The sequence below is a fragment of the Megalops cyprinoides genome, chromosome 23 (assembly GCF_013368585.1).
Source record: "Megalops cyprinoides isolate fMegCyp1 chromosome 23, fMegCyp1.pri, whole genome shotgun sequence".
Classification (NCBI taxonomy): Eukaryota; Metazoa; Chordata; class Actinopteri; order Elopiformes; family Megalopidae; genus Megalops; species Megalops cyprinoides.
This window is the reverse complement of record NC_050605.1, coordinates 8,849,934-8,994,112: the sequence shown is the minus strand read 5'-3', so window position 1 is coordinate 8,994,112 and position 144,179 is coordinate 8,849,934. Positions and strand designations below refer to the sequence as shown.

At 43.9% G+C, this 144,179-nt stretch overlaps 3 protein-coding genes across 4 annotated transcripts; 2 read left to right on the top strand and 1 right to left on the bottom strand.

The window, feature by feature from the left end:
* Window positions 1–59,574: 59,574 nt before the first annotated feature.
* Window positions 59,575–69,188, top strand: LOC118770580 (peptidyl-prolyl cis-trans isomerase FKBP4-like). Of its 2 annotated transcripts, none has more exons than XM_036518334.1 (10): window positions 59,575–60,327; window positions 62,131–62,275; window positions 63,097–63,239; window positions 63,430–63,550; window positions 64,025–64,181; window positions 64,548–64,638; window positions 64,913–64,996; window positions 65,595–65,780; window positions 67,204–67,443; window positions 67,985–69,188. In XM_036518334.1, the coding sequence occupies exons 1-10, from the start codon at window positions 60,244–60,246 to the stop codon at window positions 68,075–68,077; spliced, it is 1,344 nt and encodes a 447-aa protein (XP_036374227.1). In that variant the 5' UTR covers window positions 59,575–60,243; the 3' UTR covers window positions 68,078–69,188. The 2 variants fall into 2 exon arrangements, with proteins under 2 accessions (XP_036374227.1, XP_036374226.1); XM_036518333.1 differs by having other exon boundaries at window positions 67,982–69,188.
* A 5,908-nt stretch (window positions 69,189–75,096) lies between these two features.
* On the top strand, window positions 75,097–115,255 carry LOC118770611 (beta-1,4-N-acetylgalactosaminyltransferase 3-like). Its single transcript, XM_036518372.1, has 20 exons — window positions 75,097–75,600; window positions 92,863–92,918; window positions 93,556–93,636; window positions 96,929–97,024; window positions 98,729–98,819; window positions 100,602–100,702; window positions 101,551–101,618; window positions 102,351–102,429; window positions 105,013–105,079; window positions 105,247–105,390; window positions 106,382–106,491; window positions 107,429–107,529; window positions 107,975–108,051; window positions 108,261–109,416; window positions 109,768–110,021; window positions 110,552–110,705; window positions 111,211–111,283; window positions 112,414–112,567; window positions 113,168–113,294; window positions 114,025–115,255. The coding sequence occupies exons 1-20, from the start codon at window positions 75,462–75,464 to the stop codon at window positions 114,131–114,133; spliced, it is 3,237 nt and encodes a 1,078-aa protein (XP_036374265.1). The 5' UTR covers window positions 75,097–75,461; the 3' UTR covers window positions 114,134–115,255.
* A 4,627-nt stretch (window positions 115,256–119,882) lies between these two features.
* Window positions 119,883–125,946, bottom strand: LOC118770180 (troponin I, slow skeletal muscle-like). Its single transcript, XM_036517696.1, has 9 exons — window positions 125,883–125,946; window positions 125,638–125,656; window positions 125,015–125,018; window positions 123,833–123,874; window positions 123,168–123,209; window positions 122,648–122,779; window positions 122,308–122,397; window positions 121,563–121,745; window positions 119,883–120,650 (listed from the first exon to the last, which is right to left on the bottom strand). Exons 2-9 carry the CDS (start codon window positions 125,646–125,648, stop codon window positions 120,549–120,551), a joined length of 606 nt encoding a protein of 201 aa, XP_036373589.1. The 5' UTR covers window positions 125,649–125,656; window positions 125,883–125,946; the 3' UTR covers window positions 119,883–120,548.
* Window positions 125,947–144,179: the final 18,233 nt, after the last annotated feature.

Below are 144,179 nucleotides of genomic sequence, written 5' to 3'. Positions count from 1 at the left end.
GCGCAGAGCAAACATGAACCACCAGCACTGGCCCCACCACCAGATGGCACAGGAAGGAGCGGCACGCTGACAGGGGATTTGTTAGCTCATTCACAGCCCCTGTGTTCCAGATTTCTGGATTCATTTGTGCCTAATTATAGGCACTGACGGGGGACCGGGCTACGCTAGTCACAGTCACAATGGCGTCACCTGCATACGTTCGCTTTAGCACCTGGTCCTTTTCGCCTCACACAGCAAACTGCAGACTGGGCACCGGGCTCCTCGCTGTGTAACTGGTCTGCTGTGTGGACTGCCGCTCACTGAAGCAGAGGGAGTTGTTAAAGTGAATCCCTCCCGCAGTTCACACCTGTATGGTTGTGACAGGCCAGCCCCGGTTGCCATTGATTCCGGAATCGCTTAGAAATGATGATCACAGCAAGGAATGGGGCATCATGAGTGTTCGTGAGATACAGGGTGGGGAGACAGAGAAAATAAGTGTGTGTGCGTGCATGCGTGTGTGTGTGTGTGTATGAGTGATAAGACAGTGTTGTAATAGTAATTTAGCAATTGGTGGCACCATTGTAAATTGCATCCAGTGTATCTGATGTATTACTGAAGTTTCTTTCTCTCTTCCGGTTGCTGATTAATAAACACTTGAAGTTCCAATAGACAGTGCATCTATATGTGTGTGGAAAATATGCATCCCGTGAACTGGAATCCATCTTCTGTGTTGAAAACTAATGCGTAGACGTCTGTTGATGAGGAGATGATGTTGAACATTAAAAAACGTAATCTGGTTTGGCTTTTTTTTATTGTGCAGTGGAGCTATGGTTTTGGTAATTTGGCAAAACTTAAGGATTCTTCACAATTCTGTACAATGGAGACACTTAGTCAACATTCATCATTCACATTTTTCTTTGGTACTAGAACTGAAAATTCTGTTATAAATGATATGAGCAAAGTAACTGAAAAATTGAATACTTCCTGATGATAATTCATATCCAGAGTGACATGCTATGTTTTCAAAACTGGATTGTAATAGAGTCTGGGATGACTCATGTGTTAGTCACATATTCTCTGCTTCTTTCTGACTTGTTAATAATATCATCTTTACAGTGTCTTTACTTTTATGATTTTTGTCAGTTTTTGTCAATTGTAAAGATCACTTGCTTTTGTAGTGCCAAAATAATGGTGAAATAAATAATCTGTTTAGAACTAGGAATCTGGAAATCTGTAGATTTCAGCCAGCCTGCAGACCAGGGAACTGAACATTACATTACATTACAGCAGACTTACATTACTTACAGTTTTTTAACAATGTTATCCATTTATACAGCTGGATATTTACTGAGGCAATTGTGGGTTAACTACTTTGCCCAAGGGTAAAGCAGCAGCACCCCAGCTTGGAATGGAACTGGCAAACCTTTTGGTTACAAGTCCTGCTCCTTAACCACTATCCGAAACAAACCATTACTACCCATCAACATCTAAAGCTTTGAAAAGGGCGCCCCCTGTCGGTGGCCTCAGCTGCATGGGAGGAAGCATGGCGGTCTGCTGTTCTTCGGTCAGCGCAGCTCGCAGGCTCTGCTAAGTCTCCCCGACGCCCCACGGGGCTGATCCCAGAACAGCCAAGCCCCCGTTCCATGGGGCCCTGGTGGCCTCTTCTCCCAGAAAATGCGGAGGTCAAGAAAAAGGGATTGGTATCCTGCGGCCACAATGGGCATGGCAGCGACCCGGAGAGGGCGGCGGCACACGCCCAGAGAGCCCGCTGACAATTTGGAGACTGGCCTCAGTCCAACGCCACGGGCCCAGGGCCCTCGCTAATAGGCGCGTTCGCTGAACAGAGCACAACTTCTCCCTTGCAGACTCAGGCTAAAGGGAAAGCACAGAGCGCTGAGAGAGAATGGGGAACGTGGCCTGTGTCAGCTGTCTGGCAGGCAGGCCTGTCACAGTGTCCTGGAGAGAGATAACTGGGCTGCACGACAGACTAATAAGACGAGCGTCTGTGCACTAATGCAGAGAGTAGAATTTCACTTCAAACTTGCACGCGGCACCTTGGCTTTTCCAGCCCGGTGCTTTTCACGGTCGGGGCTGGATTTCCTCCAACGTGTATCTGAATGAAGGTTCTTATCCCCCAACGGCAGCGAGAACTTTGCGTGAAACTTTGTGAGGGAGGATTGACAGACTCGTACGGCTGAACTGCAAGTCAACAAACTGCAGGTCAACTGCAGCTTTTTCATACTGCGATGTACTGACACGGGAGAAAGGAGACTATCAAAGACGGGGAAAACGTGTAGTTTTAATGTACCCTGCATTCATGAAACAACCTTGCATGGGACATTGACTTGGTTTGTGCTGGGTAAGGCGAACCAAATTCTCTCCGTCAGATTGACATTTCAGATATTTGTTGACCTTTCTCTGTAAAATGTGAAATAACAGAGAACATGGTGGTGTCAATTGTCTTCACGATACAGTTATGTTAAGGATGGAGTGACTGGCTTTACCTAAGTGAAATACTGCTACACACAAATAATGCATTGTTTCACCACTCAAGAGAGAATTCAAAATAATGCTACACGGAGGTATGAGGTTTAAGCAGTACATCAGACATGCTAGACTTGGTCCAGCCGCATTGTACTAGTTGTAGATTGGTGCCGTTAAGAATGAATGTCCCACGTTTATTTCAAGACTATTGTCAACCATCAAATCAGTTCCTTTAAGTAATTAGATACAACTCTCTGTATATAAATCCCCATACATAATGCATTCATCATTATGTGTTCTGTGTGAATGTATCTAGAAATATGTCAAATTTGTTTGATTAATTGATAAGAGGAATCACCCCAGAGTCCAAAATGGTCCATCTCGGTTAGGGCTGTGCGCTATAACCATAATCTCATATCCCGATATAGGTCATTTCATATCCCGATAATGATACATATCACAATGTAGCACATTTTCTGTAAATTCATTGAATAAATAGTTTATATAAAATGTGTGATTTGTGACACAACTAAATAAACGATGGAGTATAATATGAAACGATAGACGTTTTTTCTATCATCACACGATATATATCGTCATATCGCACAGCCCTAGTTTCGGTGACAGTACGGTCGGTCACGTACGGTAACTGAAATGGAACACCTGTCTTCTGTCAGTCAGCGGGAAAAAAAAGCATTGAAGTCCTGAAACACACTATATGGACAAAAGTATTCGGACGCCTGACCAGTACATTGTAATGGCATTGTATTCAAATACACATACTTTAATATGGAGTTGGTCCCCCTTTTGCAGCTATAACAGCTTCCACTCTTCTTGGAAGGCTTTCCACAAGATTTTGGTGTGTTTCTGTGGGAATTTGTGCCCATTCATTCTGTAGAGCATTTATGAGGTCAGGCACTGATGTTGGATGAGAAGGCCTGGCTCGCAATCTCCGTTCCAGTTCATCCCAAAGGTGCTCGATGGGGTTGAGGTCAGGGCTCTGTGCGGGCCAGTCAAGTTCTTCCACACCGAACTCATCAAACCGTGTCTTTATAGTCTTTGCTTTGTGCACTGGGGCACAGTCATGTTGGAATAGAAAAGGGCAAACAAAGTTGGAAGCATAGCATTGTCCAAAATGTCTTGGTATGCTGAAGCATTAAGATTACCCTTCACTGGAGATAAGGAGCCTAGCCCAAACCCTGAAAAACAGGTGTGGCCAAATACTTTTGTCCATATAGTCTATATGTTTGAAATAAGTGAACAAGAGATGTGCTAGAACAAAAAAAACAGCACATGCAAGGAGGTTTTCAGCGCCTTGCTCAGACTCAGTCTTCATACCCAAGCCGCTTCTCCTGGGCATCTGGGGACGTGGATCTAGGCCCAGGCTTTCCTGCCAGGAGAACACAGCAGGGTGTATCCGAACACATTGGCAAACAGCACCTCTATCACCAGCAGCCACACACCAATGAGCACTGAAACAACCCGAGAAGCTAATGTATATGACTCTCACTTACAAAAGCTTATCATTTTCCTCTGAAACGCAAAGTCAGCCGAAGCACAAACGCACAAGTGTGGTAAAACACACAGCAGGAGATGCAGGGATGCGTTCCATCCTTTTGAAGATGGCCCTTGCTCAAATTCAAGACCTTACGGCAAAAGATTTGTAAAATCTTTTTACAAATCGAACCAGCAACCATTGGGGGAATCAAACCAGCAACCATTGGGTTGTATGTCCCGCACCTTACCAACATGCTACACTGCTGCCCGTGCATCATCCAACTTAAATGTAAATGTCCAACTTTCCTTGGTGAACACTGGGGCTGCAGTAGTCATGCTTGATTAGTAATTCTCCATTCTGGACCCAGGATGCTCCATCAGTAATGCCAAATGCTTCACCTGACCCAGCCCTTTTGAGCTCCTGGAAAGTCATCGAACCCTACTTTCTAATTGGTGACACAGATTGATGGATTATTAGTCTCATCAGAATCCATTGAGTCCAGTTACAATAGCTCTTTCCATCCAGTTTCCACCGAGAGGCTAATTCAGTCGACTCCAAAGCAATCTCATTCATAAAAGCTGCGCCTCCTCTCGACCACGAGTCCAGGCGAGGCTTTCTGAACGCGCCGTCAATAAACACAGCAGCTCGGCTGTGAAATTGGATGAACGCTTACGTCGTTGACTGCCGTACGCAGAGGCTGTAATAAACATTGATTAAAATACAAACAAGTGGATGGAGGTGTCACTGCTTGCTGGTGTCCCTTCAAACTCACGAGCCTGTTGGCTGTGCAAAGCCCTCTGCTGAGCTCTCTGAATTCCTAGCGTATATTGATTTCTTAGATGTGCAAATCACCAATTGCTTTAAAACTAATAAATTCCATAGTATCAAATCTATTTCTTTGAGACTGAAACTGCATTTTGCAGTAATGTAAAGGAATGTGCTATTGTAGAGCGCTGTTTGATATACAGTTGCTAAATATAAGAACGACTGTCTACTTTACCTGAATAAGTTCACCTGAATAATTGTAAGTTACCTTGAATAAGGCTAATGGCATCAGCTGTGACATAAGCATGGTGGCATTCAGTCAGTCAATCAGCTTTTATTTGATTTAGATAAGGTGACTGAGGACAGCTCCTGGAAATATGGAAAAGTTATATACTTTATGTATTCAGTTTGAGGATGTACTTTCTTTTTTTTTACAATTGTAACATTTTCATATCAGGGGATGACTTACCATCAGTGGTGATCTGTGTTTATTTGTTTATCTGTTTATTTATCTATTTTTTATATTGTCCATTTGACTGAATTTACAGTACTTGTCTGCACAGGATCTGGGTAACGTTATTCTCTTCAGGAGACAACTAATATTTAATTTCACAGATTCATTTAATTTATAACAAGTTTGTGATTTGTAGTCAAGCATTGCATTCACATGCTTCATCTCTGGCCATGGTGAGACTCAAGACGGAACGGCAACCGAGCTGATCTCTGCCACCTTCTGTTCTAGAATGGTTACTACAAGGATTCAAACTTCCTTTTGGATAACCTTGAATACCAGTTGCAGTATCCACGTTCCCATTTCTCTATTTTTTATAATCTCTGGGTCGGTTACTACCAGGACTAGATAATAGGATGGCAGTGCCTTCATGTGATCATTCAGAGTTTGACTCAGCAGAATTTCATTCAGAGGCTAGACCAACCCACAAACAGATGCTGATGTGTGGGCAAGGTGAGATACAATGCTGCAGTGACTATTGTATAATGCTCCCCCTTCTGCAGGGTCCCTTAATGCGCATCAGCTTTTTTATTGAATCATGAGCAGTAATGTATCACAGAATCCCGGGGCCTAATGCTGCCCATAAAGTTCAGTTGGGGGCCCTTTGCAGGTTGAAATTTTATTTTAAACTGAAGACAAAAGCCCCCAGAAGCCCTGAGCATAACACCCTCCACATGTCAGGGGCTTTCTGCATTGCTTCCTTTGTGTGGTGATCATAGATCATAGACAGGAAGGGATGTGAAGGGATGTGAAGGTACCGCAGAGGACCTGACTCTTCATTGGCCTGACTTGCCTCACTTGCTAACAGCTTAATAAAACAAAGATTGGCAGGTCTTCGAAAGAAGTGCGTTTCCGAGCTCTCAAATTCTGTTTCGTCAGCCACTAAAACGATTTCACTCTAGTCAGTTTTGATGCGTTTCGGTGAGCAAAAAAAAGGCAATAATGGGTTTGCGGAACTAAGTTTCCCGTCAGCACCCTCGCTTTTGCGCTGACCGGAGCCTCCTCTAAAGTACCGCGCCTCCATCAGCCAGTAAAAAAGAGCAGAGACAGGAGCGGGCTGCATCATTAATCAAGATGAGTGCATGACTTTGGTTTTTAAAGTAGTGGCGATAATGTCATGCGTTTGTTACATTTAATCACCATTAATAAGGCACACTTCACCATCATTCTGCATTCCAACTTCACGGCGGTCCCACCTAATCTATTCTCCCACCCCTCAGTTGATGAGGGTAGAATTTATTCAAATCGCGGCACCTTCTGATGTGCATTGTTTTCATGTGCGTAAGAAACGACAATTTACTACGTTCTTCTGTTAGTGCCAAATTTGCGTTTTAGACAGTGTTTCCTTGCCCTGTTGCCTGGAAGGTTTAGACATAACTGCTTCTCCCCAGAAAAAAAAATCATTTCAAACAAAGAATATTTTCAGTGTTGCAAAAAGAGGAAATCATTTCATTTTGGAAATCATCCAGCATTACGAGTAAATGCTGTCCAGTTTGTTTACGTTGATTAAGGAGCAGGACTTGAAACCAAAAGGTTTCCGGTTCCATTCCCCGCTGGGGCGCTGCTGCTGTACGCTTGGGCAAGACACTTAACCCACAATTGCCTCAGTAAATATCCAGCTGTATAAATGGATAGCATTGTAAAAAAACTGTAACTGAAGTTGCTCTGGATAAGAGAGTCTGCTAAATGCCAATAATGTAATGCAAAGAAAGAGCAGTCAGAATAACAGTGCTTGAATACAGCATGCATTTAGGCAGTGCTACACCTAATACTCTTCTCCCTTTTCATTGGCACATGCCTCACCTCACCACTCTGGCACAAGTGTAGGAAGGTGTGGCAGTGTGGTAAGCTTAATGGTAAAAAGGGGGCAAATCAAAAATCAGATCTGCCAAATTCACCTTCTGACCCCTCGTGTTACTTTGGCTAACAACACCACTTTTTGTCGCCGAGCTAGTGTTAGTTGTTGGTTTGAGTTCTCTGAAGAACGGGGTTATTTTCATAGCACTCAGATTTGGCTAATTACTTTTTCTTTTGTCTGCGAGGATGAGTTCCTCCTTGTCTCCAGGCAGGTGTTTAGTTTCAGAAACCAGGTGTCAACGCTTTCAGCGTATGGGAACACAGAGTCATTTCACCTGCCATTCAATCCACCAATCAAGCAAATTTATCCCCCACTTACCCACTTACTCCACTTTCAAAGGCATTATTTGCCACAGAGCACATTACAGGAAATGAATGCATTAGGTGATTTACCTGACCGATTTGCAAGCCCTTAAATGAATGTGGGATATCCTTCATAGATTCCATTTTCACCTCTTACACAAATATGTCCTAAGAGGGAAAATCATTGAAAACGTATAGTGCAATTATCTCATCGAAAATCTTCAATTAACAAGTTGTGTCGGCTGCTCTGGTTTGCTGGCGTAAATGTTTCTTGCGGATAAACGATATTACCGTCATTAGCCAGGTAAATCAGGTTCATTGCATTCACCTGGGCTGGATGGTTAACAGCTGGGAGGGTCACCAACAGGGAGAGTATATTAACTAAGCCTCCCCCAAAGCCTTTACACATTTCTTTTGCCTGAATAACTAGGAAATACAGAATGGATTTCAAACTGGTGGTGCTGTGCTGTGTAGGGTTCCTGCTCTTTGAGGAAGGTAAGAGTTAGTGTTAGTGCTGAGCTACCTGTGGTATAAAATGTTAATCTTATGAATGTGGATGCTGTAGTGATTTCTTGCATGTTGTCAGGATTGCTAGTTAAAGGCTTTAAATAAGAAGCCCATCTGAGAAGCTTGAATTTTCCCTCCATTAGTAGGTGTCGGTTTTCTTAAATGTGCAATATTGCTTTTGACTAATTTTTGTCCTGTCCCCTTGTATTGAAGTGCATTTGAAAGCCGTTCACAGCCCTGACTCCACTGATGCACCCTCCACCACTCCTGGATCGGAAGGCCTTCCCAACAATCCCAGGGACAAAGCCGCTCCTATGACGAAGGAGCCTGAGCTTCAAATGGACGATGGTGTGACCCCTGCAGAGGAAGGCGTTCCCAGCAATTCCACGGAGGAGCCTGAGCTTCAAATGGACGATGGTGTGACCCCTGCAGAGGAAGGCGTTAGCAGCAATTCCACGGAGGAGCCTGAGCTTCAAATAGATGACCGCCGCTTGGCACGAGGGCAACAAAAGCAAAAAAGGCAGCGAAAGCAAAAACAACATAGGAGACCTGTTTGCTAATGAAGGTTGTAGTTCTACTCCAACTCCTACAAAGGAAGGGATTACCCGGAAGCTATAATTGGCTAAAACGGAAACTTGGCTGGAAGGGCAAGTCTGCAGGTTTATGGAGCTCTCTGGCACCTATGCTGATTTCTTTGGCTTTCTCTTTGAAATAAACCAGTCTGAAAACTGTCTCTGGGCTGACCTTGTCTTTTCTCCTCCTCCCCCCTCCCCTGAAGCTAATACCCTTGGTTTGAGGTTTTGGTGCAAGCAGCAATGGATTTAAAATCTTCAGTGCATGGGTTAATATTGTACAGGGTGACTCTGAATGGGTAAAAGCCCATCACCCTAACTAATCAACACTGGCTGGTGTCACTCCCCACATCTTCAAAGGAATGCATCCTGAGTCCACTGTGCTAAATGGAGCTGAGACATACATTACCTGTTTTGACAAGCCACCATTTCATACTAAATGGTGCCTGGTTATACCAGTGTTTAAAATTACCTACATGATCTGAATGAGCTTAAATTTGGCCAAGCAGAACTAATAGTTTAGTAGGTACTTGATGCCAGTAGGGATTATAAAAGTGAACTCAAAATTGTAACCCCATGTAGAAAGACACAGTACAGTCCACCACCCCTTTACCTTACCTTGATAAGGCCTAATCCAAATGCCAAAGGGCCACTTGAAAATGGATGAGTGGCATTTCCACAGTGCACTAATGCATAGTTACCTTCAGCTGTAAAGTCAATTTGTGTTCAGACTGCATAATTTGACATTGTAAACCAAGAGTGTGCAGTTGCCTTCATGTTACAAACAAGACATTGGTTTAAAAAAAAAACAACCCTGAAAAAGCTCAAATGTGATTTTGATATTTTCTAGAAAAAATCACTGTCTTGAGAATTCATGGTGTTTATGCTATGCCTATGCAGACATCCACGTAGGTATTTCACAAGCATTCCTGGTCACTGGCTTTCTCACTGGTGAGGTTCATTTTTCTGAGCAAAACATGGTCCTCTGTCCATATCCTAGTCCTTTGTTTAGAAATGCCTGATGATTCACCGTGGAATCTACCAGAATCTTTGTTGCATTGGATAGCCTCGTATTGACTGGGAACACCATGCACCTAAGTGGACTTAGTTAAATTTTACTCCTTGTACTACAACGATTCTGGCACGCAGACCACCGAAATTGCAATGATTCCTTACTACATATCAGAATCTTTGCTTGTAACGCTACTGAACCATTGATGAAAACATACAATAGTGTTTGTGCTGACGCTTCACTGGTTCGTCCGCAACTGTTGCCTACAAATACATTCGCTTGTATGGCTACGCGAAGCTTGAATCTTGAAGACACCAGGTCAGGTCAGGTGACGGCCTTGGTGTTTCACTTGCTCACGGTGATGTCGTGTGAGCAGTAGGGAGATGTGGCTATCTTAGGGCAAAATTATTGGGTTCCTTTCTGCAGCTGCAAGTTCAGAGTGCTTTAGTCGGCCTCCAACGCAAATGAGATCGTCCTCCAAGGTTGGGCTGTGTTTCTGCAAGGGGCTGTTTTTGGGTATTGCTTTGATGGTACGGAGGACTAACAATTCTCTTGCAAAAGCTGCCCTTTGTGTTGCTTTAAGGATAACGTTCCTCTCTTGGGCCATTTCATCCGGAGTACGAGGTAAGCTTCATCTGTGCCAGCCTTTGCATTTGCTGTTTTGGTTTGAGTGCTTGTAGGATATCGCCATGCAGATGAGGTATGCTACTCCTCTTTAATAGGGAGTCAAAAGTGGAGAAGCGTTGGAAGCGGTCAGAGGTGAGTATTGCTTCTGCTAGATAAGTCACACAGGTTTGCACTTGCGGTCGGACTTCTGAGTCTTTTTCAGGTTCAATCAGCTCAAATGTCTCACTTAATTGCATTTTATCTGCAGGTGGCTGACGCAGGAATCAGGGTCCGGTGAACCAAGAGGTCTGCGCCAGGCAGGATAGAAGGAAGGATCTTGACGCATGGTCTGCAGGGTTTTCTTCTGTACGTACATAGTTCCACTGTTCAAGCTTTGACGATTGAAGGATACGTTGAAATCTGTTGTGGACCTACACATAGAATCGTTTTGACTCTGTGTAAATGTAGCCGAGCACTACTTTGCTGTCTGTGTAGAACTTGGTCACATTCAGCGGTAGGTCTAGTTCCCTGCCATCTCTACTGCTAAGATGGCGGCGCACAGCTCAAGCCTTGGGATTGTAGGCTCCGACTGGGGTGCTAGCTTTGCCTTACCCATAACGAATCCTACTTCGACCCTCCCATCTTCCTGAACTGCTTTCAGGTATGCTACAGCACCGATGACCTTGGTTGACGCATCAGAGAACACACACAATTCTGTGTGCGCTGCTTTAGTGAGTGAAGTTGTTGTGTACATACGTGGAACACGAAGCTGTTTTAGATCTTTGAGCGAATCTCTCCAGGCTTCCCATCTGCTTAATTTGTCTTCCGGGATGGGTGTGTCCCAGTCAGACATTTCGGAGGTAAATTCCCTGAGGAGGGCTCTTCCCTGGATCGTGACGGGTGCCAGCAGACCCAGGGGATCAAAAACACTGTTGACGGTGGAGAGGACTCCACGGCGGGTGAAAGGTTTGTTCGTGGTCGACACAGAGTAGGTGAATGTGTCGGTCATGATCTCCCAGAGCAGACCTAAGCTCCGCTGTGTGGGTGCGGTCTCTCCACTCAGGTCTCGGTCCTTGATTACTGAGGCGCAATCTTCGGGTGAGGAGCCTCCGTGACTGCCTGACAGTTTGACGCAAACTTGTGTAAGCGGAGGTTTGACTCAGCGAGAGAGGCCTGTGTTCGTTGGAGCAGGTTGATTGCCTCGGCTTCAGACGATACAGATATCAAGCCGTCATCAACATAGAAGTGCCTTTCCACGAAGTTGACAGTATCGGCACCATGCTCCTGTGCACCTTCTCTGATGGCTCGTCGCAGCCCGTAGGTGGCCACAGCTGGAGATGGGCTGTTGCCAAAGACGTGGACCTTCATCCAGTATTCAACAACTTTGGCAGCGGGTGAGAACAGCCTCCTAGATTAGATCCGCAGTGTGGAGAGAAGCTGCCACAGAGCTGTGTGAGAGGGCTCCTTCCGCTGTAAGCCTGCCTGCTCCTGGCCCAGATAACACAGCCAAAAAAATGTGTTTCCCCGCAGCCAGACAGCGCTTACACTGAAATACACTCTCCATTCATTTTAATGCAGCTGCCGTCGCGCACAGCGGACGTTCATCGCCATGGCATATTATATTTCTCAAAAGTGTGCCTCAGTTGCGTGCTTACGATACAAGTTGCATTCCATTCACGCGACCCATTTATTTGTCTGGATTTTTTAACCGGAATAAGAGAGGAGTAGCATCTTTGGCTATGACAGCACTGCACAACCCATGGGGAGTGGCTGAAGTAATTAGCCAAGGACCAGAGGGTTTTTGGTTCAAACCCTGAGTGGGAATTCACTGTTGTACCTTAACAAAAGGACCCTACTCCATTTAAGTCTGTAACTGAAGGTGTGATGTAACAAGATGTACATTTTTCTGAACGAGGCACCTGTCTTACAAAGCGAGGTCCCGCTGAAGGTCACATCTGTTCAGTGTGTCACACTAGTGACATGCTATGTTTTCAAAACTGGATTGTAATAGAGTCTGGGATGACTCATGTGTTAGTCACATATTCTCTGCTTCTTTCTGACTTGTTAATAATATCATCTTTACAGTGTCTTTACTTTTATGATTTTTGTCAGTTTTTGTCAATTGTAAAGATCACTTGCTTTTGTAGTGCCAAAATAATGGTGAAATAAATAATCTGTTTAGAACTAGGAATCTGGAAATCTGTAGATTTCAGCCAGCCTGCAGACCAGGGAACTGAACATTACATTACATTACAGCAGACTTACATTACTTACAGTTTTTTAACAATGTTATCCATTTATACAGCTGGATATTTACTGAGGCAATTGTGGGTTAACTACTTTGCCCAAGGGTAAAGCAGCAGCACCCCAGCTTGGAATGGAACTGGCAACCTTTTGGTTACAAGTCCTGCTCCTTAACCACTATCCGAAACAAACCATTACTACCCATCAACATCTAAAGCTTTGAAAAGGGCGCCCCCTGTCGGTGGCCTCAGCTGCATGGGAGGAAGCATGGCGGTCTGCTGTTCTTCGGTCAGCGCAGCTCGCAGGCTCTGCTAAGTCTCCCCGACGCCCCACGGGGCTGATCCCAGAACAGCCCAGCCCCCGTTCCATGGGGCCCTGGTGGCCTCTTCTCCCAGAAAATGCGGAGGTCAAGAAAAAGGGATTGGTATCCTGCGGCCACAATGGGCATGGCAGCGACCCGGAGAGGGCGGCGGCACACGCCCAGAGAGCCCGCTGCCAATTTGGAGACTGGCCTCAGTCCAACGCCACGGGCCCAGGGCCCTCGCTAATAGGCGCGTTCGCTGAACAGAGCACAACTTCTCCCTTGCAGACTCAGGCTAAAGGGAAAGCACAGAGCACTGAGAGAGAATGGGGAACGTGGCCTGTGTCAGCTGTCTGGCAGGCAGGCCTGTCACAGTGTCCTGGAGAGAGATAACTGGGCTGCACGACAGACTAATAAGACGAGCGTCTGTGCACTAATGCAGAGAGTAGAATTTCACTTCAAACTTGCACGCGGCACCTTGGCTTTTCCAGCCCGGTGCTTTTCACGGTCGGGGCTGGACTGCATCCAACGTGTATCTGAATGAAGGTTCTTATCCCCCAACGGCAGCGAGAACTTTGCGTGAAACTTTGTGAGGGAGGATTGACAGACTCGTACGGCTGAACTGCAAGTCAACAAACTGCAGGTCAACTGCAGCTTTTTCATACTGCGATGTACTGACATGGGAGAAAGGAGACTATCAAAGACGGGGAAAACGTGTAGTTTTAATGTACCCTGCATTCATGAAACAACCTTGCATGGGACATTGACTTGGTTTGTGCTCCGTCAGATTGACATTTCAGATATTTGTTGACCTTTCTCTGTAAAATGTGAAATAACAGAGAACATGGTGGTGTCAATTGTCTTCACGATACAGTTATGTTAAGGATGGAGTGACTGGCTTTACCTAAGTGAAATACTGCTACACACAAATAATGCATTGTTTCACCACTCAAGAGAGAATTCAAAATAATGCTACACGGAGGTATGAGGTTTAAGCAGTACATCAGACATGCTAGACTTGGTCCAGCCTAGTTTCAGAAACCAGGTGTCAACGCTTTCAGCGTATGGGAACACAGAGTCATTTCACCTGCCATTCAATCCACCAATCAAGCAAATTTATCCCCCACTTACCCACTTACTCCACTTTCAAAGGCATTATTTGCCACAGAGCACATTACAGGAAATGAATGCATTAGGTGATTTACCTGACCGATTTGCAAGCCCTTAAATGAATGTGGGATATCCTTCATAGATTCCATTTTCACCTCTTACACAAATATGTCCTAAGAGGGAAAATCATTGAAAACGTATAGTGCAATTATCTCATCGAAAATCTTCAATTAACAAGTTGTGTCGGCTGCTCTGGTTTGCTGGCGTAAATGTTTCTTGCGGATAAACGATATTACCGTCATTAGCCAGGTAAATCAGGTTCATTGCATTCACCTGGGCTGGATGGTTAACAGCTGGGAGGGTCACCAACAGGGAGAGTATATTAACTAAGCCTCCCCCAAAGCCTTTACACATTTCTTTTGCCTGAATAACTAGGAAATACAGAATGGATTTCAAACTGGTGGTGCTGTGCTGTGTAGGGTTCCTGCTCTTTGAGGAAGGTAAGAGTTAGTGTTAGTGCTGAGCTACCTGTGGTATAAAATGTTAATCTTATGAATGTGGATGCTGTAGTGATTTCTTGCATGTTGTCAGGATTGCTAGTTAAAGGCTTTAAATAAGAAGCCCATCTGAGAAGCTTGAATTTTCCCTCCATTAGTAGGTGTCGGTTTCCTTAAATGTGCAATATTGCTTTTGACTAATTTTTGTCCTGTCCCCTTGTATTGAAGTGCATTTGAAAGCCGTTCACAGCCCTGACTCCACTGATGCACCCTCCACCACTCCTGGATCGGAAGGCCTTCCCAACAATCCCAGGGACAAAGCCGCTCCTATGACGAAGGAGCCTGAGCTTCAAATGGACGATGGTGTGACCCCTGCAGAGGAAGGCATTCCCAGCAATTCCACGGAGGAGCCTGAGCTTCAAATGGACGATGGTGTGACCCCTGCAGAGGAAGGCGTTCCCAGCAATTCCACGGAGGAGCCTGAGCTTCAAATGGACGCCGGCATGACCCCTGCAGAGGAAGGCGTTCCCAGCAATTCCACGGAGGAGCCTGAGCTTCAAATGGACGATGGTGTGACCCCTGCAGAGGAAGGCGTTAGCAGCAATTCCACGGAGGAGCCTGAGCTTCAAATAGGATGACCGCCGCTTGGCACGAGGGCAACAAAAGCAAAAAAGGCAGCGAAAGCAAAAACAACATAGGAGACCTGTTTGCTAATGAAGGTTGTAGTTCTACTCCAACTCCTACAAAGGAAGGGATTACCCGGAAGCTATAATTGGCTAAAACGGAAACTTGGCTGGAAGGGCAAGTCTGCAGGTTTATGGAGCTCTCTGGCACCTATGGCTGATTTCTTTGGCTTCTCTTTGAAATAAACCAGTCTGAAAACTGTCTCTGGGCTGACCTTGTCTTTTCTCCTCCTCCCCCCTCCCCTGAAGCTAATACCCTTGGTTTGAGGTTTTGGTGCAAGCAGCAATGGATTTAAAATCTTCAGTGCATGGGTTAATATTGTACAGGGTGACTCTGAATGGGTAAAAGCCCATCACCCTAACTAATCAACACTGGCTGGTGTCACTCCCCACATCTTCAAAGGAATGCATCTGAGTCCACTGTGCTAAATGGAGCTGAGACATACATTACCTGTTTTGACAAGCCACCATTTCATACTAAATGGTGCCTGGTTATACCAGTGTTTTAAAATTACCTACATGATCTGATGAGCTTAAATTTTGGCCAAGCAGAACTAATAGTTTAGTAGGTACTTGATGCCAGTAGGGATTATAAAAGTGAACTCAAAATTGTAACCCCATGTAGAAAGACACAGTACAGTCCACCACCCCTTTACCTTACCTTGATAAGGCCTAATCCAAATGCCAAAGGGCCACTTGAAAATGGATGAGTGGCATTTCCACAGTGCACTAATGCATAGTTACCTTCAGCTGTAAAGTCAATTTGTGTTCAGACTGCATAATTTGACATTGTAAACCAAGAGTGTGCAGTTGCCTTCATGTTACAAACAAGACATTGGTTTAAAAAAAAAAACAACCCTGAAAAAGCTCAAATGTGATTTTGATATTTTCTAGAAAAAATCACTGTCTTGAGAATTCATGGTGTTTATGCTATGCCTATGCAGACATCCACGTAGGTATTTCACAAGCATTCCTGGTCACTGGCTTTCTCACTGGTGAGGTTCATTTTTTTTACACAAGTCTGTAACATCCACATTTTGAGGCCCAGAAAGTTAGCCTAGGTGCTGAGTTCAGTATATTTAGTGGTCATAAAATCACAATGATCTCTATCAAACGGCATGAAAGCTGCTGAGCAAAACATGGTCCTCGGTCCATATCCTAGTCCTTTGTTTAGAAATGCCTGATGTTTCACCGTGGAATCTACCAGAAATCTTTGTTGCATTGGATAGCCTCGTATTGACTGGGAACACCATGCACCTAAGTGGACTTAGTTAAATTTTACTCCTTGTACTACAACGATTCTGGCACGCAGACCACCGAAATTGCAATGATTCCTTACTACATATCAGAATCTTTGCTTGTAACGCTACTGAACCATTGATGAAAACATACAATAGTGTTTGTGCTGACGCTTCACTGGTTCGTCCGCAACTGTTGCCTACAAATACATTCGCTTGTATGGCTACGCGAAGCTTGAATCTTGAAGACACCAGGTCAGGTCAGGTGACGGCCTTGGTGTTTCACTTGCTCACGGTGATGTCGTGTGAGCAGTAGGGAGATGTGGCTATCTTAGGGCAAAATTATTGGGTTCCTTTCTGCAGCTGCAAGTTCAGAGTGCTTTAGGTCGGCCTCCAACGCAAATGAGATCGTCCTCCAAGGTTGGCTGTGTTTCTGCAAGGGGCTGTTGTTGGGTATTGCTTTGATGGTACGGAGGACTAACAATTCTCTTGCAAAAGCTGCCCTTTGTGTTGCTTTAAGGATAACGTTCCTCTCTTGGGCCATTTCATCCGGAGTACGAGGTAAGCTTCATCTGTGCCAGCCTTTGCATTTGCTGTTTTGGTTTGAGTGCTTGTAGGATATCGCCATGCAGATGAGGTATGCTACTCCTCTTTAATAGGGAGTCAAAAGTGGAGAAGCGTTGGAAGCGGTCAGAGGTGAGTATTGCTTCTGCTAGATAAGTCACACAGGTTTGCACTTGCGGTCGGACTTCTGAGTCTTTTTCAGGTTCAATCAGCTCAAATGTCTCACTTAATTGCATTTTATCTGCAGGTGGCTGACGCAGGAATCAGGGTCCGGTGAACCAAGAGGTCTGCGCCAGGCAGGATAGAAGGAAGGATCTTGACGCATGTTCTGCAGGGTTTTCTTCTGTACGTACATAGTTCCACTGTTCAAGCTTTGACGATTGAAGGATACGTTGAAATCTGTTGTGACCTACACATAGAATCGTTTTGACTCTGTGTAAATGTAGCCGAGCACTACTTTGGCTGTCTGTGTAGAACTTGGTCACATTCAGCGGTAGGTCTAGTTCCCTGCCATCTCTACTGCTAAGATGGCGGCGCACAGCTCAAGCCTTGGATTGTAGGCTCCGACTGGGGTGCTAGCTTTGCCTTACCCATAACGAATCCTACTTCGACCCTCCCATCTTCCTGAACTGCTTTCAGGTATGCTACAGCACCGATGACCTTGGTTGACGCATCAGAGAACACACACAATTCTGTGTGCGCTGCTTTAGTGAGTGAAGTTGTTGTGTACATACGTGGAACACGAAGCTGTTTTAGATCTTTGAGCGAATCTCTCCAGGCTTCCCATCTGCTTAATTTGTCTTCCGGGATGGGTGTGTCCGAGTCAGACATTTCGGAGGTAAATTCCCTGAGGAGGGCTCTTCCCTGGATCGTGGACGGGTGCCAGCAGACCCAGGGGATCAAAAACACTGTTGACGGTGGAGAGGACTCCACGGCGGGTGAAAGGTTTGTTCGTGGTCGACACAGAGTAGGTGAATGTGTCGGTCATGATCTCCCAGAGCAGACCTAAGCTCCGCTGTGTGGGTGCGGTCTCTCCACTCAGGTCTCGGTCCTTGATTACTGAGGCGCAATCTTCGGGTGAGGAGCCTCCGTGACTGCCTGACAGTTTGACGCAAACTTGTGTAAGCGGAGGTTTGACTCAGCGAGAGAGGCCTGTGTTCGTTGGAGCAGGTTGATTGCCTCGGCTTCAGACGATACAGATATCAAGCCGTCATCAACATAGAAGTGCCTTTCCACGAAGTTGACAGTATCGGCACCATGCTCCTGTGCACCTTCTCTGATGGCTCGTCGCAGCCCGTAGGTGGCCACAGCTGGAGATGGGCTGTTGCCAAAGACGTGGACCTTCATCCAGTATTCAACAACTTTGGCAGCGGGTGAGAACAGCCTCCTAGATTAGATCCGCAGTGTGGAGAGAAGCTGCCACAGAGCTGTGTGAGAGGGCTCCTTCCGCTGTAAGCCTGCCTGCTCCTGGCCCAGATAACACAGCCAAAAAAATGTGTTTCCCCGCAGCCAGACAGCGCTTACACTGAAATACACTCTCCATTCATTTTAATGCAGCTGCCGTCGCGCACAGCGGACGTTCATCGCCATGGCATATTATATTTCTCAAAAGTGTGCCTCAGTTGCGTGCTTACGATACAAGTTGCATTCCATTCACGCGACCCATTTATTTGTCTGGATTTTTTAACCGGAATAAGAGAGGAGTAGCATCTTTGGCTATGACAGCACTGCACAACCCATGGGGAGTGGCTGAAGTAATTAGCCAAGGACCAGAGGGTTTTTGGTTCAAACCCTGAGTGGGAATTCACTGTTGTACCTTAACAAAAGGACCCTACTCCATTTAAGTCTGTAACTGAAGGTGTGATGTAACAAGATGTACATTTTTCTGAACGAGGCACCTGTCTTACAAAGCGAGGTCCCGCTGAAGGTCACATCTGTTCAGTGGAAAAAGAATTCATGCAGAGATATTGTTTGGTTGGACACTACCCTGCCTCTGCTTAGCATGTGTTTGCCATAGACAGCGCCTGCAAAAACCCATCTTGGAGGATTTATTTCATTATTTGCAGTTTTAAGCACTCTTACTCAAAGCAAGAACATCATTGTATCGCTCTAAATGCATATCACTGGCGCAACAAGTACAGTTTATCAGTTTACAGTTAATCCAGCCCAAATTGTGATCCTAAATGCTGCATACACAAAGCTAAAAATTAATTCAGGGTCAGTGCTTTGCAGTGCTGTATGTTAAAACACATACTGCATGCTTGGTATGTCTAACCAAACACTTTCATGTTAGAGTATTCAAAATAACTTCTTTCACACTCCTAATATACATCTTGCTGTTAATTGGTAATACCAAGGCACCTAATGTTTCAGAGATGTACACCTGGCTGTTCCTGACACAACAAACAATACCCAGGATGCCCTGCGTATGTGTCGAGTCTCCCCGATTTCCGGCGTCCTCCGACACGGCGACCTTTGACCCCTGACCCCTCCAACCTCTCTCCGAGCAGGCGCGGTGCTGGAGGTGCCCTCCGAGGTGTTGCAGCAGTGCCAGCCTCCTGGAGTCCATCCACATGACCGGCAGCATCGGCAACGCCAAGCTGTGCAACGTCAAGGAGCGCAAGATGGAGAAGAAGAAGCAGAAGGAGCAGGAACAGGGTGAGAGACACATTCGCGCGCTGGCATCTCCCCAGTTAACCCTCTTCCCTCCAGTTCATCCAGGATTAGCTTATCCTAGCTTATCTTATTTGCCATTTGCAGAGAAATCCATATATGTCAGTCTAAACAGGGATGGGATGCAAAAATCCAGAAATGTAATTTGAATATCGGATGAGTGTCATGGCAGGGACCAAATAACCCTCACAAAGCTGGCATTTGAAAAATTCCTTTGAAAAAGGCTCTGTGTATGAACGAGGAGCTGAGTGTTTTAGCAAGTGTGGGTCATTAAGCTTCCATCTCAGTTTTATGCAGTCCAGTTACAGAGTGAATGCTATCCCAAATCATGTACGCTAAACTGAGATGTCTAAATGCATTTTTAAAGTTCTGAGATGTTACAAGAGCAGTCCCTGTTTAGGGTCAAAACTGTATGCCCTTTGTGTCAGAGGGTTTGTAGGAAGATGTTGAAGTCCTTGTTAGGGACTCTGAAAGAGCTTGCTGTATGGTGGCAGCTTCAGTAGCCTTGGAGCCCTGATAGAGAGGGACTGTAAGGTGGTTGAGTGAATGCGTCAGACTGGGGAAGTGTTGACCCGGCCTTTTTGGACTTCACCCAATTCAGCTTTTAGTTGCATTTAGGGCTGCTGCATATAGCCATCGCGATTAATCGACAGTGTAATGATAGATTTAAAGGTAGTGTTCGGGCTTCCCCTACTTCCAGCTCTCCCGCCACCACTGCCCCGGAAGCATTTCACTGAACTTTGGAGGTGTGCTCCCGCATCAGGTATGACTAAAGGGAAGAAAATATGGGAAGAAACCTAACGCCACATACCAGGGATCGCTGTTATTGTGCTGTCGATTATTCGCGACGGCTGTATCCGGCAGCCCTCATTGCATTCTGCGTTGAAACCATCTTGCACCCTCTTTCGATTACCTTTTTTTTTTTTTCTTTTCTTTTCTTGTGCCTCATTTTCCATATTTGGTGGGACAGGCAGGCCGCTCCACAGGTGGAGATTGTGAACAGCGCAGAGCAAACATGAACCACCAGCACTGGCTCCACCACCAGATGGCACAGGAAGGAGCGGCACGCTGACAGGGGATTTGTTAGCTCATTCACAGCCCCTGTGTTCCAGATTTCTGGATTCATTTGTGCGAAATTATAGGCACTGACGGGGGACCGGGCTACGCTAGTCACAGTCACAATGGCGTCACCTGCATACGTTCGCTTTAGCACCTGGTCCTTTTCGCCTCACACAGCAAACTGCAGACTGGGCACCGGGCTCCTCGCTGTGTAACTGGTCTGCTGTGTGGACTGCCGCTCACTGAAGCAGAGGGAGTTGTTAAAGTGAATCCCTCCCGCAGTTCACACCTGTATGGTTGTGACAGGCCAGCCCCGGTTGCCATTGATTCCGGAATCGCTTAGAAATGATGATCACAGCAAGGAATGGGGCATCATGAGTGTTCGTGAGATACAGGGTGGGGAGACAGAGAAAATAAGTGTGTGTGCGTGCATGCGTGTGTGTGTGTGTATGAGTGATAAGACAGTGTTGTAATAGTAATTTAGCAATTGGTGGCACCATTGTAAATTGCATCCAGTGTATCTGATGTATTACTGAAGTTTCTTTCTCTCTTCCGGTTGCTGATTAATAAACACTTGAAGTTCCAATAGACAGTGCATCTATATGTGTGTGGAAAATATGCATCCCGTGAACTGGAATCCATCTTCTGTGTTGAAAACTAATGCGTAGACGTCTGTTGATGAGGAGATGATGTTTGTCTGTTGATGAGGAGATGATGTTGAACATTAAAAAACGTAATCTGGTTTGGCTTTTTTTATTGTGCAGTGGAGCTATGGTTTTGGTAATTTGGCAAAACTTAAGGATTCTTCACAATTCTGTACAATGGAGACACTTAGTCAACATTCATCATTCACATTTTTCTTTGGTACTAGAACTGAAAATTCTGTTATAAATGATATGAGCAAAGTAACTGAAAAATTGAATACTTCCTGATGATAATTCATATCCAGAGTGACATGCTATGTTTTCAAAACTGGATTGTAATAGAGTCTGGGATGACTCATGTGTTAGTCACATATTCTCTGCTTCTTTCTGACTTGTTAATAATATCATCTTTACAGTGTCTTTACTTTTATGATTTTTGTCAGTTTTTGTCAATTGTAAAGATCACTTGCTTTTGTAGTGCCAAAATAATGGTGAAATAAATAATCTGTTTAGAACTAGGAATCTGGAAATCTGTAGATTTCAGCCAGCCTGCAGACCAGGGAACTGAACATTACATTACATTACATTACGGCAGACTTACATTACTTACAGTTTTTTAACAATGTTATCCATTTATACAGCTGGATATTTACTGAGGCAATTGTGGGTTAACTACTTTGCCCAAGGGTAAAGCAGCAGCACCCCAGCTTGGAATGGAACTGGCAACCTTTTGGTTACAAGTCCTGCTCCTTAACCACTATCCGAAACAAACCATTACTACCCATCAACATCTAAAGCTTTGAAAAGGGCGCCCCCTGTCGGTGGCCTCAGCTGCATGGGAGGAAGCATGGCGGTCTGCTGTTCTTCGGTCAGCGCAGCTCGCAGGCTCTGCTAAGTCTCCCCGACGCCCCACGGGGCTGATCCCAGAACAGCCAAGCCCCCGTTCCATGGGGCCCTGGTGGCCTCTTCTCCCAGAAAATGCGGAGGTCAAGAAAAAGGGATTGGTATCCTGCGGCCACAATGGGCATGGCAGCGACCCGGAGAGGGCGGCGGCACACGCCCAGAGAGCCCGCTGCCAATTTGGAGACTGGCCTCAGTCCAACGCCACGGGCCCAGGGCCCTCGCTAATAGGCGCGTTCGCTGAACAGAGCACAACTTCTCCCTTGCAGACTCAGGCTAAAGGGAAAGCACAGAGCGCTGAGAGAGAATGGGGAACGTGGCCTGTGTCAGCTGTCTGGCAGGCAGGCCTGTCACAGTGTCCTGGAGAGAGATAACTGGGCTGCACGACAGACTAATAAGACGAGCGTCTGTGCACTAATGCAGAGAGTAGAATTTCACTTCAAACTTGCACGCGGCACCTTGGCTTTTCCAGCCCGGTGCTTTTCACGGTCGGGGCTGGACTGCATCCAACGTGTATCTGAATGAAGGTTCTTATCCCCCAACGGCAGCGAGAACTTTGCGTGAAACTTTGTGAGGGAGGATTGACAGACTCGTACGGCTGAACTGCAAGTCAACAAACTGCAGGTCAACTGCAGCTTTTTCATACTGCGATGTACTGACATGGGAGAAAGGAGACTATCAAAGACGGGGAAAACGTGTAGTTTTAATGTACCCTGCATTCATGAAACAACCTTGCATGGGACATTGACTTGGTTGTGCTGGGTAAGGCGAACCAAATTCTCTCCGTCAGATTGACATTTCAGATATTTGTTGACCTTTCTCTGTAAAATGTGAAATAACAGAGAACATGGTGGTGTCAATTGTCTTCACGATACAGTTATGTTAAGGATGGAGTGACTGGCTTTACCTAAGTGAAATACTGCTACACACAAATAATGCATTGTTTCACCACTCAAGAGAGAATTCAAAATAATGCTACACGGAGGTATGAGGTTTAAGCAGTACATCAGACATGCTAGACTTGGTCCAGCCGCATTGTACTAGTTGTAGATTGGTGCCGTTAAGAATGAATGTCCCACGTTTATTTCAAGACTATTGTCAACCATCAAATCAGTTCCTTTAAGTAATTAGATACAACTCTCTGTATATAAATCCCCATACATAATGCATTCATCATTATGTGTTCTGTGTGAATGTATCTAGAAATATGTCAAATTTGTTTGATTAATTGATAAGAGGAATCACCCCAGAGTCCAAAATGGTCCATCTCGGTTAGGGCTGTGCGCTATAACCATAATCTCATATCCCGATATAGGTCATTTCATATCCCGATAATGATACATATCACAATGTAGCACATTTTCTGTAAATTCATTGAATAAATAGTTTATATAAAATGTGTGATTTGTGACACAACTAAATAAACGATGGAGTATAATATGAAACGATAGACGTTTTTTCTATCATCACACGATATATATCGTCATATCGCACAGCCCTAGTTTCGGTGACAGTACGGTCGGTCACGTACGGTAACTGAAATGGAACACCTGTCTTCTGTCAGTCAGCGGGAAAAAAAAGCATTGAAGTCCTGAAACACACTATATGGACAAAAGTATTCGGACGCCTGACCAGTACATTGTAATGGCATTGTATTCAAATACACATACTTTAATATGGAGTTGGTCCCCCTTTTGCAGCTATAACAGCTTCCACTCTTCTTGGAAGGCTTTCCACAAGATTTTGGTGTGTTTCTGTGGGAATTTGTGCCCATTCATTCTGTAGAGCATTTATGAGGTCAGGCACTGATGTTGGATGAGAAGGCCTGGCTCGCAATCTCCGTTCCAGTTCATCCCAAAGGTGCTCGATGGGGTTGAGGTCAGGGCTCTGTGCGGGCCAGTCAAGTTCTTCCACACCGAACTCATCAAACCGTGTCTTTATAGTCTTTGCTTTGTGCACTGGGGCACAGTCATGTTGGAATAGAAAAGGGCAAACAAAGTTGGAAGCATAGCATTGTCCAAAATGTCTTGGTATGCTGAAGCATTAAGATTACCCTTCACTGGAGATAAGGAGCCTAGCCCAAACCCTGAAAAACAGGTGTGGCCAAATACTTTTGTCCATATAGTCTATATGTTTGAAATAAGTGAACAAGAGATGTGCTAGAACAAAAAAACAGCACATGCAAGGAGGTTTTCAGCGCCTTGCTCAGACTCAGTCTTCATACCCAAGCCGCTTCTCCTGGGCATCTGGGGACGTGGATCTAGGCCCAGGCTTTCCTGCCAGGAGAACACAGCAGGGTGTATCCGAACACATTGGCAAACAGCACCTCTATCACCAGCAGCCACACACCAATGAGCACTGAAACAACCCGAGAAGCTAATGTATATGACTCTCACTTACAAAAGCTTATCATTTTCCTCTGAAACGCAAAGTCAGCCGAAGCACAAACGCACAAGTGTGGTAAAACACACAGCAGGAGATGCAGGGATGCGTTCCATCCTTTTGAAGATGGCCCTTGCTCAAATTCAAGACCTTACGGCAAAAGATTTGTAAAATCTTTTTACAAATCGAACCAGCAACCATTGGGGGAATCAAACCAGCAACCATTGGGTTGTATGTCCCGCACCTTACCAACATGCTACACTGCTGCCCGTGCATCATCCAACTTAAATGTAAATGTCCAACTTTCCTTGGTGAACACTGGGGCTGCAGTAGTCATGCTTGATTAGTAATTCTCCATTCTGGACCCAGGATGCTCCATCAGTAATGCCAAATGCTTCACCTGACCCAGCCCTTTTGAGCTCCTGGAAAGTCATCGAACCCTACTTTCTAATTGGTGACACAGATTGATGGATTATTAGTCTCATCAGAATCCATTGAGTCCAGTTACAATAGCTCTTTCCATCCAGTTTCCACCGAGAGGCTAATTCAGTCGACTCCAAAGCAATCTCATTCATAAAAGCTGCGCCTCCTCTCGACCACGAGTCCAGGCGAGGCTTTCTGAACGCGCCGTCAATAAACACAGCAGCTCGGCTGTGAAATTGGATGAACGCTTACGCGTTGACTGCCGTACGCAGAGGCTGTAATAAACATTGATTAAAATACAAACAAGTGGATGGAGGTGTCACTGCTTGCTGGTGTCCCTTCAAACTCACGAGCCTGTTGGCTGTGCAAAGCCCTCTGCTGAGCTCTCTGAATTCCTAGCGTATATTGATTTCTTAGATGTGCAAATCACCAATTGCTTTAAAACTAATAAATTCCATAGTATCAAATCTATTTCTTTGAGACTGAAACTGCATTTTGCAGTAATGTAAAGGAATGTGCTATTGTAGAGCGCTGTTTGATATACAGTTGCTAAATATAAGAACGACTGTCTACTTTACCTGAATAAGTTCACCTGAATAATTGTAAGTTACCTTGAATAAGGCTAATGGCATCAGCTGTGACATAAGCATGGTGGCATTCAGTCAGTCAATCAGCTTTTATTTGATTTAGATAAGGTGACTGAGGACAGCTCCTGGAAATATGGAAAAGTTATATACTTTATGTATTCAGTTTGAGGATGTACTTTCTTTTTTTTTACAATTGTAACATTTTCATATCAGGGGATGACTTACCATCAGTGGTGATCTGTGTTTATTTGTTTATCTGTTTTATTTATCTATTTTTTATATTGTCCATTTGACTGAATTTACAGTACTTGTCTGCACAGGATCTGGGTAACGTTATTCTCTTCAGGAGACAACTAATATTTAATTTCACAGATTCATTTAATTTATAACAAGTTTGTGATTTGTAGTCAAGCATTGCATTCACATGCTTCATCTCTGGCCATGGTGAGACTCAAGACGGAACGGCAACCGAGCTGATCTCTGCCACCTTCTGTTCTAGAATGGTTACTACAAGGATTCAAACTTCCTTTTGGATAACCTTGAATACCAGTTGCAGTATCCACGTTCCCATTTCTCTATTTTTTATAATCTCTGGGTCGGTTACTACCAGGACTAGATAATAGGATGGCAGTGCCTTCATGTGATCATTCAGAGTTTGACTCAGCAGAATTTCATTCAGAGGCTAGACCAACCCACAAACAGATGCTGATGTGTGGGCAAGGTGAGATACAATGCTGCAGTGACTATTGTATAATGCTCCCCCTTCTGCAGGGTCCCTTAATGCGCATCAGCTTTTTTATTGAATCATGAGCAGTAATGTATCACAGAATCCCGGGGCCTAATGCTGCCCATAAAGTTCAGTTGGGGGCCCTTTGCAGGTTGAAATTTTATTTTAAACTGAAGACAAAAGCCCCCAGAAGCCCTGAGCATAACACCCTCCACATGTCAGGGGCTTTCTGCATTGCTTCCTTTGTGTGGTGATCATAGATCATAGACAGGAAGGGATGTGAAGGGATGTGAAGGTACCGCAGAGGACCTGACTCTTCATTGGCCTGACTTGCCTCACTTGCTAACAGCTTAATAAAACAAAGATTGGCAGGTCTTCGAAAGAAGTGCGTTTCCGAGCTCTCAAATTCTGTTTCGTCAGCCACTAAAACGATTTCACTCTAGTCAGTTTTGATGCGTTTCGGTGAGCAAAAAAAAGGCAATAATGGGTTTGCGGAACTAAGTTTCCCGTCAGCACCCTCGCTTTTGCGCTGACCGGAGCCTCCTCTAAAGTACCGCGCCTCCATCAGCCAGTAAAAAAGAGCAGAGACAGGAGCGGGCTGCATCATTAATCAAGATGAGTGCATGACTTTGGTTTTTAAAGTAGTGGCGATAATGTCATGCGTTTGTTACATTTAATCACCATTAATAAGGCACACTTCACCATCATTCTGCATTCCAACTTCACGGCGGTCCCACCTAATCTATTCTCCCACCCCTCAGTTGATGAGGGTAGAATTTATTCAAATCGCGGCACCTTCTGATGTGCATTGTTTTCATGTGCGTAAGAAACGACAATTTACTACGTTCTTCTGTTAGTGCCAAATTTGCGTTTTAGACAGTGTTTCCTTGCCCTGTTGCCTGGAAGGTTTAGACATAACTGCTTCTCCCCAGAAAAAAAAATCATTTCAAACAAAGAATATTTTCAGTGTTGCAAAAAGAGGAAATCATTTCATTTTGGAAATCATCCAGCATTACGAGTAAATGCTGTCCAGTTTGTTTACGTTGATTAAGGAGCAGGACTTGAAACCAAAAGGTTTCCGGTTCCATTCCCCGCTGGGGCGCTGCTGCTGTACGCTTGGGCAAGACACTTAACCCACAATTGCCTCAGTAAATATCCAGCTGTATAAATGGATAGCATTGTAAAAAAACTGTAACTGAAGTTGCTCTGGATAAGAGAGTCTGCTAAATGCCAATAATGTAATGCAAAGAAAGAGCAGTCAGAATAACAGTGCTTGAATACAGCATGCATTTAGGCAGTGCTACACCTAATACTCTTCTCCCTTTTCATTGGCACATGCCTCACCTCACCACTCTGGCACAAGTGTAGGAAGGTGTGGCAGTGTGGTAAGCTTAATGGTAAAAAGGGGGCAAATCAAAAATCAGATCTGCCAAATTCACCTTCTGACCCCTCGTGTTACTTTGGCTAACAACACCACTTTTTGTCGCCGAGCTAGTGTTAGTTGTTGGTTTGAGTTCTCTGAAGAACGGGGTTATTTTCATAGCACTCAGATTTGGCTAATTACTTTTTCTTTTGTCTGCGAGGATGAGTTCCTCCTTGTCTCCAGGCAGGTGTTTAGTTTCAGAAACCAGGTGTCAACGCTTTCAGCGTATGGGAACACAGAGTCATTTCACCTGCCATTCAATCCACCAATCAAGCAAATTTATCCCCCACTTACCCACTTACTCCACTTTCAAAGGCATTATTTGCCACAGAGCACATTACAGGAAATGAATGCATTAGGTGATTTACCTGACCGATTTGCAAGCCCTTAAATGAATGTGGGATATCCTTCATAGATTCCATTTTCACCTCTTACACAAATATGTCCTAAGAGGGAAAATCATTGAAAACGTATAGTGCAATTATCTCATCGAAAATCTTCAATTAACAAGTTGTGTCGGCTGCTCTGGTTTGCTGGCGTAAATGTTTCTTGCGGATAAACGATATTACCGTCATTAGCCAGGTAAATCAGGTTCATTGCATTCACCTGGGCTGGATGGTTAACAGCTGGGAGGGTCACCAACAGGGAGAGTATATTAACTAAGCCTCCCCCAAAGCCTTTACACATTTCTTTTGCCTGAATAACTAGGAAATACAGAATGGATTTCAAACTGGTGGTGCTGTGCTGTGTAGGGTTCCTGCTCTTTGAGGAAGGTAAGAGTTAGTGTTAGTGCTGAGCTACCTGTGGTATAAAATGTTAATCTTATGAATGTGGATGCTGTAGTGATTTCTTGCATGTTGTCAGGATTGCTAGTTAAAGGCTTTAAATAAGAAGCCCATCTGAGAAGCTTGAATTTTCCCTCCATTAGTAGGTGTCGGTTTCCTTAAATGTGCAATATTGCTTTTGACTAATTTTTGTCCTGTCCCCTTGTATTGAAGTGCATTTGAAAGCCGTTCACAGCCCTGACTCCACTGATGCACCCTCCACCACTCCTGGATCGGAAGGCCTTCCCAACAATCCCAGGGACAAAGCCGCTCCTATGACGAAGGAGCCTGAGCTTCAAATGGACGATGGTGTGACCCCTGCAGAGGAAGGCATTCCCAGCAATTCCACGGAGGAGCCTGAGCTTCAAATGGACGATGGTGTGACCCCTGCAGAGGAAGGCGTTCCCAGCAATTCCACGGAGGAGCCTGAGCTTCAAATGGACGCCGGCATGACCCCTGCAGAGGAAGGCGTTCCCAGCAATTCCACGGAGGAGCCTGAGCTTCAAATGGACGATGGTGTGACCCCTGCAGAGGAAGGCGTTAGCAGCAATTCCACGGAGGAGCCTGAGCTTCAAATAGATGACCGCCGCTTGGCACGAGGGCAACAAAAGCAAAAAAGGCAGCGAAAGCAAAAACAACATAGGAGACCTGTTTGCTAATGAAGGTTGTAGTTCTACTCCAACTCCTACAAAGGAAGGGATTACCCGGAAGCTATAATTGGCTAAAACGGAAACTTGGCTGGAAGGGCAAGTCTGCAGGTTTATGGAGCTCTCTGGCACCTATGCTGATTTCTTTGGCTTTCTCTTTGAAATAAACCAGTCTGAAAACTGTCTCTGGGCTGACCTTGTCTTTTCTCCTCCTCCCCCCTCCCCTGAAGCTAATACCCTTGGTTTGAGGTTTTGGTGCAAGCAGCAATGGATTTAAAATCTTCAGTGCATGGGTTAATATTGTACAGGGTGACTCTGAATGGGTAAAAGCCCATCACCCTAACTAATCAACACTGGCTGGTGTCACTCCCCACATCTTCAAAGGAATGCATCCTGAGTCCACTGTGCTAAATGGAGCTGAGACATACATTACCTGTTTTGACAAGCCACCATTTCATACTAAATGGTGCCTGGTTATACCAGTGTTTAAAATTACCTACATGATCTGAATGAGCTTAAATTTGGCCAAGCAGAACTAATAGTTTAGTAGGTACTTGATGCCAGTAGGGATTATAAAAGTGAACTCAAAATTGTAACCCCATGTAGAAAGACACAGTACAGTCCACCACCCCTTTACCTTACCTTGATAAGGCCTAATCCAAATGCCAAAGGGCCACTTGAAAATGGATGAGTGGCATTTCCACAGTGCACTAATGCATAGTTACCTTCAGCTGTAAAGTCAATTTGTGTTCAGACTGCATAATTTGACATTGTAAACCAAGAGTGTGCAGTTGCCTTCATGTTACAAACAAGACATTGGTTTAAAAAAAAAACAACCCTGAAAAAGCTCAAATGTGATTTTGATATTTTCTAGAAAAAATCACTGTCTTGAGAATTCATGGTGTTTATGCTATGCCTATGCAGACATCCACGTAGGTATTTCACAAGCATTCCTGGTCACTGGCTTTCTCACTGGTGAGGTTCATTTTTTTTACACAAGTCTGTAACATCCACATTTTGAGGCCCAGAAAGTTAGCCTAGGTGCTGAGTTCAGTATATTTAGTGGTCATAAAATCACAATGATCTCTATCAAACGGCATGAAAGCTGCTGAGCAAAACATGGTCCTCGGTCCATATCCTAGTCCTTTGTTTAGAAATGCCTGATGTTTCACCGTGGAATCTACCAGAATCTTTGTTGCATTGGATAGCCTCGTATTGACTGGGAACACCATGCACCTAAGTGGACTTAGTTAAATTTTACTCCTTGTACTACAACGATTCTGGCACGCAGACCACCGAAATTGCAATGATTCCTTACTACATATCAGAATCTTTGCTTGTAACGCTACTGAACCATTGATGAAAACATACAATAGTGTTTGTGCTGACGCTTCACTGGTTCGTCCGCAACTGTTGCCTACAAATACATTCGCTTGTATGGCTACGCGAAGCTTGAATCTTGAAGACACCAGGTCAGGTCAGGTGACGGCCTTGGTGTTTCACTTGCTCACGGTGATGTCGTGTGAGCAGTAGGGAGATGTGGCTATCTTAGGGCAAAATTATTGGGTTCCTTTCTGCAGCTGCAAGTTCAGAGTGCTTTAGTCGGCCTCCAACGCAAATGAGATCGTCCTCCAAGGTTGGGCTGTGTTTCTGCAAGGGGCTGTTGTTGGGTATTGCTTTGATGGTACGGAGGACTAACAATTCTCTTGCAAAAGCTGCCCTTTGTGTTGCTTTAAGGATAACGTTCCTCTCTTGGGCCATTTCATCCGGAGTACGAGGTAAGCTTCATCTGTGCCAGCCTTTGCATTTGCTGTTTTGGTTTGAGTGCTTGTAGGATATCGCCATGCAGATGAGGTATGCTACTCCTCTTTAATAGGGAGTCAAAAGTGGAGAAGCGTTGGAAGCGGTCAGAGGTGAGTATTGCTTCTGCTAGATAAGTCACACAGGTTTGCACTTGCGGTCGGACTTCTGAGTCTTTTTCAGGTTCAATCAGCTCAAATGTCTCACTTAATTGCATTTTATCTGCAGGTGGCTGACGCAGGAATCAGGGTCCGGTGAACCAAGAGGTCTGCGCCAGGCAGGATAGAAGGAAGGATCTTGACGCATGTTCTGCAGGGTTTTCTTCTGTACGTACATAGTTCCACTGTTCAAGCTTTGACGATTGAAGGATACGTTGAAATCTGTTGTGGACCTACACATAGAATCGTTTTGACTCTGTGTAAATGTAGCCGAGCACTACTTTGCTGTCTGTGTAGAACTTGGTCACATTCAGCGGTAGGTCTAGTTCCCTGCCATCTCTACTGCTAAGATGGCGGCGCACAGCTCAAGCCTTGGGATTGTAGGCTCCGACTGGGGTGCTAGCTTTGCCTTACCCATAACGAATCCTACTTCGACCCTCCCATCTTCCTGAACTGCTTTCAGGTATGCTACAGCACCGATGACCTTGGTTGACGCATCAGAGAACACACACAATTCTGTGTGCGCTGCTTTAGTGAGTGAAGTTGTTGTGTACATACGTGGAACACGAAGCTGTTTTAGATCTTTGAGCGAATCTCTCCAGGCTTCCCATCTGCTTAATTTGTCTTCCGGGATGGGTGTGTCCGAGTCAGACATTTCGGAGGTAAATTCCCTGAGGAGGGCTCTTCCCTGGATCGTGGCGGGTGCCAGCAGATCCAGGGGATCAAAAACACTGTTGACGGTGGAGAGGACTCCACGGCGGGTGAAAGGTTTGTTCGTGGTCGACACAGAGTAGGTGAATGTGTCGGTCATGATCTCCCAGAGCAGACCTAAGCTCCGCTGTGTGGGTGCGGTCTCTCCACTCAGGTCTCGGTCCTTGATTACTGAGGCGCAATCTTCGGGTGAGGAGCCTCCGTGACTGCCTGACAGTTTGACGCAAACTTGTGTAAGCGGAGGTTTGACTCAGCGAGAGAGGCCTGTGTTCGTTGGAGCAGGTTGATTGCCTCGGCTTCAGACGATACAGATATCAAGCCGTCATCAACATAGAAGTGCCTTTCCACGAAGTTGACAGTATCGGCACCATGCTCCTGTGCACCTTCTCTGATGGCTCGTCGCAGCCCGTAGGTGGCCACAGCTGGAGATGGGCTGTTGCCAAAGACGTGGACCTTCATCCAGTATTCAACAACTTTGGCAGCGGGTGAGAACAGCCTCCTAGATTAGATCCGCAGTGTGGAGAGAAGCTGCCACAGAGCTGTGTGAGAGGGCTCCTTCCGCTGTAAGCCTGCCTGCTCCTGGCCCAGATAACACAGCCAAAAAAATGTGTTTCCCCGCAGCCAGACAGCGCTTACACTGAAATACACTCTCCATTCATTTTAATGCAGCTGCCGTCGCGCACAGCGGACGTTCATCGCCATGGCATATTATATTTCTCAAAAGTGTGCCTCAGTTGCGTGCTTACGATACAAGTTGCATTCCATTCACGCGACCCATTTATTTGTCTGGATTTTTTAACCGGAATAAGAGAGGAGTAGCATCTTTGGCTATGACAGCACTGCACAACCCATGGGGAGTGGCTGAAGTAATTAGCCAAGGACCAGAGGGTTTTTGGTTCAAACCCTGAGTGGGAATTCACTGTTGTACCTTAACAAAAGGACCCTACTCCATTTAAGTCTGTAACTGAAGGTGTGATGTAACAAGATGTACATTTTTCTGAACGAGGCACCTGTCTTACAAAGCGAGGTCCCGCTGAAGGTCACATCTGTTCAGTGGAAAAAGAATTCATGCAGAGATATTGTTTGGTTGGACACACCCTGCCTCTGCTTAGCATGTGTTTGCCATAGACAGCGCCTGCAAAAACCCATCTTGGAGGATTTATTTCATTTATTTGCAGATTTTAAGCACTCTTACTCAAAGCAAGAACATCATTGTATCGCTCTAAATGCATATCACTGGCGCAACAAGTACAGTTTATCAGTTTACAGTTAATCCAGCCCAAATTGTGATCCTAAATGCTGCATACACAAAGCTAAAAATTAATTCAGGGTCAGTGCTTTGCAGTGCTGTATGTTAAAACACATACTGCATGCTTGGTATGTCTAACCAAACACTTTCATGTTAGAGTATTCAAAATAACTTCTTTCACACTCCTAATATACATCTTGCTGTTAATTGCTAATACCAAGGCACCTAATGTTTCAGAGATGTACACCTGGCTGTTCCTGACACAACAAACAATACCCAGGATGCCCTGCGTATGTGTCGAGTCTCCCCGATTTCCGGCGTCCTCCGACACGGCGACCTTTGACCCCTGACCCCTCCAACCTCTCTCCGAGCAGGCGCGGTGCTGGAGGTGCCCTCCGAGGTGTTGCAGCAGTGCCAGCCTCCTGGAGTCCATCCACATGACCGGCAGCATCGGCAACGCCAAGCTGTGCAACGTCAAGGAGCGCAAGATGGAGAAGAAGAAGCAGAAGGAGCAGGAACAGGGTGAGAGACACATTCGCGCGCTGGCATCTCCCCAGTTAACCCTCTTCCCTCCAGTTCATCCAGGATTAGCTTATCCTATCTTATCTTATTTGCCATTTGCAGAGAAATCCATATATGTCAGTCTAAACAGGGATGGGATGCAAAAATCCAGAAATGTAATTTGAATATCGGATGAGTGTCATGGCAGGGACCAAATAACCCTCCCAAAGCTGGCATTTGAAAAATTCCTTTGAAAAAGGCTCTGTGTATGAACGAGGAGCTGAGTGTTTTAGCAAGTGTGGGTCATTAAGCTTCCATCTCAGTTTTATGCAGTCCAGTTACAGAGTGAATGCTTATCCCAAATCATGTACACTAAACTGAGATGTCTAAATGCATTTTTTAAAGTTCTGAGATGTTACAAGAGCAGTCCCTGTTTAGGGTCAAAACGTATGCCCTTTGTGTCAGAGGGTTTGTAGGAAGATGTTGAAGTCCTTGTTAGGGACTCTGAAAGAGCTTGCTGTATGGTGGCAGCTTCAGTAGCCTTGGAGCCCTGATAGAGAGGGACTGTAAGGTGGTTGAGTGAATGCGTCAGACTGGGGAATGTTGACCCGGCCTTTTTGGACTTCACCCAATTCAGCTTTTAGTTGCATTTAGGGCTGCTGCATATAGCCATCGCGATTAATCGACAGTGTAATGATAGATTTAAAGGTAGTGTTCGGGCTTCCCCTACTTCCAGCTCTCCCGCCACCACTGCCCCGGAAGCATTTCACTGAACTTTGGAGGTGTGCTCCCGCATCAGGTATGACTAAAGGGAAGAAAATATGGGAAGAAACCTAACGCCACATACCAGGGATCGCTGTTATTGTGCTGTCGATTATTCGCGACGGCTGTATCCGGCAGCCCTCATTGCATTCTGCGTTGAAACCATCTTGCACCCTCTTTCGATTACCTTTTTTTTTTTTTTCTTTTCTTTTCTTGTGCCTCATTTTCCATATTTGGTGGGACAGGCAGGCCGCTCCACAGGTGGAGATTGTGAACAGCGCAGAGCAAACATGAACCACCAGCACTGGCTCCACCACCAGATGGCACAGGAAGGAGCGGCACGCTGACAGGGGATTTGTTAGCTCATTCACAGCCCCTGTGTTCCAGATTTCTGGATTCATTTGTGCCTAATTATAGGCACTGACGGGGGACCGGGCTACGCTAGTCACAGTCACAATGGCGTCACCTGCATACGTTCGCTTTAGCACCTGGTCCTTTTCGCCTCACACAGCAAACTGCAGACTGGGCACCGGGCTCCTCGCTGTGTAACTGGTCTGCTGTGTGGACTGCCGCTCACTGAAGCAGAGGGAGTTGTTAAAGTGAATCCCTCCCGCAGTTCACACCTGTATGGTTGTGACAGGCCAGCCCCGGTTGCCATTGATTCCGGAATCGCTTAGAAATGATGATCACAGCAAGGAATGGGGCATCATGAGTGTTCGTGAGATACAGGGTGGGGAGACAGAGAAAATAAGTGTGTGTGCGTGCATGCGTGTGTGTGTGTGTATGAGTGATAAGACAGTGTTGTAATAGTAATTTAGCAATTGGTGGCACCATTGTAAATTGCATCCAGTGTATCTGATGTATTACTGAAGTTTCTTTCTCTCTTCCGGTTGCTGATTAATAAACACTTGAAGTTCCAATAGACAGTGCATCTTTATGTGTGTGGAAAATATGCATCCCGTGAACTGGAATCCATCTTCTGTGTTGAAAACTAATGCGTAGACGTCTGTTGATGAGGAGATGATGTTTGTCTGTTGATGAGGAGATGATGTTGAACATTAAAAAACGTAATCTGGTTTGGCTTTTTTTATTGTGCAGTGGAGCTATGGTTTTGGTAATTTGGCAAAACTTAAGGATTCTTCACAATTCTGTACAATGGAGACACTTAGTCAACATTCATCATTCACATTTTTCTTTGGTACTAGAACTGAAAATTCTGTTATAAATGATATGAGCAAAGTAACTGAAAAATTGAATACTTCCTGATGATAATTCATATCCAGAGTGACATGCTATGTTTTCAAAACTGGATTGTAATAGAGTCTGGGATGACTCATGTGTTAGTCACATATTCTCTGCTTCTTTCTGACTTGTTAATAATATCATCTTTACAGTGTCTTTACTTTTATGATTTTTGTCAGTTTTTGTCAATTGTAAAGATCACTTGCTTTTGTAGTGCCAAAATAATGGTGAAATAAATAATCTGTTTAGAACTAGGAATCTGGAAATCTGTAGATTTCAGCCAGCCTGCAGACCAGGGAACTGAACATTACATTACATTACAGCAGACTTACATTACTTACAGTTTTTTAACAATGTTATCCATTTATACAGCTGGATATTTACTGAGGCAATTGTGGGTTAACTACTTTGCCCAAGGGTAAAGCAGCAGCACCCCAGCTTGGAATGGAACTGGCAACCTTTTGGTTACAAGTCCTGCTCCTTAACCACTATCCGAAACAAACCATTACTACCCATCAACATCTAAAGCTTTGAAAAGGGCGCCCCCTGTCGGTGGCCTCAGCTGCATGGGAGGAAGCATGGCGGTCTGCTGTTCTTCGGTCAGCGCAGCTCGCAGGCTCTGCTAAGTCTCCCCGACGCCCCACGGGGCTGATCCCAGAACAGCCCAGCCCCCGTTCCATGGGGCCCTGGTGGCCTCTTCTCCCAGAAAATGCGGAGGTCAAGAAAAAGGGATTGGTATCCTGCGGCCACAATGGGCATGGCAGCGACCCGGAGAGGGCGGCGGCACACGCCCAGAGAGCCCGCTGCCAATTTGGAGACTGGCCTCAGTCCAACGCCACGGGCCCAGGGCCCTCGCTAATAGGCGCGTTCGCTGAACAGAGCACAACTTCTCCCTTGCAGACTCAGGCTAAAGGGAAAGCACAGAGCGCTGAGAGAGAATGGGGAACGTGGCCTGTGTCAGCTGTCTGGCAGGCAGGCCTGTCACAGTGTCCTGGAGAGAGATAACTGGGCTGCACGACAGACTAATAAGACGAGCGTCTGTGCACTAATGCAGAGAGTAGAATTTCACTTCAAACTTGCACGCGGCACCTTGGCTTTTCCAGCCCGGTGCTTTTCACGGTCGGGGCTGGACTGCATCCAACGTGTATCTGAATGAAGGTTCTTATCCCCCAACGGCAGCGAGAACTTTGCGTGAAACTTTGTGAGGGAGGATTGACAGACTCGTACGGCTGAACTGCAAGTCAACAAACTGCAGGTCAACTGCAGCTTTTTCATACTGCGATGTACTGACATGGGAGAAAGGAGACTATCAAAGACGGGGAAAACGTGTAGTTTTAATGTACCCTGCATTCATGAAACAACCTTGCATGGGACATTGACTTGGTTTGTGCTGGGTAAGGCGAACCAAATTCTCTCCGTCAGATTGACATTTCAGATATTTGTTGACCTTTCTCTGTAAAATGTGAAATAACAGAGAACATGGTGGTGTCAATTGTCTTCACGATACAGTTATGTTAAGGATGGAGTGACTGGCTTTACCTAAGTGAAATACTGCTACACACAAATAATGCATTGTTTCACCACTCAAGAGAGAATTCAAAATAATGCTACACGGAGGTATGAGGTTTAAGCAGTACATCAGACATGCTAGACTTGGTCCAGCCGCATTGTACTAGTTGTAGATTGGTGCCGTTAAGAATGAATGTCCCACGTTTATTTCAAGACTATTGTCAACCATCAAATCAGTTCCTTTAAGTAATTAGATACAACTCTCTGTATATAAATCCCCATACATAATGCATTCATCATTATGTGTTCTGTGTGAATGTATCTAGAAATATGTCAAATTTGTTTGATTAATTGATAAGAGGAATCACCCCAGAGTCCAAAATGGTCCATCTCGGTTAGGGCTGTGCGCTATAACCATAATCTCATATCCCGATATAGGTCATTTCATATCCCGATAATGATACATATCACAATGTAGCACATTTTCTGTAAATTCATTGAATAAATAGTTTATATAAAATGTGTGATTTGTGACACAACTAAATAAACGATGGAGTATAATATGAAACGATAGACGTTTTTTCTATCATCACACGATATATATCGTCATATCGCACAGCCCTAGTTTCGGTGACAGTACGGTCGGTCACGTACGGTAACTGAAATGGAACACCTGTCTTCTGTCAGTCAGCGGGAAAAAAAAGCATTGAAGTCCTGAAACACACTATATGGACAAAAGTATTCGGACGCCTGACCAGTACATTGTAATGGCATTGTATTCAAATACACATACTTTAATATGGAGTTGGTCCCCCTTTTGCAGCTATAACAGCTTCCACTCTTCTTGGAAGGCTTTCCACAAGATTTTGGTGTGTTTCTGTGGGAATTTGTGCCCATTCATTCTGTAGAGCATTTATGAGGTCAGGCACTGATGTTGGATGAGAAGGCCTGGCTCGCAATCTCCGTTCCAGTTCATCCCAAAGGTGCTCGATGGGGTTGAGGTCAGGGCTCTGTGCGGGCCAGTCAAGTTCTTCCACACCGAACTCATCAAACCGTGTCTTTATAGTCTTTGCTTTGTGCACTGGGGCACAGTCATGTTGGAATAGAAAAGGGCAAACAAAGTTGGAAGCATAGCATTGTCCAAAATGTCTTGGTATGCTGAAGCATTAAGATTACCCTTCACTGGAGATAAGGAGCCTAGCCCAAACCCTGAAAAACAGGTGTGGCCAAATACTTTTGTCCATATAGTCTATATGTTTGAAATAAGTGAACAAGAGATGTGCTAGAACAAAAAAACAGCACATGCAAGGAGGTTTTCAGCGCCTTGCTCAGACTCAGTCTTCATACCCAAGCCGCTTCTCCTGGGCATCTGGGGACGTGGATCTAGGCCCAGGCTTTCCTGCCAGGAGAACACAGCAGGGTGTATCCGAACACATTGGCAAACAGCACCTCTATCACCAGCAGCCACACACCAATGAGCACTGAAACAACCCGAGAAGCTAATGTATATGACTCTCACTTACAAAAGCTTATCATTTTCCTCTGAAACGCAAAGTCAGCCGAAGCACAAACGCACAAGTGTGGTAAAACACACAGCAGGAGATGCAGGGATGCGTTCCATCCTTTTGAAGATGGCCCTTGCTCAAATTCAAGACCTTACGGCAAAAGATTTGTAAAATCTTTTTACAAATCGAACCAGCAACCATTGGGGGAATCAAACCAGCAACCATTGGGTTGTATGTCCCGCACCTTACCAACATGCTACACTGCTGCCCGTGCATCATCCAACTTAAATGTAAATGTCCAACTTTCCTTGGTGAACACTGGGGCTGCAGTAGTCATGCTTGATTAGTAATTCTCCATTCTGGACCCAGGATGCTCCATCAGTAATGCCAAATGCTTCACCTGACCCAGCCCTTTTGAGCTCCTGGAAAGTCATCGAACCCTACTTTCTAATTGGTGACACAGATTGATGGATTATTAGTCTCATCAGAATCCATTGAGTCCAGTTACAATAGCTCTTTCCATCCAGTTTCCACCGAGAGGCTAATTCAGTCGACTCCAAAGCAATCTCATTCATAAAAGCTGCGCCTCCTCTCGACCACGAGTCCAGGCGAGGCTTTCTGAACGCGCCGTCAATAAACACAGCAGCTCGGCTGTGAAATTGGATGAACGCTTACGCGGTTGACTGCCGTACGCAGAGGCTGTAATAAACATTGATTAAAATACAAACAAGTGGATGGAGGTGTCACTGCTTACTGGTGTCCCTTCAAACTCACGAGCCTGTTGGCTGTGCAAAGCCCTCTGCTGAGCTCTCTGAATTCCTAGCGTATATTGATTTCTTAGATGTGCAAATCACCAATTGCTTTAAAACTAATAAATTCCATAGTATCAAATCTATTTCTTTGAGACTGAAACTGCATTTTGCAGTAATGTAAAGGAATGTGCTATTGTAGAGCGCTGTTTGATATACAGTTGCTAAATATAAGAACGACTGTCTACTTTACCTGAATAAGTTCACCTGAATAATTGTAAGTTACCTTGAATAAGGCTAATGGCATCAGCTGTGACATAAGCATGGTGGCATTCAGTCAGTCAATCAGCTTTTATTTGATTTAGATAAGGTGACTGAGGACAGCTCCTGGAAATATGGAAAAGTTATATACTTTATGTATTCAGTTTGAGGATGTACTTTCTTTTTTTTTACAATTGTAACATTTTCATATCAGGGGATGACTTACCATCAGTGGTGATCTGTGTTTATTTGTTTATCTGTTTTATTTATCTATTTTTTATATTGTCCATTTGACTGAATTTACAGTACTTGTCTGCACAGGATCTGGGTAACGTTATTCTCTTCAGGAGACAACTAATATTTAATTTCACAGATTCATTTAATTTATAACAAGTTTGTGATTTGTAGTCAAGCATTGCATTCACATGCTTCATCTCTGGCCATGGTGAGACTCAAGACGGAACGGCAACCGAGCTGATCTCTGCCACCTTCTGTTCTAGAATGGTTACTACAAGGATTCAAACTTCCTTTTGGATAACCTTGAATACCAGTTGCAGTATCCACGTTCCCATTTCTCTATTTTTTATAATCTCTGGGTCGGTTACTACCAGGACTAGATAATAGGATGGCAGTGCCTTCATGTGATCATTCAGAGTTTGACTCAGCAGAATTTCATTCAGAGGCTAGACCAACCCACAAACAGATGCTGATGTGTGGGCAAGGTGAGATACAATGCTGCAGTGACTATTGTATAATGCTCCCCCTTCTGCAGGGTCCCTTAATGCGCATCAGCTTTTTTATTGAATCATGAGCAGTAATGTATCACAGAATCCCGGGGCCTAATGCTGCCCATAAAGTTCAGTTGGGGGCCCTTTGCAGGTTGAAATTTTATTTTAAACTGAAGACAAAAGCCCCCAGAAGCCCTGAGCATAACACCCTCCACATGTCAGGGGCTTTCTGCATTGCTTCCTTTGTGTGGTGATCATAGATCATAGACAGGAAGGGATGTGAAGGGATGTGAAGGTACCGCAGAGGACCTGACTCTTCATTGGCCTGACTTGCCTCACTTGCTAACAGCTTAATAAAACAAAGATTGGCAGGTCTTCGAAAGAAGTGCGTTTCCGAGCTCTCAAATTCTGTTTCGTCAGCCACTAAAACGATTTCACTCTAGTCAGTTTTGATGCGTTTCGGTGAGCAAAAAAAAGGCAATAATGGGTTTGCGGAACTAAGTTTCCCGTCAGCACCCTCGCTTTTGCGCTGACCGGAGCCTCCTCTAAAGTACCGCGCCTCCATCAGCCAGTAAAAAAGAGCAGAGACAGGAGCGGGCTGCATCATTAATCAAGATGAGTGCATGACTTTGGTTTTTAAAGTAGTGGCGATAATGTCATGCGTTTGTTACATTTAATCACCATTAATAAGGCACACTTCACCATCATTCTGCATTCCAACTTCACGGCGGTCCCACCTAATCTATTCTCCCACCCCTCAGTTGATGAGGGTAGAATTTATTCAAATCGCGGCACCTTCTGATGTGCATTGTTTTCATGTGCGTAAGAAACGACAATTTACTACGTTCTTCTGTTAGTGCCAAATTTGCGTTTTAGACAGTGTTTCCTTGCCCTGTTGCCTGGAAGGTTTAGACATAACTGCTTCTCCCCAGAAAAAAAAATCATTTCAAACAAAGAATATTTTCAGTGTTGCAAAAAGAGGAAATCATTTCATTTTGGAAATCATCCAGCATTACGAGTAAATGCTGTCCAGTTTGTTTACGTTGATTAAGGAGCAGGACTTGAAACCAAAAGGTTTCCGGTTCCATTCCCCGCTGGGGCGCTGCTGCTGTACGCTTGGGCAAGACACGTAACCCACAATTGCCTCAGTAAATATCCAGCTGTATAAATGGATAACATTGTAAAAAAACTGTAACTGAAGTAAGTTGCTCTGGATAAGAGAGTCTGCTAAATGCCAATAATGTAATGCAAAGAAAGAGCAGTCAGAATAACAGTGCTTGAATACAGCATGCATTTAGGCAGTGCTACACCTAATACTCTTCTCCCTTTTCATTGGCACATGCCTCACCTCACCACTCTGGCACAAGTGTAGGAAGGTGTGGCAGTGTGGTAAGCTTAATGGTAAAAAGGGGGCAAATCAAAAATCAGATCTGCCAAATTCACCTTCTGACCCCTCGTGTTACTTTGGCTAACAACACAACTTTTTGTCACCGAGCTAGTGTTAGTTGTTGGTTTGAGTTCTCTGAAGAACGGGGTTATTTTCATAGCACTCAGATTTGGCTAATTACTTTTTCTTTTGTCTGCGAGGATGAGTTCCTCCTTGTCTCCAGGCAGGTGTTTAGTTTCAGAAACCAGGTCTCAACGCTTTCAGCGTATGGGAACACAGAGTCATTTCACCTGCCATTCAATCCACCAATCAAGCAAATTTATCCCCCACTTACCCACTTACTCCACTTTCAAAGGCATTATTTGCCACAGAGCACATTACAGGAAATGAATGCATTAGGTGATTTACCTGACCGATTTGCAAGCCCTTAAATGAATGTGGGATATCCTTCATAGATTCCATTTTCACCTCTTACACAAATATGTCCTAAGAGGGAAAATCATTGAAAACGTATAGTGCAATTATCTCATCGAAAATCTTCAATTAACAAGTTGTGTCGGCTGCTCTGGTTTGCTGGCGTAAATGTTTCTTGCGGATAAACGATATTACCGTCATTAGCCAGGTAAATCAGGTTCATTGCATTCACCTGGGCTGGATGGTTAACAGCTGGGAGGGTCACCAACAGGGAGAGTATATTAACTAAGCCTCCCCCAAAGCCTTTACACATTTCTTTTGCCTGAATAACTAGGAAATACAGAATGGATTTCAAACTGGTGGTGCTGTGCTGTGTAGGGTTCCTGCTCTTTGAGGAAGGTAAGAGTTAGTGTTAGTGCTGAGCTACCTGTGGTATAAAATGTTAATCTTATGAATGTGGATGCTGTAGTGATTTCTTGCATGTTGTCAGGATTGCTAGTTAAAGGCTTTAAATAAGAAGCCCATCTGAGAAGCTTGAATTTTCCCTCCATTAGTAGGTGTCGGTTTCCTTAAATGTGCAATATTGCTTTTGACTAATTTTTGTCCTGTCCCCTTGTATTGAAGTGCATTTGAAAGCCGTTCACAGCCCTGACTCCACTGATGCACCCTCCACCACTCCTGGATCGGAAGGCCTTCCCAACAATCCCAGGGACAAAGCCGCTCCTATGACGAAGGAGCCTGAGCTTCAAATGGACGATGGTGTGACCCCTGCAGAGGAAGGCATTCCCAGCAATTCCACGGAGGAGCCTGAGCTTCAAATGGACGATGGTGTGACCCCTGCAGAGGAAGGCGTTCCCAGCAATTCCACGGAGGAGCCTGAGCTTCAAATGGACGCCGGCATGACCCCTGCAGAGGAAGGCGTTCCCAGCAATTCCACGGAGGAGCCTGAGCTTCAAATGGACGATGGTGTGACCCCTGCAGAGGAAGGCGTTAGCAGCAATTCCACGGAGGAGCCTGAGCTTCAAATAGATGACCGCCGCTTGGCACGAGGGCAACAAAAGCAAAAAAGGCAGCGAAAGCAAAAACAACATAGGAGACCTGTTTGCTAATGAAGGTTGTAGTTCTACTCCAACTCCTACAAAGGAAGGGATTACCCGGAAGCTATAATTGGCTAAAACGGAAACTTGGCTGGAAGGGCAAGTCTGCAGGTTTATGGAGCTCTCTGGCACCTATGCTGATTTCTTTGGCTTTCTCTTTGAAATAAACCAGTCTGAAAACTGTCTCTGGGCTGACCTTGTCTTTTCTCCTCCTCCCCCCTCCCCTGAAGCTAATACCCTTGGTTTGAGGTTTTGGTGCAAGCAGCAATGGATTTAAAATCTTCAGTGCATGGGTTAATATTGTACAGGGTGACTCTGAATGGGTAAAAGCCCATCACCCTAACTAATCAACACTGGCTGGTGTCACTCCCCACATCTTCAAAGGAATGCATCCTGAGTCCACTGTGCTAAATGGAGCTGAGACATACATTACCTGTTTTGACAAGCCACCATTTCATACTAAATGGTGCCTGGTTATACCAGTGTTTAAAATTACCTACATGATCTGAATGAGCTTAAATTTGGCCAAGCAGAACTAATAGTTTAGTAGGTACTTGATGCCAGTAGGGATTATAAAAGTGAACTCAAAATTGTAACCCCATGTAGAAAGACACAGTACAGTCCACCACCCCTTTACCTTACCTTGATAAGGCCTAATCCAAATGCCAAAGGGCCACTTGAAAATGGATGAGTGGCATTTCCACAGTGCACTAATGCATAGTTACCTTCAGCTGTAAAGTCAATTTGTGTTCAGACTGCATAATTTGACATTGTAAACCAAGAGTGTGCAGTTGCCTTCATGTTACAAACAAGACATTGGTTTAAAAAAAAAACAACCCTGAAAAAGCTCAAATGTGATTTTGATATTTTCTAGAAAAAATCACTGTCTTGAGAATTCATGGTGTTTATGCTATGCCTATGCAGACATCCACGTAGGTATTTCACAAGCATTCCTGGTCACTGGCTTTCTCACTGGTGAGGTTCATTTTTTTTACACAAGTCTGTAACATCCACATTTTGAGGCCCAGAAAGTTAGCCTAGGTGCTGAGTTCAGTATATTTAGTGGTCATAAAATCACAATGATCTCTATCAAACGGCATGAAAGCTGCTGAGCAAAACATGGTCCTCGGTCCATATCCTAGTCCTTTGTTTAGAAATGCCTGATGTTTCACCGTGGAATCTACCAGAATCTTTGTTGCATTGGATAGCCTCGTATTGACTGGGAACACCATGCACCTAAGTGGACTTAGTTAAATTTTACTCCTTGTACTACAACGATTCTGGCACGCAGACCACCGAAATTGCAATGATTCCTTACTACATATCAGAATCTTTGCTTGTAACGCTACTGAAGCCATTGATGAAAACATACAATAGTGTTTGTGCTGACGCTTCACTGGTTCGTCCGCAACTGTTGCCTACAAATACATTCGCTTGTATGGCTACGCGAAGCTTGAATCTTGAAGACACCAGGTCAGGTCAGGTGACGGCCTTGGTGTTTCACTTGCTCACGGTGATGTCGTGTGAGCAGTAGGGAGATGTGGCTATCTTAGGGCAAAATTATTGGGTTCCTTTCTGCAGCTGCAAGTTCAGAGTGCTTTAGTCGGCCTCCAACGCAAATGAGATCGTCCTCCAAGGTTGGGCTGTGTTTCTGCAAGGGGCTGTTTTTGGGTATTGCTTTGATGGTACGGAGGACTAACAATTCTCTTGCAAAAGCTGCCCTTTGTGTTGCTTTAAGGATAACGTTCCTCTCTTGGGCCATTTCATCCGGAGTACGAGGTAAGCTTCATCTGTGCCAGCCTTTGCATTTGCTGTTTTGGTTTGAGTGCTTGTAGGATATCGCCATGCAGATGAGGTATGCTACTCCTCTTTAATAGGGAGTCAAAAGTGGAGAAGCGTTGGAAGCGGTCAGAGGTGAGTATTGCTTCTGCTAGATAAGTCACACAGGTTTGCACTTGCGGTCGGACTTCTGAGTCTTTTTCAGGTTCAATCAGCTCAAATGTCTCACTTAATTGCATTTTATCTGCAGGTGGCTGACGCAGGAATCAGGGTCCGGTGAACCAAGAGGTCTGCGCCAGGCAGGATAGAAGGAAGGATCTTGACGCATGGTCTGCAGGGTTTTCTTCTGTACGTACATAGTTCCACTGTTCAAGCTTTGACGATTGAAGGATACGTTGAAATCTGTTGTGGACCTACACATAGAATCGTTTTGACTCTGTGTAAATGTAGCCGAGCACTACTTTGCTGTCTGTGTAGAACTTGGTCACATTCAGCGGTAGGTCTAGTTCCCTGCCATCTCTACTGCTAAGATGGCGGCGCACAGCTCAAGCCTTGGGATTGTAGGCTCCGACTGGGGTGCTAGCTTTGCCTTACCCATAACGAATCCTACTTCGACCCTCCCATCTTCCTGAACTGCTTTCAGGTATGCTACAGCACCGATGACCTTGGTTGACGCATCAGAGAACACACACAATTCTGTGTGCGCTGCTTTAGTGAGTGAAGTTGTTGTGTACATACGTGGAACACGAAGCTGTTTTAGATCTTTGAGCGAATCTCTCCAGGCTTCCCATCTGCTTAATTTGTCTTCCGGGATGGGTGTGTCCCAGTCAGACATTTCGGAGGTAAATTCCCTGAGGAGGGCTCTTCCCTGGATCGTGACGGGTGCCAGCAGACCCAGGGGATCAAAAACACTGTTGACGGTGGAGAGGACTCCACGGCGGGTGAAAGGTTTGTTCGTGGTCGACACAGAGTAGGTGAATGTGTCGGTCATGATCTCCCAGAGCAGACCTAAGCTCCGCTGTGTGGGTGCGGTCTCTCCACTCAGGTCTCGGTCCTTGATTACTGAGGCGCAATCTTCGGGTGAGGAGCCTCCGTGACTGCCTGACAGTTTGACGCAAACTTGTGTAAGCGGAGGTTTGACTCAGCGAGAGAGGTCTGTGTTCGTTGGAGCAGGTTGATTGCCTCGGCTTCAGACGATACAGATATCAAGCCGTCATCAACATAGAAGTGCCTTTCCACGAAGTTGACAGTATCGGCACCATGCTCCTGTGCACCTTCTCTGATGGCTCGTCGCAGCCCGTAGGTGGCCACAGCTGGAGATGGGCTGTTGCCAAAGACGTGGACCTTCATCCAGTATTCAACAACTTTGGCAGCGGGTGAGAACAGCCTCCTAGATTAGATCCGCAGTGTGGAGAGAAGCTGCCACAGAGCTGTGTGAGAGGGCTCCTTCCGCTGTAAGCCTGCCTGCTCCTGGCCCAGATAACACAGCCAAAAAAATGTGTTTCCCCGCAGCCAGACAGCGCTTACACTGAAATACACTCTCCATTCATTTTAATGCAGCTGCCGTCGCGCACAGCGGACGTTCATCGCCATGGCATATTATATTTCTCAAAAGTGTGCCTCAGTTGCGTGCTTACGATACAAGTTGCATTCCATTCACGCGACCCATTTATTTGTCTGGATTTTTTAACCGGAATAAGAGAGGAGTAGCATCTTTGGCTATGACAGCACTGCACAACCCATGGGGAGTGGCTGAAGTAATTAGCCAAGGACCAGAGGGTTTTTGGTTCAAACCCTGAGTGGGAATTCACTGTTGTACCTTAACAAAAGGACCCTACTCCATTTAAGTCTGTAACTGAAGGTGTGATGTAACAAGATGTACATTTTTCTGAACGAGGCACCTGTCTTACAAAGCGAGGTCCCGCTGAAGGTCACATCTGTTCAGTGGAAAAAGAATTCATGCAGAGATATTGTTTGGTTGGACATACCCTGCCTCTGCTTAGCATGTGTTTGCCATAGACAGCGCCTGCAAAAACCCATCTTGGAGGATTTATTTCATTTATTTGCAGATTTTAAGCACTCTTACTCAAAGCAAGAACATCATTGTATCGCTCTAAATGCATATCACTGGCGCAACAAGTACAGTTTATCAGTTTACAGTTAATCCAGCCCAAATTGTGATCCTAAATGCTGCATACACAAAGCTAAAAATTAATTCAGGGTCAGTGCTTTGCAGTGCTGTATGTTAAAACACATACTGCATGCTTGGTATGTCTAACCAAACACTTTCATGTTAGAGTATTCAAAATAACTTCTTTCACACTCCTAATATACATCTTGCTGTTAATTGGTAATACCAAGGCACCTAATGTTTCAGAGATGTACACCTGGCTGTTCCTGACACAACAAACAATACCCAGGATGCCTTGCGAATGTGTCGAGTCCTCCCGATTTCTGACATCCTTCGGCCCGTGACCCCCCTCCGACCTCTCTTCAGGCAGGCGCGGTGCAGGGGGTGCCCTCCGAGGTGGTGCAGCCGTCGGATGGCAGGGCCAGCCTCCTGGAGTCCATCCGCATGGCCGGCGGCATCGGCAATGCCAAGCTGCGCAACGTCAAGGAGCGCAAGATGGAGAAGAAGAAGCAGAAGGAGCAGGAACAGGGTGAGAGACACATTCGCGCGCTGGCATCTCCCCAGTTAACCCTCCTCCCTCCAGTTTAATCCAGGATTAGCTTATCCTAAGGTTCTCCTGAGGTTATACTGACGCCATCCATTGTGTGAAAGGTGCATACTGGTCCAGGATCAGTTATTGCTGCTATAAACGGTCCTGGATCTCCAATCTCTCTCAAGGTGATAATGTTCTCATAGATATGAAATATACATTTTCAGCAAAACTTTCAGCATTTTCTTGTTTTGAATGACTGTCCAGAAGTATCCATATTACATTTAAGAGAGACATTTATTTATAGTTTTTTTTTTTTTAATGAACCCTTTTGAAATTTAAATTACTTCTGAGTTCACTTCTAATTACTTCTGGTCTAAAGTAATTGTGAATGTTATAAGTAATTCACGTGACCCGTCCCTGTAGAAAAATTTCATTCCATATCAAATTACCCAGTTTGAGAAAAATTTCCCACGTGACATTGATACAATCTGTGTTTAAACATAACTCAGCAACAGCAATTCCATAAGCTCAGCAACACACCAAATTTTTGTCAGATCATCTTCAGATATATAAGAATACATGGTAAAAATATGAAAATGATGGTTAACTTCCCACACGGTCAAATGAGGACATGAAAACAGGCAATTTTGAAGAAATTTGAAAATCCAGCACATTTCAAAAAAATTATCTTGACACTCCTATAACAGTAATAAATATGGTTACTGCATATACAAGGCCTAATATGTCATAAATGATAGGAAAAAAAAACTCTATCTAGCATACTGTTTGAGTGAGAAGCTCTCACTTTTGTAAGTCGCTTTGGATAAAAGCGTCTGCTAAATAAATAAATGTAAATGTAAATGTAAAGGGGATGTCGTTTTGTTACGTTTTGAATTTTCGGCAATTTTCAGAGCTTTGTAGGAGGAAAAGTACATAAGATATACCTGATTACATTTTTGAATTCTACAGAAGAAGTCAGCTCTAGTCACAAAGTTTCAAAGCTGTACATGCCATATCAAAGGAGCTATGAATGTCAGAAGTTAGACCAAAAGGCTCGTTCGGCAAAATGCGTAAAATTAATAAAAATTTCAAAGGGCTGTAGTTTCAAAACTATTAGAGATACAGACCCAATATTTGGGATTCCTCCATAAGTTTGGTATAGGAGCACCTGTGAATTTTTTTCAGGGGAATCTGAGAAGGTGACCTGGGATCCTCTGTGTGATTTGATATGGAATGACCCATCTTTCTCTTCTTTTAGGCTTCTGGCTGCTGTTGTTTGTTCCATAACCTTTAAAGATCATAAATGTCAGCCTCATTAAACTTTGGCCTCTCGTGTCTATTTGCCATTTGCAGGGAAATCCATATATGTCAGTCTAAACAGGGGTGGGATGCAAAAATCCAGAAATGTAATTTGAATATCGGATGAGTGTCATGGCAGGGACCAAATAACCCTCACAAAGCTGGCATTTGAAAAATTCCTTTGAAAAAGGCTCTGTGTATGAACGAGGAGCTGAGTGTTTTAGCAAGTGTGGGTCATTAAGCTTCCATCTCAGTTTTATGCAGTCCAGTTACAGAGTGAATGCTATCCCAAATCATGTACACTAAACTGAGATGTCTAAATGCATTTTTTAAAGTTCTGAGATGTTACAAGAGCAGTCCCTGTTTAGGGTCAAAACGTATGCCCTTTGTGTCAGAGGGTTTGTAGGAAGATGTTGAAGTCCTTGTTAGGGACTCTGAAAGAGCTTGCTGTATGGTGGCAGCTTCAGTAGCCTTGGAGCCCTGATAGAGAGGGACTGTAAGGTGGTTGAGTGAATGCGTCAGACTGGGGAGTGTTGACCCGGCCTTTTTGGACTTCACCCAATTCAGCTTTTAGTTGCATTTAGGGCTGCTGCATATAGCCATCGCGATTAATCGACAGTGTAATGATAGATTTAAAGGTAGTGTTCGGGCTTCCCCTACTTCCAGCTCTCCCGCCACCACTGCCCCGGAAGCATTTCACTGAACTTTGGAGGTGTGCTCCCGCATCAGGTATGACTAAAGGGAAGAAAATATGGGAAGAAACCTAACGCCACATACCAGGGATCGCTGTTATTGCGCTGTCGATTAATCGCGACGGCTGTATCCGGCAGCCCTCATTGCATTCTGCGTTGAAACCATCTTGCACCCTCTTTCGATTACCTTTTTTTTTTTTTTTTTTTTCTTTTCTTGTGCCTCATTTTCCATATTTGGTGGGACAGGCAGGCCGCTCCACAGGTGGAGATTGTGAACAGCGCAGAGCAAACATGAACCACCAGCACTGGCCCCACCACCAGATGGCACAGGAAGGAGCGGCACGCTGACAGGGGATTTGTTAGCTCATTCACAGCCCCTGTGTTCCAGATTTCTGGATTCATTTGTGCCTAATTATAGGCACTGACGGGGCATCTTTATGTGTGTGGAAAATATGCATCCCGTGAACTGGAATCCATTTTCTGTGTTGAAAACTAATGCGTAGACGTCTGTTGATGAGGAGATGATGTTTGTCTGTTGATGAGGAGATGATGTTGAACATTAAAAAACGTAATCTGGTTTGGCTTTTTTTATTGTGCAGTGGAGCTATGGTTTTGGTAATTTGGCAAAACTTAAGGATTCTTCACAATTCTGTACAATGGAGACACTTAGTCAACATTCATCATTCACATTTTTCTTTGGTACTAGAACTGAAAATTCTGTTATAAATGATATGAGCAAAGTAACTGAAAAATTGAATACTTCCTGATGATAATTCATATCCAGAGTGACATGCTATGTTTTCAAAACTGGATTGTAATAGAGTCTGGGATGACTCATGTGTTAGTCACATATTCTCTGCTTCTTTCTGACTTGTTAATAATATCATCTTTACAGTGTCTTTACTTTTATGATTTTTGTCAGTTTTTGTCAATTGTAAAGATCACTTGCTTTTGTAGTGCCAAAATAATGGTGAAATAAATAATCTGTTTAGAACTAGGAATCTGGAAATCTGTAGATTTCAGCCAGCCTGCAGACCAGGGAACTGAACATTACATTACATTACATTACGGCAGACTTACATTACTTACAGTTTTTTAACAATGTTATCCATTTATACAGCTGGATATTTACTGAGGCAATTGTGGGTTAACTACTTTGCCCAAGGGTAAAGCAGCAGCACCCCAGCTTGGAATGGAACTGGCAACCTTTTGGTTACAAGTCCTGCTCCTTAACCACTATCCGAAACAAACCATTACTACCCATCAACATCTAAAGCTTTGAAAAGGGCGCCCCCTGTCGGTGGCCTCAGCTGCATGGGAAGAAGCATGGCGGTCTGCTCTTCTTCGGTCAGCCCAGCTCGCAGGCTCTGCTAAGTCTCCCCGACGCCCCACGGGGCTGATCCCAGAACAGCCAAGCCCCCGTTCCATGGGGCCCTGGTGGCCTCTTCTCCCAGAAAATGCGGAGGTCAAGAAAAAGGGATTGGTATCCTGCGGCCACAATGGGCATGGCAGCGACCCGGAGAGGGCGGCGGCACACGCCCAGAGAGCCCGCTGCCAATTTGGAGACTGGCCTCAGTCCAACGACACGGGCCCAGGGCCCTCGCTAATAGGCGCGTTCGCTGAACAGAGCACAACTTCTCCCTTGCAGACTCAGGCTAAAGGAAAAGCACAGAGCGCTGAGAGAGAATGGGGAACGTGGCCTGTGTCAGCTGTCTGGCAGGCAGGCCTGTCACAGTGTCCTGGAGAGAGATAACTGGGCTGCACGACAGACTAATAAGACGAGCGTCTGTGCACTAATGCAGAGAGTAGAATTTCACTTCAAACTTGCACGCGGCCCCTTGGCTTTTCCAGCCCGGTGCTTTTCACGGTCGGGGCTGGATTTCCTCCAACGTGTATCTGAATGAAGGTTCTTATCCCTCAACGGCAGCGAGAACTTGTGTGAAACTTGTGTGAAACTTTGTGAGGGAGTATTGATGGACTCGTACGGCTGAACTGCAAGTCAAAAAACTGCAGGTCAACTGCAGCTTATTCATACTGCGATGTACTGACATGGGAGAAAGGAGACTATCAAAGACGGGGAAAACGTGTAGTTTAAATGTACCCTGCATTTATGAAACAACCTTGCATGGGCCATTGACTTGGTTTGTGCTGGGTAAGGCGAACCAAATTCTCTCCGTCAGATTGACATTTCAGATATTTGTTGACCTTTCTCTGTAAAATGTGAAATAACAGAGAACATGGTGGTGTCAATTGTATTCACAATACAGTAATGATAAGGATGGAGTGACTGGCTTTACCTAAGTGAAATACTGCTACACACAAATAATGCATTGTTTCACCACTCAAAAGAGAATTCAAAGTTCTCACTGTGTATGGAGCTGATAATTATCTCTGCTTATTGCCAATGATACGCATGGTAAAGCCGCATTGTACTAGTTGTAGATTGGTGCCGTTAAGAATGAATGTCCCACGTTTATTTCAAGACTATTGTCAACCATCAAATCAGTTCCTTTAAGTAATTAGATACAACTCTCTGTATATAAATCCCCATACATAATGCATTCATCATTATGTGTTCTGTGTGAATGTATCTAGAAATATGTCAAATTTGTTTGATTAATTGATAAGAGGAATCACACCAGAGTCCAGCATGGTCCATTTCGGTTAGGGCTGTGCGATATAACCATAATCTCATATTCCGATATAGGTCATTTCATATCCCGATAACGATACATAACACGATATAGCACATTTTCTGTACATGCATTGAATAAATAATTTATATAAAATGTGTGATTTGTGACACAACTAAATAAACGATGGAGTATAGTATGAAACGATAGACGTTTTTTCTATCATCACACGATATATATCGTCATATCGCACAGCCCTAGTTTCGGTGACAGTACGGTCGGTCACGTACGGTAACTGAAATGGAACACCTGTCTTCTGTCAGTCAGCGGGAAAAAAAAGCATTGAAGTCCTGAAACACACTATATGGACAAAAGTATTTGGACGCCTGACCAGTACATTGTAATGACATTGTATTCAAATACATATACTTTAATATGGAGTTGGTCCCCCTTTTGCAGCTATAACAGCTTCCACTCTTCTTGGAAGGCTTTCCACAAGATTTTGGTGTGTTTCTGTGGGAATTTGTGCCCATTCATTCTGTAGAGCATTTATGAGGTCAGGCACTGATGTTGGATGAGAAGGCCTGGCTCGCAATCTCCGTTCCAGTTCATCCCAAAGGTGCTCGATGGGGTTGAGGTCAGGACTCTGTGCAGGCCAGTCAAGTTCTTCCACACCGAACTCATCAAACCGTGTCTTTATAGTCTTTGCTTTGTGCACTGGGGCACAGTCATGTTGGAATAGAAAAGGGCAAACAAAGTTGGAAGCATAGCATTTTCCAAAATGTCTTGGTATGCTGAAGCATTAAGATTACCCTTCACTGGAGATAAGGAGCCTAGCCCAAACCCTGAAAAACAGGTGTGGCCAAATACTTTTGTCCATATAGTCTATATGTTTGAAATAAGTGAACAAGAGATGTGCTAGAACAAAAAAAACAGCACATGCAAGGAGGTTTTCAGCGCCTTGCTCAGACTCAGTCTTCATACCCAAGCCGCTTCTCCTGGGCATCTGGGGACGTGGATCTAGGCCCAGGCTTTCCTGCCAGGAGAACACAGCAGGGTGTATCCGAACACATTGGCAAACAGCACCTCTATCACCAGCAGCCACACACCAATGAGCACTGAAACAACCCGAGAAGCTAATGTATATGACTCTCACTTACAAAAGCTTATCATTTTCCTCTGAAACGCAAAGTCAGCCGAAGCACAAACGCACAAGTGTGGTAAAACACACAGCAGGAGATGCAGGGATGCGTTCCATCCTTTTGAAGATGGCCCTTGCTCAAATTCAAGACCTTACGGCAAAAGATTTGTAAAATCTTTTTAATCAAATCGAACCAGCAACCATTGGGTTGCATGTCCCGCGCCTTACCAACATGCTACACTGCCGCCTGTGCATCATCCAACTTAAATGTAAATTTAAGTCACCTCTCATACTCCACATGGCTTTATTAATGCAGTGAAGGTAATCATAATTACATTGTTTGTACATTATATTATTTTTAATTTAGCAGACACTCTAATACAGAGCAATTTGCATAGGTTGCAATTTTTCCATTTATATAGTAGGATATGCACTGAAGTAATTGTGGGTTACATACCTTGCCCAAGGGTACAACAGCAGTGCCCCAGCGGGGAATCGAACCAGCAACCATTGGGTTGCATGTCCCGCTCCTTACCAACATGCTACACTGCTGCCCGTGCATCAGCCAACTTAAATGTAAATGTAATGTAAATGTCCAACTTTCCTTGGTAAACACTGGGGCTGCAGTAGTCATGCTTGATTAGTGATTCTCCATTCTGGACCCAGGATGCTCCATCAGTAATGCCCCATGCTTCACCTGACCCAGTCCTTTTGAGCTCCAGGAAAGTCATCGAACCCTACTTTCTAATTGGTGACACAGATTGATGGATTATTAGTCTCATCAGAATCCATTGAGTCCAGTTACAATAGCTCTTTCCATCCAGTTTCCACCGAGAGGCTAATTCAGTCGACTCCAAAGCAATCTCATTCATAAAAGCTGCGCCTCCTCTCGACCACGAGTCCAGGCGAGGCTTTCTGAACGCGCCGTCAATAAACACAGCAGCTCGGCTGTGAAATTGGATGAACGCTTACGCCGTTGACTGCCGTACGCAGAGGCTGTAATAAACATTGATTAAAATACAAACAAGTGGATGGAGGTGTCACTGCTTGCTGGTGTCCCTTCAAACTCACGAGCCTGTTGGCTGTGCAAAGCCCTCTGCTGAGCTCTCTGAATTCCTAGCGTATATTGATTTCTTAGATGTGCAAATCACCAATTGCTTTAAAACTAATAAATTCCATAGTATCAAATCTATTTCTTTGAGACTGAAACTGCATTTTGCAGTAATGTAAAGGAATGTGCTATTGTAGAGCGCTGTTTGATATACAGTTGCTAAATATAAGAACGACTGTCTACTTTACCTGAATAAGTTCACCTGAATAATTGTAAGTTACCTTGATTGCATCAGCAGTGACATAAGGGTGGTGGCATTCAGTCAGTCAATCAGCTTTTATTTGATTTAGATAAGGTGACTGAGGACAGCTCCTGGAAACATGGAAAAGTTATATACTTTATGTATTCAGTTTGAGGATGTACTTTCTTTTTTTTTTACAATTGTAACATTTTCATATCAGGGGATGACTTACCATCAGTGGTGATCTGTGTTCAGATGTTGTAATACTGGTCTTGTTTTATTTATCTATTTTTTATATTGTCCATTTGACTGAATTTACAGTACTTGTCTGCACAGGATCGTGGGTAACGTTATTCTCTTCAGGAGACAACTAATATTTAATTTCACAGATTCATTTAATTTATAACAAGTTTGTGATTTGTAGTCAAGCATTGCATTCACATGCTTCATCTCTGGCCATGGTGAGACTCAAGACGGAACGGCAACCAAGCTGATCTCTGCCACCTTCTGCTCTAGAATGGTTACTACAAGGATTCAAACTTCCTTTTGGATAACCTTGAATACCAGTTGCAGTATCCACGTTCCCATTTCTCTATTTTTTATAATCTCTGGGTCGGTTACTGCCAGGACTAGATAATAGGATGGCAGTGCCTTCATGTGATCATTCAGAGTTTGACTCAGCAGAATTTCATTCAGAGGCTAGACCAACCCACAAACAGATGCTGATGTGTGGGCAAGGTGAGATACAATGCTGCAGTGACTATTGTATAATGCTCCCCCTTCTGCAGGGTCCCTTAATGCGCATCAGCTTTTTTATTGAATCATGAGCAGTAATGTATCACAGAATCCCGGGGCCTAATGCTGCCCATAAAGTTCAGTTGGGGGCCCTTTGCAGGTTGAAATTTTATTTTAAACTGAAGACAAAAGCCCCCAGAAGCCCTGAGCATAACACCCTCCACATGTCAGGGGCTTTCTGCATTGCTTCCTTTGTGTGGTGATCATAGATCATAGACAGGAAGGGATGTGAAGGGATGTGAAGGTACCGCAGAGGACCTGACTCTTCATTGGCCTGACTTGTCACTTGCTAACAGCTTAATAAAACAAAGATTGGCAGGCAAGAAGTGCGTTTCCGAGCTCTCAAATTCTGTTTCGTCAGCCACTAAAACGATTTCACTCTAGTCAGTTTTGATGCATTTCAGTGAGCAAAAAAAAGGCAATAGTGGGTTTGCGGAACTAAGTTTCCCGTCAGCACCCTCTCTTTTTCGCTGACCGGAGCCTCCTCTAAAGTACCGCGCCTCCATCAGCCAGTAAAAAAGAGCAGAGACAGGAGCGGGCTGCATCATTAATCAAGATAAGTGCATGACTTTGGTTTTTAAAGTAGTGGCGATAATGTCATGCGTTTGTTACATTTAATCACCATTAATAAGGCACACTTCACCATCATTCTGCATTCCAACTTCACGGCGGTCCCACCTAATCTATTCTCCCACCCCTCAGTTGATGAGGGTAGAATTTATTCAAATTGCGGCACCTTCTGATGTGCATTGTTTTCATGTGCGCAAGAAACGACAATTTACTACGTTCTTCTGTTAGTGTCAAATTTGCGTTTTAGACAGTGTTTCCTTGCCCTGTTGCCTGGAAGGTTTAGACATAACTGCTTCTCCCCAGAAAAAAAAATCATTTCAAACAAAGAATATTTTCAGTGTTGCAAAAAAAGAGGAAATCATTTCATTTTGGAAATCATCCAGCATTACGAGTAAATGCTGTCCAGTTTGTTTACGTTGATTAAGGAGCAGGACTTGTAACCGAAAGGTTTCCGGTTCCATTCCCCGCTGGGGCGCTGCTGCTGTACGCTTGGGCAAGACACGTAACCCACAATTGCCTCAGTAAATATCCAGCTGTATAAATGGATAGCATTGTAAAAAAACTGTAACTGAAGTAAGTTGCTCTGGATAAGAGAGTCTGCTAAATGCCAATAATGTAATGCAAAGAAAGAGCAGTCAGAATAACAGTGCTTGAATACAGCATGCATTTAGGCAGTGCTACACCTAATACTTTTCTCCCTTTTCATTGGCACATGCCTCACCTCACCACTCTGGCACAAGTGTAGGAAGGTGTGGCAGTGTGGTAAGCTTAATGGTAAAAAGGGGGCAAATCAAAAATCAGATCTGCCAAATTCACCTTCTGACCCCTCGTGTTACTTTGGCTAACAACACCACTTTTTGTCGCCGAGCTAGTGTTAGTTGTTGGTTTGAGTTCTCTGAAGAACGGGGTTATTTTCATAGCACTCAGATTTGGCTAATTACTTTTTCTTTTGTCTGCGAGGATGAGTTCCTCCTTGTCCCCAGGCAGGTGTTTAGTTTCAGAAACCAGGTGTCAACGCTTTCAGCGTATGGGAACACAGAGTCATTTCACCTGCCATTCAATCCACCAATCAAGCAAATTTATCCCCCACTTACTCCACTTTCAAAGGCATTATTTGCCACAGAGCACATTACAGGAAATGAATGCATTAGGTGATTTACCTGACCGATTTGCAAGCCCTTAAATGAATGTGGGATATCCTTCATAGATTCCATTTTCACCTCTTACACAAATATGTCCTAAGAGGGAAAATCATTGAAAACGTATAGTGCAATTATCTCATCGAAAGTCTTCAATTAACAAGTTGTGTCGGCTGCTCTGGTTTGCTGGCGTAAATGTTTCTTGCGGATAAACGATATTACCGTCATTAGCCAGGTAAATCAGGTTCATTGCATTCACCTGGGCTGGATGGTTAACAGCTGGGAGGGTCACCAACAGGGAGAGTATATTAACTAAGCCTCCCCCAAAGCCTTTACACATTTCTTTTGCCTGAATAACTAGGAAATACAGAATGGATTTCAAACTGGTGGTGCTGTGCTGTGTAGGGTTCCTGCTCTTTGAGGAAGGTAAGAGTTAGTGTTAGTGCTGAGCTACCTGTGGTATAAAATGTTAATCTTATGAATGTGGATGCTGTAGTGATTTCTTGCATGTTGTCAGGATTGCTAGTTAAAGGCTTTAAATAAGAAGCCCATCTGAGAAGCTTGAATTTTCCCTCCATTAGTAGGTGTCGGTTTCCTTAAATGTGCAATATTGCTTTTGACTAATTTTTGTCCTGTCCCCTTGTATTGAAGTGCATTTGAAAGCCGTTCACAGCCCTGACTCCACTGATGCACCCTCCACCACTCCTGGATCGGAAGGCCTTCCCAACAATCCCAGGGACAAAGCCGCTCCTATGACGAAGGAGCCTGAGCTTCAAATGGACGATGGTGTGACCCCTGCAGAGGAAGGCGTTCCCAGCAATTCCACGGAGGAGCCTGAGCTTCAAATGGACGATGGTGTGACCCCTGCAGAGGAAGGCGTTCCCAGCAATTCCACGGAGGAGCCTGAGCTTCAAATGGACGCCGGCATGACCCCTGCAGAGGAAGGCGTTCCCAGCAATTCCACGGAGGAGCCTGAGCTTCAAATGGACGATGGTGTGACCCCTGCAGAGGAAGGCGTTAGCAGCAATTCCACGGAGGAGCCTGAGCTTCAAATAGATGACCGCCGCTTGGCACGAGGGCAACAAAAGCAAAAAAGGCAGCGAAAGCAAAAACAACATAGGAGACCTGTTTGCTAATGAAGGTTGTAGTTCTACTCCAACTCCTACAAAGGAAGGGATTACCCGGAAGCTATAATTGGCTAAAACGGAAACTTGGCTGGAAGGGCAAGTCTGCAGGTTTATGGAGCTCTCTGGCACCTATGCTGATTTCTTTGGCTTTCTCTTTGAAATAAACCAGTCTGAAAACTGTCTCTGGGCTGACCTTGTCTTTTCTCCTCCTCCCCCCTCCCCTGAAGCTAATACCCTTGGTTTGAGGTTTTGGTGCAAGCAGCAATGGATTTAAAATCTTCAGTGCATGGGTTAATATTGTACAGGGTGACTCTGAATGGGTAAAAGCCCATCACCCTAACTAATCAACACTGGCTGGTGTCACTCCCCACATCTTCAAAGGAATGCATCCTGAGTCCACTGTGCTAAATGGAGCTGAGACATACATTACCTGTTTTGACAAGCCACCATTTCATACTAAATGGTGCCTGGTTATACCAGTGTTTAAAATTACCTACATGATCTGAATGAGCTTAAATTTGGCCAAGCAGAACTAATAGTTTAGTAGGTACTTGATGCCAGTAGGGATTATAAAAGTGAACTCAAAATTGTAACCCCATGTAGAAAGACACAGTACAGTCCACCACCCCTTTACCTTACCTTGATAAGGCCTAATCCAAATGCCAAAGGGCCACTTGAAAATGGATGAGTGGCATTTCCACAGTGCACTAATGCATAGTTACCTTCAGCTGTAAAGTCAATTTGTGTTCAGACTGCATAATTTGACATTGTAAACCAAGAGTGTGCAGTTGCCTTCATGTTACAAACAAGACATTGGTTTAAAAAAAAAAACAACCCTGAAAAAGCTCAAATGTGATTTTGATATTTTCTAGAAAAAATCACTGTCTTGAGAATTCATGGTGTTTATGCTATGCCTATGCAGACATCCACGTAGGTATTTCACAAGCATTCCTGGTCACTGGCTTTCTCACTGGTGAGGTTCATTTTTCTGAGCAAAACATGGTCCTCTGTCCATATCCTAGTCCTTTGTTTAGAAATGCCTGATGATTCACCGTGGAATCTACCAGAATCTTTGTTGCATTGGATAGCCTCGTATTGACTGGGAACACCATGCACCTAAGTGGACTTAGTTAAATTTTACTCCTTGTACTACAACGATTCTGGCACGCAGACCACCGAAATTGCAATGATTCCTTACTACATATCAGAATCTTTGCTTGTAACGCTACTGAGCCATTGATGAAAACATACAATAGTGTTTGTGCTGACGCTTCACTGGTTCGTCCGCAACTGTTGCCTACAAATACATTCGCTTGTATGCCTACGCGAATGTCGCGAACCTTCTTGAATCCTGAAGACACCAGGAAGTTCATCGCTCGCCGCAATCGGATTCGTGCAACGCGATTGGTGCTAGCACTTTCGGTACGGTTTTAACGTAATCTCGATACGACCGCCCCACACCCCATTATTTTACTTGCTATAGCAACATTTAATTCAGTGCACCTCCCTCGGCGATTATCTGGAAAGTTCTTCGTGTCCTTCCTCTCCAAGAGTGGTCTTAAATTGCGGACCGCTTGTAAAAGCTTGCAGCCCAAATGACTCTAAACAAAGGAGGACAGCAGAGCGAACTGCAACGCGTCTCTTAAGCAAGACCTCTTGTTAATTAGATTGCTATATTTTAGCTAAATCGTTGCACCTGTGATCCACATAGTGTCAGGAGCTAAACGCTGTTCAGCAGCAAACGCGCTAAAATAGTTAACGTTAGCTAGGGTACACCTCTGCGACAGAATTGCCCCCTTCTAGCTGCCACTTGGTTTTGCTGTGCTGCCAGGGACAGTTATTCTCATCGATTGCTAAGGGTTAGCTTTTCCATACTGCACCGGACTGAGCTAACGTTCGCTAAATTACGAGCACTTTCAAGGCGACCAATTTGCTCTTTATCTGGATTAGCTGTACTGTACAGTTCAGATTTAGGTAAAGATTTGCGAACGGGTGAAGATCAGAAAGCTAGCGAGCCAGTATGACCGCAGAAGAAGTGACCAGCGGGGAGCAAGCCATGGAAGGAGAAGATATCACACCGAAGAAAGATGGGGGTGTTTTAAAGGTATTCTTGCAAGTCAAAAAAGTAACGCAATGAACGCATTGTTAACATGTTTAACCGGCTAACTGCTACACTGAAGCACGTTTTTGTGGAGTTAGCGTGCCAATATGATCATCTGTTTTTCCTGTTAACTGAACCCATTCATAATGAAGAGCCTAACCTATCAATGGTAACTCAGATATGGAATGGTTGTTCAGTATCTTAGCTTGGTAGGAAGCCTTCGCTCTTAAGATTATAGCTAAGGAGATAGCCATGTATGGGTGCGTTGCTGCCCTTACTTGCTTGCCAGTTCGACAAATGTACGATGTTTTGAGAAAAGCATTCCTGTCCACTCGTAGCTACGCTATAATCTCGGTGGTAATAGTTTGTAGTCGTCCATCCATGTAATGTAACCTAGCTAAACTAGATAACTACTTATAATATTTGGTTCGGTAGCTAGTAGTTTAGCTAGCTACACCCAGAATGGGTACCGCCAGGACCAAATTCGTCAATTTGCTACAAAAGCCTTTGTTAATTTTTGCAGACCAGATGCAAATATATCGGTTTGGTTTAGCTCGCAACCGGATTTCTATATTAGGATAGCTAAAGCGTGAAATGGTTCTCTAAACTTAGCGTCTTGCGTTCGCGATCCAATAAGCTTTCTATCTGGGTAGCATTTATAATACAATTGACTCAGCTGATGAAGTTACACTGAACAAGTTTAGTTGTCTCCCTTGGTAGTAACAGGCAAGAACTGGCTTTCTTTTTTTGTTTTGTTTTGATATATTAAGACTGGCCAATACCTGTACTTTCAACCTCGTGTAGCGATGTGCCGCCGCTGGGTCTTAGTTCCCAACCCACTTTCTAGAACACCCTGGAAAAGTCTACCTGGGACCACTGATCGCTGATCTGAGGTTGGAGATCAGCATTTATGGTTTACGGCCAGCAGTATAGCCTCAAATACGTCCTAAAGTGACACCGAAATGGAATCCCATGCGAAATCCGACTTTTTAATTTGATTTTTTCCTGTGGAAGTCTGACTTGTTTACCTATTTTGACAATATAAAAGTTAATTGAATATAATTGCAACTTGTTTTCTTATTATTCGCTTCTACACATACAAGGAATTTGACCCCAGTTCCAGTGTCTCTCGTAGTGCTTGCATGCAGTGTCAAAAGTGACAACAACAAATGCCAAACAACAGTAGTAGTGCAGGACACTTACATGGAATAAGAATGGAATGGATGAGGTATATATGAACGGCTGTTGCACAATGAACATGAGTTAGACAATGGACATGCATTTTGAATGTGAATGTGTGAATATTATGTGGAATATCAGCCTCCACACAGACAACAGTATAAACTTGGCAGCTGTTGATAATGAGCCTTTAGCTGCAGCACCACCTTTTGACCAAGTGAAAGGCAGTGTTCAAACGTGCAATATTTACAGCTCTTGCCGTGTTAAAATTTGGGCTTTCATTGCAGTTAAGAATGTAAAGTTTGGTTTTGTAGTAATGATCAGAAATGCTCCGTAGGGTCGTAACCAGTCCTGTCCAAACCTGAGCTGGCACAGCTGTCTTGCTGTGTGTCTTAACCGTTTCAGCTCTTTATTTTTAGATCCTTGTTGGAACTGAGAAGGAGAAATTTGGCCTCTTTCCTTCTGAATGGCTCCCCAGTAACCCTCTCTGTCTGTCTGTCTCTCTCTCTCTCTCTCTCTCTCTCTCTCTCTCTCTCTCTCTCTCTCTCTCTCTCTCTCTCTCTCTCTCTCTCTCTCTCTCTCTCTCTCTCTCTCTCTCTCTCTCTCACCCCCTTCTTGCCACAACAGCTGGTGAAGAAGGAAGGGACTGGCAGTGAGATGCCCATGACCGGAGACAAAGTCTTTGTGCACTATGTTGGCACCCTTCTGGACGGCACCAAGTTCGACTCTAGCCATGACCGGGGTGAAAAGTTCTCCTTTGAACTCGGGAAAGGTGCGTACAGCTTGAGTCCTTGAGAGTCCTTGAGAGGCTTCTAAGTAGTCATGTGACCACATGTTTTTGGAGCATTCCAAGGAATTGCTTGAAATGCAGTGGGCTGTTGTCCTGGCCTTTGTGTAAAAACCCAACCCTAGTAGCCATCTGGGTTCAGACACAGCCTACACCTGTGAAGTTCATGTGTTGCTAGAATGTGGTAGATGTGTGCACTGGATCTTGAAATAAGCAGCACACCTTCCCATTTCAGTGGGTAATGACTTCTGTGATCAGTTCAGTTTAGCGCACAATGCACCAGGCAGTCACAGGGTACACAGTTATACACCTTTAAAACCACAAAACAGGTGAAGGATTCAGTCAATTCAGTCAATTCCACACAATTACATAAAAGTACTATTAAAGGGAAAAGTGTTCACTAGGGTATTAAAGTATTCAGTAGAATTAATCGTGTAGTTAAATTGTTGTTCATTCACCTTGAATGGATACATTTTTGTTCTTTTGTGCTTGAAGTCACTCTAGATAAGTGCATCTGCTAAATGCATGTAATGTAATGGGGCATAACAACTAAAAGACTTCAGTCTAGCTGACTTGAGACAATACCTCTGTAGCACCAGCAATCCCTCATTTTCTGTACATAAAGCCAACATGCATGGTGCAGTAATCCATAAAATGATTCTGAGGTGCAAGAGCTAGATGGGGCACAGTCTCTACTTCAAAGATGTCATGTGGGGAAAGGCTTGGGGAAGTGCCATGTTCTAATCAGTAAGAATTGGACCAGACAACCAGATCAATACAAACATGTTTTTTTTTCCCATGTGTAGGTCAGGTGATCAAAGGCTGGGATCTGGGCGTGGCAACTATGAAGACTGGGGAGGTGTGCCAGCTCACCTGCAAGCCAGAGTATGCCTACGGTGCAGCCGGCAGCCCTCCGACGATCCCTCCCAATGCCACACTGGTGTTTGAGGTCAGGGTCAGGTGTCTTTTTTTTTATCCCCCCCCCTCTCCCATTACTTTTGAAAACTGTAAGTGATAGTAGGCCTCTCCCCATGGGCAACTCAGAGCTTTCATTCCTGTTCCGTCTGAGATTCAGGAGGCGATTCCTTCCCTCTGACTGGATGTGTCTGTGTCCTCCCCCCCCCCCCCTTCCCCTCCAGGTGGAGCTGTTTGACTTTCGCGGGGAGGACATCACCGAGGATGAGGACGGTGGCATCATGCGCAGGGTCCTAACGAAGGGCGAGGGCTACACCAAACCCAGCGAGGGATCGGAGGTGGAGGGTGCGCATCTGAACGTCACTCTTAGATGGCTCTTAAAGCACTTGCACAGTTCCTTCAGGTTTTAGAAAAGAAACTTGTTCAATCGACCTACAGTGCGCTTTGTGTTTGACTTAGTAGTCAAACACAAAGCGGCAAGCGTTGTTTTTTTTCTTTACACAACAGTCTTAATTTCATCAGTGTTGATAAAAGTGATTTATCTTAGTTAATAGCTTAAGGTTTTTCATGTAGATTGATAAGAGGCCTCCTGTACTGTGTAAATTAGTTGCAGAATTAATCTTGAAATAGAGTGGGTTGCCCTCTCCTTCCATAAACTAAGCTGAACTGTGATTAGAGTGTAGTAACCAATCATCTTTCATGATTGGTCATCTGTGTGGCTGAGGGCAGCCTGAAAATGATTGGGTCACGAGGAGGCCGGGATCCTGTTCCATGCGCATTTTTTGCAGTGAGAGTGACCTCTGGTGTCCTTTTTCTCAGTGACGGTGGAAGGCTCCTTGGACGGCAGGATGTTTGACGAAAGGGAGCTGAAGTTTGAGATCGGGGACTGTGAGACCGTGCACCTGCCCATGGGGGTGGAGAAGGCCCTCATGGCTATGGAGGAGGGGGAGGAGTCCCTCTTCACCCTCAAGCCAAAGTAAGTGTCTGTCACTCGCTCACTCTTCCCTCGCTCACTCAGTCTCTCACGCATACACTTTTTCTGTCCCTCTCTGACATTCGCTTTCCCTCACACACAAACTGCAACTCAGTGGAGCACATTCACTCTTTCACACAGCACACTGACTTTCCCTTATCATTCCGAATTCAGTCCAGCATTGTTTTGCAGTCATATGCACATGGCCAGTGCATTGACATTTATTATGTTTATTTTGTTATACATATCCCTTGAAACCCTTGTACTGAGATGATATATCGCTCTCTGTGTGCCTTTTATGTAACATGGGTTACTTCACCATATACATTGACAGATGTAATCTGTAACTGTAATCCCATTGTTTTCTAGGTACGGATATGGAAATGTAGGAAACGAGAAATATAATATTCCGCCTGGCGCAACTCTTAGATACAAACTCAAACTGAAAGCCTTTGAGAAGGTAGGCTGGCAGGAGTCTCTGAAGTAGTCAGCAGTGTCTCTCTTCATTGTCTGCAATAATCAAGAGTTATTGCTATGTGTATTGATAGGGTTTTTAAATACCCTGATCATTACCTGTAGCTTTCCCTTTGTCTAAACATTGTGATAAACTTTTTTTTTTTTTTTATAAAGAAAGTAGTCAGTAGGAGATATGACAATCTATTGTTCAACTGTATCTATCTAACCTTTTTCTTGATATGCTATATGTTATAAAAGTGTAATGTTTGTTATTTCAGGTCAAAGAATCCTGGGAAATGAACACAGCGGAGAAACTAGAACAAAGTGCCCTAGTGAAGGAGAAAGGAACCAAGTATTTTAAAGTGAGTTTGCACAGTGTTCATTAAAACTGAGCTTTTTCCATCTGGGGAGTCTTCCATTGGACTGAGCTGGAGAAAGCAGCCAGGTGTTTGTCAATGCCAAGCGAGTAAGCTGAACATCCCGAATCTGAATCTACCAAGGGATTGCATAAGTGAGCAAGCAAGAGAGCAGTAGATTCAGATTCTCAGTTCTGTACATGGCTGTCACTTTTTTTTTTTTCCAGGAGATAGTGTATGTGTGACAGTAACAAATCTGGCACGCTGCTAAGATCTTGAGACAGGTACCAGCCAATCGCTTTGCTGCCTTTGTGTCACGTTATTTGGTGGGGGGGTTAGGCCCGCTCCCTCCTGGCCTCTTAAACTGGTGCACCAGGGGAGCCAGCAATGTAGTTATTTTGGGCCGGGATGATCAGAAATGCAGGTGCGCTTTGATATATGGTATACTTGGCTTCCCCAGTCTAGTCAGGTTGCTCAAGTTAACTTGTGGTAGGGCTTGACTAGTGTTATGCCCATACTCACTGGTCTGACACTGTTGCTCATTCAAGTTGAAGTCGCGCGGGATGAGACCGTCTGCTAAATGAAGGTAATGTAACGTTTGCAGGAGGGGAAGTACAAGCAGGCTACAGTGCACTACAAGCGGATCGTGTCGTGGCTGGAGCACGAGAGTGACCTGAAGGACCAGGACGAGCAGAAGGCCCGGGCGCTGCGGCTGGCCGCTCACCTCAACCTGGCCATGTGCTATCTGAGGATGCATGAGGAGAGCCAGGCACTGGAGGACTGCAACAAGGTATACTGTGCCCGTATGTTCTGTAGCTCCACCAGTCACAGACAGGGGGTGCTGGATGACCCAGTAAAAGAGAACACATCCTGAATGAAATGAAACACAGTAGGCAAATGCAGTGTTGCTGAAACTATGGTGTCATGTATGCTGGTCTTCATTCCAGTTGACCTCTCAGGTAATTATATTTGAGCTGTGTACATTTACATTTATTCATTTGGCAGACGCTTTTATCCAAAGCAACTTACATAGGTTACAGTTCTGTACAATGTTATCAGTGTTATATAGTTGGATATTTACTGAGGTAATTGTGGGTTAAGTACCTTGCCCAAGGGTACAGCAGCAGTGTCCCAGCGGGGATTGAACCGGCAACCTTTCGGCTACGAGTCCTGCTCCTTAACCACTATGCTACACTGCCGCCCGCTACCGAGTACCGGGTACCGAGTACCGAGTACTTATCTCTATTTGAGATTTGTTAGAAATTTTGAGAGAAATGAGCCATCAGAGATGCATGTGTGCCAATATGAACAAAAAAGAAGTTGTTTGTTCAGTTTGTTTGAATGCACACTCCAGTGAGCAGCTATCTTAGTTTCATTAAGATAACTTAACAGCGTAATTAATTGTTTAACAACTTGTAATGGGCCCCTTTGGACAAGTAATTACTTTAAATTGATTAATCTGAATACCCTGTTTGTATTATTGATTTGCTTAAAGGACTCAGATGAATGGAAATAACTGGCACATATTTCTTGCTTCCTTATGTTAGAACAAAGATGATACAAGGTATAATTGTTATGATACAGGAATTCATTACTTATAAAGGCGAAACCTCTCAGACAGCTCAAAAAGGTGAATTTAAAGAAGCCTCACAGTGATGGAATAATGACTTGTATTTGTTTTGAAAAGAGTTTTGAATAATATGATTTTTATGAGGGGCTTTTTTTTTTATGAGCTCAGTGGTGAAGGCCCTTGCCCTGATGTCAAGCTGAGCTCTACCGCCTGGGTTTGATCCCAGCTGTGTCATGAACAGATGAAGACCAGAAGCCCAAAGTGGCAGAACAAACCGGTTTAGTCCCACCAGGGATAGGGATAGGTGTATCGACAGGCCTTACTCATCCCACTGCTCTGAGGTATCCTGCAATTTTTCAGGTGCCTGCAAGCTAATTGGATGATCTCAAAAGAGTGACGTCTGCCCTCTAGTGCGCGCCCACTCTTACTGCAGTGTGAAAAATGGCCATCGGCTGAGCGTAAGTGTATCGGAGGATTGCATTTATCTAATTCCAGAGTGACAAAGAGATTCTCACAAAGGAAGTGGAGTGTGATTCCATTGCCCCTTTCCAAGCCCCAAAAGCTCAAGACCGGATCAGAGACTGATCTTGTAGCTAGTCTGATGGGAGGAGCACCCATCTGACCGCTGCGTATCCCCCCCCAGGCGCTGGAGCTGGATAGCAATAACGAGAAGGCGCTGTTCCGGCGGGCAGAGGCGCTCTTCGCCATGAAGGAGTTCGAGTGGGCCCGCAACGACTTCCAGAAGGTGGTGGAGCTCTACCCCGCCAACAAGGCCGCCAAGGCGCAAGTGGCGGCCTGCCTGCGGCAAATCAAACTGCAGCGCGAGAGGGACCGGCTCCTCTACGCCAACATGTTCCAGAAGTTCGCCGAGAAGGACGCCAAGGTGAGCCGCCAAGCGCCAGCAGGCAGTTTCCTGCTAGCCCCTCCCCTTTCTCCATCCAATTCGACATCCAACTCAGGTCCTCCTGGGAGGAGCACATGGCAGCAGATTCCGTTAATGTGAAATCTGTGTTTCCTAGTTGTCTTTCACGGTACTATTAGCAGATCACTTGAGCCTGTGACTGTTTCAGTACTTCCTAATTACATTGTGACCTGGGTTATTTGTGATAACAGTTTATAACATAACCGCACATGACACACATGGAGGGGTTTGGTGAATCCATGGCACATCTCTTGGATGGCCCTATTGTCAAGTCAGTTTTATTATGCTTGTTCATGATTCTCGGTATCTTATCCTGTCCCAAAAGATCCTCCCATTCCCTAGATAATTTCTCCTTACTCACCACTAGGTGGCAGTAAAGTCATAGCTCTCCGTTGGAATATGTTCCATGTGGTAGTTAATGTAAAACTCTTGAAGTTGGCGGGACTCAGGTAAGGGGCAACAGTATTTCTGACTGGGTGTGGTTTGCTTTTGCGGACAGAAGCAGGCCGAGAAGGTGAAGAACGGCAACAAGGAGAACGGTGACGGGGGAACGGACGTGGAGGAGAACGGAGCCCAGGAGCCAGTGGAGACATAAACATTTTTGGCATTTTGTTCTTGTTTAGTCCTCTCTTTCCCTTTTCCTTTGCTTTTTTTTTAGACTTTTGTAACTTAAGGAGCTGTAGAGTTTGCAGAGTGATTCTACGTGTGCTTGTTCTGTGGGGGGGGGGGGGTTTATGTTCATTGTAACAGAGACTGGAGGGATGAGGAAGCGGTCTCTTTACTGGAATGTTATGGGTCGGGTTTACACACTGTGTACTGTGTGGCTTCCTCCCCCATCCGTCTCCATCAGCTTCACTGGGTTTTTCCTGTGTCATCGTCCACGCATGCCACAGGCTTTAGAGTAGAGCTCAGACAGAACGCCGCAGCACCTCATCACTCAGCCATGTACCTGTTGCACGTCCGACTCTGGTATCCGAACCTCTCGGTGTGTCTGAGGTTTAGCTGTTAAACAGTCAGATCGCAGGGTCACTTTTTACAAGCACTCTTTAAAAAGTGCCTGTAATGTACAGCTCAGCTTATCAGATTCCCTTCCTGCGCTGTCATGCCAGTATCTTAGTGGAGAGGAGCTGTTTCAGCCCAGGCTTTTTGCACTATGAGCATAACCAGCTCGGGTACACATTAAAAATTTTCAGCACTGATTTTCGCCCCTCAATGAATGACAACATGGTCACATTGAGCTCTTATGATCACTCACAGAGACATTCATACCTAAGATGCTGTTGTAGACCCTGTACATAATAGCCTGGGTGCAAAAATACTGACTGTTGACTTTTGGTTTGTTTGTTTTTTGGTTGTTGTATTTTTTTAAGGATAGATTTTGGTTGTAATTGTCATCTAAATTCGTAGGGTTATTGACCCAAACCCAAGCAAGTGGACCTGCTTCTCTCCAGTGAACCTTGCTGGCATCCCTCTACCACACCAGCAGTGCTGGAAAACATTGAGTCCAGGTTATGGCAGATCGGTTTTGTTGTGTTAGCTGCTGTTATCATTTGGAAAAGGAAGGTGCTGTTAAACTCTTGCCATTAAGTGTTAGTTGGGCTGGCTTCAGCTGCTACACCCTGCAGTGATGTGACAAAGTTCCACAGTTGTCACCTTGTCAAATGACTGAATTCCTTGGCGCTCAAGAGATGGCAATAAATCAAAACCTCAACACTTGCCTTGGCTGCTATTGTCCATTGTTCCTGTTGTCCGCTGTGTGTTATGAAGCACCGTACCATGTTCTTGTGTTGGTTTTAGGTTCACTGAATTCAAAGAAAAAAATTGAGAGAAAAATCAAAGCCTGCTTAATCCAGAAACAGTTTTCTGTGTTTTCATCCAACATCTTGAGGAACTGAGCAGTCTTTTCGCTAAAGAAAAGTCTCATGTTGCAGCCATGAGACTGTCATTAGCAACGGTAGGTAACAAGCGTGAAGTCGTTTTGTATGCAGTAACATCATTATCCAGCCATCACAATGACAAATATTGTTACACACCAACCAAGTACATTGCAGTAGGGCTAAACATATAAGGCAGAGATGAGGAAACCCCCAAGTCTCTTTTTTTTTTGCGCAGTGATTTGGAACTGTTCCTTTTTGTGGAAGACAACTGACAAAACACAATACTTTAAATGCATGTCAGTGCATGTTTGGACTCAGGGGTTAAAAAGGTAAACATCCTATAACTTACTGCATGTCTGCATTCCTTATCAGTTGACAAGGTTAAAAGATTGAGGGTAGATTAACTAAACTGTCATCTATTTCAGCAATGCATTGCTGAGGAAAAAATGGGCTGCAAAAACAAGGCTGCAGTGCTTCGCGAGTCGTGGTTGAGCACAATTCACAATGCAACACCACCTCGCTGGATTATCTGCTAATAAACTGTCACAGATCTATAAATACATTTAAGAATCTCTAAATAGTTGATAAAAATTGTATTTACATCTATAAAATATAGGTAAAATATAAAAAATCCATAAAAATAGTTTTATCAGATCTATAAATATATTCAAGTACATTGCATCTTTGACAGTCATCATTTTGTCATCTGTGAGCACATTATATTATTGTTATTCAGCAGACACCCTTACCCAAAGTGACATATAAGTTACAATTTTTATATGTCATCCATTTATATGGCTGGACATTTACTGAGGCAGTGGGTTATGTACCTTTCCTAAGGGTACAGCAGCAGTTTCCCAGTGGGGAATTGAACCAGCAACGTTTTGGCTATGAGCCCTGCTCCTTACCACTATGTTACACCAGTATTTTTCATGGCATAATGGATGTGTGTGATGGAGCAGGATTCACTGGGGAAGTGTAGTAGGGGTAGGAGTTTTTTCTGGTAAATAATTGTGCACACAGACCGGATAAGTGCTCAGGTGACGTCTGCAGCATTGTTAAGCATCAAAGCGAACAGAACAATAGCCAGCAGCCGTCTTTGATCGTAAAGCTCCCCCCGTCCCCAATAGAGGGGCCAAGTTCATTGTCCTAATCTGACCTCTCCGTACGCAGCCCAGCGGGGAATCCGGTCCGGGGTCCTGGGGCTTGAGAACGTGGGATGGATAAAAGGTGCAAGTTGTCCACGCAAGACTGCACCTCGGACAGACGTACTCCACACACAGCATAAAGCCAGTGTCTTTAATCGGTGGCAGCAGAAAGGGAATTACCCCGTTCCTCAATGAACATAGCCATACTTTTAATACACGCTTGCTTTAACCTGATTGTTCTTAATATGCGATCTGTGATGACATCTCATAACTGATAAGCAGTCATTTATCCTGATGCGTATTAGCCCATACTTCATGTCTATAAAAGACTTCAGTGAAGCAAGGTTGTGTAGTAATCCTGATGAATGTATGCTGACAACTGAAAGGTTCATTGCTTTTCTGTTGCGGTGTAAATAACTGTGCAACACACTGAGGGTGTGATCTATATTCATTCATGTATCTCACTTTTCATGACATCACTATTGAGATAGTGAATGAGAGGCTAGGGAGCAATACTAAAACTGGTGATGATGTACACAAATCTTTACGCTGGAGGGTGATTTGTTGAGAGCAAGACTGCTTTTGTATAATACTAAGCACAACAACTGTAGATAAATAAGCTAACACGTGCGTTTAGGTCAGCAGTGTAGCATAGTGGTAACCAGACTCGTAACTGAAAGGTTGCTGGTTCAATTCCCTGCTGTACCCTTGGGCAAGGTACTTAACCATCCACGTGTATGTCTGTGAAGCGGGACAGAGTCCATGAGGGTGCATGCCACCGGTTGAACCTGGGCGCGGAGTGCTTTGGAGATGGTACACAGATGTACATCAGAGCAGGCAGACGTGTGACACAGATAACACACAACGGGATAAAATGTAAACTCACTGTGCAATTTCCTGAAGTCATTTACTCTGCACGGGAAGGTCCGCTGTCTGGCACGGAGCCAGTCATATACCCATAAGACCTCTCCATCTCTGCCCTGAATCCGCGTACTGACAGGACCACACTCGCAACCTGCAATACCTGCCTTAAAGCATTTGCATTGCTAGAACACACTTAAGGCTTCAGTGCTAAAATTGTTTAATGTTAACATTTTTAATGCTAAAATTGTTCATGTCAAAAATGTTAAAATGCACTCCATTAGAGGTCAGTGTAGCCACACTTCGCTGGCAACACAACTCATGGATGCTATTGAGTTTCAGGTGAAGAAAATCAAGAGAAATCTGATCTGTACTCACAGGTGGTGAAAGCAGCAGGTCTTTTTTATTGCCACGCCGGTCCTGGGTAGATTTTAACAAGTCTAATTAATTAATTAAGTGGCCCAGTCAATCCAAAACAACAGAGGAGCTGACAATCTGGTCAGACCATTAGACCTGTGGATTTGGTTGCACGCTGCTCCCCGGGGGAAAATCTCTTGGCAGGTTATATGAAAAAGGGGGGTGAAGGACATCGTATGGCTACTTAATAAGAAAGCCAGGGCCTATGGAAAGCACATCCTCGTGGATCCCCACGTTTCCGTCCCATCAGCCTGGCCTCGAGGCTCAGTCACCTAGCAACACGTCAGGGCCACCTCCGGGATAGATTAAGAAGCACCACCTCTTTCGTCTGCTTCAATCACTGAAGCCTTTGCAGGATTTCAGAGATTTAAGTGCAAGGCTGCTACATAAAGCAACCTGAGACCCAGCAAAAAAAGTTTATGAATTTTGATTTTTTTTTTACATTGGATTAAAAAAAACATTACAAAGAAAAAATTCAGTCATATTTTTATTCTAAGTGCACTGTAGTGGACTTTACGAAATTACGTAAATATGCTAAATTTAACAACTGAGTAGGAAAAAGGAAAATGTATTTAAAATTCATTTAAAACCCACAACAATCCACAGATGTACGATTCTAGATTCTTCAAGAATCTGTGAAATGTTTCAACTGAACCAATGTCTTTTTTATAAGGTTAATTTCTTTCTTTCTTGAGACGTATCATTTGGTGTATTGATCATGAATGATACCTGATGAAGTAGCCCCCTTCTTGGAGATGCAGAGGAAGACACCGTATCTGATGGATCTAACAAATGTCTTGCTTTTACATCTTGCCATTCTGAATCTGGATGTATGGGTTGTGTTGATCATCTTTGGCAAATTGATTGCGCTGTACTTCCTCACTCTTTCATCTGACTGGGGCTTCCTTTTTTGGATTGAAGGACATTTTCTTCATCATTGCTGTTCTTTCTTCAGAAGTGGTCTCACTTTCCAAAGCAGGCCCTTCTTCCTCTCTTCTTTTGGGGCATAAAGATAATTGAAGAGTTTGCATAAAACCTCTGACCTTGAAAAAAATGTCAAGTTGTGATGGACTAACCTATTATTGGCACTTTTGTTTTGGCAGCTCAGTATATTTTTATTCTTATCCAAGGTATGCCATGCACACTGAGAGCCCCAAGAAGGTCTTTATCTTCTCTGGTATTGTATTCTGGTGCTGTATTCACTGGATCCTGACACCTTGAAGCTCACACTGACAAGTGAGAATGGACATATCCTTGAAGACTTTCTTACCAATGTACTGGTCAAAATATCTGCATATTCAGTATTGATGGTCGGGGGCAGTATTATCCTGGACATCTCTACAATCATCTTAACACAGGCATGAATCCTAGACAAAGATATACAGTAAATAATTCTGTTCTATTAACATGTTACCAAATGTTACTTAAACTAGCTTTCATACACATATCAGCCTGATCACTATTATGACATCTATAAGAAGTCCTAACAAACATTAAAATTGGACTTCTTATAGATGCCATTTTAGTAAATGGAAGTCTTTGTAGGTTAAGTGGTGTTGAATAAAAAACAACTCAGGACCCTCCCTACATGCCACATTCAGCACATACTGGATGGCAGGGGGCCATTTCATGTTGCAGTGTCTCCTCCTCTTTCCCAGCTGAGGCCTATGTGAAAAACATAGATAGCACATCCCACAGAGGACATTAATAACCAAGGTTTTATTTCATGTGGAAAAAAATGATTACACTACTCTGAAAAGTCTCCAAACTATTCCTGAGATATTTACTCACTAGAAGTAATCTGGATAGCTAACTCACTAAAATGATAATCTCACAATTATGCACTTACCTTATTCCTTTCTGTAAAATGTGCAAATTGTGATGCCAGCCATTTTGAGGAACCAGGAAGAAAAAGTTGTCAAGGTAATGCCCTTATGCATGTGATATCATTGAAAAGCCCAGAATTTCCTCTCAAAGGTACAACAGGAACGAACACACTAGACTGTATGGCCGAGATCAGAGATAAATAAATGTCTACTAGGGGGGACAAAAATGAATTCCTGGGTCTTAGGAGGCTACAATGGACACTGCATGCGAAGTAAGCAGTGTAGCCTACCTGCAATGCTAAGGAGCAATGTTGGGATGAATTCCTGAAAGGCTAGATGACCTGAAACATAGAACTGCATTTCCCGTCAAGGGTTGTCATTACCTCGTGATTTCATTAAGACGTGCAGTTGAGTCTCTTGTCTGATTTAAAACAGATTTGATCAACACTGAATGATAAAGAATACAGTTATTTCTCTGCTTAGCAGCTGCCCAGGTCCATGGCAATGCATGTTGCTTCCATTCTGTGCATTGTCCCTCTGTATGGCTGGATATAAGTTAAGTCTTGCATTAGTCCACACCAGTACCCTTCCAGAAATTTGGACCTTCTACATTCTTTTCACCTTCTGGCCCTTTTCCTATATTCACAAATTGGATACATGCACTTCTACCTGACGTGGATGAAAGAGCAACATGGTGACTAGTTTGAACACAGCGTTACCATAACATACAATACCCATGAAATCTATTTCATTAGGACTCTCAAAAGTCAAGAAGAATTTTTTTTCAAATAGCGTACTAAGCAAAGGTGTTGAAACAGACACTGACTAATAGGCATCCTGTGTCACCGGGAAACTATAATGTAAAGGAATGCTGTGACCATGTGAATCGTTCGGGATTGCAACTGTTGGTCGTGACTTAATGTGTGAATGCGTCTCTGACAAAATCTGTCACGCTGTGCAAAAAAAATGAATGCAATGTTAGAGAATACTTTTTAAGTAAGACGGTAAAGTAACCACTCTCTTTAAGTTGTTTCTTGCAGGCTTAATCTGTAAAACGTTTTTGGGAGGGATGGGAACAAACTCCACAAGCGCAAAATACGAAGAACCTGACAAAAAATTATATATATATATAAAAAATGCAGGTCGGCAGAGAAGTTCAGAATAAATTATTTTCACCTGTATTTTCTTATACTTAGAATCCCTTGTCATGTCTGTGCTTGGTAAAATAATATTTGGCATCTTTCCAATTTAAATGGGGTGTATTTATGTCTGAAATAGATGTGTAGTTGCATCGATTTCCATAAAATAAACTCTGCGCAATACAGATGAAAATGAAAAGAGACAGCAAGGTAAACTACGTCATGTGTCATATCTGTCGATTTCTGACCAGCTCTGTTTTGGCGCTTAACCTACCTGTGCGTTTCCCTGTGTACGGATCAGCGCTGGGCGTTGCCATTTTAAATCTTTCCTGTGATCACTCCCTGGCTCAATTACGACAGTGTTTGGGAACCGAGCGAAGGATCCAGTCGCGCTGGGGTTTCGCTCTCCACAACTGATAGTGCAAGGCGACAAGACTTGCCCAGAGTACGGGGGTTGGCTTCCCACCATAGACGTTCGGGGTTTTTAACCGTAAAAGCATTGCAAGTGCAAGTAGAAATGCCACATTATGCTGGTCCGCGGGCAATCGGAGTTGGGGACGAGCGTGGTAGATCCGTGAAGTCAGCATGATTTGCGTCGCGCTGCTCACTCATTACAACAAATGAAATATATAGCTGCCCAAAGAAGATTTTTGCCGAAGCGAAAAACCCGGGTCGAAAACTCGTCGGCGGGGAGACTGAAGCTTGAAGAAGATGAAGACTTCCTTTTTCCCTCTCAAGAAATTAAGACGAAATGTCAAGTATCTGTTCTTCGTTGCCGTGCTAATGACTGGAGTTTTGGCTGCCTATTTACAATTCGTCGCAACAACAAATACATGGAACGACGATATCCGTAAGTGTTTGATCAGTTGTTAGTGGCCAGTTGTGCTGTCAGATGTCTTCGCTGTCGCGCCGCAACTGTTGCGTTCATATTGTTAGCAAAATATGCCATGTTGTTTACTAACCCATGTGTGCTTTAGCTAGCTGCCTAGCTTGCTGGTACTCGACTCATGACCTTAGCTCAAGCAAGTCAGCTTATCTTGGCTGTGCATACGGAGACTTACAAGCGCTTGCCAAAGTGGTTGAGGAAGGTTGCCGGTGCTGATCCGAGGGAGAATAAGGAGATCCACGAAGTTACTGTATTTGCCAGTTTACACAGTTTTACAGTTGTTGCATTTGCCAATTTACAGTGCTCAAAAATTTAAACATATATGTCAAGTTACAACGCATTAAATGACTTGTTCACCATACTTTAAAACGTTGATCCGATCTTTCTCCTTTTCAGAATGAAAATTAATGAGCTTTGCATTAAAGTAGGAACTCACAGAAAGACGGTTTTTATTAAAGCGGGCTTATTATTTACAGTATTGTTCTTTCTGTGGGGCTGCTTGGCACTCTGTGGTAGAAGATGAGTTATTGTTAGGGGTCGGGTTGGTCGGTCGGTGAGGGATATCAGTCAATTGGTAGAGGGCCCCTGACCCTGCACTTTTTCTCTCGCTCTTGCTGTGAAGGACCTGTGTTGTTGGGGCACGTTTTAGTGTCTTATTACTGTGGTCCTCTTGACCACATATTGTGGTCAGGTAGTAAAAACACAGCCCTGCAATAAAGGGGCTCCACTGTAGCCTCCCCTGCCTGGTCCATATGTCACCCTTTGGGCAACAAGTCACAGTAAGTGACACATGATGTGGACCGATTCTGCCTCCAGGCACTGATTCTGGAGCAGTGGGATTGTTTGACATAGAATGGATGGGGCTTAGCATTAGGGGTGGGTAAACTGAACTCAGCTCAGCTACTGGCAGTCGGGCCAGTAAGCAGAGGGCCTTAGAAAGCAGAGAAAATGAAGGAAAGGAGCATTTATTTTAATCCTTGTTTGAAATTCGTCCCTCTAAAAAGTAACATGTAAATTAAACAGTATCTTTGGAAGATGTGAATACCGCGAACTCTGATTTTTATGAAGGGGTGTGTCAAGATGTGGAACAACATGTCATGCCAAGTTCTGGAAGGATCCTGATTATATTTTGTACTTTGCACTCCTTTATGTACATTTTTTTTTTCCTTGTCAAGCATATTACTCCCCTCCCCTCTCTCTCTCACGTCTCATTTGAAACTGAAATTAAAAAAAAAGTGTAATAAGTCCGAGTTAAATACAGAACATATCTAATAAATTCAGTAATTTCAGAATGCAGTGGGAGCAGATATTCAAGCTCTGGAGACGAGATCTGAGAATTAAATGTTTGGGTTGTCATTGTTCTCCGGTGACTAATGTTTAGTTCTTGTTTGCTCCCATCTAAAAACCCCCTCCTTTCATTATTTTACCCACAAATCTTAGGTCTGCACATGTTATTGCATTTTAATGGGAACACTCTCATGTCAATTATAGGCAGGCAATAAGGCATCTGAAGTCAAGACAGCTTTTCCGGGGCAAATAAATTGACCCTGATGATCCTCTCATAGCAGCAAATGAAGCCTCTGATTTTGTTTGTGTAGTATTTGCATTTGATCAGACTAGGAGGGAATACCTCCTGTCAGCCGTTTCCTTTAAAGAGGCATTTTGTCTCACCTTGAATGCTGGTGTTGAACATCTGGTGTGGAATTTAGAGAGTGTTTGCTAATCTGATTTAAGGGGAAAACATGAGATGCAGCATAGCCTTGGATGTGCTTTGGCCGTGAGAGGTAAACAGAACACTGATCTTCTCTGTGGTTATGTGTACCGTCCTTCAAGGTATTGTAGTGCACTCTTTGTCAGGCCTCAGGAGGTGGAGATAGCAGCTGTGTTGTTCTCCTTGTATCACATAAGAGTCAAATGAAGTACTAAAAAATTGATGTCTATGAGGAGTGCTTCCTAGTGGGCCTCTCCATAGCTGTTAAGGTTGGCTTTGGAATGATCACTGTTTGCACCTTTGAAGGCTGACACCTAGGCCTTTGTTCTTCACTTGGTTAATACCAGGGAAGGCCAACCCATTCTCATCACAAACCTGTCTGTTGTTGTTTGCCTTTTCATGGTGAAGGACTTTCCTCTTGGGCTTTTTGTTGCCCACCTAACCAAAGGCCTATTGTCATCCCCTTGTACTCGCCTGCTTCCGTCATTCTATTCATTCATGGGACACCCGATGCTGCCGCAGACTTTTATCTCCCTCTCTGTTCAGCCATTCTGCTGCAGTGGTTTTGGCTTCCAGTATTTAGTTCAGATTGCAGGGGCTTACCAAGGGACCTTCAAAGTCAACATCTCAGCCTCCCCCCCCACCCCCCTTGTCTTACACCTAACATTTAAATGTACCCATTCCTCACCCAGCTATGTTACACGTTAGTGAGGGTTTGGCTGTCATCTCACTGTCTTATCGTTGATGTTTGCCTCATATTTCCTGAACAACACCCTTTCCTCACCCGGCTATGTTACTCCTCACTGAAAGGGGTGGAGGTTTTGTGTAAATCTTCACGTATGTCTGTCAGTGCTCTCTCTGCTTTTTTTTTTGGCGGGGGGGGGGGGGGGGGGGGGGGGCTGTTGGAAGGCATAAATTCAAGGTTAGCTTCTGCAGGTTAACTGCAAGCCGGCATGTCAGCCAAAACTTGCCTGTGATGATGTGCTTATGACAGCTGTGATTGTCGCATTCGTAGCCCACACCAGAATCACACTGCTTCGGGAGCTTCACGCAAGTTGTTGAAAAACGGGACGGAGATTATACCAAGATGGGTGATGACACCAAAGGGAAAAAGTTGTATGGCAAAGCTGGGTGGGGCTTTTATTTGAATACGCTTTCATTTCCCGAGTTTATAAGACTATTTGAGTCTGCTTAGACACTATTAGGGATGAGGTTCCTGAACAGGGGCAGAAATGAAACTAGCCCATAATAAAGAAGACCGTAGCTATGCTAATGTAAAAGGCAAGTAAGAGAGCATGATGACAAGTTGGCGGCAATTAATATCGCAGGAAAGAAAATCTGTTTTTTTGTTTGTTTCTTTGTTTTTTGGACTCCTGCACCATTATTACAGGTCCAGGGAAATAAACCTAAGGCTTAAATGCAGGAAGAGTGGAATACAACAGAGATATATTACCTTTGTTGAATGGCCTCAAAGTTATTCCTCAAAATAATATCTGTACTCTATTAGTAATTTAATATTCAGATGTTGATTCAACTATGTAAAACAGGTCTGCTCGCTCCCATAAAGCATATACTGTGTTTGTGATTTAATATCTGAATTATGGGACTAAGTGACTGAACCAGTAATATATAGCTACCGTAGATATCTACCTATAATAAGACATGGTGCCTCTGTAACTCAGCAGACTGTTACTCCTATTTTAAAAATGTATAGTGTATTTAGGAACGCCATATCTGAAAGTAAATACTGTCAGGAATTTTGTGAATATATGAACAATGCATTCCATCACTTCCAAGGTCATAGTCGTTTAGCCACGTGCACTGTATGGGTAGCTAGTTACTGAAGCCAATGAAGACCTCAGTATGAGGCTTCCAAGTGAGGTACAAGTAGTTGCAGTTTAGGCAGTGACACTCCACTATGTGTACACATATATATAATTTTTTTTAGTTTTTATGGTAGCCCACTGTTACACCAGTGTAAAGGGCAGACACGAAAAGGGTTACAGGAATTGCTGAGTCAGAATCGCGATGCACGACCTAAACGGAAGTTACGTATCAGCTGATTTATTGCCCATGTGAGTTACATGTGAGTATCTCTCCCTCCCTCAACACAGACCTTCAGTTTTGGTTAGGAAGAAAATCCATGTCTGAGTTTCATCTTGATTTCAGAATGATGTGAAACAGAAAATAATTGTAAGTTCCTTAAAAGTTACATGATTGTTGTAGTTACCTGGGGGCAGGTTATTATCAGGAATGAGAGTTCTCAGCAACACTTCTGTGCTGTTCGAAGTGATATATTATAAACGGCAAAGCTGGAAAGTATGCAACAAATTTGTATCAAACTTCAAAGTGATCCCAATTAGTCACTTCCTTGTTGTGGCTGGCATAATTCCGAAATCATGTTGTGACATTGTTGTGTGGCCCCGAATGTTTAATCAAACTACACTGTCTGTGGTGAAGAGCGAAGAGCCACCTTAACTAACACCTTAGCTAACAGTCCTGAAATCTTTCCATTGCAAAAAAAAAAAAAAAAACGCTTGCAAGAAACTGAAAGAAATTCTTGCTGAAAAAATCAGCGGACTGGGTACCCTCCCTGAAGACAAACATCGCATTCCTGTCAAGTTTACGCCCAGCCTCTGGTGAGGCAGGTCTTTCTGCGAGGGCCTTTGAGTGTGGGGGTAGCCGCAATGCCCTTTGCTTTTCCACATGGAGGCGAGGGTTACAATGACCTGTTCTTTTCACCTTTGAGTTTCATCCATGTGAAGTCCAAATACTTTAAGTCATTAGTGTTTTGTTCAAGTTACATAGTGTTTCTGTGTACACGTTGGGACATTCTGGAGATTCCTGGTAACAGAGTCAGTTAGTGGGTCTCACAGAAGTGTGGATGTTAGCTCCTACACATGCTCTGCCTAACTATAAAGAAGTGGGACTGTTAGGAGAACAAGTATTCAGTGCAGACTTTATTGGCCACCGGACACTTTGCGCAGAAGCCTTTATGTCTTAAGGTGAGAGAGGTGTCCAGCTGCCTTCGGTGCCACGGAATGCTGACTGATGCGGCCTCACCCTGGGCAAGCAGGTCATCCGCCCTATCCAGTCGGCCTGAGGACCGAACTCCTACGCTTTTAGAGCAAATGGCCCACATGGCTTTCAGCTTCAGTGAGCGTGATCCGTGAGCGTACTGCGCACATCAGTGTGCAGTGTTTAATATGAACTCCTCGTGAAAGGCTCTTGAGACATTGAGCCATTGAGGTCAATGATTTTGAACGCTGTTTGAGAACATGCAGTCCAGTAAAATTCAAAAGATAGTGGAGACAGGAGGAGGATTTATTAAATTAGCGCAGAGACACTGTCTTGTGTAATCCTGTGCCAAATGCTTTTTTTGTAAATGCTGTGTCACATGGGCCTCTCTGGTCTGTAATCATGGCTCAGAGGCCTCAATATACTGCTATTGACTTTGTTGGAATGATTTAGTTAATGATTTATTTTCTCACGTTACTCATCAACGTTGTTTTATGGCATGTAATATGTGTACATATCCATCTCTTTGTCCTTGTCACACTTGTCACACATTGAAATGACAGGAACTAACAGAAACATGTGTACAGTGTGGAAGTATTTCATTTGCTTTAAGTTTGCAGTTCTAGTGTCATTTCCCTGTAACCGGAAGGAACCAGAACAGCCCGGTCTTTCACATTTTCGTTTTCTTCTGCGTTGTATGCAAGTCCATGTCTCAAGAAGCAGCACTTGGAAAGTTAGCCGTATTTTGTTTTTGTTGTGGTTTCTCCGCTCTTTAGAGGCTGTTGTTTTGGGTTAACAGTTTTGCTAACTCCTCTCTTGTTTGACACTGTTAAAAGAGGGGTTGAAGCCACTGAAGAACCTAAGTTGACCAGGTTGGACTTGTCTAGCGGTCTTTGCTGTCGATAGAATGTATCATTCCATAAAGACAGAATGAACGGCTAACAAAATGCTTCTAGCAATAATACTCAAGTGCCAGTTTTAGTTTTTAGTCAGGTCAACCATCACATTTGCTGTTAACCCTGGTTTCATGTTGTAATAAGAGTTGACATGAACATCATGACCTGAACTTTCCATCTCTGGAAAAAAAGTTTAGAGTCATTTGCGGCACAAGTGTCTCTACAAGTGCTCTGGTTAACCATCCAGGGAGGGCATGTAAAGTCTTCAACTTATAGTACAATTGTTGGAAATAAGTGCAATGAGAGTGTACCTGTCACGCTGTATGCTGCCATAACCAAGGTTTTTTTTTGGATTGCTCACCAACAACAAATAAAAACAAAATGTTTTTATTTTATTGCAAATTAAGCTACGTTTTAACTGGATCCTACAAGGCGCAGCTGGAAGGTGCCAGAGGGGTCCAGCTATTGTCTTGCAGTGAAGGAATCAGCCATCTTATATTTTACAAAGATTCTTGGACTGACATAGCAGTTGGTGATAATTGGCTGGTGACCCTTCATCTTAATCTGCCAAACTGACAACCCACCTGCATTTGCAGCCTGGTGGGTTTTAATTTCAGACCCTGCGCAGCTACTGTAGAGTTGTTTGGGGGTGATGTACCACACCAGTTTTTAAATTGTGAAGTGATAATTTGTGTCATCACCTAAGAATATAGCCATTCATTATGTTACATTTATTATACCTCTTGCCAGTAGCTCTTATCAATATGCTCTCACCACAGCTCAGTCAGTGCCATGTTGACTGCTTCTTTTCTACACGTGGCTTCGCCCTGGTGTTTTTGTCTGGCTGCCATTGTGTCCTTCTTCTGCCTGTGCTTCACAGCTTGCTGGAAACAGGTGCGGGCCCGTTAGAGTGTTTCATTGGCTTTCGCTGGCTGGCGGCAGTCCTCCCTCTAGATTTTGTCTTTCTGTGTAAACCTGGCACTAAGCACGATTGTGGTGGAAAATATCTGGTTGTGCGAAATGAAATTGCTGGCAATTAAATTGACCACAAACGGCAAATCCCAGCCCCCTCCCTCCATCACCCCTCCCTGCTGTGGATGGGAAATTGTCCCCTGGCATAAAAACGAGGCGCAAACCTGTCGCTCCTCCAACATCAGCGGGTCCCGTGGCTGCTCTGGCGTGGGGTGCAGAAGGAACGAAAGGCCAGCGGAGGCTCTGCTCTTCCTGTCCGTTGGCGTGTCAGTTTTATGGGGCTCAGTGGCTGGAGAGAACACTTAATGCCCCCTCCAGAGGCTGTCACTGCTGGCAAGTGGCACACACTAACTAGCCCAGCGCCTGATGGATTCAAATGGAGTCTGTCAGTGGGGAGGGGGGGGGTATTCCATTTCATAGTAGTTTCTGGGAGTTCAGAGTCCCTGGGCTGTGCCTGTTGTTTTAGTGTTGATTGTGGTCTGTGGGTCCTTTGCTCCACTGAACTCTCCATTGTAAACTGTGCACATGTAAGGTGGAGGTGGTGATGTAAAGCAGCTATTTTTGTTCACAGAAACCCATGCGACGAGACTGCAGTGTCTTTGAAGACCATTGCTAGTTGCAGAGGTGTCTATGCTGTGGTTAAATTGGTTTTGAGATCCTGTGTGACAGAAAGGGCCTTATTGCTGAAAGCCTGGTAGGCACTCACTCCACACTCTTTCACGTAATTGAGATTGCGGGGAGCAATAGACAGGCCCTTGTTTCCTAATTGCCATTGCTCTCTCTTTAATTATAAGGCTCTTTGTAGAAAGCATGTTTTCCATTCCTAAAAAAAAAAAAAATCTAGAAGAGAAGTTGTTCAGGTCCGACAAGAACTGGAAAGTACAGGGAAGTTCCATTTGTGACCTCTAACGTCCAGCCACAATGGATTTCACTCTGTGAAGGCTGGTTAGATTTCCTGGAAAAAGGGGCTTGAACTGTGCTTGTGTTACCCTGTCCCATGAAAGAGTCCCTCTTGTATAACTTTGCATGCTGTAGTGGTTGGGGTGGGGGTGTGTGGGGGGGGGTGCACTTTCCTTGCAGAGGGTGAACTGAGGGGGTGGGTAAAATCTCTGTTCTCAGGAGCCATCAGATGTCATCTGGACTTTCAAAGCTGTAATTACCATGGGTCCTGTAAGGGTCACGGATGATTACAGACCAGACTCCTTCATGTCCTCTGTCTCTTCCCTGGGAAGAAATGTGTGGGGGGGTACTCTCATTAAGAGCTCTAGAACAGCATAATGATCTCTACCTGATCATGGCTTATGCCATAACTACATTATGAGCTATGAATGAGGTAAGCACTGTCTCTTATGCCTTTTTAAGCCAGTCCTTGATGCTTCATTGAAGAAAAGACTTTCTCTTCTGGAAAGTACTGCTCAGTCCTCAGTATGGAGTGAGAACAAATAGCTTCCCTCCGGCGATAAACCACAATGGGAACTTTGTCTATATCCTGTATTGATCTTCTTCATTGATCAAATTTTTAGACATTTTCTTTGTCTGAGAAAATTACGTTTTGATGGTTTAGGTTAGGTTTAGACCAGCCACAGTTACCTGTTCCTCTCTTTTGAATGGCTTGTGGGTGTTACGAGAATTAAATTGTAATAGGGAGAGGCTGATTTATTTTTAGTGCGTTAGCGTTGTGGTGAAGGACAGGCAGCATGGGAAGTGAATTGTGTATGTGCTTCATTAGTCACGTAACCAGCATTGTCAGGTAGCGTGGAGCATGGGAACCTGGGACCAACCTGGTGCTGTGGTGCTGAATATCATCCTTTTTCCTGTTGATCTGAACTTCTGTTGAATCTGAACCATTAATCATAGTAATCAGGATCAAAGAATGCAGGTAATCAGATGCTCACGGCATGCAGCGTTTTCCTTGAAAGACCTGTAACAATGCTCAGACTTAACTTTCAGGAACTAGACTGCGCCCCCACGCAGCTTAAAGAGACTCCAGTATCGGGCCAGTTGCTGCTGTTTCCTTGTGTGCACCTGCTCTATTTCAGCATTTAAAAAACGTACGCTGCGAAGAGGGCCCTGGATCCTGCAGACTGGGTCATTTCGGGGAAACAAATGGCAGTGGAGTGAGCGATGCTCCATGGCCTGAGAACTCAACAGCACTCATCACAGCATCGCAGGGCTCAGCGCACTGCCAGCCAGCCCAGCGCAGTCCTTTCCCATTAAACGAGTGCTTTGTTTCTCCGTCTCCGCGCCCTCCTCGTGAACAGAGGAGCAGTGTATGAATGGAAACGATTGGGGCTGCCAATAGAGAGGCCTTTGGGCTCTATTAAAGTATGAACTCTTGTTTTGTCTCTCAAATTCCCTCCCCTCCTTCAAAATCTCAGCAGCAGTGTGGCAGCTTTCAGGGAATTGGACTCACAAACAGACGGTTTGGGTTGAATTCCAAATGGAGCACTGCTGTTTCTTTCACTGTAGCAAGCAGCCTTGTGTGAATTGCTTCAGTAGTGCCACACTTCACAATTTTAGCCCTAGTTGAGCACATTTCATTGTCTTGGAGTTTTCCACAATTGTTAAAACTCAAAGGTATTTCAAAGTATTTCAAGCTGGATGTCAGGCAGCTTGAAATATCTGCCAATTTCTGTTCGGTTTTAGGGTTTCTAAAGCAGCGAGAGACCGCCAGGAAGAATTCCCAAGAAAAATTCCCATTCAATTACATTACATTCATTTACAGACTGAATGTAAAGTTTACGTTACATTCTCATCCAGATTGACTTCCAGAACAATAGAATATTCAGTAACATAATGTGAACAAAAAGCAGTGTTTAACTGTAACCCATGCTTCCGATACAATCTAAACAAAAGACAGCCAGAGAATCTTGGACCAAGACAAGTAAAATGCCAAGCACTCAGTAATGAAGCGGAAGCAGGAGATGAGGACTTCATTAAGCTGCAATGAGAGCATGAGGATGTATTTATCAGCTATGAGACAACAATCACTGCAGACAGTGGAAGCAATTATAAGTAGAAAGAAATGCCATGATAGCTTGATAGAAACAATTGGTGACTACTAGTTTTGTGTCCTTGAGTCGCTGTCAGTTCTTTATGACCCGAGGTAACGACACACAATATGATTCTCCTGTTCCAAGGCAGGACTGCTGCAGTAGCCAGTGACGTGTCAGATTCACCCACGGCAAACTTGATTGTGATCAAGAGTCAATGAATGTGCACTGGTTTTAATTATCCAGCAGTGTAAACAGATTATATGTATTACAAACAATACAAGCCTCTGTGGATGAGGCCATCTGTTTAGCAAATGAATACTACTGATAAACCACTGCTGCTAATAAAATAATGATGATCGGGATCGTCATTGTCATGCAGTTACCATTTCAATAGTCCCTTTGTACACACACTTGTCACCACTTGCAGGTAGTCTTATAATGTATGTTTAAGTGTGTCAATTATGTATGGGTGTAATTACAACCTGCTGTTGTTTACTCCTGTAAGTGGTGTGTGTACTGCGGTGTGATTGGCCAGCTGTCGCATGCACTCTTCCATTGGCTTCTGGGCTCTGTGTTGAGGTCTGTGGCACCTCCTCTTCCATTACCATGATTATAGCCGGCTCTCCCCATACCTCATTATAGTTTTAGCAGCGTTTTCATCTTGCTGCGGGGACTTGAAACAGGTTTGCACTGATTGCAGTTCAGCTGCCCGCAGCACATTAGGTTTTGCAAGCTTTCGCAACTACCTCTGCAGTCCAAGGAGAAGATGGGCTCCAGAGCTATGCACTCATGCGACACATAACCGTAGCACAAGTGTAGATCAAAACCATTGACGACTGTTGAATTGCTTCAACCATGTGCACATTCAGTTGACGTTCCCCCCGGGAGACTGTGATCTTATAAAGGTTGCAACCAGTTGATAACCCTTATATTTCTTGTGGTATGAAGGGAATGTGAGGGATGTAAAGGTAAACCAACTGAGTGGACTTACAGTAGAGTGTGATGGTAACATTCTTCTGGGAAATAATCATATCACCCTGTCACCTTTCCCTTTCCTCTTACTGATCTGCTCATTTTCTCATGCTGTGCGTCAGTGATGGAGCTGAAGCACTTCTTTCTCTCTGTCTCCATGTGTAATCTGCCTTTGAATGAGCCTGTGTGCTCCTCCGCTGAGTCTCTTAAGAGGAAACCGGGGAGGGAACTTTTCCAGTTCTGCCTGCTGTTGATGGAATAATGAACCCATCAGTCAGGTCCTCCCACGGGCAGGACTTGCATCGCACACCTGCAGAAGCCATCTCATTTCCTTTGGGGAGGCAGAAGTGTGCGCGGGTGGCGTGGTACAGTGAATGCAAAAAGAGAAGGGCCCCGCATAGCACTTCTCTGCACGGAGACAGGACGGGGCAGGGAGGCAACCCGATCCTCCAGCGGCGGTGTAGCGGACTGCAGACAGGGCACAGACGCCGCCTGACCCCCTTTGGGGGTATGTGTGTGTGTGTGTGTGTGTGTGTGTGTGTGTGTGTGTGTATGGGGGGGGGAGTGGTTTGACATAAGCCCCTCTCTCTGTGCGCCTCGCCTCCCCATCTCTCCTCCGGCCCCTGGCGAGGGCCCCCAGCCCTGCCCTCTGCAAGGCTCTGCTCAGCTGCCCGTGAGAGCAGCTGCTCAGAGGATAAGACGCGGAGCTGTAAGTGTCCTCATGAGGCCGCACCCTCACCGTCTGTGGCCTGCCGGGACCGGGGCTTCGTTCTGTGTGCCTCTGAAGAGGAGGGGGAAGAGGGCATTAACATCAAAGTGCTGCAGGTGGGAGAGACTCATGTCTCAACCATGCACTCATACGCAGTAAACTGGTGCCTCTGTACATTACATTGTGGTCATTTAGCAAACAGTCTTATCGAGAGCAACTTACAAGTACAAAGCGCATCTGGTAAGTTGGCATGAACAGTTGTACAACAGGATAGTACTAACCCCATATGAACGAGTGTCAGAGCCAGACAGTGCTGATCACAAGTGCCTACCTGGTTCGATGCGTAGGCTTAACACAGCATAGATTGTACCTCTGTACCTCTGGCCATTGCAGTGTATGAGGGACTCATTAAGCAAGAGATCAGGTCTTATCAGAAGATGTACACTGAAGTTTCAATTCAGGTGGAAAGAAAGCCACACCCTTCAGTAACATTACATTACAGTCATTTGATGCTCTCATCCAGCGTGACTTCCGGCACAATAGAACATAACTGTACCCATTCAAGTTTAATGAGCAACATTGTCAGACCAGGCTAACAACACTCTCAGACCAGTGAGTGTGAGCATAACACAATTCAAGGCCTATCCCAAGCCCTACCAACTCATGTAACCTGACTCGGCAATGGAAGCCAGGTATACTACCATATACTTCATCACAATACTACTATAGACGTCACCACAGTGCCTTACAATGCAACGCTAACACAGCATACACAGTGGGCTCAGAGTGATATTCAGCTGTTTGGGTGGACTTGGAGTTGTTGAGTCTTCATAATGGAGACTGTGGCTCCCTCAGTGCCTCCCTGGTACCTGTGGACTCTGCCAATCACATGTGACAGTATTGCTTGATGTCACAAAGTAATGGAGAAAATAACAAGGTCACACGACATTGATCAAAATTCTCCTTTTGATCAATTGAGATGGAAATGGGAAGGTGTGGAGTGGTGAATTTGTTGTTTGGGTCCATTTAAGCCATGATTAGGCTCCAACAGATTTTTTTAGTCGGTCTGTGTGAAGTCATTTCATTAGGCCTACCCATCACATTCAGGCTTAAGAGGGCATTTGAGCGCTCTGCCTGGTGGCATCTTATCTTTTGGATGCCCTCCCATAGCCCCTGCAGCCAACACAGGAGGCTGGAAGTTGACACTGCATGGGCATCAGAGCCGTCACGCACCAGCGTCGTCTCGATCACATTTCACGCAACAGCGCAGTTTCCCACAGATCGAGCAGATCATCTGAAGGTTGAAAGATTGACTCACAAAACCCGTCTGACAGGATTTCCTGTTGGGGGGGGGGGGGGGGGGGACTGGTGCGCTTTGGTGATATCCTTTTTTTTTTTCTCCTCACCTACTCCGCACACTGAGGGATGCGTCATCTCCAACAGTCTCATCAGACCAGTACCACCGCATGCCGGTGCACGCCAGTGTATCAGCGCTGAGCTCAGCCTTCCTTTGCCAGGCCACGAGTCCGTCTGAAGCATCTCTTTGGCATGTTTGTCACGTCTCCTCAACCTGCACCAGGAATGCCTGTTATTTGACTGAGGGCTAACCCCCGGGGGTCGTACCTCGCGTTCAAACCCAAAGGTTCCATTCCAGCGGCTTTCGAAAATGTGAGCTTATCACCTGAATTGGCAGTGCAGTTGCATTCTGAACATGCTTTACATGCAGGATTTAAGTTTGTGCTGCAACGTAGAGAAGGTGTGCTTTGGCTTTATTTTCACAATTGGTATATATCAGACACTTTGTGTAATCAATGCATACTGTTATTGCTGGGTACAGGAAGTTATAGGAAGTGAAGAATGTGACAAATGAGGCTTGAGCTGATTTGGGATAATGCATTTACATTTACATTTCTTCATTTGGCAGATGCTTTTATGCAAAGCGACTTACAAGGGAGTATGTGAATACAAGCAAAAAGCCACATAAGGAGTCAACAATATTAGAAGCACTGCATGACCAGGTTTCAGTAGTTGGCCAGACATGGTAGAAGGTATAATGGTGTTTCAAATCATATGCTTTGTCAGAAAAAAATCGAAAATGGAGCATGTTGGAGTGTTTTAACATGGGAAGGAAATAGGACTCGACATTGTCCAGTTTGTTTATATTTGAATCAAATTTTCATGCAGCTGTATGTTACATCACAGTACTTTGACCCTTACCTGCAATGTAGACCAGATTCTCCTGATCCCAGATCAGTACGAGCCCCTATCTTAAACAGGCTGTGCCTTAATGCTGTGCTTTTTGCAATGAAGCTAATCTCATAACGGTGGAGTACAGTGAGACTGAGGCCTCCATTTAATCTGACCACAGTCTGAATAACACCTTTATTCAAGTATTGCCATCTGTCATTTACTGTGTATTCTTATCTCTCCCAGCAATTTGCATTTGTGCAAATTGCATTGTGTTTAAATTGAGCAGAGAATTCAGAGTGTTTCTTGACATTAGATTGCATGTACCTTGCTGAGGCTAAGCCTGGCAGGCTGTGTGCTAGATATGCAGTGTAAGACAGGCTAAAGGGCATTTCTAGGTGGCTGGTAGTTGTAGGTGTTTAGCAGTCCTGAATTTCCCTATTTAAAAAAGGAAGGCTCCCAGCACTTTTGAATATTGTGATGAACTTAGTCAGTGTCATAGAAATACCCATTGCCCCTGCCTTAATAAGGCCCATGGCTGTGTGATTCTGCAAATCATTAATCTTATTCAAAGCTGACATGTTATTAGAGGTTAGATATGACTCAGGTGCTGATTTGAATTCATGCATGTTGATTTACCTTCATATCCTCACCATTTAGCACGGTATAAGCTGTACTGTGTTGCTGAGTATGCAGGGTTTACTATGTGTAACTAACTGACTGTGCAGTGCTCTGATGCAGCTAAGGGTGTGTAAAAACTAGGCTGGAGCACTTAGTCCAGGGTCAGCTGAAAGAGATAATTTTCTCTCTGAAAGACGTAAGCAACGTTGGACAGCATCTCCAGTACGAACCCATGTGGATGTAACTAGCCTAACTAAACAAACTGTAAAGCAGTGTTACTCAGCGATGAACGTTGATGACCAACGTTGTGCACTTATATACAAGTCGAAGACCCTCAGCTTCAGCGTGGTGGCTTTAGAACAACAAACAACAACATTTTTTAATGCAGCACATTGTACAACAGGGTTGTCACAGAATGGTGTCCAGAGGCTTTCCAGAGGGGAAAAAAAAAACAGAAAAACCCTGTGGTCCAATCTGTAAAAACTAAAAATTATTCCCAGATCTCTGACAAAGACGCAGTTCAGTGAGACTCCGGGAAAATATCTGAACACAAAAAGAAATAACACACACAGATATGGAGTTCAGCTCTGATATCTTTGACTGCTTAGCCACTGTGGAAAAGGAGTTGCCAGTAAGAATTTTATCATTTTGTCATCTAACCAGGTCTGATTTGCTTTCAAACTTTGTACAGAAATCTTTATGTCATACCATCACAATGTAATTAATTTTTGTCCTTAAACACCAGGGAGCCACTCCAAGCGAAACTGCTCAGGTGTCCCTGCGTGAGATCTCATGAAAGGGAATAATTAGTGCAAGACCCCATGAAGGAGAACACCCTGCACTCGTTTATACTTTACACACCACCACCAGTAACGTGGTGGTGAAGGACCATCGAGGACAATGTTTTCGCTCAGCAGGTCTCTATTTTAAGCCTACCCTGTGTTTGTGTGTGTGTGTGTGTGTGTGTGTGTGTGTGTGTGTGTGTATGTGTCAGGGGAGGGGGTCACAACAAGGTAAAGTACCTGCAGGAATATGCATCTGCACTTGTGAGCCTGTAGCCTCCACCCTAATAAGAGGCCTCCAGAGCTGCGCCCCCTGTAATTACTCTCCTCTTCCAACTGGAGAGGCCAGCCCAGGTCACTGAGTGAGGGGCGGCATTAAGCAGGCACGTCTCTCCATATGGCCTGATGGAAGTTGTAGTCCAGAAGCGGAGGTGCTAGGGCATGTTTAATGAGCACCGAACTTCATCTCCCATCAGTCTCCCCTGCAAAAGCATTGAGCTCTGCCTAGGTTAGTCCCGTCTGTGACAGATTGGGCTTAATAGTGTGTGTAGCCCTGTTATAATGCTGTTCAAACGAGTACCCAAGAGGAGAAAAATTCACGGCTGACTGTGGGCTTCCAAAATTGAACCTTGATTAGGAATGCAGAATCAACGCAGTAAAGTTTCACACAGAAATATGGCAAGTCCTAACCACACAATCAATGTTAAAGCCAAAAATGTTCTTCTGTGGGGAGTCAAATTAAGGGTAAAGTTATCTTGATTGTCACCACCACTAAGATGAGGATAAAAAATTATCTGTATTTTCTGATTAATTGCTATGCGAGTCATCTTCACCACAGACTAGATATCGTGATATCATACATGACAATTTATTTTGTCTACAGGTGATCGGTAACATGTTGTACATTGTTAGAGTGCTTTAGCAGTGTTTACATTTTAGGCTTCTTGTGTCTGAACTCCTATTGATTTAGCCATGTCACCATATCAGTATTAACAAACTGCAAGGAGTTGGTTTGATCTACACTGCTCCGTAGTAGACTCTGTGGTCTGTTTCTCATTGTTGAGGTGAGCCTATTGGAGCTCAGCCAGTGCAGGCTATTTTGTGCCTTGTATAATTGGTCCTTAGGGGAAGGAACTTGTTCTGTGTCTGCAAGATTCAGCACTAGTCCATAGGCCCCCAAGACAAAATTTTGTGAGAGAATTATGGTTATGATGATGGACACTCCTGTTAAATTTTTTTTTATCATATACTGAAAACATGCGTACACTTGACCTCCTGACCCTCCTGATTCCTTCCCTGTGGTGACCCTTTTGAAGGGGCCACTCACTCCAGTCCCAGAGGGCTGAAATGCATCCGTTTTTCTACCTCTCTTTTATCTCTCACGGGCTCACAACAAGGGAAGGGAGACACCATGGGTTCAGCTAAGTAATGGTGAGTGAAATAAGGTAATTAAGGTCCCAGCTGGATGAAAGGCGGGAGGAGGGCGGGTTTTGTGGGCCCGGCTGAGTTCATTTCCTGACATCTCCATTGAGCTGCCTTTTCGGCAGGAAACCGATCCATGCCAGATACTGTGTCCGAGTGAGGACAGCCCGTCCTGGAACAGGTTCGCTCACCGGCACACAGAAGACGCAGGATTCTCACCTGAATCTAGATCGTTCTCACATTCGTTTCTGCCTCGTGCCTGTGTTTTACTGTATTGTCCAGTCATCACTTTCCTAACTGGTTCAGTCAAGAAAAAACATGCGTCACTTGCTTGTGTTTATATATAAGCAAGGAAAGAACAGGGCTACGCATTTCTTTCCTGAAAAATGGTCGTGGCAGGCCAGTCGAGGACAAAGTCTGGCTCAGTCTGCCAAAAAGTGACCGAAATTGAAAACCAAACTCATCTGGTTCAAAGATGAATGGGTATAAATTTAGGGACTGTGTAGGGAATACTCTGTACTAGACTAGAATGATGTTCTATGTGAGTGTCAATTGCAAGGGAGCAAACATGATATCCAATGTAAATATCACCAATATGCTGGTTATTGCACTCTCCTACAAGCAGTGACTTTGGGTGATTCATCATAAAGTGTACCTGCTTGGTGTGCTGTTTTCCAGACCAAAAAGACCTGTTATTTAACTTACAAATGTTATTTAAGGTGTACAAATTGTAAAAGTGCTAATGAATATGTGCCAGTGTCTTGTAACTCCTGTCTAACCAAAACCAAAACCAGAGTTTAATTTTCTCATAGATCTACTCTAGATGTCTACAAAAAGAGGCCCCATAATTTTCTTAGGCCTAAACCCAAATGGTTCAGGGTTGTCATTGAATACATTTTTTTCTGGTTATTCTCATGAGTTGCTTCCCGTTGCCTTCCAGAACTCAGTCCTTGGAATGAGGTGAATCCCTCCTACCGGCATGCGGCAGAGAGAGAGGTGAGAGCAGACACTGTCTGGAGACACGGGGGGTGTAAGTGGTGGCTCTGCCTTCAGAGGTAGCAGTGCATAATGTCCTCCTCGCCACAAAATGGACAGAGACGTCAGTTCAAATGCAGTGTCACTACAGTGGAAATGACACAATTTGAAACGGGGCAACTATGCTTTGAAAATTTTTTAGACTATTCACGATGGAATCACTTTAGGTAATGCTTGTTTAGTCCTCTTTCTCTCGCTCTCTTCCTCCTCCTCTGTCTCTCTGTCCCTCTTTTTTCTTACTTCTTTCACTTTCCCTCCCTTTCTGACTCCCTGTTCCTCTCTTCTTTTTCCCTTGCTCTCCCTCAGCTCAACTTTCTGTTTCCGTCCCTTTCTTCCTCTCCCTATGTCTCTCATCCACTCTGTCTTTTTCTCTCAGTTCAGTTCAAATCAATTCAAATGCTTTGTTGGCATGACACACAAAGTACATGTCAGTAACGCATAAACAGCAACCAAGAAAGCACAGTACGAGAAACAAGTAAAAAGTAAAAAATCAAACCGAACTTGAAATTTGATAATGAATCATTTAATAACAACCATAACCACAACACCAACACTGTGATGTCATCGCTCTCTCTCTCTCTCTCTCTCTGTGCTGCAGCTTCCTAAAGACAGTGTGGCAGTGCAGACTCAGGGCAGTCCCCAGGTGTCGGGGTTCAGAACCCAGCCGTGGAGGCCCGAGGTAAGGAGTCGCCGTCCCCCCCACGCCGAGCGCGGTCCCCAGGCAACGCACAAATCACCCCTCGGCTGTCAGCGGGCCGGGCTGCTCGCGTTTGAAGTGCTCGTAAAACCCCTCCAGAGCACCGCGCACCCCTTCAGAACCCACGTGTCAGCTGGGATTTACATCAAGTCACACGGGGGGCCCTTTCTCTTAAAGAGGAAACTCTAGAAACTAAAAACTCCCTGGCCCACACAGCACAGAGATGTGCTCTGCACTAGTTATTACCGTGCATTTCTGGGATTTGGCAGGCTTTGGATTTGCACCACTGTATCCAGTTCATTAATGTTTTTGAATCAGAGGCAGCATAATCTTCTCCACTCCATGACAGCAACTCACAGCTTCCGTAATTATTGCCATAAACAGCATCTGTAATAGATTTATTTCCCGCCAAGCTTGAAATAAACAGTCTGTCTATTTCGGGAATATACTGCGGTTAATTATGTATAAGAACGAGAATGAGGATATGACATACGCAAAGTAAAAAAAAAGGAAACGTGCTCCTCTGGCTTCGTGTAGATGTGTGAAGTGGCAGGCCGCATTTCCTCCTACACTGTGACTGACTGAAAGCCAGTCACAGTCTCAGAATGCTGATGCATTCTCAGCCTGATGTGGTTCGTTGTGAGTAATCTGCAGCAATCAGCTGACGTTATCAGCCCTGCGGTGGCGTGCGCTCAGCTGCACAGATACAGATGTCACTCTGCTTCCACATGACAGACGGAGGCATTTGGGGCATCTTTTGTGCTTTATAGGGCCTGTCTATTTCTGCCTGAGGAAAAATCTTTGTGGTCAGAACTGTGTTGCTGTTTGCCGTAAACACTGTTTGCAGCTTTTGACTACTATACAGTGTGGTGTGCTCCATATATAGTGCTTAGCCAGAAAAACCCCTTTATCTTCACTAAAAATATGTTAATCCACCGCTTTGAATATAAAAGCTGCTCAGCAGCCTCCTTTTTTGTGTATGCTTTTGCATATTGAGTACCTCATGCTCCACACACACACACCTATCCTGCTTGAATCAAAGGACAGCAGTAACACGGTTATATCCACACACGCCCCCCTGCAGGTTTCCCCTGAGTACCTGCGCACGTTGCCGTGTCCCTACCACATTCTGTCCCACCCCATAACTCCACCTCCCACGGTCATAGTAAGCAGAACAGGAGAGTGTCGGGTGGTTGGTTGGGCGGGGGGGGTCCGTGTGTTTTTGCGGTATGCTGAGCTCTCGGGTAACCTGTTCGGCCTGCACTGACTCGGCCAGCCCCACTGGGCCTCATCTGCAGAAACGCCCTGGCACTCTCTCCTTATAGTGTATCCCTGTGGGTGTCAGATTGGCAGCCACAGACAGGCCTGTCTGTGCTCTGGAACTGTGGATCCCCATTCCCTGGGGCCTCACGTGCGCATGCGCTCCTCTCTGACTGGCGCTAAGCAGGTATTAACCCACAGCTGAGGTGATGCTGTCAAGAGCGAGGGCCTCCCCTGCCCCACGCACCTGTCTCTCAGCGCGCTTCACAACGCTCCCCCCAGCGACTGTGTACATGCATCTGGGGACAGTCTTACAAGAGAATGTCCCTTGAATGGGTACTGCGTGCTACACCAGGCAAAAAGGGACACGTTTAGGATTTGGAGCTGCTACAAAACGTCACAAACTCCCTATGTCACTTTCCTCAGGGCCTTACGAGAGGAGAGGGCTTCCTCCCTTTAAGATGGTAATCCCATTGGTGGCGTCTTGTTTATGACCTTTAAATCCCCACAAGACGGGGTCCCAGCGCTGGCATGTCATTAACAGAAGGTAGCCGTTTCCAATAAGCAGACAGGACCCCCCCCCTTTCCTGAATCAGCCTGTTGCACAGTCCCCTCCCCGAAGGGTCCGCGACCATCGCGCCAAGCGGGGCGTCTGTCTTCATCGCTACAGTGCACCCATTCTGCTGCCACTGAATATGCCCATTGTCTCTCTCATCATCGCGGACACACACTGGAGGGATTGCACTGTCTGTGCAGCCCAACTCTGGCAGGTCGATATGCCACACACACACACACGTATGCACACACACAGCGCGGACAGTATTGCACTGTGGTCAGGGAATTTGACCAGAATGTGGTGCAATCCATATTCCGGGCGGGAAACTAATGTTATACCCTAGGGGATGCTCCTGCTTCAATTTCAGTAAAGACCTTGCCGTATGAATAGATGCTATGTTAAAATGTACAAGTGCCCTCATAAGGGGCTGTGCCAAAGAATTCAATAATGTAATGTAATAATGTAATTGAGGTCCATATTTCTCTGCTGTCACGTTAACACGAAACCAAGCCATTACCTCTCATGCTTGTGCTCGTACTCTCATTGTTCTGTTATACAACCCAAATGATCACCTTACTGGAGCCTCTGAACGGCTCATGGCTTTGTAGCCCTTTATGAACATTCTGTCCTGAATGCAGCTAGCAAGTGACTGTTGCCGTTGATTTATGGTCACTCTCGTGCCAAGTTTACGTGGCTGGTGGCACATCTCTCAGATTTAGGAAGTAAATTCACCTGGGACTTTCTAAACAAGCTGAAACCCTTGTCAGAAATCACTGTCATTTATTTTTTTTTAATTCCCATTTGTGTCATGACCTGAAACAAAACAAAAAGGGAAACAACGAACTTAGAAAAAAAAAGTCACTCTACAAGTAAGTTAAGCGGTAATGACTTGTGCTTCCTAGAAGAAACATAGATGTGGAGTTCTAAACTTGAATTCAAATGGTTGCCAGGCAATGGGTGGGCCCATCCCACATCTTCCATCTGGGGTGACGGGATACTAACCTCATATGCTTGGCATGGAGTAACCCGACTCTCCCATGTACAGTACCAGTCAAAAGTTTGGACACACCTGATTAAGATAATGGGAAACATGAATTCAAAGACATTTTGATCTAAAGGCTTATGCTTCAATACTTGAAATCTCTTTCTTAGACAAATATAAATAGTGAAGTGGATGTCTCTGTATGAATTTCTTTCCGAAAACATTCAAAGCAACAAAAAAATCAATTTTGGCTACTTTGAAGAATCTAAACTATAAGAGTTCTGATTTGTTTAACACTTTTTTGGTCAGTGCATAATTCCTTTAGTGTTATTTCATAGTTTGGATGTGTTCACTACTATTCTAAAATGTGGAAAATGGTAAAAATAAAGAATAAAAATTGCGTCCAAACTTCTGACTGGTACTGAATGCGTTCATTAGAAAAACAAACATGTATTGCTGTGTCTCTCTCCCCTCAGTATAAAGGCCAGGCGAATTTGCACATTTTTGAGGACTGGTGTGGCAGCTCCACTGCGCAGCTCCGGAAGAACCTGCACTACCCTCTATATCCCCACGTGAGTGATCCCTATCCCCCACTTCATGTGGAATATTACTGATACTGTTCCCCACACACACACACGCACACGCACATGCATATGGCCGCTTTCCCTCTTACTTGTTCTATTTCTCTCTCTCTCTTTCTCTCTCGCTGTCCTTCTTACATTCACACACATACACACACACACAGACATGGACACCTTGAAAGATTCATTCACATGTCTCATGCAACACACCAGTATGCCTCAACCCAGGCCCCGCCCTGTTCTTTGAATTGTCTGCAGTATTTGTTGCAGAAATAACTGACTTCTCAGAGGTCCATTATTCAGGCGTGGTCGCAGTGCTCGTTATATCCGTAGAAGCTGAAAACCGAACGCTGTTCTTCCAGGCACAGAAGGAATCACGCCAAAGCCTTGCGTCTGGGAGGGGTTTAAATTGCAGCCTGTAACAGCAGCCCGTTCAGCAGCTCCACTGGCTGGCGCGTGGTGTCAGGCCTCTGTGTAGCGGGTGTGCTTACCGTGTGTTACCATGGTAGCAGCTGGGGCTTGCTTAGAGAGGAGATGAGAGCAGGCACAGATGCTGGCTCAAGTGAGTCACTTCCTCGCACTGTGTCTGCTGCTCGTCAGCGGGCCTTCCACAGCCTTAAGAGCGGAAGCCAATTGACCTATTAACCTGTTAAGGAGCAGACCACTCCCCATACACACACACGCACGCACGTGCACCCATGCACGCACACACGCACACACACATACACACACTTATACACGCAGGCGCTCATACACTGTGCACACACACGCAAACACATAGGCACTCAGACACACACTAACTCATACACACTCTCACTCACATGCAATCACAACCATGTCTTTTTTGTTGTTACCAACACATTTTTTTGGTTGAGCTAGGTGAGCAGGCTTTTGGCGGCAGCAGTTGTTAGCAGTTTTGTGCTCTCTTGAGTGTTCGACTCACTTGCCGAACATGCAAACTTCCTTTTGCCGACGTAAGAGGAAACGTTGTCATAGTATCTCCTTTGGTGCTGTAATTGTTCCCCTCTGGTCTGAAGAGAGTTTGTCCAGGTTATGTCATGCATGACATGTAAATTCGAAAGGATGTTGATAAGACACCAGGCAGTGATTGGGTGTGGGTGAGGAACGGAATGTAAAGTAGGGAAATAGCTGTACACTCCTGGATTTGAGAAATGTCAAGTGTGAGCAGTTGTTCCTGTTAACTTTGCACGTGCTCAGTGTTAAAAGCGCACAACTAGTCACACAGGTGTACTGTATGTGTTGGGTGCTCTGACTTTTGTCTTTCAGCGTGTCGGTGCATACGATGTGTTCAGTCAGACTCTTGGCACAAGCCTTCTGTTCAGGACTGTGAAGATGCTCAGTCAGTCAGTGGAAGTGAAATGTCTATAATTTAGTTGACTTTCCTGTACTGACGCAGGCAGTCACGGTGTATGTATTGTAAGTGGTTGTATCAGAACTCAGCAATCAGCACAAGTACTCGCTGTGTTCACTGTGAGGGAAGAGCATTTTCACAGCCCGCTCATGTCTCAGACCCACACATTTCTCAGGTTCCCCCATAACAGCGGCCCAAACCTCACTCCCAGGCGTCTCCGGGCCTGCCCCTGTTCAGACACCTCCATTACGCGTGTAAAGATAGACAGAGGAAGTCGCAAGCTGCGGCAAGCTCAATAACGGCTCCTGTTCATTCTCTTCCAGTCGCGGACCACGGTGAAGAAGCTGGCGGTGTCACCCAGGTGGACCAACTACGGCCTGCGGATCTTCGGCTACCTCCACCCCCACAAGGACGGTGCGTTCTGTCCCGCACAGGGAACGGAGAGAGCCGGCGGAGCGCTCCAGCTGAAATTCCACCCCACGCCGCTACTCCAGCTCACTGCTCTCAGATTCCAATAATACAGTTCCAGCAATTAGCATTCCGCGTGGGCCTGTCCAGACAACCCATGCTAATTCGCTTTCTCTGGGACACGGAAGACAGTGTGTTTTACCACACGATTTACTTTCATTATGGAAAACATCCACTGCAAGGAAACCCCAAATGCATATTTAATGAAAGAAGCCGGAGCCTGACTGTTAATCAGTCTCCATTTAATATTTACAGCGTGCAGACTGAAGCTCAGTGGAAAGTTGCGTCAAAACCGCATCTGTCACACAGTTACACTACTGTAACGAGTACAGGCGCATGTGGAACTGCAGGGGGGAGAAAAAAAAACATCTTTACGATGTTACCTAATTTAATATTGTTAGAATATTGTTGACTCCTTATATGACGTTTTGCTTGCGTTGTACTCTGCCTCACTTTTAAGTTTCTTTGGGTAGAAGCTTCTGCCAAATGAATAAATATGAATGTAATGTCAAAAGTTGTTTTCGAGCCGTAGGGGTGCCCGTGGGAATTGAGGTAACCCATTTCACAAGAAGGCGGCGTAAAGTCTGGTGGTGGTACCCGTGTAACCCCTACCCCCCAGGTGCTCCCCGCTCTCCCTCTGCGCCCCGCACCCGCACACTATGATTACAGCCTACAGACAGCTCACAGCTGCCGCCGCCTTCGAAACACAACCCCCTGTGTAACACAACCCTCCTTTGTGCACCTCGGTGTTAGTCTCACATCCAGGGATTGGAAATGCGGAAGATAACGGGGTGCCTGCCTTCCCACGTTTCCATTAATGATGGATCACGCGGGCCTTTGATAGTGTTTTTTTTTTTTTTTTTGCAGCCTTCTATTGTAACATGGTATTTAAAGCTTATGGTGGCAGTCCAAGAGCTATCAAATTTCGTTGCGCTTTACTACTGATACTTTACTGTTTTGAGCCAATTGTTTGCTTAGCAGACACCCTTATCTGAGGAGATTGGCATCGATTATGTTTTGCACGCACAGCTGGGTATTTTTTGAAGCAATGTACGTTAAGCCTCTTGCTTAAAGGCACAAGTGTAGTGTCTCAGGGTTGAACTAACATCCCTCTGGTTCCAGTTCCCTAATATCTTTGCGGGACTTGTAGTGTTTTGTTTCTGTCCTTTAAAGCAACTCTGCATTCACACCATACAGAGCTTCTGTTCTCACGCACTGATGGCTCTGTCATGTAGAGACAGCAGAAAGTGTTCCTCTCTTAAAAATGAGACGTAAATATAATTTGACAAATTATTATTATATTGACTGTATACTGTATATATACATTGTAGGTAGTCTGCTGCACAAAACTAATTTAATTTCTTATGTTTGTTTCAACGTGCTAAGGGACTACTTATAAAAATGTTTTTTTTTGTGTGCTACATTGGTGCAATGCATCGAACATTTATGTTGTGACAGATAAATAAATGGAGTAAAGTAATTCAAGTTACATCCAAACAAGCACTTTCCCCAGCTTGACGTTCTTTGGAGAGCCACATCAGGAATAATAACAGCAGACAGGTTTGAGGTGTAGTGGCACTATTTAAAGAGCGACCAAGAGCATGTTTTAGATGTCCCAAATCAGGTTATGGTGTTTGCTCGGATTTAAAAGCGCCCGTTACCTGAGCCATTGGCCAGAAGCCAAGCCACCGAGTGAGTAACTCAGCCCTCCTTGCCTCTGTGGTCTAGGCGAGTACGTGTTCGCTGTGGCCTCCGATGACAACTCTGAGCTGTGGCTGAGCCTGGATGACAGCCCCCTCAACCTGCAGCTGCTGGCTCACGTGGGCAAGGTGAGTACAGAGGGAGTAGGCCCTAGTAACAGACTCCCAGTCCCCAACCCAGTACATCCCCAGACCAAACAACCCCCCCCCCACCCCCCCAAGTTCCAAAGAGAGAGGAGATGCACTTGAAAATCTCAGCTCAATTCCATGAGCGTCTTTCGGAACGTGGTAAAACCAGCCTGGTCTCGTGTCTCAGAACACTTGTAATCTTCCCGCCTCAGAAAAATGCTGATATTCTGCCCTCACTAGGGATTAAGTCTTATGAAATGCCTCACGTTTAGGCCAGAAGCCTAAACAGTGGTTAGGTGAGGTGCGGAAAAGCCCAGAAATGGCTTGTAATTTTAGAGGCTCACTCACATGCGTTTGCTCACAAGATAGAAACAACCGGTTTAAGGATGCTGACACAGCTTTGTCATCAAAGGTGTGTTATGTCACTTTTAGTGACAGTGTCTCCCTGCATGTCTACCCTGTAGGTAGGCTTAATGGCAGCGAACAGTGAGAGTGCTCTTCCTGGAATGCCATGTTTATTGGAAATGGCATGTCTTCAGTATGTAAGACCAGGTGCAAGCTATGCTATTTGTAACAGGCTGCATGTTCCCTTGATGCTATATCCTTTGGGGAAAGTGGATAATTGGGATGTTTTTGAAACCGTCATGATGCAATGTTGTATTGGTCTCTGTCTCATGATATTTTTCTCTTTTTATGTGGTAATTCATAGTGATGATGATCTTGTGCATTTTAGTTTGCCCCTCTTCTCCTTCCATATCAGTCATCAATTTACATCATGATAGATATCCTCTTTTGGTTTTTCTTATGCAGGTTTTTTAAATGGCTAATTTCTGTTGGATGTCTTGTAGACCGGCGCAGAGTGGGCAGCCCCAGGGGAATTTGGGAAATACGCCAGTCAGATGTCTCGCCCAGTACAGTAAGTTGGCACCCCCGGCGTCCAGGAATAAGACAACAGCGCGTTATCGGCCATGTGTGACGGGGGGTGGCGAAGGGGGCAGGCCTGCATCGCCAGCGCAGACCTGGCATGCTTAAATAAAGCTGGACAAAGCCCTTGTTTCCGCCACGCCGCCGGTGTCGGAGGCAGATCAAAATGCGGCCAAGACCTCGCACCATCGCGGAGGAGGCTGGAAATAAGGAGGGTATTTTTAGAGCCTGCTTGATTTCCCCTCCAGCTACCCAGGCAGCGTAACTAAAGCTCGCTGCCAGTTTAAAATAAAAGCGGGCTTAGGATTGCGCAATGGAGGTACTAGAATGTGTCTGAGGTTTGTCTAATCATGCAGATTTCCCAGGGAATTGGGGAAGTGAAAGGATGTCTCTCTCTCTCAGAACAGGGTAAAAAATGAAAGAGGTTTGATATTGACAAACCCAGCTGTCGTAACACCCTGATCAAACCAGAGTGATCTAGGTTGTCCTGCTTTGCTTCTAAACATCTAGCAGAACGGGAAAATCAGTGCTTAACAAGGATCACGTGGGGCTGTCAGGGGATTTAATCAGGTTGCATTACAGTGTGTAAATTATTGCCTCAGCGTTACCATGAAGACTAAGTCTGCCCTCTTGTGGGTGGAGGACTGCAGTGTAAATGCAGTGTTCTTGCAGAGTTCATTTATGGTCATAGCACACCATGATGATTTTGTCTCTCAACCCCCAGGCTAACGGCAGCAAAGCGATATTTCTTTGAAATCATCCACAAGCAGAACGATCGAGGCACCGACCACGTGGAAGTAGCGGTAAGAGCTCCATCTCCGTATCTCACGCCCACAAACTAGGTCCTCTCTAAAGCAGTGGTTGAGGGACCCGCTTTAAAGTTTACACGTGTTGCGGGGAGATTTGAGCACCGAAGTGCCCACTGTCCCTGCCCTGGATCGCAGGCTCTCAGGCGGTCCACTCAGTTGGCAGCTTCTACCCTTTCCTACCTGAGGTCCAACTGCCACAGAGGGGTGAATAATCACCATCTCCGCACGCTCCTGTGTGGAGTAAATGGTTTAATTGCCACTGGACTCCGTGATGTATGACAGATTTTATGAGCCGCACAGCATTAAAAGCCCCATAAAACATCCGTATGGACCTGTTTAGGTTAATGGACTGTTTCATGTCGGTGTAAAACGGTTAGTTTACGAGTTTATGGGGGGAGAACTTCAGTTCTCAAGGATGTTTAAAACGTTTTTAGCGGTTTTACTGCAAAGGTGCTACAGACTCTATTACACATTTGGAATAGAAAATTCTGTCTAAAGCTGATGTTACACAAAGCAGCTCTCATGCAGCGAAAGTTGTATGCAGTAGTGTACTGTTACACAAAGCAATTAACAAGCAATTCAAAGGTCATTGAAATTACACTCAGTGTCCAATCACATTTATATCGTCTACGTAATTTCATTCAGTTTTGCATCCATAAATTCTAAACTCATCATGACGTTAGTTTTTTAAAATAATTTATTTTTCCCTGGTTCTTTTATTAGGCTACTACAATGTTTACAAATAAAATTGAAATAAAAAAGCCATATTTAAGTATTAACCGACCTACTGGTCATTCTAAACCCCAAACTAGCTAGCTCACTAACCAAAACCAAGGTTTGCAGCAAAACTATTTCTTCACATCAAACTATCTAGCTGTCTAGCTAACAGTTCATCTTAGACATGTCTGATGATGTCTGAAATGTCATTTACCATTTGACTGCTTGTTAAAACCTCATAAAACCTCATGTCATAAAACTCAGAATGATTCTTTCTGCACACTGTGTATTTTTTCCCTCCATATGTCAACTATTGTTATTAATTGTTATAATTATGAATTAATTCTGGATACTTGGATCGGAATGAAAGACTGAGATAGACCAAACATTCAAAAATGAGCTATCACGAGTGGAATACCAGTGCTGCTGGGGAAGGACGTGTGGTGTACTGGTAAGGAGCAGGGCTTGTAACCAAAAGGTTGCTGATTTGATTTCCCACTGGGGCACTACTGCTGTACCCTTGGACAAGGTACCTAACCCATAATTATATCAGTACATATCCAGCTGTATAAATGGATGACATGTAAAAATTGTAACATATGTAAGTCACTCTGGATAAGAACGTGCGTTAAATGACAATAATGTAATGCTTCTACTGTGAAACGTGAACAATATCTGCATGTTTGGCTGTTGTATGAAACCAGTTGCGTGAAGTTGGATTGATGTCAGCTTTGTGCAGCTTGGATACAGTATACTAGTTAGTTGCAAGGAGTGTTACATGATACAGGCAAGATACAGCTTTGTTGCAGACGATGATAGTTGTGTGATAGTTGCTGCATGTAACATCAGGCTAAGCTCTCTGTGCATGCACAATTGAGTGTTTGTTCGTATGTATGCAAGCATGCATGCATTAACATGCAAACAAGTTTAAGAATTTACATTTATACATACTCTGTGTTAGCTTCAACTCACCATCCCCATTTTAGTTACCTGTAATCTTGCTCTCCAGTCTTCTGTGGGAGTGAAATATGCTCACTGTTGAATGTTCTGGGATTATAACTGACATCTGTGGGCTCTGTCAAGAAAAACTGCTTGAAAAAAAAAATCTTTGCTATGTATCATGTGAGTGTCAGTCCCGCTGGTCCTTTGAAAGGCTGTTCTTCTGAGCACCGTGTCATGGTTTTAAGGGGGACAGACCATGATGCGGTTTGGATCTTGTCTGCATAGTAGAGATTTTTCAGGAAGTGGTTCACTGTGGAGCATCTAAAACGGTCACATTCTGAGGGAAGCTGTTCAAAGTAGGAGAAGCTGTGCAGGCATAATCACATACTACTGAGTGTGGTTCTGCACACTTTCTCTCAGCTCTGCAAAACAGTGTACAAACAAATATCGTGTAACAGTAACTATGACAGTGATCTGTATAGTGTGGTGATTCGTACTGGTGATATGACCATTGTTTTATAGTATTTTGTGTGTGTGTGTGTGTGTGTACGATTTATAATGCATTCATTGAGTCACTGGATTACCTGCTAATTATTGTTAAATACTTTGAACAGACACAGAACTGCCTGTTTTTTGGAATTGTGATGCTTCAAAGCAATAGTATAGCTGCAGTAAATATTACTTCTCTGCACTGATTTCCCAACACCTCTCATTCCTTATCTTTTGTGCTTTAACAGTGCAGACAGCTGCGACCTAGTGACGCTGTACACATAATAACATGTCAAAATTTTAAGCCACACAGGCCTGCAAGTTTTCAGTGTTTATGGGGACGTGGCACCAGGGAGTGGTTTGACTTGATGGAGCCCTTAGAGTGTGGTCCCCCTTGTTTCCTCTAACAGTGTGTTTCCCTCCCCACAGTGGCGACTGAACCTGAGCGGGACGAGGTTTTCCGTCATCCAGTCCGAGTACATATCCCTTTACACGAGTGAGTATTCAAAATGGAGGCTTTCCACTGTACTCAGCCGCGGTGTAGAGACACTAGTGTGGATTATACCTATAGCCGTAGCATTAGCAGTGCAGCTGTGTCTTTCAACAGGCTAACATCTCATTTAAAACAAGAACATTTCCTACTTTTTTTTGGTGCCGTTTCAGATGAGTCAGCCCTGCTGATGAGCGAGGTCGATCACATCCCGCAGACGGCTGCCAGTCACGTGAGGACCCCCGGAGAGAGCCCCGGGGCCCCTGTGGGCGGGGCAGACATGCTGAGGGAGGACCCCCGCGACAGCCTGCATCAGCGTGAGTGACTCCGTTCTCCAACCACCTCCACTCCGCCTCCACCTGCACTTGTTGCCAAATGTTCCACGACCAGATTGATGCTGAATGCTATTATAGCGCACAAGAAGCTGTCATGGCACATTAATTCACTATTCTTGTGAATTAGACATTATTTAAAAGTGTGAGTGGTTGCTACTTTGCTGTAGGTGCGCAAAGAGTATGAATTCCTGATGAAGTTCCATGAGTTAATGCTTAACAAACCATCACCACACATTAGTTAGACACCGCTGTGAATTACAACTAATACATTCGTTCATGTTAAGTAATATAACTTTAATGTGAAGTGTTACCAACTACTGGGCTTGTGTGTGGGATTCTCCAGGAACTCTAAATCTTCAGCTGCCCGGTCTCGGTACAGGAAGGCCGCAGTGTTAAAGAGGGCCACTCAGCCTTGGGTTCTAAGGGGCCATAGTGTCTGCATCTGTCTGTTTTACCCAGGAGCTTGACCACATGATTCAACAAACTGTTTACAGTATTTAATCAATTTACCTTAAAGCTCCAGTTCTGAGGATTTTAATGACTTATGGGAAGCTGGAAGAGATCTTTGTGACTGCAGCCCTCCAGGACCTGAGATGAAATGAAATTGGTCAAAGGCAGTTTTACTGTTGAATTCGTCCAGTTTCTGGTAGCACCTGGTTGTAAATTCTCGTCCTTTCCTGAAAGATACTTTTGGGGAATGAGCTTTGCTTTTTATCCTGTCCAAAGGATTTGCAGTACACTTTGGATCTGTATAGAGGCACAGATTAGATCATGGAAAGCCAGGGATCTGCAGCCCACAGTCTGAAACCATTCCTAGAGTGCGATGTAAGGGGACAAAGTGAACTTTTAGGATAATTTTTCTTGTTCATTTCCACCTCCCTCTCCTTTGGGCAACATTTGGCCTTTTCAGTTTCCAAAACCCCTGGTCGTCTAGACTTCTGACCCCTCCACCCTTACGTGTTCCTCTTTGTAGTTCCTCTTATGGACGAGAGATACTTACAGAACATCCTGCCCGACTGCTCCTACAAGCCCAGCTACATCATCAAGGGCTTCCCCCTGCTGAGGTACCAGGGCCTGCAGTTTGTGAGTATAACCTCCTCATGCCCCAATGCATTGACTGAACCCCGAGTTCATTTACTTTAGTGCATGTGAGTCAGCAGATAGAACGTAGTGGCTTTCTCTTTGCAGGCAACACACACTCATCTATGACTGGCTAAGATACAGTAAAAAGTTTGGACACACCTGATTAATGTAATGGGAAACATGCATTCAGCAAGACATGTAGATCTAAAGACCCATGCTTAAATGCTTGAAATGTGTTCCATAGACAAACATAAATAGAGAAGTTTTTGATGTGAATTTTGATTTTGAAGAATCTAAAATATGACAGTTTCGATTTGTTTATAACACTTTTTTTGGTCACTGCATAATTCCATTTGTGTTATTTCATAGTTTTGATGGCTTTACTGTTATTCCAATATGTGGTAAATAAAAATAACAAAAGAAAAGTGTGTCCAATCTTTTGACTGGTACTGTACGTCACATAGGGAAGTCTGACCAATCAGTGGAGTGGATGTGCTGTATGCAAAGAGAAAAGCAAAAGGCTCTGTCACAGAAGCCTTAACTGCAGGTTAATTGCAGATGTTGTTGTGGTTAAAGCTTCACTTCAGTTATGAGCTAAAATGACTTGAATTTAGTCACATAGGCTGATGTCTGTTGAGAATGTCTCTTAAGCATGCCGTAATGTTTACAATGATTTCAGTCAGATCACTGCTTTTAGTCAGATCACTGCTTTTAGTCAGATCACTGCTTTTAGTCAGATCACTGCTTTTATGCTGCTGTCATCTAATTAATCCTTGAAGAAATTTCTTCTAAGACATGTCCTTCTACCAAAGGGCCACCAGTATTTACTGGCAGTATTTGTTTTCACCGGTATAACATCATTGTGTCCTGTGGGGTATTTTATAAGGGTGTACCTGTGAATGGCTAGCGATCTGCTGTATTTCTCAATGACTTACAGGTCCACATGTCCTACGTCTACCCAAATGACTACACCCGACTGACACACATGGAGACTGATAACAAGTGCTTCTATCACGTGAATCCTTCGTACATAGAAAGGTAATTCCTTCCTGTCCCTACTCCAGTTAACAATAGCAGAAGTAACACAGCAGATATAGCATATTAGGAGATGTCAGCAAACTACTGTAGTAAACTAGTTTGCCAGGTCGCTGTCAGATGTGCTCACTCACGTAGCTTTTGTCAGTAGTCTGACATGCACAGCTAGTAAACAAGGCTAGCTTGTTAGTGACTCACAGTTTAAACATGTGCATACATGAGAAATATGTGTCATGATTTTTTAACCAAATAATGTAAATATTATAGTGGTAGAAAGAATATTGTCAAGATTACCCAGTGAAGTTCAGCAGTACTTTGTGTGAAGACCCTCTCCAGTATAAGTGTTGTACTATTACAACACACCACAAGGTGGCACCATATCATTGCAGCATGCAGGGCTTATGTATGGCCCTGACAGTAGCTCAAGCTCTTACTCTCATTTTGGCAGGTTTGGGTTTTATAAATACATGAAGATGGATATGCCTGAAGGTTATGAAGATGGACGTATACTGTGGGACAAGCAAGGTAGAGACACTGTGCCTCCTAGCTTATAGACTTCACATCTGTAACAATGAAACCATTTGTCTCCTAGTTTACAAACTTCAGATCAGTGACAAAGAAACCATTTGTCTCCTGGTTCACAGAATTTAGTTCAACAGTAATGGAATATTATCTTCTGGGTTTCATATTTCTTCTCAGTTGTAATGGATCTGAATTTTTCTCCTGGATTCCAGAGTTTAACTTCAAGGGAAAATTGCCTCCGGACAATTATGAGGACATCCAATACGAAGACGTGCTGGTGGACGACCCCGAAGCGGGAGAGGCCGAGGACGAGAACGAGATCCAGGAGAGGCCCAACGACCTGCCTGATTACGGCGACGACTATGACGACTACGCCTTCAAACGGAGGCGGAAGCTGTTCTCCGTGCCCCTAGCAAAGGGAGAGGCACTTGCGAGGAAGGCGAAGAGGAGGGCCAAGGTCCACACACAGGGTCCTGAGGAAGCACCAGCACAAGGCCCTCGCCCTGGTACAAAGCAGGACCCGCCAGTCAAAGTGAAGAAGAGTGAAAAATCCAGAAAGAAAAAGGTCAATCCAAATGAGGGATCCAAGCATTCACAGCCTGAGCTTGTCCATCAGCAAAGGAATGCATCTGGGTCTGTTCAGATTCACAAGCAGAAGGCTGTGGCTCCGATCCAAGTAGCTAGAAAGAACAGCAGTCAATCAGAGAGCCTCTTAGGTGTTGATGGAGGGAAAGCCAAGGCGGCTGTGCCAGACAAGCACAGCAGCGTTAAAAACCAGACGTTTCGGCACAACACCACGCAGCCCCTGCCTCCGCCCGCCGCTGCCGTACGGGCGACCCTTCAGCCCTTCCCGGTCCCTCACGCGAACCGCCTGGGGTCACGGTCCAACATGACCGCCCTGCGGCGAGAGAGCAAGGACGATGCTGTGAAGAGCGGCCACCGGCCGGGCAACAAGAGAAAGGAGCCGGGAGGGAACGAGGCGGGCGAGAAGGCGGAGCCGGAGCTGGACAACGCCATCCACCGCGCCCTGGACCCGCCCCCGGGGAGGCGGCGGAAGGAGGAGACGGGCGCCCGGCTCACCTCAGACCTCGAGGCGGACATCCGGAGGCTGTGGGGGCTGGGGCGCGGGTCGGAGGTGGAGACGGACGACGAGGATGGCCTCAAGGACGAGGTGACGGAGCAGGCCGTCTTCGACCCTGAGGTCAACTGGGGGCAGACCTTCGACGTGGACCCGCAGGACTTCCACACGCACCGCTCGGACTGGATCGACCTGCGCTGCAACGTGTCAGGCAACCTGATGCTGAGCCCCGCCGACGCGCTGGCCGTGGTGGACGGCTTCATGAAGAAGCTGAACGAAAGGCATCCAGGGTAAGGAAGTGTGTGGAAATGCACGAGTGTGTCTGAGTGGGGGAGACTTCCACTCCTCAGGGCTCTCTGCTGCTTGGACATGAGGTTCTAGGATCACTGGGTTGGATGTGGTGTGTATTTGACCATGTGTTTTAGTGAATTGTATGGTAGTGTTTTTCAGTCACGTGTCTTGTTGCCCCTGACCCCTTCAAGAACAGGACATGTGAATGAGGTGCTCTGTGCTGGGTGTTACAATTGGGACTGAATTGTCCTCTCCTGTCCTCTGCTCCTCTTGTATTAACCCCCCCCCCCCCCCCCCCCCCCCCCCTCTCTCTCTCTCTCTCTCTCTCTCTCTCTCTCTCTCTCTCTCAGGCTCTTCTCCCTGCTGAAGGTAGTGAACGTGGAGAAGCGGGTGGACGTGTCTCAGGGCAGCCGGTACCTGCTGGAGCTGGAGCTGCAGGAGAAGGGCGGGCGGCGGGTGCGTCTCTCCCGCTACGTCTACCTGCTCCACCGGCGCAGCCGCCCGCGGGCCCTGGGGCTCAACCCCCCCAGAGAGGAGATGCTGCTCTGCAACCCCTTGGGCCTGTCCTGGAACCCCTCCGCCACCGTCCACTTCATCGTCCCAGGTCAGCACTCCGACCTGATGGGATAGCCGCCCACAGTGGCTGCAGTGATCTGGAGGTTTTGTGGCACGAGAAGCTGAGACTTTGCCAGCTTGTACATCAGGGTGTAACAAACCAAATATAGTAACAACTAATGATGTTGCATATACATTATATGTTGCATAATTCACTGAATAACTTACATTACATTACACTCACTTAGCAGATGCTCTCATCCAGAGCAACTTCCAGCAAAATGTATCCATTCAAATTGAATGAGCAGCAGTATCAGACCAGGCATACAACACTCCCAGACCAGTGAGTGTGAGCGTTACACTATTCAAGCCCTACCACAAGTTAACATGTGCAACCTGACTACACAAGGGAAGCCAATGGCACTGCCATACATCACAGAATGGATCACAGAATCCAACACACTTCAAAAGGGAGTGTGGAAGCGGTGCATTTCAGGAAGGACACATTACGTCATGTGGGTTACAGGTCCTGTATTGCAGAATGGTGTTGACTTTCTTGTGTCTGTTCCCTCTCCCTAGTGAAGAACCAGGCCCGCTGGGTCAGGCAGTTCATCGTGGACATGGAGGAGCTGCACAGAAACACAGGGGACAAAAACTTCAACGTCATCATCACCGACTACAGCAGCACGGACATGGACGTGGAGCAGGCACTGAAGGACTCGGCCTTGCCCAGGTATGGACCCGCCCACGTGGATGAGCGGCCAGTGTAGATTTCCCCGTGTGCACAGTTCAGCTGATAGCCGAGTCAGGCCAGAGTGCAGCTGTAATGCAGGATAAATTAAAGGGGAAGAATTTTTATTGGGGTTAAAGGATTTAAGTCAGGAACACATCTGGTATTCTGCCTGCTTCAATGTTAGTGCTGTCAGCTCACAGAGGGGTAACCATCCATCCTGCACAGGGGTAACCATTCTGCTATTACATATAGCTATTACATATATACTGCTATGCATGCATGCACGCGCACACACACACACACACGCGCGCACGCACACACACACACACACACACACACACACACACACACACAGAAAACACACAAAAACACAAACTCATGCACCTTTTTTCCCCTGAATGGCTCTTGAATAGCTCCTCCTCATTCAGTCGACTCCCTGGCTCTTGAAGCACTCCAGATGTATATATTCTGTATATTGATGCTTTCCCCACTGATCCGTCTCCAGGTATGAGTACGTGAAGCTGATGGGAAACTTTGAGCGCTCGGCAGGCCTCCAGACTGGGATAAACCTCATTACAGTAAGCATGGCCCTGGCACAGGAGCAAAACTCCCAGAGAAAACCTGCAAGCTTACCATTCGCCAGTGCTAAACCACAGCAAGTTAACATACACATCTACAGATACAGGAATCAGCATAACAGTCATGTACACGTGGCTGAACATTCCCCACACAGTGTCATGTACCAGCTACCACTTTAACCTGTATTTCTCATATTATTGCTCGTCAGATCCTGTTCTCACAAATAGGAAGGAAATGCATAAATCAGAAAGTAAATCCTGTCACTGCTCTTGCTGTGAATACAGGAAGTATCACATTGTATCACATTGCTGAAGGTAAAACGTACTGTTCTTATCGGAGGCAACATTGTTGTTTTTAAGGGGGAGCTGAATAGCCTTTTAGTTTAGGTCTTCTAAGCCTGTCTGATCTGATTACTAATAGCTTTATCCCCTGGTTTTCTCTCCTGTTACAGTCATATTCATTGAAAAATGAAAAGATTCACAAAGGGTCTTTGACAGCGTACTTATCTTGAATCTTAGGGAAAGGAGACATGCATTATTGTTTGGTTCTATAACATATTTCAATCACATTTCATGTATTAAAAATACAATGGCGAAACTGACATAAGCTGATGTAGACATGGGTTGTTTATTCATTGACATGCATTACCAGTCAAAAGACGCAACTTTTATTCCATTTGTTTATCACTTTTTTGGTCACTATTTCCCATATTTTAAAGTAATAGTAATGAAATTAAAACTATGAAATAACACATGGAATTATGCAGTGACCAAAAAAGTGATAAACAAATCAAAACTATCTTGTAGTTTAGATTCTTTAAAGTAGTCAGAATTATTTTAATAACATTTTTTTGGAAAGAAATTCATTCATAGGCATCAATCTCACTGTTTATATTTGTGTAAGGAACAGAATTCAAGCATTTAAGCATAGGTCCATAGATCTAAATGTCTTTGAATGCATGTCTCACATAATCTTAATCAGGTGTGTCCAAACTTTTGACTGGTACTGTAAATAAATACTGGTAACAGTCATACTTTAAGTGAAGTGTACATTCAGGAAGCTTGAACAATGCATTTCTAAGCATTGCAGAAGAGCCACATGGGTCTGACCGTGGCTCGTGTGTTTCCAGGACGACCACAGCATCGTGTTCCTGTGCGACCTGCACATCCACTTCCCCATGTCCATCATCGACAGCATCCGCAAGCACTGCGTGGAGGGCAAGATCGCCTTCGCCCCCATCGTCATGAGACTGGACTGCGGGGCCACCCCACAGGAACCCAAGGGTGCGTCTCCCGTCTCTCCCCTATTGGCTGGGTTTCATCTCGAGCAGACCTATCAGCCCCCCCCCCCCCCCCCCCTCCACTGTTGGCTGTGTTTAACTAGGAAATCACTGCTCACCACCCTGTAGCACCAATGGCCTTATCCTCATTCCTGAAAATGATGGAAGCACTTTCCTTCTAGCATGGCCAGCTATATGTCATGCTATATTGCAATTTATCAATGGAAAAAAAAAGCAGCAGCAAAAAACATACTTATAGCTAGCCTGCTAACTGAATAACATTAGTTTTGATTAATGTTACATTGTCCAGCAATGAAGGAAGCAGGCACCCATATTAAATTACATTGGCATTTATTTATTTATATATTAGGCTTGAGTGTTGTTGTATATACTAGCAATACAGCTATAGGTAGTTATCTGCCATTTGCTCACTACAGTAGCTTAATGTGTTGATCCAGTCACATTGAACACTGTTCCTATTGCAAGGAAGTTGCAGGGACTTTGACACAGTTCTAGTAATTTCATGGTTCCGACCTCTCCTTTGCTGGTGGTTTTCAACCAGAGAATCACGGCACAACCCTTTCCTCTCATTTTCACCCCACAGGATTCTGGGAGGTCAACGGCTTCGGCCTGCTGGGGATCTACAAGTCAGACCTGGACTCTGCCGGAGGGATGAACACCAAAGACTTCCGGGACCGTTGGGGTGGTGAGGACTGGGAGCTGCTGGACAGGTGAGCCCGGTCCGAAGGCGACAATCCTCCCCCCTTCGCCTGGACCCAGGGAAGGATTAACACCCTCCTATCTCTTTAGGTCTCCCCGTAGGGTCAGGCGTTCTCAGCTGTCCTCGGTGTCTTGCAGCTGCGGGGTGTTTTTTAAAAATAATCGGGGTCAGCGGTGGTTGAGCCAAGCTTTTCCTTTTGTGGCTGCAGAGCCAGGGGGTGAAGGAGCTGGAGAGGATGTCATTACTCACGCAAGGGCTCTTAGTAGGTTGTCAGGTAAACAGAACAGCACCTGGGGACGCCATTTGTCTTCTGTGCTACTGCGGTTAGAATGGGATGTTTGGTAGAGCTTGTTTTAATACTTCAGATGGATGATTATTCACCATTACATTCACCAAACTGAGACTAATATGTAGTGAGTTTGTGCGAAAACATGTTTTGTTGAGTTGAATTTGATTCTTGTGTGTAAGCTTGTTGTATCACCCATCGCAGGACCTTCTCAGAAATGAAATATTACACCTCAAGAGGCTGACCCTCTATGCCAAATTCCGAAATAAATTTTTAAGGGTGAATTTTTGAAGCATTCTGTTCACACTAGATTTTATAGGGCTTTAACGCGTCAAGCAGGAGTTTGGTCCATCTGCATCGCCTCACAGCCGATTGTCATAGTGGACATTGAAATGTCGTCATCAGTGTCTCCGCTGTTTGTTAACAGATGACCTTTCCGTCTCTCCCTGCACAGGATCCTGCAGGCCGGGCTGGAAGTGGAACGAATCTACCTCAGGAACTTCCTGCATCACTACCACTCCAAAAGGGGCATGTGGAACAGACAGTCCCTCAGAGCCACGTAGCCAAGATGACAGATGCGCTGTGCCGTCGCACAGGGGCATGTTCATAACCCCGCCCTCCCTGGCACTATTCACCTATCACTGTCGTGGGTGGATGAAAAGGCGGGGCTGAGGGGGATTCTGGACTCAGGTCATAGGGAGGCCCCTCTGTCACTCAAGCTCTTCGTGGTCAAGGCTAGGTGACACCCGTAGACTATGATCTTAAGTTTCTGACTAGTTCTTACATTGGACTGTGGTGTAACGTAAAGGGATATTTTATGGAACTGGTTTCAAAACGAGAAAATACTACTGATTTTGTGATTTTTTTTTTTTTTTTTTAAATTGGCTGGGACTAGGGCAAAAATGTTTGTCAAATAAGGAATAACAGTCACTGTGAAAAGACAATCACAGTTATTAAGTTGAAAGTAACTAACGACCAACTTTTGCCTTCAGTTAATAATAATAATAATAATAATGTTGAACGTCTAACGCTGGGTATGTTGAAGTAGATGTCTGGTTCTTATCTGTAGAAATGACTGTGTACGAGGATGCCAGGGGGATGTAAATGCTCTTACACAGGTAGACATCTCTGATTATGGTACGAAGGAGAACATGTTGCTTGCTGGTTTTGGAGAGATGGCTTGTATGTGAACACAAAGTGCTGTTTCTTATAGTGGTATTTATGCATTCATCTGGTTGAAATCCTGAGCTTTGAAGCTAAATGCATGTCAGTGCTTGGTTCCCGGTCACATAGACTTCAGGTCTTGCACACGGACTTGGAAATGCATCCATTTTCCGGAGACCTTTTTTCCACCATACCTGTCTCGCTGCACACAGGATGGGTCAGAGTGTATGAATTCCGAGGACAGACCTCCTCCGTCTCAAGCAGACATCGTGGAGTCCCCAAACACTACCAGGCGGTCATGAGAAAGGATGGTGATTTTGAAAGCAGAGGTTTTCAATCCACTCACCAGACAGTCATACGGTGCATGATCAATATATTATATAAAACATAATACCTACTGTTACTGTCCCAGTTGCTGTTTTGTGCAAGGTTGCCATTCTCCAGCCACTCATGTTCCCCTTTGCAGCATGTGGGTTGGGACATATCTCCATGCTGACTGGTACACAGGCTAAGAACCACTAAGGAGCTGTTTTAAGCATTATCTTTGGTATGCCTTGCACATCTATGAAATAGATTTTTTTTGTTTCTTGATTCAGTTTTTCACTGAATAAATCTTTCTAGGTTTATACTAGAAGTTGAATTAAAGTGTCTTATGAGCGGTACTGTGTTACTGCTCTTTTCATTTGTCTTTGTACTCACAAGGCATTTAAAAATGAGTGCCCTATTGTTTTATATCATATTTAATATGCTCATTCGCATAAATTTCAATGGATGAGAAACAGCAGGGAATATCACGTTTTATCGTTTGGGAATATTTATTTTTTTTAATTGATTTTATGCCATTAGTTGTGTTTTTTTTCTTGAAGTTTGTTTTTAAGAAAATTACTTGCAGTTTTGAAGAAGGAAAAGAGTTGTAAAAGCAAAAGTCCTTTATGTTTACCTCGTTAAAGCAATGACCAGTATATTCTTTCTTTCCTTTTTTTTTGTGACGGTTTTTGGCTGTGCTGTTCAGTTCTGTTTGAACTGTTTGGGGTCTGTTTTGGGGTAATGTTGCCGAGTGTTTACCAGACACACAGTCTGTACACTGTATGCAAACATTACTTGAGATGCCAAAGAACTGATCAATAAATCTGTTTTAAAGTCATACAGAACACAGTAGCAGGAGAGAAGCCATGACACTATTCCTTTCACACTGTTCAGATTGCTGTTCACTACAAAAAAAGAGTTTGTTAAATTGCATTTGTTAAAATAAGATCTTGTATAACTGGAACACTTGGTTGCCTTTGCATTTTCTGACTGTGTAACCATGAGAATATGCAAGTATTTTTGACCAAAGAGACATTTATTTTTCTTTCTCACACAATATGAATGAACACAAACCTGACAAAAAGACATTTACCATTTTTAGTCTGTCATATCACCTTAATCTGTCTTCAGGACTTTTTTGTTCATTTTATATGCAGCGAAACACTGTGTTACAGATTCGGTACTTGTTCTTTACTTGTTTGCTGGTCTAGCTAGTGCCTTTCAGGAGTTTGGAACATAAAAGTTTCTCGTCGTAAATTATTGCTCTTGACAGAATTAAGCGTATCCATGTGTGTACTGTAGTGTACTGTATGTAAGTGAAGTTGCTGTGGAGACAAACAACTACTGTGAATGGTCATTTTTATGTTTCACAATGTGTTAATGTCATGTCTTGATCGTGGAGGAAATGAAAATTCAGTGAAACAAGACAGAGCCTCATGTTTGTGTTTTTTGGTCACGCAGTAGCTTCTCTCAGTGGTGTCCCTCGTTCTTCTCCGCTGATTGCCCAGGAGGTATGTTTCCATGGAAACATATCAGCTGTTCTTCACTCCTGAGCAGACGCTGCGGTGACTGGTGACGTTTTTGCTGTGTTGTCAAAACAGTTCAATGTATGATACATGTGTGTTTGTTTCATTTTTACACTGTTAGGAAACTTTTCATTCCTCCTAATGATTTTTCCTCAAGGATCAGTGGTTGTGAATTAATTGTGAAGCTGCCTAATTTTGTGTAGTAAGTTGTTTCATGGATTCGAACAGAAGCGGCACAGCGGACAGACATCACACCACTAGTCAAAACCTGAAAATATTTCGACTTTTCCAAACTTTCTAAACAAAAACAAAAAAGGGATATCCTCTTGATTTTGGCTACTTTGCCGTGTTGCGTATTTTACCTCTGTAGTCTTCAGCACTGTTAGTCTGTAATCTCTTGAGCTCAAAGCCATTTGGTTGTTTTTGTAAACACAGATATAGGGAGGGTTCCTCAGCTCACTGCTGTGTCAGTGCCCCCTAGTGTCACATTAGGCACCCACAGTTACTAGGTTGTCGCCAGTGAAAGATACACCGCTCCTCCAAATGGTGCTAGCTTTTGTGTAGTACACTGAGTGGCTTTTAGTGTGAAAACTAGACATCAGCCACAGTAGTGTGTATTGGAGGGACTGTTCAAGCCCTCACGTCACTCTCTTCTGTAGGGGTGCAAGGGCTGGTGGTATGAGATATGCTTAAAACTCAAGGTCAGGGTGAAAAGGGAAAAAAATCCCCACAGGGTGGAACTGGAATAGACAATCAGTGCAAAAGCAGAGGTCCACACAATCAACACAAAAGCAATGGTCTACACATATGCAGTGCCCAGACACCCACATCAGACTATATTTACACATGTTTGAAACTTTTTATTTTTGACAGAGGTTGGGATTCTGAAAGACCAGCCTGCTATTCCTTAGGCATCATCTAATACAGATGCCATTTTTGACAGTTTTAGACAAATGGATCCAATTTTTTTCTGTACTACAATCTGTGGGATTGAGCACGCTATGAGAGCTGTTCAGGAGAGGCAGAGCTGTTTTAAAAATCACCTTGAGGGAATTTGATTTCTGTGAAATTGGTGTATTTGTGTGCATCTATGTGTTTTTTTTTTTCCTCCAAATGAGTCTCATAAAGTGTGTTAAATATCCTAGTTGTGTTTGGTCTCTTTGTTACTTTTTTCCCCTTCTCATGGAAGATGATGAAATGAACGAGCCCCCAATGTAGAAGTGCTAAAGTCTCATGAAGTGACACTGTAAGTCTTTCGCAGATGTACAGTATATACTAAGGATTGAAAATGTGGATCTCAAATTCTGTAAGGTGCTTTGACAATTAATATTGTGAACACATTGATCAAAGCTCATCCTTCTTGTACAGCTACTGCATGTCCTTGAAACACTTATCACACATTTCATTTATTAATCTCTTCATAAACAAGAAATGTGCCACTGCATTGCATTACTTTGGGAGATTATACAGAGGGCCTGTGATTTCTGCAGGAATTGATCCTCTTCCTCCCCTTACCTTAATGTTAATTCCCTGTCACTCAGTTCCATTATACAAGGGTCACACCTCACCTTCAACAACGTGCATTTCAGACATAACATTACAGTACCTTTCAGAGAATGCCATTTCTGAAATTAATATTCTCTAAATGCTGTGTTTCATTTTTTTCTGAATAAAGAAGGAACAGTTGAGGAATTTTTGCAGTTTATACACCTGGTTTCTGGTACCAACCAACCGGCGTGTCCACATTTCATGCTACTGTAACTTCTGTTTTTATGTAGCTAGCAAGAGCAGAAGAAGTGATGAGTATAGCCACAACATACATTATTATTGCACTAATGTCATCAGTAATTAAAAAATAGTTATACCAAACAGAATTATCCCTTATATATCTTTGGGTAGGCATTTTTTGAAAAGGATTATTGCCATTATGAAAAAGGGGGACCCCTAGTGTCCCACATTTTCAAAACAGTTACCCAATTCTGCCTTCACGGCAGCTGCTGTGCAAGAAGGACAATCCTAAAATATGGCATGACTTCCTTTGAGCGGAGTGCCTCTCATTTTTCAGGCATTAGCACGTTGTACTTTTATTTTCACATTTCACCCTCAAGCTAACTCATTCTGTTTAATAAATGGCAAAAGACTTCTTCCAGAAGGACTCTTACTTTACTTACCTTACTTAGTTTACAGTCTCACTGAAGCTTACCATTAATTTTAAGTTGTTTTTTTTTTTCCAGACTAATCCTTTAGACAATTTTAGTTTCACATTTCCAGCATAAAAAAAGTCAATGTCCCATATTGTTCAATGTTGTTCACTGTCTCATATTGTTGGTTCCAACATATATACATAAGCCCATATGAGGGACCAAACAACATGGAAGACTGGGACATTAAACAATATGTTCAATGTCGAGACGCCCATATTTAGGACTTTCTTTGGGTCTTATTTTAGCAGTCACTCAAGGTGCCTTTTAGTCGTTGGGTGTTCTTGACCATAGTTCACCGCTCAGCCACACTCAGAACCATCTGCCCAGGTCTCATGGAGTTCCTTTGTTTGTCCACCAGGAAAGGACAGTGCACACCTGACACTTGACACCCCTCACTCACACCCTCCAGCCTGTCTGTGCCCTTCCGGCACAATCTCACACCAGCGCTCCCTTTGCTATTGTTGGCCACTCCGCGCCTCCACGCTCAAACGTGGCCCTTCAACCTTCACGCGTCAAACAACGGGTGATTTATAGGCATTGTCCGCGTCCTTTGTCCTGAGGCTTGGATTCCGTGACATGCGAAATGGAGCTGAGAATGCGTTCGCCAACCACAGGGTCCATGTTAAAAGGTTTCTCGTTCGCTTAAATCAGCAGTGGCAGTGACATTGGTCGGGCCGTCGGTCATGTTGGCCTGAAACGGCAGCTATGTGGTCATCGTCTGGATTCGCCTTTCACGCACTGTATGGTCTGAGCTGCCAGTATTCAAATGCCTGAGGATTACAGAGGTTCAGTGTGTGCTGCCAAGAAGTGCAGTTTTCCAGAATGTGTACTAATTAAATAGATTATTGTACTCTGCCGAATGGAAAATAGCTTGGTACTGACTGATGCATACAGTACATCTTTTTCATTTCCATCTTTCTGCTGCCTCCATTTCCGACCCACAAGCAGCATGATCTTTGTATACCCTCTGGGCTGTCCTCAAAGACATACCATCACTTTTTTTGTTTGCAGTCAAAGCTATCTATAGTTGTGCTGCTGTAGCTAACATATTTTGTCAACAAATCTCCATACTTGGTGATAAGGTCCTAAAATGAAATACAAGACAAAAATAATTATTCTGTTCACATTTATTTGCTGATGGAAACAATATTTGCCCAATTATTTCTCCATATTGCAAAAGGTTTAATTTTTAAAAATGTGAAATTACATGAAGAAATTATATTTTCAACATATAGTGAGAAATGGAAAAAGGCTGCATTAAGGAAGTTTGCCCCAGTATAAGAGATCATCCTTAATGCTGGCAGGATGATTAAATTGTACAGACTCACTGCTGAGCCCAGCACCAATTAGGTCAGAATGAAGCGATAAAATCAAATGCTGTAAACCTGCAAGACTTAACAAGGCTGTCAGGCCACTCCTGTCCTTTTAAGACTATCAGTCATGGGTGAAGACCCTACAGCAGGCACTGTTGAATCTTCCTGAACTGTCCACATACAGTTTCTCAATATGAGTAAGACCACCTCAGGTATCCCACCATCTCGGTTATCTCTCAGCCAAGAAAAGGGCTGAGTGATGCCCGGGTTACATTACAAGATCAACACTGAGTTCTGCACAATTTAAGACCTGCCGCCTTATGCAGTGATATGATTCGACTGGAGTGTACACTCCAAGGTAAAACACCAGCTTCTTCTATATTCCATATGGAATACTCATCGCCCTCAGACTTCTTCCCCAGTCTTCACAGAAGCCTGCTGCAGCTGCTGAGGTCACTGGGGCGCTCACTGGGCGCCGCCGGCTGCGTCGAACATCTTCTTCCTGCCCTCCATGCCCGACATGGCCTCCACGTTCTTCCGCCAGTCACCGACCTCAGTGGTGAGCACCTGCAAATGGAGAAGGTGGCCCGTTGGCACAGTCAGTTGTCTGTTTATGTGGCATGTCCGTGTGCCACTTACCTGTGATGTATAGACCACAGATTGGGGGGTGCAGCCTAGGTGGCAATGGAGAATTAGGGCCTGTTGGGTTTCATTTTGCACACAATGTTGTTTTTGGCCTAGATCTTACACATGGGCCTTCTAAAACCCAGTCAGAGGGGAATTCACACTATCTGTGAAGAGAAGTACGACATACCCTTGATGGACTGCTATAAACTAGCTGGAGGTCCAATGTAACCTGTAACTGGTCATACTACAGTATGAAATAATGCATAAACTTGAAACTTAAAGACCTTAAAAAAGTAAATTGTACAATGTATCCATGATTGTAATTCGATCAGTATGATGTAAGATGTTTCTGTTTTCATTGTCTTGCAAAAATGAAAGGTACTCAGTGAGGGTGTATCGGAGTACTGCTTAATTATTTAAACAGTGTCAGGGTAGGCACATGCATTGTTAAATAAAGCATGTAATAAGGAAACACTGCAATGTAAGAGTTCCCAGTCTCGGTCTTGAAGGTGTGAAGTCCAGTGAGATTTCCAACTCTTTTCTAACCAGAACTGGGAGGAGAACTGAGGTGTTTCAGTTAAAGCACTAATTAGTTTACTCAAGGAATTAAGTATTTGGGTGGGACAGAAACATGATGGACTGTGACCATCAAGAAGGAAGAGTATTATGCTCATTGGAAAATGGCATTTCGTCATGACATTAGGGAATGATTATTTAATAATTATATGAATGACTACACACTGTATGTGTAGGTTGCCTGTACATGACAAAAGACTCACTGTTGATTATCTTTAACATTTCATTTATAGACCACATGGCAGAACGATGTGCCCAATGTCCTTGTTCCCATACCTTCTCCTGTTTGATGTCCTCCTTTTTGACAGACTTGAGGTTGGCGCGGAGGTCCATGGAGCCCTTGTGCTTGGAGCCCAGCAGGGCCCGCATCATCTCGTCTGCCGACACGCGCACCTTCCTCAGTGCTGGCTTCTTGAATTTGCCCCCTAGGTCCTGGACTTTGAGCTTCAGCTCATGGATCTGCACCAGGTCAGAAGCAAGGGTGTCATTTGGGCCAGATGGTTGACCGGATCTCTGCCCCAGCAGTGCTATAGTGCCCCCAGTACCTTTCCCCTAAGTTAACTAAGTACTTCTCTAGGAGTCTTCTTTGGAAAACTGTGTTGTTGAAAACCTGTGCTACAAGGAAGTCATGAGTCAGCTGAGTCATTAGACTAACCACCTGATTCACTGTGGCCATTTACGATCCCATGGGACTTGTGTCAAAGAGCATGGCGTTCCCCAGTATCCTGGTCAAAGTTTCAGTCTGACCCTTCTCATGTGGTCATGTAATCATTCCCCAATTTCATTTCATTTAAACAAATGAAATCATTTGCCTTCCACATCATGTGTAGTGATGTGTGTAGTGACAATTCTGGCACATTATTGAACTTCAGACTTATTCTTTGTATTACCACTGCTAAAATAAACTAGTAACAGGAAAATGCAAAGCTGACATCAGTTGATCCAACATTATAAATTGTTCTCATTTAGCTCTCAGTAACGAGAGGGCCACGCACTGCATGACTTTTTATACTGAACTTACATCTCGGTTGTTCTTGATAACTTTTGCTTCACAGTCGTAGCGTTCTTCGTCCACAACATCGATTTTTGCATGGAGCTGCTTACACAGTTTCTGTGGGAAGAAATAAACTGCTTATATTCCTAATAATAGCAAGAAAGAAATGTGAACTAACATCGTTAAATTAATCTGTGTCTAATGAGCAATTGTTGGTTACCAAATTTCTGGTAATTAAGAGTAATTGCATTTATCTGTACCAAGCTCAGTGATCCTTAATAGAAGGTGGAGTTGTTGTGTGATGCCTTGATTGAATGACACCCCAGAGCAGTCTGGCTTCTTATTGGCAGAGCCCCCTGTCTCTCACCTGCAGCTCATCCAGTGAGAGTCCAGACATCTGGAGAGGAGGCACTTTCTCACCCAGGTAGCGCACCTTCTCCTCATCCCTCTCAGCCTTCTCTTTCTCCAGGTCCTCCATGGCCCGGGTCAGGAGCAGGATCTGGAGGAGGACGAAGGAGAGGCTGTCATAGAAATCTCAGCTCACTCCTGGTTACCCAGAAGTGGCAGGTGTGATGCTTCACTATTCTTCATTATTGATTCAACCTGAATGTTTCAAACCAATGAAACTCTCCATGTCAGTCTCAGAGAAATACTGCCTGAGAAAACTTGTCATAACCCAGCGTAGAGCAGCAGGTAGAGAATTTGGCATGCAGGCAGAGGGTTGCAGGTTGGAATCCAAGATGGAGTATTTATTGAGCTGCTTCTGTACCTATCATCAGCAGTATAAATAGATATATGTTGTCAGCTGTACACACACTAAATTAAGGGGTCTGTGAAACCAATCGATAATGCTGCTGGGCAGAAGGTGACTTGGAGAGGCTCCCTACCTTCAGAGAAAGCTTGCGGGAAGCCGAGATCTTCGACTTTGGCTGGCAAACACAAACAGAGACCATCTCAGTGCACGTGAACAATGATGTTTACCAGAGTCATTTTCAGTCACATGTACATAGGTCAGTCTAGGGCTTCCAGTGAAATGAAAGACAATGGACAGTGCCACCATCCACTTTGATGCACTAATGCAAATTGTAAACAATGTCAGTGTTGAGTGTCATTGTTAAATATCTTATGTATCTTTTTCACTGATTTTATAACCCAAAAACATGACCTCAAATGAAACAAGTCACAGCAATTTCCCACAAATTTAAAGTGCTGAAACTGCCGTTGAACACAGAATGCCAAGATAAATCCAGCTCTGGTCTATAGTAGAATTATTTGTGTTTGTTTCTATCTGAGGACATTTAGCTGGTCTACGAGCAGATTGACACATGACTGTAATTATACATGTGGTTTAGTGGTAAGTTCAATTCCCTGATAGGGTCCTGCTGTTGTAACCTTGAGCAAGGTACTTAAAACACAACTGCCTCAGGAAGTATCCAGCTGTATAGATGGACAAACTTTTAACCTGCTGTAGCCTACTGTAACCCGTAACCTACCTGTTGCTCTGGATAAGAATGTCAGCTAAGTGACAATAATGTAAAATAATAATACATACCTTGGCATCCTTGGGGGGCATTGGCCTAGGGCTTCTGGGCTCCTGTGGATACGACAGAGCAGGGGACACTTGAGTCACATAATTCGTTACGTCATTCTAAGGTATAATAGAGACCACCTGGCCACTGATAAACATACACTCAACATACTGTATTTTGGGGTCTGCTTTAAAAAAACTTGATAACCCATACATTTGATGATGCCATTCATACTTGACATGAACATTCATAGAGCCATCAGAAAAAAGGATGACACCGAATGTTATGATTTTAATCTGAAATAGCAACGTGTAGACCATTCACTACAATTGAATGGTTTTTCTTAGCTTTCTTATAGTTGATACTCACAGTTGGCATTCTTGCAAAAGTTATGTAGTTTTGATCAGCTACTCATTTGAAATTGTTACTGGTTTTGTTGGAGCTTCATGCAACTGAACTCTTCTAACAGCTTTCTTTGGGTAGTAGATAAATTACCTTTATAAATCACTTCCCAGTTATTCTTTAAAAATCACGATGGCTGAAACACATTAACCATGTAGTCTTTACATGCTACTATAAACTGGAATAGTTTGTCTTACTGTGTGGGATTTTAACGTATATCCTTTTTACCCATTCATGTAGTATCTATGCTTACAACAATAATATGAAATAGTGACATTTCAATAGAAGGTAAAAGGCTAAAGCTTTCAGTACAGCCACCTGTATATAGTTAGATGGATCGCATGGAGTCGTATAAAGGTATAAACGGAGTGCATATTCATTGCTTTGCCATAGAGAGAAGGAATGTCACACAGGGATGCCATAACAAGTAAAAAATGTGGAAAGAGGAGACTCCTCATTGTGAAGGCAGATATTTACATTTCAGTGCCCCCCACCTTATTGAACTGTAAAGTAAAGACAAAGGTGTGCTTTCACATTTTCAGAGAGGTTACAAATTAAAGGGAAATTCAGTCATCCTGGAATGCTAGAGAAGGTATATGCTTGAACTTCCTTTCATACTGACGACATTGAGATGACATTTACTTTCCATTATTGGCACAGTAGGACATGTGTAAAACACAGTACTTTTTGGAGACTTTGTGGCAATTTTATTACTTCATCATAGTTGCACAGATGGTTATAATAAAGGGACTATGTACATCTCAGTGCTTTTATAGCTTCGGTAATGTTGAATAAAAGCTTACCTCGCTGTCAAAACCATTTTGAGGATAGAGAGACAGATAGATGGGCAAACACACAGGTGCACAAACAAAGCAAGATTAATGATACCATTAGAAAATAGCAGGGACATAGTTCTGTATATAAAGTAGGGTTGCTCATAAAGCATCTATAACGTGTTCAGTTCAAGAGAAATCACAGTGAAATGAAAAATGCTATTGTAGTCTCAAGATAGTGTTTTAAGCATGATTAAAACCGTGGTTGCTGTCTATTTTCCAATTTAACAATCAGGTGATCCGTTTACACGGATGTTAATTAATTTGTGAAAAATGTTCACTAGTTTTTCATAAACTGTAATGTAGCCTTTGAGCATCGAATCCCATGCAGAAAACATTTCCCAAAGACTACATGACCACCAATCAAAAACACTGTTCAAAGTACTTGAAATTAATTTGATCACATACATTATCTCAAAAGGGGATTTCTTTCCTGAACAGCCATCACTCACAATCAAAGCAAAAATATAAAAAAAACCACATGCCCCTTGGTACTGAAGTATAAGTATTACAATTATTTTTATAACTATTAAGCATGCTTCATTGAAAAAAGAAAACACTTTAAAACTGCTGCATCTACAAGGAATACTTACTCGTCTGCCATTGTGAAACCTTTGAAGAAAAAATGAATTGTGAAAATTGTGAATGTTTTCATCTTTTCAGTTGACACTTCAAAGACATGCCTATGAAGAATTACACACAGCCACTTAAATATAACCTTTTACTATGATTAAAGAAAGTTTATTTAAAATGATTTAAATAAGCAATTTAAGACAGAAAAAAATAATAAATGACATCCTAGAACAAAGTATAAAAACAATTAACTCTTGAGTATTACCTGAGTTACTTTATCAGATGAGCACTGTTAACAAGTGGGAGTTGTAACAATGGGTACTTATATGCCCTTGCAGCTACTGGACAATAAATATAGCACACTGCCAGAGGAATGGCATGGAACACAGCCAAGGATGAAGCATTGCCTCTTGTGACATTGTGATGACGCAGGCCGTTTATAATAATGAATGATGGCATCTAGCTTGCCTGACCATTGGAAAAGCCACACCCATTTCACTCCTCATTCTCAAGACACTTGTTGTCAGGAGCTTGTGCTCTGTAGGAGAAAATAGATAATGGCACATGAATGTCTATCAAATAAATGTGACACCCCTCAAAATTACACATAGATGTCTATCACCTTGATACGCACACAAAATACCTGCTAGGCCACTGCTGTTATACCCTTGGGTAAGGTATTTAAATCACAATTACCTCAGTAAATATTCAGCTGTGTAAATGGGTAACATTTGAAATTGTAACCCATGTAAGTCGCTCTGAATAAGAGCGTCTACCTAACGCCTGTAATGTAATGAAATTTTATCAGCGTGTTATTTGTTTGGCATTGACACTGTTGTGTTATATCTGAAAACGCGGTCAGTGACTGGCAGCACACTTTGCACAGATATCATTCAATATTAAAATACACAATGAAGGGACCTCTGTGAAGGACTCGATATGGACATAATTTGCTGTGAATTGTTATGGGAGATCTTAAAGCCTTCCCAAGCTAAAGAAACAAATGAACGGGTGGCAAACATTCTACGTGCTTCTCTGTCATCAACACGAGGCCTTGCAATGTGGAAATACTCCTCTGAGACATCCCTAAGGAGTTACAGCAAGCGCGTCTGAAGGACAGTCATTAAAGAGAACACAATGAATGCAAGCACAAATAAAATATAAAAAGGGAGGCAGAGCTGGGATGTGTTCCAGTATGAAAGTTTAATATTTCCCATGAGTCAGAATCTGTGTTGCGTTCTTGTCGAATGTAGCAGCGTGATGGTTTTGGTGGCCCCATTGTTTCAGAGGCATTCCAGATAAGGTCCCTAACAAATGTTTTGTCATCACCCTTGCACTGATCCACAGCAGATGTCTGTACTATTTATTCAGTAACCTTCTCATAGCCATTCGCCACTTGCACACCATGCAGATTTCTCACCCGTATATCTCCAAGGTACTGGTGCTCAGGCTGATGTCTGTTCATTATGGGTAAGGTAGTTCTCTTTACAGATCCATAATTCAGCCAAGTCCTGGCTAGCAGGAATGACAAAGGTTTAACATTCAGAAGGCTTTTTAAAACATTAGGAATCAAATGATTGACATAGAGTATACTCTAGCATGATATAATTTCAGTATTTTGAAATTGGTTATGATGATCTTGGCATTGTTCTCGTTGGTGGGGAAGAATGGTGAAAATACCTACTGTATAGATGTGGTGGCACATCTATACAATTGGAGGCAGTTGTTTTCTTACCTTGAAATGAATTTCGAATGTAATTTCTCAGTTTTTCTTTCCCAAGTAAAAGCACAGTAGCAGACACATTTAATGAGATTGTGTCAGTGGTCACGTGCATTTCGTTTTTCCTGCTACCGTGTATGAAAAATTTTTGGTTACATGTTAGGTAGGTGAGGCAATCAACCGTGATTCTATGAAAGCAGTAGGGATATCTTGTTCTTCTCATTAAATCTCCTGTCGACACAGCCCTTGTGTAGTCCTTGGATCATGTAACACTTCCAGGAAGTGTGTGGGTGTTGAAAGGCCACCAGCAGTTTAATGGCTAGTTGAGTGAGCAGGTTTTTAAGTGCACTGAGTGTGACAGAAAAAGCCCTCTCCCCAAATCACCCTCCCCCTCCCCCATATTGTCTGAAGCTAATATGACTTGCTCATTATTAGAATGTTGAATGAGATCAAAATCAAAGATAATCATAAGCCTTATGAATATGAATGGATAAAACATATGGTGGGTAAAAGCAGGTGGTTTGCAAAAAAAAAAAAAAATCCTTCTGCGGAACAAATGAGGAATGAACAAGGGCCTCATTTTTTTCCCCCTTAGGTAATGCCTTTCTGTTGTTTATTGGATGCGAAACAGCTGACTTGAGTCTGTGGTTTTGTGAGGGCAGCTCCGACAGCCGCATAACCTTGATGCTAGCCGCTGCAACCGCGTCTGGGGAGGGTAAAACCCGGGTTCTTCAGATAGCACAAATACCGGGTGTGTATAGTCTCACAAACTAAATATATCTGCCAATATTAGTGATATTCCTCCTAAGGCAGCCTAACTGTTGGGTAAATCCGAGGCTTTGACATTTAATTTTCACAAATCCTACCAGTGAAGAAGGCCCACTTTGCTCAATGCAATTTCTGAACTCTCAGGGAACCCCTTTGGTGCAAGCTCTCGGGACACGTTTTGCTCAAAAATTTATGTTGTATGGAAAGCCATTTTAACATTTAATCACTCACTTACTAGTCATTTTCAGTAGTTTTAAGATATCTTTGTGATGGTAACAATTGTAGATCCCTGCTATTCAATTTTGACTCGTCAAACTGACAAGCTGACTAGAAGAAATTATGCCTCAAGAGATTTGCAATATATTTCTGTCTAGTCATAATTGTATTTCAGATGTTCCTTTTAGAAGTCTAAAAAAATTAAAGATATCCTGAATTGAAATTCTGACTGGTCATGTTTGAATTAAAGATACCTTGAAGTAATATTATGACTTGTCATAACTGAATTAGAGATACCACAGACACATTATAAAAATAAATACTTGTTTCCAGCTTTTAGCGATTAAACTATTAGCGAATTTTAGTTGGACCACTTCCTCCAAGCTAAGTTAATGCCATGTGTAAGTGTTCCCATAGCTTGTGTGGGCAGATTTTTCTCAAAATGACATTATACTTTAGCAGGTTGGATGGGACAGCCTCACTGCCTCCTGGCTGCCTTGCTAGTTAAATTGCAAGTTACTGGCTTGCTAACTTGCTAACTCGCTGGCTTGCTACTTGAGTGAAATGGAGCTCAATTGCTGCACACCACAAAATGAACAGATGATGAGAGTGAAGTACTGGAATAATCAAACTGAAACTGGGCACTAAAATTTAATATGGGCATGCTTGTCGGTTTTTAGGACTGTCATAGCTGTACTCTCAAGTAGCGAGGAGCTAGCTACATAGCTAACCAGCTGAACTTGGCAGCCCTGTTGTTCACACAATTTTACACGCCACTACCAGGGACAAGTAGCTATAACTGGACCATCTAGATGTTTTGGACTTTAGTTATGGGGCACGGGGTTCCTTTTGGAACAGGTGGAACGTCCACAAACAGGATGGGCTGCACTTGAGCCAAGGGACACATATACATTGGGGTAGCTATTTACACTCTGGACTTCAGGGACAGGGAGATTATGTAGGGCTTAAAACAGAGACTGCCCAGATTGCAAGTGTCAAAATCATTCCCTATTGCCCAATCAGTTAGATGATGAATTAGTTTTGGAGTTGCCCAGGGTTTTCACCAGTGGTGGAAAAGGTGATGGGTAGGTAGAGGTAATATTTGACTCTGGTTATTAAAGATTTGGCAGGACTAATACATGCATGCTTCACACTGGCCTGGCCCAATTCCCTCTTGTGGTCTCTGAATCTGCCCGCATAATCATCTCCCAGTTTAAATGGTTGAATAAGTCCTTGCCCCTCCCTCTCAGCTGATATTTAGTGGACGTTCAGGTGTGAAATTGCTTCTGTGTATCTCCCAGGTGGATGCTATACATTGGTGGTGGTTGACTTGCCTGATTGATCAAAGCACTATATGCCCCTTGAAATGAAATGGATACAATGAATTTAAAATCAAAGTTGTAGTTATTATTAAGAGTAAATAACTGGCTGTTGTTTCAAACACACAGGAGCTGCATCTAATTTTTTTTTTTAATTAACTGCACTGTAAGGATAGGATCATGCTAGTTCAATACAAAATTCTCAGCTGATTCAACAGGGCCAGTTCAATTACATCTTATTCCCTTTTTGTTTCTTCTCAGGATCTGCAACTCTGAACACATTGGGGCAGCAGTACAAAGCAGGAAGAAATCTCTTCAAAGCAAGAAGAGGAACTCAGTGAACTAGAGTCTGTTGAGTCAGAGACAGAGTGAACTGCCCCATGACTCAATACACCGGGGCCAGATTGTGTTACAGCATACAGCAACAGGTATGTATGCAACTCAATGACATCATTGATGAAAACAGACACTAATGCTGGCTCCACTCACTTTGGGGATGTTATTATGATGGAGTGCCCAGGGATCCCAAGTAGGTCAGCTGTCAAGGCTTTCACTTTGAACACAAGCGGAGCTCTACAGCCCAGGTTCGATCCTGGCTGTGTCATCTCCCGACAGTGACTGTGAGCTCACGTTGGCGGAACAAACTTGACTTTGTTCCGTCGGGCATTCCCCCGCTGGTCAATCAGACGCACACCGCTTGACCGTATAGAGTTGCACATGAAGCATCTTATTCATGTTTGTGCAGGCTTGGCATGGGGACTGCAGCGGTAAAAGACATTGAAGTAGAGCAGGCCACTGACTTAATTAATTACAGTCCTGCAGGGATTAGTTTCTCTCACCTGCTGATGCTGGCAAAGCCAGGTCTGTGTTGTACAAATGATGCAGTAATTCATAACATACAGACACAAAGTGAAGGCTCACATCTGCAGGCACGACAATGTGATGACTCAGATCAAAACTTAAAACTCAAAACAAAACCAGAGAATTAATATAGGTGAGAAGACACAGAAGAAAACATCCAGGGTGGATGATATTTTAATCAGGTATCTGTTTTCACTCATCAACAGAGTATTTATTCAGGTTAAAAGCCATACAAGTATACACAATACAGTAAGTGCTTTAAACCAGGTCAACGCCAGGAAATCCATTCAGAGGAAAATTCTCACAGTTATATTCAGCGTGGGAAGTGCTTTAAACAGGCATCTTACTTAAATCATCAGAGGTTTCACAATGGTGAAAAATCATTGAAGTGTATAGAGTGTAGGAGGAGTTAAAAGCATAGGCAGGATAGAATGCAAGAACACCAAGGAATTTGTATAAATAAGTGTGGCTCCCATGTGGGAAGTGTTCCACTTGTGGCTCCTGTTTATATAAGCACCCGAGAACTCATTCAGCAAGTGACACCATACCAGTGTACCACATTTGGAAAAGCATTAGTCAGATGAAGTGCTTCATTCAGTTTGCAAAATGGAATAAAAATGGCTCATGCCAAATTAAATGAGTATTTCAGTGATTCAGTGATTCAGAATTTAGGGGTGAAACAAACAAATAAATAAATAATGTGTAGATTTAGTGCTAAAGTGACTGTATTTTGATTGTCTTAAAAATTTCAATGAAAAAAAAATTATTAGAGATTGAAGCTCTAGAGGGAACTACCTCCCTGTTGTACTGTAAAGTATTTATCTGCTGTTATTTTTGCAGAAAAGGCCATATCAACTCAGTTGTTTCCAAAACTAATCTGTATTGCGAATGTAACTTAATTTGGATTTTTTTTTTTTAAAATATATTTCTAAAAACGGAATATTATTCTTTCTGTGCAGTGCTGGAACCCTGTTTCCATGGACACCTCAACAGTTTCTGTGATGTCATAATTAGTGTTGACAGTGAATTCACTGTAAGAATTTTATTGTAGCTCTGACATTTCCTTGACTTACTTCATCATTTACTTGCTCTAAATTCCCTTGATTTCTAAACGTGATTTATCAACATTCATTGGCTAATATATCCTCTGAGGACATGGGACAAATTCACAGTAATCTGGAGTTTATTCAGAGGTTGACTGGAAAAAAGAAGTCGTTCAGCCAAAGTGATGAGAAAAAGAGAGAGAGGAGGGCAGCCAAGGCCTTCAAGCTGAAAACACTCTTAGCCTGCTGTGTCTGTCCAGAACAACATGATAAATACCATGGCTATGAGACACTGGAATATGTCCAGAGGACTGATCAGGACCACACTGAGACCCCAGAGGTGGCAGTGGCTAGCCAGGACTACGCTGACACTGTGGAAGTAGCAGCGCCCATCCAGGATGGCAGGGAGTCTGTGAAGCGTAATCTTGGCTTCTGGCTGTGGTATTGCCATCACTTTGACACCTTCGATTTACCCATCCAAGACAGTGATGAGAGGCCAGAGCTACACAGTGACAAAGACTTAGCCAATGTGGACGTTAAGAGAAACCTCGGCTTCTGGCTGTGGTACAGCCGACACTTTGATAACGCTGATTTCCTGTAGTCATCCAAATGTTCTGTTAGTCATTGTAGGATCAAGGAATGTTTTCATAATTTTTTTTTTTTTATCACCATATTTTGTGTGTTTTCTGTCAATATATTTTGAAATGTTCACTATGGTCTTTTTAATGAGTTTCCTTCCTTAATGAAAGCCAGGGGTGTAAATATGAATTGTTGATACAGTCTCCTTAAACTATTGATATAATCAATTTATCGTTCTATTACCATAACTTGATACAACATTTGAGATACACAAATACAATGATGATATTAGAATGGAGATGAAAAGATGAAATATTTAGGAGTAACAAATAAACAAAAAAGTATTCACTGGAGACAACTGTCATTCACACATGATGAAAATGTTCTCACTGGGAGACTTTTCTAAAAGTACTTTTCGAAATGTTTTTACATCTACTGTCTACAGCATGTACCTCTACCTTTAGAAGGATGTCATAATTTTGAATGAGTTTTTCAGTGCCAAAACTGGAAAATGTAATTTCCAGTACTTGAATATGTAACATTAAAAACTTCCATGTTGTTTGAAAGAAGGAATAAGTAAATAAAACATAAACACATGTATCAAAGATCACAGAGAACAAAACGTCTTTCCACTGAAGCTCAGGGTATACTGGAGGACTGTAGGGCCAATTTGGAGAAAGAATGTTCCTTCACCAAGATTTCTGTGGATATTGTACTTACTGTCCTGTAGTTGGCCACTAGATGGAGACCACAGATCAGTAGATGTTGAGTCAAACCCTCACTATGAGGGGACCTCACAGAGCTTCTTTGAAGTTCTTTGCTATTACTTTCAATCGCTGAATCTAACAAATCCTGCATACAATTCATCGAGCAATGTATGATTCAGTTGCACCGAACGTTCAGAGATGATAATGGTGAGAGACTGGTAAAGACTGGTATTCAGCGTGGGAAGTTCTTTAAACAGGCATCTTACTTAAATCATCAGAGGTTTCACAATGGTGAAAAATCATCGAAGTGGATAGAGTGTAGGAGGAGTTAAAAGCATATGCAGGATAGAATGCAAGAACACCAAAGAATCTGTATACATGAGATGTTACATGTTTTGTAAATTTCCTTGACCAGAACTACCACTGATGAATGTTTTGTTCACTGTATTCAAAAAGTGCTCATACATACACTGAAGCAACTATCAAAATGTATTGTGTATGCATGTGCAGGTGTGTGTGTGTGTTTAAAGGGTGTGATCACTAAAGAACCTGCTGAAATAGCAGAGCCAGTCAACACTGGAGCAGATGGTAGAACCTGAACAAGCATACCTTTAACCTTTTGTCAGTGGGCTGCAGTTTCACTTAAGCTGAGAAGTAAAATGCATTGAAAAAGATTTCAGAAGTCATTGTCAAATTAAAAGGGAATGTCCTTTCAAATACAGTGCGCATTGTGAGTTTCGTAGACAAGGCTTTTTCAAACTGACTTTTTCAGAAGCCGTGACACGTATTCCAAACTCCAAACAAGCGTGAAAGTAAAATTATATGTGTATGATAAACAATACACATTTTAAGAGGACAGAGCCTGGTGCCCTTTAAATTGAAATGGTTTTCACTGCAGTGTGATGGCTCTCCCTAAGAAAGCTGAAGTATTGCTGAAACAGCAGTGTGGTGACCTCCACTTTTTTCCGTAGCCATTCAAAAATAAGGCAGCTCAGCCAGCTTTCACACAGAAGCAGCCAAAGTGCAGGAAAACTTGAAGCTGTCTGTGAGGACAAGAGATTCACTTGTGGGAAATGACAATCTGACAGCAGGTGGTCTTTACTGTTATACAGCAAGTTGCATCCATGGTAACTTTTGTGGCCATTTTGTGATTCTAATGCAGTGCAATTTACAGTGTTTCCTAAGCTGAGGATAAATCAAGCTGGAATTCTTCACACTTAGACTTGCACAAGAGGGGATGTTCCAGCAAACTGGCCAACTGAATGTTCTCCGATGTGGTCCAAATATTCAGTCAGGGCCTACACTGGGCCAAGCATCTGTCAGATGTGTCATGCATCATCCCATATTCCCTGTGCTCCAGGAGCGAACCCCAGATATTTGACGCAGGGGTGGACCCAGAGGGCTGGACAGCTGATCGCCAGTTTGTCTTCTGCGGGGGACAGTTGTTACATTCTATCCACGTTTTTTTCCGGCTCATATGTTTTAGCCTAAGCTAGGGTGGAACGGAAGTGCAGGTGCGTATTCAAGACAGCTGTTTCTAGTTATCTGCTTCACCGTTTCCACAATCTGTATAAATGCAGCCTCCCAGCAGTGCCTTTCCTGTTCTTTTCTTTCGCAACAGCCCACTATGGGTATAGTCTATACTTGCACAAGAAAGTGTGTGTATCTGTCCATAGTACCTGCCTTGTTGACCCACACCCACTGTACTATTACTGCAGGTGAAGGGGAAGAGAGTTAGTACGTGCATTGTGTCAACGTTCAAGGGTCAGAACATTATGACTTACAGTACCAGTCAAAAGTCCGGACACACCTACTCATAGAAAGGTTTTTCTTTATTTTTACTTTTTTTTTAGAACATTTTTGAATAATAGAATTTTAAAATAACACTAAAGACAACTAAAACTATGAAATAACACAAATGGAATTATGCAGTCACCAAAAAAGTGTTAAACAAATCAAAACAGTTTTATTTTAGACTCTTCAAAACTGCCAAAGAATATTTTTTTTAATTAAATTATCAAAAAATTTTTTGGAAGGAAATTCATACATAGGCATCAACTGCACTATTTATATTTGTCCACAAAACAAATGTCAAGCATTTAGGCATAAGTCTTTAGGTTAAAATATCTTTGAATGAATTTTCCCATTTTCTTAATCAGATGTTTCCAAACTTTTGATTGGTACTGTATGGGGACTGGATGGACCATCAGCTGGATGTTACATTTTATGGTGTGGGTTTTTATTTTCATAATGGCAGAAAATTTAGATGCACCTGTGTGCCATGCAGCTCTAATTTGCTCCTCAGCCTTACGCCTCTGCTCATCCTTGCCAACTTTGCCCCTATGATTGAGTAACAAATGACAGAGATGGGCAAAGGTCCCACAATATGCTGTGTGAGCTTGAAAAAGGAGTGCATTGTTTGATTGAATTTTGCATTCCGTATATAGCACTGCAGTTAGAATGGAGAGCTCAATTTGCAGTAGGTACTTTTAGCAGGAACTTTAGAGCGGATACAATTGCGGTGGAAAGCTAATTTGACACGGAGGAGGTTAGAACCAGTCATTATTACACAATTATCAGCCCATCAGCTTGCTGGGAGAATCTTTCCAACACCACCTATTTTGCCACATCTCCTCTTATTGCCTCATTCATCTGGCCAATTTCCTGCTGCACCCTAGTATAGAAAAAGGAAAAAAAATGACGTTATATTTACCACTAAAATATAACCCCAAATTAGTGCACGTCCTTGGGTTCTGTATTAACTCTGTGTTGTCTGAGGACTTTTTATCAGTGTCTTCCTATAACAGGACACTGGTTGCTATAAATTAGCTCTTTGACGATAATGTCACCTCCCCCCAGGCTTTTATGACTGAAGCGCTGAGATAATGCCTGGCCTTTACAGCTGAGCATCAGGTTTACAGCTCAGACTATTGCTCCCTGCAGCTGGTGGATTCTATTTGCATCATTTGTGTGTTTGATGTCCAGGTGTTTATGCTGGTGGTGGTGGTGGGGGGGTTGAGCGGTCTCTGATGGAATCGATTTCTCGTCTCGCTTGATCGTGCCAGTGTCAGTCTTTCTTTCTGAGGACAGACTTTCACCCTCATTTCTAAGATGCCTTTTCCACAGTTGAAAATAGCTGGAAGCGGGATGGCAGGAGCTGAAGCTAAAGCTGGCTGACTGGCTGCAGCTGGGTTTTCCAGAGTTATCACGCTGAATACCTGAATAATAGAACAAGAGGATAGCCTGTACCCCAAACTGGAGTCAAAAGCTTCCCGCAAAAAGAAAATCCATGTTATCATCTCTGTTTTTTTTTTTTTATACCGGCTGCTCCAGGTGCTTAATTGGAACGACGCTGACTTTATCGAATGTCGAAAGCAATCAGCCGATTGGCATGACTGTGAGCCTCCAGCTCTCATTCAGGATTCACCCCAGTTACATCTCCGGCCCGCAGATCTGACGGCTTTTAATTGTTTGTTACAGGCGGGGACCACAGCGTGGTCTGTTTGCACAAATAAAGAGAGACAGACTAAAGTAAACGATCGGCAAATGACGCACGCCCGACTCTCCCTGGTGGCTGTTACCGTTGCTGCCATAAATTTTGGACAAAGTTTGACATCACTGTTACTGTGGCAGAGACGAAACACGTGTGAGAGAGATCAGCTTCTTGCCAGTAGCAGTGTCAGGCTTATTTCATCACTGGTTAATAGAAGAACTGTTTACATACATTACTACTTTTTTTCATGGGCTACCGATCGATGCTTTCTTGATTGCTATAGCACTTTATCAACCTCCAGTTCTAAATATTTTCTGGAGCTCTGCTGCTGTTCATGTGGCCGGAGTATCTGCGCTGTTGCATCATAGTTTGTAAGTCACCCTGGATAAAAGCATCTGCCAAATGGATCAATGAGTGACATCCATCACTTTTTCTCCTCCACACTACGTATGGTGTGACCCTGGAGTGGATAGGAAGGAAATGATAATGACTTGAAAGAGCCAACACGCAGGTTTAGAGCACAAAGTGGAGCACAGAGAGATGTGGATCACAAAGTGGTGGACAGGTACTTTTGGAGTGTGCTCTTTCACAGCCAGGTGCGTTCTCACTGTAGCGGAGTGTTGGGTGGGGGGAAGGGGGGGGGGGGGGTTGGAACAGAGTGACGCAGTGCCATAGCGACTCCTCCGCCCCTGTCAATCAAATGTAAATGAGCAGGAAATCCATCCTCGGCTTCAGCTTCAGCTTCAGCAGTGCCCAATGGGCCTGCTCTCGCAGCGATACTAATTACCACCCCTCCCACCACAACAGGGGGACGGAACACTGCCGGAGAGGAGTGCAGTGCTGCATATGAGAGATCTGGGACAGTATCATCCATGTCATGGATCAAATAGCAGCCAATGGTATTGCAGCTTTGGGGATGTAGACACCAACAGTAGAAATGCAAGTCTATTCATAGATTAGCCGAAAATGGTTTCTGAACATAGCTTCTAATGTTGTGATGATGTCATGTGCTCACAAGTCACAAATGATTTCATTGTGTGAATAGGTTAAGTAGATTTTCACTCTCATATTAGTAAATTAGTATTAGATGTAAGTATATGGAATATACATTTTTCCTGTGTTCAGATGTTGGGCCATTCTCAACATTTAATATCTCCACATTGAATAAAATAAGTGGGTTTGGGTGGTACTTTTCACTCATGCAAAACACTGGGCCACCTATGGCCTGTGTTCATACATTCTGAGAGCACACCTGAAATATGATACTGCTTTCTAACCGTGAACACCATTCTGCATATGAGATACATTTTCTTTAGACACTCTTTCCTGTGCCCTTCCAGCAGGCGTCACAGTTTTGTTTGACTGTTGTTTTAAAGACAGATCGATGATGGATCGGTGCCTGCAATCACAGCAGCGCAGACTGGAGCAGCTGCTTTGGAATAAAGAGGCGTCCGTGTGACTGCTGTCAGCGTGTCCACTGAGTCACACTGCCTCTCACACTGGCACGGTGGTGGAGCGGCTGCCCGTCGTTGGACGGGATCTGAGAGAACCTGTCTGCTTCGTCCCTGATTGATCACGTCTGCGCACAGAGATTGAAACTTTCTGCCGCCTTGCTGATGTGATCATGTCTGTGTGCTGTCCATCATGTGCTTCATCCACAGAGCTCTGTCTTTGTTGAGGGGACTGAGCTGTTGACTGAAATGTTTTCCTCAATTGCTGGATGCAGCCTTGAGGCCCAGAGACAAGAGCTTATCAGCACAGTGTGTACCCCACAGCCCGGCACTGACACGGAAACGCAAGCGGCCAGAGAGCAGATACCGTGAATGCCATACAGACTGCGTTCTGTGTAGGTTCTGACACAATGTAATCTTTTGTTGTTCGTACAGCACCGCATGGGTGACGGCGTGGCTGTGTGACAGCGCCAGTGTTGTGTGTGGCAGTCTGGTGAACTGAGTGAACAGTATGGCAGTGTCTATGAAGTGCCACCTGGACATTGCACTGTTGCAAGATGGTCCTGCAGAGTTCTAACTTGAACAGTCCAGGCCACATCATTGCTGCCATGGCGATAAGGACGCTTCTTTTCCAGTAACTCTCCCATCCTTTTTTCTCTCAGTCAGTGTGACTGCCTCATCAATGTAGAACTGAAGCAAAGCCCAACATCGCATACACATTTTGTCTGTTGTCCTCTTTCCTTATTTATGGGTTTAATCTGTCAGTTGATTACATTGCCTTTGCAGACAAATTCACCTCCTGGAGAAACCTAGTTTGACTCAAAGTTCAGCCATAACATGAGGATCAATATAGCCAGTGATATTAGTGATTTGGTTTATCTTTGCCTCACATCTTGAAAAATGATGGCTTTCAAATGTAGATGCGTGCAGATGAAGCAAGCAAACAATGTTCCAATGTAAGAAACACAAAATCACTCACTGTCACTGAGGGACGTTCCCTCAGCAGATAAAGCATTTGTGTTGCTTCAGTTAGTGCTCTCAGATCACACAGCAGCCAAATAGATCTCTGCGTGTCTCCTTTTCGCAGAAGGTACTGTGCGGCATGATTACATTAATTTCAGGCCTTGGCTGAGGTTACACTTTTGCAGCTTCATTTCTGAGTGCCAAGCTATTGTGCCTTATGGAAACACAACTCTCTGCACATGGGTATGTATTGTGCCTCTTGCCTGTCTGTTCTGCATACCTACAGCTTCCTCTAAAGACTATCTCCCCTTTCTTTTCTTTCCTTCTCTCCCCCTCTCTTTCTTTAAGGCCCCCTGCCTTAATGTTGCTCTCTTCCTGTGGTACATGTGGTTCTGAGCCGGCAGCACAGGTTGGTCACAGTTGTCAGAAGCTGTCCAAATAACCCCCTTCCTCCCAGCACTCAGCAGCAAGGCTACCACAGACCTGGGCATCATTGACAGGGCATAACATTGTTAAATGTGGTGAATTCCAGGGAGACATGGGGTGCTGAATGCACACCTGGTCCTGGAGATTCACAGTCCTGAAGTGTTTAAACTTTCACCCAGCTGCTGATTGACACCAAGAACCACATGCAGTTCAAGTTCCTGTATAATCTGGTTCTAGACCGTTCTAGTTAAGTAACTAAAATATGGTAATTAAGAAACAACTAAGAGTTATGTTTTGGAGTAAAACCCTGAAACTTCATGTGAGTTACAGTCTCTTTGGAACACTAAATGTGAGTAGACTACTGATTCTGCCTTGCAGACAAACCAACGCCACCTCTTTGCAGGCTTTGCACTGTACAGGTTGACATTTAACATAAAGTAGCATAATTGAACAAATAACCATATTTTAAAGAGGCACTTATTTCAGGCAATTTTATATACCACTACTCATAACACGTTATGACAGCTCATGTTGATTCCAAAACACCTTGCGTTTTCTTGTGTCCAGAAAAACAGAACAAGCCAAATCATTGTAAAAAAAAAAAAAAAGCATCAAGTATCTGCTTGTGGCAATGGATGGTGGGCTGGGTGATTTGTGGCAGGGCGTACGAAAGGGAGGTTGCTGGGAAATATGTCACACAGAGGTTACAATAATATTTAACCAAAGGAAAGTACTTGCTTTTATAATATGTTTTAAGACACACATACTTTTATTGGCACAAACACCACAAAAACACTATTCTGCATAATACACAGGACTCTGAAATCCATCGCAGTGGATTAAGGTGGAATAAGCAATTAGTGCGAGTACAAGTAATTCATTACATTAACAGCTGGAATCTTGGTGATAAATTAGTACAGAATCACTGAGCTCTGTATTCTCTTATAAGAAAGTCTTTTAGCAGCAGATGCAAGCAGGCACATAACACATGAGGTTAAAGTGAAAATTGTGAAAACTGACTATTAAATATGCTATTGCAAATATTGACAGTCTGCACAGGATGCCAAATCAAACCCTTTCTAACAGAAAGTACCATTAGGCCTAAGGTGTTCGTTTAATGTATACTTAACTCAGACTCTAAAATGATTGGAAATCATTTAATTACCATTCTCCAAGGATAAGAAATGACTTTACATTTTGAGAAGCCCTAACACCTATGGTGGCACATGGTTATGTAAAATAAGTCATTTTAAAAATCGTAGTAGACCTCTTTGATTTTAAAATTTGAAACAGCTGCCACCTCCTTCACTTGTGGAATGCAATGGAGTGTCTATGGTGCTACGGTAGACATGTGGCCATAATGCTTTTCTGTTCACACAACAGGGACACAACAGAAGAAACCTTCCACATAAAAATAACAGGATCTTTTCTCAGGTGGTGTGTGTGTGTCTGTCTCTATGTAAATTTGTCCTAAAAGAAAGAAAAAAAAACATTCATAAAGTCCTTTTGCCCTAAAGAGCACTGCTAACTTACTCCTAACTAAGTATTTAGAAGTCCTTGTAAACGCTCATAACAGGTTATGAGTATCTGGCAGAAGGCTGAGATTGCAGGCCACACCAGTATTGTAAGAAAGAAAGTTTTATAATTGAACATTGGTGCATATGTAGCTACTGAAAGGCACTGAAATGTAATGTATTGATTTGGTATGAATTGTGTTTTTTGCTGAATTAGTAAAAGGTGCCATAATTTCATCAGTGGAAAGACAAATAGCCCTCACTGCTGTGACACTGTGTTTTCAGGCAAAGTACAAACAGACAGGCAGCACTGATGCCCATTAACAATATCTAATGTTTTACATACTAGTTAGCCATGCATTGTTATGGTGCAAGGGAAAGCATGTTTAAACACCATTGACTTATCTGTCATTTTTGTTTTTGGTGTCAGTTCATCTTCAGATTATCAAGGATAAAGACATACTTTGGAGGAGCTCTCAAGCAGCTCAGCGGTGAAGGCGTTTGCTTCCATCGTGTGCTGAGCTCTGTGGCTCGGCTTCAGTTCCATCTGACAATGACTGGGAGCCCACAGTGGCAGAATAAATTAATTGACTTTGTTCTGTTGAGAATAGAGGTGGGTATGTCAGCAGGTATGTTGCTCATCTCACAGCTCTCAGGCATGCTGTGACTCATAAGACATAAGATTCATAAGCATGTTGCTTGTATGACATGAGTGATGCCATGCCCATCGGCCACTGGGGCAGTTACTACATTATGGCCCACTGGCCGACCTGCAGTGTGAAAAATATTTTTTCATAGGTTGCCATTCACATTTGACTAAAAACACTTATGCTGCTCTCTGAGTTTATTCTGGGGAACATCCAGTGTAAATATTCAACATCAGTCAGTTGGTTTCATTTCAATATCTGAGTTGAGCAGAATTAGCTATTCAAATACGTTTCTACCTGCCTTTGTTACACCTTTGACAACATCAGCAGTGCAGGGTCCAACACAGTGTCCAGCCCTGAGAGAGTATATGAAAGAGTGGCGCATCCAAGTATTTTATACTTAAATATATTATATTTTCCATTCTATCCGTCTCTGCCACCTCAAATAGGAGTCAAGTGAGGGAAACCACCACTTAGCCAAAGCACACTCAATTTAAAAACGTTATACGTTTTAGGACTCAGCTATCAGCTATCATTTGTGAGCAATGCCTGAACAGTGTTGTCAGTTGCTTTTCCTGAATGCAGCAATTTGCTGTGGTGCTTTAGAGAGACCTTTTGACCAGAACTTCTTGCATTCCTCTGTTGTATGTAATATTAAGCAGAAAGCAGCACTAATGCCATCACCTAGCCTCCTCACACTGGTTTCTTATGTGGATGCTTAAAATATGAGACTGAATGTGTCCTTAACTTTTTTGTTCTCCCCTACACTGATTTTGTGAATATTAGGCTTTGCTCTTGGGTCTGCTCTGGTTTCTTTCTGTTGGACAGTTGTGCATCTATGGCTGACAAGGATTTGTGATATGAAATAACTATCTTTTAAATGAATGTGCAAATAGTTGATAAATGTACATTGTGAGGCATTAAGGAAATAATTGATGGCCAGATTCTCTTGCAGTTTGAAAAACCATTTAATCATGTCTCCCTACACCACGCAGCACAGGCCTAGAGCACAGCGTATACCTGCAGATATGAGTGGACAAAGAGGAAGCTGGCAGGAGGATAAGGAACAAACTGGGGTTTGCTAAGTAAAATATTAACTGACATTAACATCACAAATGCAAATGTTTCCTGAGAAGAAATGCATGCACCAGGCTTTTTGTGGTAGCTGAAGCTGTTGGAGGGAGCAGCTCTGTTCAGCTCTGTTCTGAATTACAGTACTGTCCTGACGCTCTTGAAGACTCTGCCAAGAGTCAAACAGATTGATAAATCCATCCTAAAGAACCCAGCTGGATGAAAACAGATCTCATGAGCCCTGACAACAATGATAAATGATGACTTATATAATGGTAACTGGAAGTATTTAGTGTTCAAAACATATGGACTTGGAGGAGATGCTCAGTTTGATGTAACAAAATGCCTAGTTCTTTATCTCGCATATCTTGATTGACATTTCCAGAACAATGACACCCTGGTAGTATTTATCGGGGCATCTTTGCTAATTCAAAACAAGCATCTCATCCCCCATTATCGCTGTGCTTGCTGTTATGATTATTATTTCAGAACAAACATTACCCCTGCATTTCCCCTTCCTGTTTAGCTTTGCCTCCCTTATTTCAGGCATTTTTCTGGTGAACTATTATTATTATTTACTTGCAGATATTGTTTGTTGTAAACAAAAGCTTGAACAATAAGGCTTTTTATTTTATCATTAAGCTAATCCAGCCCTCTCATTATTTTGCATTCCAGTGGTTGTGCATTGTAAATTGTCATGGATAAGGGTATCCACAAGCAACAGTAATAATAATCTTTATATAATCTTTTTTCCCACAGGAGAATTTGTTGTGCAAAAACAAACATAAAGCCTAACTTCACCCTCTTTGGCCCTCTCCCATCCATCTCATTCTACTATTCAGACATACACAGTACCAGTCAAACGTTTGGACACACCTGATTAAGGTGACAGGAGACATGCATTATTTTTTTTAGGCTATTTTGAAGAGCCTAAGATATAAGATAGCTTCGATTTGTTTAACACTTTTTGGTCACTGCATAATTCCATTTCTGTTTATTCTTTACCCATAATTCTCCCTCACAACACTCCATATCAATGCAGGCATCATACAGAATACCTAGCCAGAATGTAGCTGGCCAATCACTGGAGAGTTCAGCCAAGCTCCCCTTGGACACAACTGAACAGCAGGCAAATAGTTTTCAGAACAAACAAATGCTTAGCTAATAGGGAAGATGGCCTCCCTCACCCGACCTGACCAGCATTTCCAGTACCAATTAAAATACAGATTGCTGTTCAGCAGAGACCACATACGCCAGGGGGCCTGGGGGGATCGAAAATGGTGGGGGGTCAAAAATGGCTAATTAGAATTATGGGCTAATTAGTGAAACAGAACAAAAGTGAAACACTTGCTCTGTTTAAAAGATCTATGCTTGTAAAGCCCTTATCACAGGTGAGAGATGGATGGACATGAGTGTGTGGTCAAGAACATGAGAATTGTATTTCTCATTTCTGAAGAGATTTTGGCATTTCCCACACAGTGAGGACAGAAGAGAGGCAGAGAGTATTATCTCTCAGCTGTCCATCTAACTGCTGTGAGAGTTTGTCCTTTGAGTGGTCTTAAGAAATGGAAGCCAGCGGCAGACATTTTTAGATTCGGTCGGTAGTGACTGAAATTACAGCATAGAAAAAAAATATATTGAGAGAATTTTAAAATGTTACGCTTTATCATAGTCGGAGCAAGGAGGATTATAAATGAACTCAATAACACCCTGGGCGAGATACTCATACAGCCACAGAACAGATAGACCATAACAATATATTATCATATTATTGTGGGTTAACT

What these genes read in the sequence shown, in the direction of transcription:
- LOC118770580 (XM_036518333.1), top strand. Translation starts at nt 60,244, where the DNA reads ATGACCGCAGAAGAAGTGACCAGCGGGGAGCAAGCCATGGAAGGAGAA. An exon ending in CGAGGGATCGGAGGTGGAGG is followed by an intron (nt 63,551 to 64,024) that starts GTGCGCATCTGA and finishes CCTTTTTCTCAG; the next exon opens with TGACGGTGGAAGGCTCCTTG. An exon ending in AAGGAACCAAGTATTTTAAA is followed by an intron (nt 64,997 to 65,594) that starts GTGAGTTTGCAC and finishes TAACGTTTGCAG; the next exon opens with GAGGGGAAGTACAAGCAGGC.
- LOC118770611 (XM_036518372.1), top strand. Translation starts at nt 75,462, where the DNA reads ATGAAGACTTCCTTTTTCCCTCTCAAGAAATTAAGACGAAATGTCAAG. An exon ending in GTACATATCCCTTTACACGA is followed by an intron (nt 105,080 to 105,246) that starts GTGAGTATTCAA and finishes GTGCCGTTTCAG; the next exon opens with ATGAGTCAGCCCTGCTGATG. An exon ending in CACCCCACAGGAACCCAAGG is followed by an intron (nt 112,568 to 113,167) that starts GTGCGTCTCCCG and finishes TTCACCCCACAG; the next exon opens with GATTCTGGGAGGTCAACGGC.
- LOC118770180 (XM_036517696.1), bottom strand. An exon ending in CCCGCAAGCTTTCTCTGAAG is followed by an intron (nt 122,780 to 123,167) that starts GTAGGGAGCCTC and finishes GTCCTCCTCCAG; the next exon opens with ATCCTGCTCCTGACCCGGGC. An exon ending in AGGACATCAAACAGGAGAAG is followed by an intron (nt 120,651 to 121,562) that starts GTATGGGAACAA and finishes CTCCATTTGCAG; the next exon opens with GTGCTCACCACTGAGGTCGG.